The sequence below is a fragment of a genome, unplaced genomic scaffold (assembly GCF_019419815.1).
Source record: "Pyrus x bretschneideri cultivar Hongxiangsu unplaced genomic scaffold, Pyrus_bretschneideri_v1 Contig59, whole genome shotgun sequence".
Taxonomy (NCBI): domain Eukaryota; kingdom Viridiplantae; phylum Streptophyta; class Magnoliopsida; order Rosales; family Rosaceae; genus Pyrus; species Pyrus x bretschneideri.
The window spans coordinates 453,319-586,163 of NW_025999797.1; the positions used below are offsets into that span (position 1 = coordinate 453,319).

A 132,845-nucleotide genomic window follows, 5' to 3' on the forward strand; every position below is an offset into this window, starting at 1 on the left:
GTGATATCGGCCAAGGTTTCGGCCAAATTTTAGATGCACTGCCAAATCTAGTGGAATTGAACATGGATTATTGCCATGATCTGGTGCAATTTCCTGACAACCTTTGTGACCTTGTTCACCTTAAGAAACTTAGCATCACCAACTGTCATAAGCTATCTGCCTTGCCTGCAGACGTCGGAAAGCTAGTCAATCTTGAAGTGTTGAGGCTTAGGTCATGTGCAGAGTTGTTAAAGTTGCCAGGCTCGATTAGGAACCTGAAAGTTTTGAAATTTCTTGACATATCCGATTGCTTTAGCATAAAGGAGTTGCCCGAGGACATTGGTGCAATGTGCAGCGTGGAAAAGATCAACGTGAGCCGATGTTCAAGACTGAAAGAGCTGCCTGCGTCTGTTATGGATCTTGAGCAGTTGAACGAAGTGATATGCGATGAAGAGACAAAAACTTTATGGGAACCCTTCTTACCATTTCTCACAAACGTACACATAAAGGTGATCAAAGAAGATATCAACCTAAATTGGCTCAACAAGCTTCCAACCTAAGGCCATGGTGCTTCATCAATTTACTTCCATGTTATGTTTTATTTGTGTTTAAATAACATGCAAGCACTGTAGAATTGTTATAATTGTTCACATTGGGTATTGACTTTCAGACTCCGTGTTCTCTTCTGCACTCCTCTTTGTTCAAATCTATGTAAACATGTGGGAAGTGTATAATCTATGTAACATGTGGGTTTTCTATGTTTTCTATGTAGTATGTGGCAAATCATTTGACTTTACTCCTTGTTTCCTTCTTTTTCTTCTTGCTTTTGCTATTTTACGTAGGCAATATTTTATTTTACCATTTTTTTAACAAGCGATATTATTTGCATTAAGGGGTAGGTGGGTTAAGTTTTACAATGAGCTAGCAATAATGTGGTTTAAAGTCGTCTTTGACGAGAATCAAACGTAAAACCTCTCACTTACAAATGAAAAGGAATACAATTAGACTATATTATGTAGTAAATTCGTCAATGTGGTCCTACTAGGTAGTTTCAATGGGCTTTCCTAATTAGTATTGCGCGCGAAGACCTTGAGTTATTGACCTACAAAGATTGATAGCACCCCAAAACCCGAAATTTTTCTGGGGTGTTACAATAGAGCTGACTGCTGAATCTGAAACAGCTAAGAATAGATAGAGATATTCGTTTGTATGAGGCTTGGAAATGAGAAGAGGTTGCGACAAGTACTTTTCAAGTCTTAGAATGCCCGTTCGCACTTCTCATCCCATTTTTGTTCGGCCCTTCTTGAGAACCCTGAAAATGGTCTGCAGCGATCAGTAGACCCGGATAGAAAACGATTTATGAAGACCGCTCTACCAGTAAGGCTATGAATCTCCTCGGTAGACTTAGAGAACGATTTAGGGCTGCTGCTTGTGGATGGCTTTCATTTACTTCAGATGAGCTTCGATTCCGTGTTGGGTGACTAAGTAGCCAAGATTCTGTCTGAGGAGACTCTGAATGCACTATTAGTGAAATACAACTTCATGTTGTACATTCAAGCCACGGGCTTGAAGTTCGGATCTACGTGCAGCTTGCAGCAGATGTCTAAAGGGAACCATGAGAACACGTCTTTGTTTTCCTAATGAAACGCAGTGAGTTCATTGTTCTTCCATGTGCTGAGCCTGACTATCCTCTCCTTCCTTTTAAGGCGACCTGGATCAAGTATGACATGTATGGCATGCTCTTATGGCTTCCATCCTTATTCCTCTGCCGTGGAGTCTAGTAGGAGTTCGCTTGCTTGATCATAGTTAGAGTTGTCTGGAGTCTTCATGTTGTCCTCAGTTTATGTTGATTGGGTGAACTCTTTCTCCTCGAGTCATTGGACTGCGCACCTCTTGGTCATGGCTTGATCAGGCCGGATGTCACCTACTCCGCCACTGAGGATGGGAAATCAAATCTTCTGACATTTGCTTGAAGTCTGGGTGGTGATCTTGTACGTCTATGGCTTGCTCAATATGTTATTGTAGAGCGATGGTTCATCGATGATTGCAAACTTCTGAGGGTTGACGATAAGAGGTGTGTAGTCGTCGAGCTCAATGGTGTCAACGGTGGTACAGGTGGCACCATTACAACCAGATAGCAGACTCGACTTCTTAGTGATAATCTTCTTCATGCCAAGTTTCTTAACGATGAAGAGTTGAAAGAATTTGGCGGCATTTCCTTTATCTGCATGCATGCGATCTACTTTCGGACAAGCAATCTGGATACTGATGATGAATGCATCGTTGTGAGGTTGGTTGACTTTGACGTGATCTTGGAAAATCTATTGAGTTGGTTGTCTTCCAGATCACTAGCCTACACCTAGACATTAGCTTAGCTTGGTGGATCTTTCTCATTTTCTCCTTGGCAATATAAGCAAGTTGCTCAAATTCGGCAATGATCGAATTAGTCCGGATGACTTTCTGTGCCACTTCGCCTTACATCTTTGCTACTTAACCAACTTTTGGAGATGGTTCTTCCAGTCTATACATTCGTTTGTCAGGTGGTCGGTAGCCTTATGAAAGACACAACACTTCATCTAATCCTTCTTGCCCCCCAGAGGCTGTGCTTTCTTGAATGTGTTGTGGATATGGACGTTGAACTTAGTATAAGTCCTCTTGGAAGAACTATCGTATAATGTGGAACGTCGTTTTTGCTTCCTTCCGCCCTCTACCTTGATGGAGCTTTTGTAGTCGTCTTCTTTCTTGGATGGTTTCTACTTCGTGATTGAATTGGGTGCCTTTCTTGCTCGTTTCTTATCGTCCCAAATCGCATGACCCTTTGCTAAGTTAAAATGCTTAGCTAAGGTTTGCTTTGGGGTCGTGGTAATGTCTCTACAGAGTGATAACCTACTGGCGGTCCTCTCTTGAAAGCTGTCTAAGCGACTGTTTCATCGCAGCTGAAAATCTTAGCCTTTTTAGTCTCTAAGCACTGAACGTAGTACTGGATAGATTCGTTGGGCTTTTTCACCACGCTGAAAAGGTGATCTGACAATTTTTGTGTTGACTTTTAAAGTTTCAATATTTGTATTGATTCATCGTACTGAGAACAAAACACAAGAAACAAATATATAGAGGAGTTTGAGTGAGTTGCAAACTACACTCAACACTCAAGACCCTAACCTAGGACTTCCTTGAATCACGCTGTGAAGCCGGCATAGGGAACATAACTAAGCTCCTTGGATTAAGGAGATGACAACCAGATAAGACCCTTATACAAGTTGAGAACAACAAGAAGAAAACAAACGGCTATTAACTAGGTAAAACACTACTAGGGTTGACACAAACCCTATTACACAGATAATACCGAGAAACCCTAATCCAGTGAGACCCTAAATACCCAGAGGACTTTCAATACTCCCCCTCAAGCTGGATCCAGAAGGTTGATGGATCCAAGCTTGCCGAGAAGTCGCTGAAATTGAGGAGATGCTAAAGGTTTAGTGAATAGGTCTGCGAGTTGATCGTAGCTCTTGACAAAATGAGTTTTGATGACCTGTGATTGGACTTGTGCACGAACATAGTGACAATCAACTTCGATGTGCTTGGTTATCTCGTGGAAGACGGGGTTGGAAGCAATGTGCATTGCTGCCTGGTTATCACAGAAAAGAGACATAGACTGAGGAGTAAAGACACCTAAGTCGCATAGCAAACCTTTCAGCCATATTAGTTCACATGCAGTAGATGTCATGGCTCGATATTCAGCCTCAGTGCTGGATCTTGCAACAACTGCTTGTTTTTTACTTTTCCAGGTAACAAGGTTGCCTCCCACAAATGTGTAATACCCCGTTGTAGACTTACGATCAATAGAGTTACCAGCCCAATTAGCATCACAATAACCGATGATCTCAGCACTCTCATTCTTCTTCATGATGATGCCACGACCTACTGAACCTTTTAGGTACCGAAGTAGTCGTTTGACAAGATTAAAATACTCCATCGTGGGAGAGTGCATAAATTGGCTAGCAATGCTTACTGAATAGGCTATGTCAGGCCTTGTAATAGTCAAGTAGATCAGCTTACCAACAAAACGCTGATAATAGCTGATGTTTGGAAGTGGTTGCGCCTCCAAGCTAAGTTTGAGTTTCGTGTCAAGAGGTGTATGGACAGGTTTAGCATCGCTCATGTTTGGTTCCTTGAGAAGATCCAGAACATATTTCCGTTGGCTGAGAAAGAAACCCTTGTGAGAGGTAGCCATTTCGATGCCAAGAAAATATCTGAGTATGCCAAGATCTTTGATTGCAAAACGTTGTTGTAGTGAATTCTTAAGCTTAGTTATTTCGTCCATGTTATCTCCTGTGACGATCAAATCATCGACATAGACAAGAACAACCAATTTCCCAGCAGTGCCAGTGCGCACGAATAATGAAGAGTCTACGTTGCTTCTTTTAAAACCAACTGTTGTGAGGACGGAACTGAGCTTGGCATACCAAGCTCTTGGTGACTGTTTAAGACCATAAATTGATTTGTGCAATCTGCACACAATATCAGGTTCATGACTTTGAGGATGACCTGGGGGTAACCTCATGTAGACTTCTTCTTCAAGCTCACCATGTAAAAAAGCGTTCTTTACGTCCATTTGATACATAGGCCACCCTTTGGTAACAGCAACTGAAAGGAGTACTCTTACAGAGTTCATCTTTGCAACAGGAGCAAATGTTTCTTTGTAGTCCACATCAAATGTTTGAGTAAAGCCACGAGCCACTAATCTTGCCTTGTGTCTTTCTATGGACCCATCTGAGTTGAATTTAACCTTGTATATCCACTTGCAACCTACTGTCTTCTTTCCCTTATGCAGTGTCTCAATGCTCCAGGTTTTATGTTGATCAAGTGCCTGCAGTTCATCTTGCATAGCTTGTTGCCAAACTGGTGATTGATTAGCTTCTTGAAATGACTAAGGCTCAACATGCTCAGATATAGTACACAGGAAGGCAGTGTGTTTAGGTGACAGTTTGTGATAGGACACGTAGTTGGACAGTGGATGCCTTGGCTTGTAAGTGACAAAGTCTTGCAGTCTTGCTGGAGGATGTCTTTCACGAATAGGATTGCGTCGAGGCGTAGTTGATTGCAACTCGTAGGATGATTCCTCAGGAGCAATACTGTGGAGAGATTCATTTTCAGCGGAAATGTTGGTCTCATTACTTGAGGCTTGGTTGTCATTTTCAGCAGGGAACTTTGTGTAATGAACAGGCACCATTGCATCAGGTTGAGTGACTTCAATGACAAGGATTTCAGTTCTTGGCAATGGAAACAGATCCAAGCAATACTCCCCCTCACTTGTACTATCCAGAGATTTGATGTAATAAGGGTTAGTTTCATGAAATCTAACATCCTTAGAAACAATTAACCTCTTAAGTTGTGGATTGTAGCATTTATATCCCTTTTGTGTGGATGAGTAACCAAGGAAAATGCATTTGGTTGCCCTCGGGTCTAGTTTGTCTCGATGCAAGGACTGAACATGGACAAAACAAATGCATCCAAAGACCTTAAGGTGTGACAAGTCTACCTTTCTGTTTTTGACAATTTCCATTGGTGATTTGAACCCCAAAACCCTGTTAGGTAACCTGTTGATCAAGTAAGTTGCTGCCATAACACTTTGAGACCAAAAACGTTTAGGTACATTCATTTGGAACATCAATGACCTAGTTTTTTCAAGAAGATCTCGATTTTTTCTCTCGGCAATACCATTTTGTTGAGGTGTGCCAACACAACTAGTTTGATGCATGATGCCATTGTTGCTCAAATATTGAGTTATGACTTGGGACATGTATTCGGTGCCATTATCAGACCTTAGAGTTTTGATTTGAGAGGAAAAATGGTTTTTAACAAGACTATGAAAGTTTTTAAACACTTCCATCACTTCACTCTTTGATTTTAACAAATATAGCCAAGTTGCTCTTGAATAGTCATCAACAAACGTTATGAAATATTTGTAACCATCAAAAGACTCACTAGTTGGTCCCCATATATCCGAGTGTACAAGTTCAAAAAGGTGAAAAACTCTAGACAAAGATGAACCAAGGGGTAGCTTTGTTGCCTTTGACATATGGCAAGTTTCACAATTAATTGGTTCTTTGTCTAAGTCAGGAAACAAGGTGGACAAAACATGTTGAGATGGGTGTGCTAGTCGCTGGTGCCACAACAACTGATCTTGAATAGAGGCACGGATGGGTATAGACTTGGCTTGTAATCCACTGGAAGAGCTTTTTGATATGTAATAGAGACCATCTAGGTAAAATCCCTCACCAATCTTCCTCTTGGTGACAAGATCCTGAAAAATGACATTTTCTGGTGAAAAAATGGCTAAGCAGTTTAAGGAATTTGTGATTTGTCCCACAGAGAGAAGTTGGAATGGAAACGAAGGCACGTATAAGGCCATAGACTCTATTTGATCAGATATCAAGTGAATTTTCCCTTGCCTACAATCCTAGCACCTTCACCATTAGCTACAGACACATGTGATGGTTTATGAAGTTTCTCAAATTTATGCAATTTTGACACTTGATTAGTCATATGATCTGTGGCACCTGAATCTACAACCCAAAAATCATGCAACTCATTAATTTTAAGAGTAGTTTTGAAAGCATTCATGATACCTTTCATGTCTTGTTGGGGTAAGCAATCAGCATCGGCCAGGAAACCAGCAAACTTGCCAAGCAATGCCGTGGTACTTCCATCTTCATGGTCAACAGCTCGATCTAACCTACCCTTCTTTTGATGGAGAAAGGCTGTGAACTCATTTATAAGAGTAGCAGGATTTGCAGTGAACTGTTTGTATTGATCAGAACTGTTGAAAGATGAAGATGATGTGGTGTTGGCACGAGGATATGCTCGACTTGTCTTCTGCGTAGTTTTATCCTTCATGAAATCCGGCTTAAGTTCTGGATGCAGGATCCAGCACTTATCTCGCACATGCCCGATGTTGTCACAGTGTAGGCACTTTAAGTGAGGGTTTTTTCCTTTGTATCTTTTTTCATTTGTCAGATAAGCCCTAGCTTCAGTCACAATGGTTTTTGTACCATTATTCATGACTTTTCTTTTGACTTCCTTACGTTGGATGGTTGCACAAATGCTAGTGAAGGATGGTAGCTCAGGATTCATGAGGATATGGCTTCTCAAATCCTCATAGTCTGAGCTCAGGCTAGACAACAATTGAAATTTCTTATCTTCTTCAGTTCTTTTAAGAAGCACAGTGGGATCAGTGGTGTGAGGTCTATAGACATCCAGCTCATTCCACATGCTTCTTAGAGAACCAAGATGTTGAACAAAGGTTTTACCTTCTTGTTGAACGTTGGAGATATCCTTCTTGAGTTGAAAGATGCGAGCAGAATTATTTTGATTACCATACATCTCCTTCACAGTTGTCCAGAAAGTGAGTGATGACTCGGAATAGCTGAAGATTTCAGCAATCTTCCTTTCCATGGAATTAAGCAGCCATGACATGACCAGTTGATCTTTACAAAGCCACCCTCCATATTCAGGAGAAGTGACTCCAGGAGCAGGATGACTGCCATTGATGAAACCAAGTTTGGATCTTCCACCCAGTGCGAGACTAACTGCTCTTGCCCACGGTAAATAGTTGAACTCATTCAGTAACACTGAACTAAGTCGTTGATTTGGATTGATATCCATTTCAGAGATGTGAGTCGAAGGAGAAGCAATGGTGCTTTCATCCTCCGAATGCTGATCAGCCATATTCTTGCTGACGGGAAATCACAATGGTGAGATATGCAAAGACAGGCTTCAGAAGGATGCCTGCTCTGATACCATGTTGACTTTTAAAGTTTCAATATTTGTATTGATTCATCGTACTGAGAACAAAACACAAGACACAAATATATAGAGGAGTTTGAGTGAGTTGCAAACTACACTCAACACTCAAGACCCTAACCTAGGACTTCCTTGAATCACGCTGTGAAGCCGGCATAGGGAACATAACTAAGCTCATTGGATTAAGGAGATGACAACCAGATAAGACCCTTATACAAGTTGAGAACAACAAGAACAAAACAAACGGCTATTAACTAGGTAAAACACTACTAGGGTTGACACAAACCCTATTACACAGATAATACCGAGAAACCCTAATCTAGTGAGACCCTAAATACCCAGAGGACTTTCAATATTTTGACAACTTAGTAGGACAAATACTCATTCGTGAAAACAAAGGCAAGTTCCTAGAAAAGACCAATAGATCGTGGTCCACAGTGTGGAACCAATCATGTGCTGCTCTCTGCAAAGTCATAACAAAAACTTAGCACATCAAGACTTTGTCCTGCTTGTGAAGTGTCATAACACTTCGCTAGTTATTCGATCAGGGTCTGAATCTCCATTGAACGGCGTGAAGGAAGGTGTGGAGAATCTTCAGGGAGGTCGTGTTGCATCGGATGAATCGTCGTGCTGCTCCTTTTCCTCGATGGTGCGCTTCGGATGAACAAATCATATTAGAGTTGCTAGCTCGATTAGGAAGCTTAAAGTTTTTGAAATTTCTCGACATATCCCATTAATGGGGTGTAATATCCACACATCCCATTTTACTTCTCACACACTTTTTTAATTTTCGGCCGTCGGTTAGATGAATTGAAAAAGATCAACGGACAAAAATTATCAAATAATGTATGAGAAGTAAAATAAGGTATGTGTATAGCACACCCTTTCTATAAATAGGGAAACCCCCTATAATCAGATGAAGAATTGCAACTTTTGAGTTTTCATGAATGAAGAATTGCAAATGGTCACATGCTTTTCAAAGAGGTATCTCAAATGTCACATCTCGACTCCGCCGTAGCACGATATTGTCCGCTTTGGGCCACGCCCTCACGGATTTGTTCTTGGGTTTCCACCCAAAATGCATCATGCTAGGAAGAGAGGGACATGTACATATAAGGCCAGGGACCAACCCTCACCCCGCCAATGTGGGATACTACAATCCACCCCTCTTAGGCAGATCGATGTCCTCGTCGGCACATCCGAACGGATGGTGAGTCTGGCTTTGATACCAAACTGTCACATCCCGACTTTGCCGTAGCATGATATTGTCCGCTTTGGGCCATGCCCTCACGGATTTGTTCTTGGGCTTCCACCCAAAACAAGTCATGCTAGGAAGAGAGGGGCATGTTGTCACATCCCGGCCCGGGGCGGATCACCACCTGGCCCGACTCCACCACCATAGCACGATATTGTCCGCTTTGGGCTTACCATTCCCTCACGGTTTTGTTTTTGGGAACTCACGAGCAATTTCCCAGTGGGTCACCCATCATGGGATTGCTCTAGCCCCCTTCTCGCTTAACTTCGGAGTTCCTACGGAACCCGAAGCCAGTGAGCTCCCAAAATGCCTCGTGCTAGGTAGGGATGGGAATATACATTTAAGGATCACTCTCCTGGGCGATGTGGGATGTCACAATCCACCCCCCTTAAGGGCCCGACGTCCTCGTCGGCACATACGCGACCAGGGTTAGGCTCTGATACCAAATTGTCACATCCCGGCTCGGACGAGACCACTTCCCGGGCCCGCTCCACCATCGTAGCACGATATTGTCCGTTTTGGGCTTACCATTCCCTCACGCTTTTGTTTTTGGGAACTCACGAGCAACTTCCCAGTGGGTCACCCATCATGGGATTGCTCTAGCCCCCTTCTCGCTTAACTTCGGAGTTCCTACGGAACCCGAAGCCAGTGAGCTCCCAAAAGGCCTCGTGCTAGGTAAGGATGAGAATATACATTTAAAGATCACTCCCCTGGGTGATGTGGGATGTTACAATCCACCCCCCTTAGGGGCCCGACGTCCTCGTCGGCACACCACGACCAAGGTTAGGCTCTGATACCAAATTGTCACATCCCGGCCCAGGGCGGATCACTTTCCGGGCCGACTCCACCACCATAGCACGATATTGTCCGCTTTGGGCTTACCATTCCCTCACGGTTTTGTTTTTGGGAACTCACGAGCAATTTCCCAGTGGGTCACCCATCATGGGATTGCTCTAGCCCCCTTCTCGCTTAACTTCGGAGTTCCTACGGAACCCGAAGCCAGTGAGCTCCCAAAAGGCCTCGTGCTAGGTAGGGATGAGAATATACATTTAAGGATCACTCTCCTGGGAGATGTGGGATGTCACACATGTACATATAAGGCCAGGGACCAACCCTCACCCCGCCGATGTGGGATACTACATCAAATCCTATAAATAGGGAAACCCCTTATAATCACTTAACAACTTTTTACCATACATATAGTGCACTAAAAATTATAGAGTTATATTGAGTCTATATGAGAGAGTTTTCAACACAATTGTGGTTCATTGAAGCTTTGTAATTTGGGGTGCTACTATTACAAAGACGTGGTTGTTCTATCCTGAGAGACAACCGCCAATAGGGGATGTAAACTTGTCTTAAAGACAGGGTGTCTAACACCGTATTCCCAGGTTTTTCTAATCCATTATGTCATGTTCCTTTAACATTGGTTACTCATGTGCATGGAGGAAATTGTAGCAATGGTCTCTCAACTTTAACCTAATTGGAGTAACGGTCCCTCAATTAAAAATCCATGAGCATTAGTCCCTTAACTCCAAAAACGTGTAGCTATGGTCTTTTTCTTCAACTTCGTTAGAACTTCTGTCAACATGAGTCATGTGCCACACACATAAGGCTGAATCGAGGGGCAAATATAAATAACTAAATGAGAAAAATTGTAGCTATGGTCCCTTAACTTTAACACAACTGGAGAAATGGTCCCTTAACTTTAATCCAATTAGAGTAATGGTCTCTCAACTTTTAACCCAATTATAGCAATGGTCTTTCTAACATAACTCATTTTGATGGAATTCTGACGGAGTTAACGAAAATGACTATAACTGCACGTTTTGATGAGTTAATGGACCAATGGTCATGATTTTTAGTTAAGGAACCATTACTACAATTTTCTCCATGTGCATGCATTACTTTGATATATAATTGCATGAATTATTTCTTGATTTTCTATGTGATTTAATAGAGCAAGTAGACCCTAATTTTTCAAACAATCTTAAGACAAGTTTATTAGTTTGAATGTGAAATTGGCACTAGGTGAAATAACCTGCAATTGAAAATCTATATATGTGTTTGTCTAACTAGTCCGCAACACTCAACAACTAAGATCATATATGGTAGTTTACTCACAGCAGAAATAGTCAAATTAAAACTCAATTTACTAAAATGTTCCAAGTTAACTAAGATCCAGTTTTACACATTTTAACTCTGAAAAGCTTAGTTGCATGGACTTATCTTTTTGCAAATAATGTTAAACATGTATCACAAGCAAATGGTAAGATAAGTAAACTAGAAAAGCAATAAATTGCACTGGATGTCTTTGGCTGGAAAAACCCACCTCTGGGTTAAAAAACTGGGGACTCTCCACTAAGTCTAATCCACTAGTGAAACAAGATTCTTACAAAGTAACCATAGAAGCTCAATTCCTAGATCTTAATCTATGGAGCAGCTTGTACTTTTGTGCAACCTTGCCTTTCATGAGATCAATTCATTCAGTCATCACGAAGTGGCAGCTTCTCCTCAGCTCTTCACCTTGTGGCATCGAAATCAAATCAACTTATGTGAATGATGTTATGATGTAGTTGATGCAAATCTGGATTCGATGTCTAGTCAGTTTCACCAATCAAATACTTGAAAGATGAAACTGACGTGAATCCAAAAAGATGTTAGCTCAAAGATTTGAAACTAGAAAAGCTTACCTAAAACAAATATCAAAATCACGAAAGCAATGCTACCTTATTATGCAATGATCTAGGTATTTAGTGCAAGAGTGTGATTTTGTGGCTAGGGTTTTCAAGTAAGAACAAAGGGGTAGCTCAAAGCTGAAAACAACCCTTATAAATCTCATAGCCAAGTTGAAGAGAACCCTAGATTGATATTTATGAAGAAGGCTGAGTTTCAGACAAAGAGAGGGGATGAAAGGCCACATGTCATGTGAAAAATCAATTTGAAAAGATTTAGGGTTGAAAAACCATTTTCGGGAATAAGCTGTCAGATGGTCCATGTGGGTTGTCTTAAAATGTGTGCCCAACTTGTATGAAAGCAGCGAGAAGTTTTAATGAGACAAAACCACTAGATATAATGTACTGGAAATAATAACATGAAATGCATATGAATGAACAAACCTTTTGTGATATCCCGTCCCCAAAATTATTATTTTATTTTATTCTTGACGTATTTCGAAGATTTGATTGGAACTAGTTCTTTATTTCTCCAAATTTCAGAAAAATGAAGTGAGGGGTAATTTAGTCATGTCTAATTTTCTCGACCTTTTCGGTTAACTCTTGAATTGGTTAGGTAGAGTTCGATTCTACGAGCGCGTAGGCGTAAACAAATCTTATTTCCGAGTCCGAACGGAGAAGTTGGAGTCGTTTAAAGTTGGTGGCATTTTGGTAATATTACCAAAATGCTATAAATGGGAGGGAAACCTCCAAAAAAGGGGGGAGGTTTTCAGAAAATGGAAGGGGGAGAGCTGCCTAACCCGTTTTTAGGGAGAAATTGACCCATAAACCCACCAAACTTGACCCGCTTGTATCTTTTTCATCCGAGCTCCGTTTTGGATGATCTTGGTGTCCATGGAAAGCTCTTGACGAGCCCTACATCTCTGTGATTTTAGATTTCCCCATTTCTTTTCCATCTTTGCAGCTCGAGGTCGCAAAGTCCACGACTTTGCCGGCAGTTTTATCGTTTTTCCGGCAATTCCGGCAACGATTTCCTTCGAGTGAGGTATGAAACTTCATCTACTCTTCATAATCTTCATGTGGGTATGCTTAGTTTGTGCTTTCGTATTCATTTTAGATTTAGCCATTGACCTAAGTTTATTAAACATGATTTGGCTTGTGTACTGATGATGATCGTGGTATGTGATTTGACGTGCATATTCGAAAGGTGGTTGATTTACATAGATGGTATGATATGATGAAATGTGAGTGACTTTAATTTATGTGAATATGAAATGGTTTTATACTCATTTTTCCTATAAATTGTTAATTTTCATATTTAGCCAATGATATTGTTATATGAAGTGGGATTTGATGTGCATATTGGAAATATGGTTTGTTTTGTATGATTGGCTTGATTTGATGAAGGTGAGGGCTAGTGGTGGACCGTTAACCCATTGTCATGGGGTTTTTTGTTTTGAAACATGTGTCAATGCTCGTTTTATTATTTCATATCTTGTTTCGTTGAGCCTTTATAACTGGAGTAACTTGATTCATGTGTTGTTTCATTGATTGGTGGTTATGCAATGTACTCCGCGATTCCGTTGAGTGATGGTCCGGAATCGTATCCTGGTTTGGATTCCGTTGAATGATGGTCCGGAATCCTTCCTACTCCACTCTGCGATTCCGTTGAGTGATGGTCAGGAATCGTATCTTGATTTGGGTTCCGTTGAGTGATGGTCCGAAATCCCTCTTACTCCGCAATCCCGTTGAATGATGGTCCGGGATTGTATCCACCTTAGTTCATTGAGTTTAGTTTGAGATGGTTGCAAAGGTGTAGGCTTGGATGAATTGGGTTGCCCTAATTCTACTTTCATTGTGTGTATGTGAATATGGGTGTGAGATGTTATGGTTGTTTGAAATGAACTTTTGGATGTCTGGGTGACTCCCTCGGAGTTTTCAAAAGTTTGGTATTGATTTCTTATGAAAGATTTATATTCAAGGTTTATAAAGTATGATTGATGGCTGGTTTTATTATTATATCACATGCTTATTTTATTGTCCATCACCCGAGCCTCTCAGCTTATCTGAGTGCCTGATTTGTCAGTGCACCAATTCCATAATATTGGCATTGACTTTACATATGATAGGTCTGGGTAGATTATGAGAAACCGCTTGGTATTTTGGTTCCGTTGAGTGGTCCGGAACCCAATGTTGTTGGATTCCGTTGAGTGGTTCAGAATCCTTGCTCTTGTTCATTCAGTAAGGTGATCTTAGAATCCTAAATTCGAGTAGATGGGAATTACCTACAATAGATATTGTGAAAATAAATTAGAATCGCCATGATATTATTCATAAACCAAGTTAGGAATTATGTAGAGTTCATTAATTAAATTCGTGAAATGATATGTTATCTCACTGATTGATTAACATAATTAAATATTAACATTGTGCTTTGTGATTCCTTGATATGTTACAAGCTATGTATTGAGATATAATGTTGGAAGTATAGTGAATTGGTAAGATGAAGTGAAATGTGATTTGACTTGTGTATTGGAAATAGTTGTGACATGTGATTGAAATGCATATTAAATTGCTTGGGAGATGTGAGGTCTAGTAATTGGCCGATAACCCATTGTGATGTGGATTTGTTGCTCGATATTGTTTCGTTTCGTTGAGTTTTTGGGAATTGAGTAACTTGAATCATGTCTTGTTCCTTCGAGCCGTTGTTATGTTTCTTGGACTTCCGTTCAATTCGGTTGGGTGGTCTGGAACTGAGTTCTGTTTGGATTCCGTTGAGTGATGGTCCGGAATCCCCTTTGGTGCCTTGGTCCGTTGGGTGGTCCAAAATCCCATTTTCCAAAGATGTAGTCTTCAACCGAATGATGTTGCTCTAGCCTTGCGTTTTGACATGTAGTATGTGTTATTGATGATGTGATGGTTGACATTATTGATTAATGTGATTACGGAATGACGTTGGATATGAGTGATTATCATGAGTATTTTAGTTGATTAATATTTCTAGAGAATAAAGTGTACTTTGTTAATTCTTAACTATGTTACACACTATGAAATGTGATTTTATGTGGGAAACGTGATGATTCATGTGATGGATGAAGTGGAAATGTTAATCGTCATGTGGAATTGTTATGTTGGATATCATGGTTATTGTTATGATTAGACTTGTTGATAAATGTGGCTAGAGAATGGTATTATGCTTCGTTGGTTCCTTGAAATGATATTTGTTGTGAATTGCGGTATCATGTTGTGACATAATGGCCTATATATTGATGAAGGGGAAATCATGATTTTCAGATGGGTTTGTTATGTAACCCTGAGTCGAGTAATTTCATGCTTGTTAAGTTCTATTGATTGATTGAGAAATGTTATGCATTTCAACTTAATCGGACTATGTTGTATGTCAATTATTGTGCATGACGAACTACGAATGGCTTGATCCATGTCTAGGGTACGTAGGCAGTCTAACATGGAGGTTAGATGCAGCCATAATGTATACGAAAAATAACTATGTGATTCGATTATTGAGTTGTGCTTACCCATATCCCGGAGGTGGGATATGATAGATACGGATTTTTTGTTGACGCCACGTGTCAATTCTGGACGTATGTCGGGATTGGGGCGTGACACCTTTGATGAGAGAAGTTAAGCTTTTGAAGTGATATTTCCAGCAACACGATCCCAAAAGTAGCATTTCAACCCTAAATCTAACTAAAGCATGTGTGGTACAATTTACAACATTTGACAAAGGGAAGCCAAACAATAAAACTAGACTTCACAATCTCCCATTTTGACTTTCCTTGACAAAATAACCAAAACCCTATAACTAAGTTCACTCAACCTCACTCAAGAGAACTCAAAGGACGAATCCTGCAAAGAAGTACTATTGACAAAGAATAAGTAAAAAGTTATCATAGTTAAAACAATTGCAAGGAATGTAAATAGATTGTGATACGATTTTTTATCCCCTATTTTGTCAAGACTCAAAAACTTGATTGGTTTGTCATTTTAAATTTTTAAATCTTACGACTTAAACTAGACTTTAAGACTCAAAAACTTGATTGGTTTGTGATTTTAAAATTTTAAATCTTACGACTTAAACTAGACAAAGAGATATAAAAAGAGGACGTAGCAGGAGAGGTAGAAAGAGGAGAGAGGAGAAAGAAAGTAAGACATGATTGAAGGAAAGAGAAAGAAAAGAGAGGATCGGACGAAATAAAGAGAAAGAGGAAAGAGAAAGAATTAAGACAATGAAGAGAGCGGATTGAAAGAAATACGAAAAAGATAGAAAAAAAAAAAAAAAGGAGAGGAAAAGAAGAAAGAGAGAGATAGATTTGGAGTGAGAATGGAGAAGGGAAAAACAAATAAATGAGTGAGTTTTAAGTTTAAAAACTCTAAAAACTCACTTATTATGTTTATAGATAATAGACTATATTTTTGAGTTAATCATGAGTTCAGTTTTGAAAATAGTCCTACCAAACAAGTTTTTAAGGTCTAAAACTTGAAAATTGTTTTTGGGTTTAAAAAGTTGGATTCAAATAGAGTACCAAACAGACCCTAAGATTTTGGAGGATTTCAATAAGTTGTGAATTTTGTGGGATTTGAGAGCTAAAACTATATATAACCAAGGCTAAAAAGAATCCAACCTCGTGCCATAGGATTTCAAATCCTTCCACCACAATCCACCGCAATCCATTCAAATTATTTAAAAATCCATATAAATTTTGTAGGAGTTTTCAACCCCTTAAATCTTATCAAATCTATCACTTTTAAAATCCTTTAAAATCAGTTTGGCTACACCCCTAAAAGACGCGGAGGAAATACAACAAAATACCAAAAGGGAGGCCAGTTTACTTGGCTCGCTGACCTCTGATGGCAGCCTCCAGGGACCAAGAGATGAAGGGAGGAGGATGGGGGTCTCGTCTCTTCCACCCTTCATGGCGCCTCCTCTTCCATTAGCAAGCGGAGCCACCCAATTCGTCACCGTATTGAATAAGGTTGGCCAAATTTTATGTTGCAATCAAACACAAATATTTCTAATTTTGCTGTAGTGGGAGTGCTTTGGTAACTATGGCACTAGAATTTATTGGCGGAACGCTGTTTACGCTGCTCTACGACGGCGTTAAGCAAGCGATGAGCAAGAGCAGCACCTTTAAATCCCTTCTGGAAGACCTCAAATCTACACTGGACTCCCTAGTACCGAGAGACATCCAACAAATTGAAGAGCATAATGTGGAATTGGGTCTCCCCAACGACGAAATCGAAAGTCTTAAAATGCAGATGGAGGAAGGCGTAAAGCTGGTTGTAAAGTTATCGAATTTTCGAATGTGGAACTATTGCTGTTTGTATGATTATACTGACCAAATTGTTGAGTTGGATAGGGCTCTCAAAGGATTGCTGCAAAAATTGAAGATGCAGGAAGCAAGGGATGTGAAAGAGGTTTTATCGTTGTCGAGGCAAAACCGAAATAAATTGGATGAAGTGAACAGAAGACTGTTAGATATACAGAAATTACTGCAGCAGAGAGCTGGGGAAGGAGGGAATGGCTTGGAGAATTTGGTTTCCGGAAGTAGTACAGAAACCGCTCCACGGGAGCAAACTCAATGGAATAGTGGGGAACAAGGTGCGTTGATTGGAACTATATTTATAGACATGCTTGGTGTATATTTTCTTTTGCCGTTTTTGGAATATAGCTTTTGTTGTAGCAATAAGCATTACTCAATATTTAGCTAATTTTGGATCAGACAGATGGTAATTAAACCCGAACATCTGATATAGATTTTGTTTTCTTTGGATATTGATGCCCACGGCTAACAAGAGCTTAACACCCTTCTTTGAACAGATTCTTTTTATATTCTCTTGTATGATCACAAACAAAGTAAGAACACGTTAGTTCGTTTGTGTTGATTGGCTTCGAGCCTCTTGGTATATTGTTTCTGGGGTTCTAAATGGCCTTTGTTTCGATTTATTTTTGGTGTCAAGTGTTGGAAAGATAACATAAAAAGAGATTCCATATATTTTTTTTATTTGAATAGAGATGTAAACTCTATGCTTACAACTTCACAGTTCTTTCTTTTCAGTTCTGTTCTTTACCAGTTATTAATGGAAAAGATAATAGAGCAGGCAACTCTATATTTGAATGATTCTCTCTATTTCCATCCCTTCTCACATGATCAGATTTATACGTAGATTTAATTAACGTACAAAGTTAATATTGACTTGATTATGTTCTTCTGTTACAAATGAATTTTTTTTTTTATATTGAATTCCAAATTTGTCAGGCATCTCACTTTTTTTTCACATATTCTTTCTGAACTTTTGATTGAAACAATTACGAGTTTTCTGATTTTGTTGGTGTTGTCATTATGCAGTGACATCATTCGACGGAGGAGCTTCTCTTGAAGCAGTGTTTTTGGCTTTGTTTGACGCTGTTGTAGAAGCAAGGGACAAGACTGTGATGTTTAAACCACTATTAGAAAATCTTATAGCCACCCTAGAATCTGTAAAACCATTGATTGAAGAGATAACAAAACATAACAAGGTATTAGATCGCGCAGAGGAGCAACTCAAAGATTTTAGAATACAAATGGAGAACGGTGTAGAGCACATCAGCAAGTGCTCCAAGGATCATTTGTGGGCCAGCTGCAAACAATATAAATACAATGACAAGCTTCTCAGATTGGATGAATCACTTCAAATACTGTTAAATATACTGAAAGTGAAAATAGCAAGAGATGGGAAGCAGACTTTTGCTTCAGTGCAACATGTAGAGGCGGTGATCAAGCAAATTGAAGAAAGCGGTGTGCTTCAAGGTCAAATTCAAATCAGAGGTACAGTTGGATTAGATATGCTGAATGTGCAGGGAACAAGGGATGTGAAGGAGTCATTGCTTTCTGTCACGAATAAAAAGGCAGTTGCTTAGAAAATTGAAGGGAGTGGTGTGGTACAGAACCAAAGTGAAATTGAAGGTACTGCAGTACATGAACCTCCATTCTTATAGTTGGATTGGATATAGAATCAAACCAACATAGCCATACTATGCTGGTATTCTGATGTTATAGATTATTTTGGGAACTTATTTTGTCCTACAACTGAATTTTGAGCCTTATGTACAATTTATATGGGATTTGTCATGTCTAGGATTACGTTCAAGTTGCAGAGTGTCGACTCTCTCAGTGCCTTCAACTCCTTGGACAGAGGGTGAGATCTTGCAGTCCTCCCATGTGAAGAAATTCGGATTTAATGAACTGAAAACAGCCAACAGGAACTTCCGTCCTGAGTCTGTGTTGGGCGAAGGACATTTTGGCTGTGTCTTGAAGGGGTGGGTTGACGAGAATTCACTAACATCTGCCAAGCCTGGTACTGGGATGGTTATTGCTGTGAAAACGCTTCACCAAGAAGTTCAGCAGGGTCACAAAGAATGGTTGATGAGTATCAGTTCTATCATTTGATGGCCTAATGCACTTTCCTAATACCTTGTTGATTTGTTTTTACTCAGAGTACCCTGCGGATGAATAGTCGAGTTTAGTTTGGAAGGCTAATGTATTGAAACAATCTTGATGAATCTTGTGTTAGAAGATGAGCATAAGTATAGGTGTATTTTGGCCAGATATATGAGTTTGAATTGGTTTTTAAAAGTCTTATTAGAAGAGGTTTGGTTGTCCTAGTTTATAAAGGATTGAGACTGGGAATTGATCATCAACTACTCACTAATATTATAACTGGGAGACAATGTTGGTTTTCTACAAGGATTCTAATAGGAGAATCGTAGGGATTGTTTATCTATATAAATAGTGGCCACTGCTCTCAGAGAAAAACTGGCTCATAATTGGACTTGGACCTATTGTAAGTCGAGCATATTGTTTTTGCAAGAGATGAGAAGCTTAGTATTGAAGTCCGCTATGACTTCATCTTTGATTTTTAAAGGTCAGAGTATTCTTACATCTTGCTCCTTGGAGCCTACAAACCAAGTAGTGACGGTCGACAAGCTTCAAACATGCTGGACGTGTACGGGAAAAGGGACAGTTCTGTCCGTTGCAGAGAGAGACAGGGGAGTATGGGGTTAGGGGAGAGGATTTTTGGCAGGGAGATATGGGTTTAGGGAGAAAGAGTAAGGGAGAAGTATGGGGTAGTCTGATTTCCTGGGATTTCTTTTCGCCCCTTCACTCACTACGAACCCACCTTTCTCTTCGTTTCTCCCACCCTCAAATCTTCCGTTTTCCCTCTCACAAAATACCCACCAAGGAAACCCTGCTTTTGGTTTATTTTGGGATTTTGTTTGCGCTTTCGATTTTCAGACGACGGGCCAATTGGTTGAGATTTGGATTTCTCCCCTTTTTGTCGAAGTGCACAAATTGTGTTTCAGTGGGATCGGTCTCAAATAGCTGCGTGTGTCTACTCCTTCCAAGGTATGGTGTTCACCGATGGCAAGTTTTAGTGTGTTTCTGTTTTTTTTTTCTTTGTTTTATATTTCTAATTTATCGTTTGCTGCTTGACAATGGTGATTGTATGTTTTAGTTTGGATATTTTTCTGATTTTGGGTTGGTCAGTGTTTTTGGGCTGCTTGAGAAAATGTGATCCCATGTTTTGATTGAGTGAAATAATTAAGAGATAACAAAGAGTGGAGAATTAGTGTCAAGAGTAGTGATGGAAAAAAAAAATGAGGAAAAAAAGATAGATGTGGAAGAAAGGGGGAGACTGGAAATTGAGGAAAGTGAAGAGAAAAAAAAAATGGGGATTAAGTGAGCAGCCAAAAGAGAAAAAATGAGGAAAAAAAGGCTTAATATGGGGAGTCGGCAGAAGAGAAAAGCAAGAGAAGGGAGACAGAACAGGAACAAGGTGTGGTTTTGTTGTTGGTTTTATCCAAATTTTTCATTTGGAATTTGATTTGAAGCTTATTTGTTATTAGTTTAGTCTAATTTAGTATTGGTTTATCTAGGTTTGTAGCTAATTTAATGGTAATGTTGATCTAGACGTTTTAATTTGTTGTGAACTTATATGGGTTTCGTTTTTTAATTGTTATTTTACAGTTGCTAGGGATGACTTTGGCTTTTATATTGGTTTGGGTAATTCTTTTAATTTCATTTGAAGATTTAGTGTCATTACACACCTTTGCACCACTGTTTGTTCTGTTTTTCTCGGTTTCTGTATATAGTTTTGGTAGAATTGGACTGTTCTTTTTAACTTAATTAAAGTGTTTGAGACTTAATTGAATGAAAGTTTAGTTTGGTTTGATCACGATGAGGTGGGTTTGGTAGAATTGGACTGTTCTTTTTAACTTAATTAAAGTGTTTGAGACTTAATTGAATGAAAGTTTAGTTTGGTTTGATCACGATGAGGTGTTTGGTGTTGGGTGTATGATCCTTAGGTCCAATGGAAATGTGTAATTCCCATTAAGCTTTCATGTTGCTGTAAATTTAGGTGTTTTCTCTCTGTGTTGGTCCATCTGCTTATACTTTTCAAATGTTGGTTCATCTTATGCAAATATTGATATGCTTAACTACCTTGCTTCTTTCTCATGGTCCTTAAACATGTGCAAGTTTGTATGTTTCCGATGGATTATACTATTGGGAACTTAGTTATTTTTTCCCTTTTTTCCTTTTTTTTTTTTTTCATGTTTGTTGGGTTTGTTGTTTTCGGAAAATTATTGAAACTCTGTGATCTGTATATAGAGTGCTAAATGAGTATATGATTAATGGGTTGAGTTCTGTTTTCAAAAGGACTGTTACATGTTTTGTGTCAATTTGGCTGTGATAGTAAGATTACTTCATGGAACAGTGTAATTGTTGTGGCATGTGAATGTTGAATTTGTTCTTAATTTAATTTCGGAAAGAAATGTGCTTAACTGTAGTGCTATATGATGAAGTTAGCATCCTTAGAGGTTGGGAACTCAATTAGTGGACCATTAGTTGTGCAAATGTTTGAATATTGGTGCTTTTCTAGGAAACAGTGCTTTTTGCTTTCTAGAAATGTTTGGAGAGTGCACGACTTGAGGATCTCAGACCCAAGGTAAAAGGTAAAAGGTTAAAATCTCTGGCTTCCTTTACTGATGTAAGTTTGCATGAAGGAGAGAAACAATAACAAAAAAATTTATCTGAACCCCCATTTGGTTCTGTTTGATTGTCTATTTAGGGTGTTTTTTAGTTTTGCTTGGGGGGTTCAGATTTCATTTGGGTTTATATGTGATTTCCAGTTGATTTTTTTTTAATTAGTTGCAGATCATTTTTACCGTGGAAGTTTGAATCTTTGTGGTTGTTTCAGTGTAGTTCTTGGGTACACAAACATTTATCCAATAAATAAGTTCATGACATTGTTTTCAGGGGATGGACAGAAGTCCCAGGCAGCAATCTCTCTGTAATCATCGCCAGGAAAATATCGTGGTCATTTTGAGTTCGGATTTAGCCAGCATGTGGTAAGCGTTACTTTTCCGATTACTTTCATTTGTTTATTTGTGAATCAATAACTTTTTTTAGGAATAATGAATGTCACAATTGCTAATAAATTGATACTTTGTTCGGAGCTTGAACTGTAGGTCTGTGCAAGATTTCCATATATGGATCAATGCTATGGACTCTTCTCAACCTATGGACCTCAAATTTCAGTGCGTCTTCCATCATTTCTCCTACCTCATTGTATGTAGCTATTACATTTGCAATCATATTAATTCGTTGAAAACAATATTTATATTTCTCTGTAAAATATACTATCGTTTCCTTGCTGGTACATTATAAATGGAAATATGAAAAGTAAAACCGATCATCGCTCGATTCTCTCTTTTGACTGCGTTGTTTGCTTTACCTATCGTTTTTACTTTTCTGTTTCGCAGCTCTCTGACAAATATCTTATTCTGCCGCTTTCGATCTCGCCCGAGGGTGTTGCAGGTCGATTCAATGCTACGAGGCACTTCGTTTACGGATATCTGAGAGGGAGAAAGGTGTTGGGTGTTTGAGACAAGCGGTTTCAGGGATTAGGTTTGGGTGGGGTTTCAAGGATTAGGTTTTGGTGGGATTTGAATGATTAGGTTTGGGTTTTTGTTTGTGCGATTGGCAGAGAGATGGGGGGTCCAAGATAGGATAAGGAGATTTGATTTAGGGTTTGCAGAGTCAGAGATAGGGGGTGTCCAAGAGAGATGTGGGAGGATTTAAAAGAGGGATTTCAGGGATTTGGTTTAGGGTTTGTTTTCTGCGATTTGCAGAGACAGAGAGATGGGACAAGGGTGAGAGAGATGGGAGGATTTTCTGAAAGGGTTGAAGGGAACGGAAGTATGGGTATGAGTTCGTTGTGATGGGGTTTAGTAATTTTCAATATTCTTCGAAAATTACCCGTGGAATTTATAACATGCAATCAGTTTCTTTTTAGTTGAGTTCAAATAATGTTGATTGTGTATAAAGCTCTTTTTTATAGTTAGGTTGAAAATCATATTGATAGATTCTTTATTTAGTTGGTCCAATCTGTAACAAATGAGATTGTTTTGTTTGATGTTTCAATCAAAATTTGGTCTTTTTTTTTGTGTGAAATTATAATGGAATTGCAAATTAAGTATATCTTAGATTCTTAGTTGCATGCTCACCTTCCCACAACTATTATATTGGCTCTTGACTGGATGGATTTCTATAATTTCCTGGATCTATGGTTACAATGCTTTTTATAATTTCCTAGATCTATCTTTTTTGTTTGTTCATGATTATGTTGAATTTTTTTTTTTTTTTTTAGGTTAAATGTGTCTTGTTCATGTAGTTAAGACTGATGCATTTAAGTCCCGCAGTAACACGCGGACATATTTTCCAGTTTACTTCTATTTATGGTTTATGTGTTTGTAAATAACATTGTAGCATTGTAGAATTATTGTAACTATTCACACTGGGTAGTGACTTTCGCACCCCCTGTTCTCTTCTGCACTTCTCACTGTTCAACTCTTCATTGATTCTCCTTTGATTTATCAATCGAACGGCTAGAGAAACAGAGATAAGTGCATGGAAAGAAAATAAGAGTTGAAAATCATTATTTTTTATGAAGAAAAAAGTGTATTAATTTATGTAATATGTGGGATTTCTGAGCCTTTCTATTGTTTTGTAGGTGATTTTTTCGCAATGCAAGTGTCCTGGAAATTGCAAATCATTTGGCTTTAGTTGCTGTTTGTTTCCTTCTTTTTCTTTGATGCTTTCGCTTGTTTACATCGTCAATATGACGTAATAAATTCGTCAATGCGGCCCTACTGGGTTGTTTCAATGGGCTTTCCAAATTATGCACCAACCAACATATTCTGGGATTTCTGAGCCTTTCTATTGTTTTATGGGTAATTTTTCCGCAATGCAAGTTTCCTGGAAATTGTAAATCATTTGGCTTTAGTTGTTTGTTTCCTTCTTTTTCTTTGATGCTTTCGCTTGTTTACATCAGCAATATGACGTAATAAATTCGTCAATGCGGCCCTACTTGGTTGTTTCAATGGACTTTCCAAATTATGCACCAACCAAGATATTCTAAGATTTTTGAGCCTTTCTATTGTTTGAGCGATCAATGGTAATAAATTTTTAATTAAGGGATCATCGCTTCAATTGAGTTAAAAGTATTATTTTCTCATTGACTATGAATATACACCAATTTACTCTTACGCACCAACCAAGTTTCGCAAATAAAATATTCTTTTCTCATTGACCATGAATATACATATATACGTATGTATGCATTCTTGCTTGTCCAGCTTGGAGTTTCGGAGAAAGGGTTCAGATCGATTTGGCGAGCAAGAGCGCCGCGACCCACCGCATCTCCTCTGTATTGAATTTCTTTCTTCCAAACTCGTAGTTTTAGATGGGCTCTTCGATTAATCATCAAGCTCTTCGATTTGTTGTCAATTCTTTCTGTCGCCGAGAGAGGAACTGAGTTGAGAGGAAGTCCGAGTTTCACTTACCGCCCAACGCCCGCCTAAACCGCCCAGTCCCAGTCGTCCGCCTAATTCCTTTCCCGTTTTCTCTCCCGATTAATCCCGGCGGCGCCCGCTGCTTCTTGGCTTCCAAACTTATCTTAAAACTTGAGAGGTGTCTCTGCCTATTCAGCCCAGCCCAAATCCCTCTCTCTCCTCAGTCTAGATTAGTTTAAAAGAAAGCAGCCTCTCCCTTGTTTCAGAATTCAGATTTTCAGAGCTGGGGGGTGGTTGTTGCTGTTGTGATTATGGAAGCGGCCCTTGCGTCAGTTGTAGGATCTATTGTAAAAGTACCATTTGAACAGCTGTTTGATGCCGCCAAAAAAGCGCACAAGATGGCTAAGATGTTTCCAACTCTCCACAGCGATCTCAGTTCAACGCTAGAGTCTTTGGTACCACTGATCGCACAGATAAACCACACCGGAACCATTCGGTTTCTGAAAATTTTACAAGAAGAATGGAGGATGGCAAGAAGCTGGTCAAAAGCTGCGAGGGGAAGCTGAACTGGATTAAAAAGGATAAATATGCTAGAAAGATTGTTGAATTGGACAAATCTCTTCAAAGACTCTTGCGTCTGCTGACTTTCCAGTTAGGAGTTAATAACGCGGTGGTGGTCAACCGAATTGAGGCACATCTTGTGGCTCAAAATCAAAACCAAAACCTTATTACAACTTGGTGTGCAGTTCCTGACCTTCCAAGCAATACACTAAAACTGGATGAGCCTTTGGCGGACTTGAAGATGAAACTCCTTCGAGACCACGCGCTGTCAATGCTTGTGCTCACTGCTCCGGGAGGATGTGGGAAAACCACTTTGGCAAATATGTTCTGTCATGATCCGCAAGTCAAAGGTATCTATCTATAAAGTTAATGCACGATGCGGCAAACATTTTTTAGATGTGCACACTCGATATTGTTGATACAATTGGTATTGCGGACTTACAAGTGTCAATGTGTGGTCGATAGTTTGTCCGCAAGGACAGTTAATCACTTCTTTTCTCTCTTTTTTCTTCTAATTAGTAATGTTACATTCCTATGTGTTTTCTTGGCTAGATACATTCAAGGACAATATCTTCTTTGCCACGGTTTCCAATAAGCCCAGCTACCTTGTTGTCCAAGAACTGTGTCAACATGCCGGATTCAGCGTACCTGCTTTAGAAAATGAAGAAATTGCTTTTAGCTGGCTGCCGCGATTTTTGAGGGAAGCAGGGCAAAATCCCTTACTGTTAATCTTGGATGATGTTCCGTCTGCATCAGAATCCCTTCTTGACAAGTTTGATGAAATTAAAATTCCATATTACAAGATTTTGGTGACATCAAGATACCATTTTCCGAAATTCGGGCCTCCATATAATTTACAAGCATTGACAGATAAAGATGCACTGACTCTTTTTCGTCTTTCAGCAAACCTGCCAAATACGAGCTGTGACATACCAAATGATCTTCAGAAACAGGTGATTTATTAGTTCGAGTTTCTAATGTATATGCCCTTATTTATGCATTCCTGCTTATAGAAAATGCCACTTACCACACAAATCACCCATGCACGCAAGTGAACCCGTAGATTTTACTATATCTGTAAATAGTTATTCACCTTATTTGGGACAATTGGACTGCAGATAGTAGACCACTGTAAGAGATTTCCACTTGCCATTACAACCGTAGGGACGTCACTTCGCAATCAGCCTATGGAGAAATGGAAAATCAAACTCACAGAATTATCTAAAGGTTCTTCTATTCTTGATTCAGAGAAAAATTTGCTTGCACTCCTCAAAAGTTGCTTAGATGACTTGAATAAAGAAATGGCTCCTGTCAAGGATTGTTTCATAGACCTTGCTTTATTTCCTGAAGACCAAAGAATTCCCGTTGCTTCCCTTCTTGATATGTGGGCAGAGTTATATGAGGGATCAAATGATAACATGTCAATGGTGAACCTATACGAGCTCACCTTCCGCAATTTGGTCAGTCTTGTAGTCACAAGGTATTCAAACTTTACTTTCTTTTTACCAATTTACTACTGTGATATGCACGTTTCAGAAATTTCTTCTGTGAAACTAAATTGTGATCACAACCAGGACTAGGGATTTGGATGGATACTATGGTGAACATTTTGTTATCCAACATGATATGCTTAAATTGCTATCAATCCATGCGAGTCATGATGAAGACCCAATAGGATATAGACTGATTGTAGACATACGTGAAGGTAAGCTTCCACCATGGTGGACAGAGAAGAAGCAGAAAACAAAGAAGGCTCGCTTAGTATCTGTCTTAACTGGTTGGCATCTCTGAACTCTTTCTTCATAAAATAGATACATACAATGTACAATCACGTACATACAAGCTCACAAACGTAATTTCACATTAATTTCTCCCCACAGTCACATCATATAGCACATTGTTTATTTGCAGGCGAATCGTCTTCAACAGAGTGGCACAACATGAATCTACCAAAAGGCGAGGTTCTAGTTTTGAATTTTCAAGCAAAGAGCTATGCCTTACCCAAGTTTATGAAGACAATGCACATGTTGAAGGTTCTAGTGGTCACAAATTATGGCTTCTCACTTGCTGAGCTAAGTGAGTTTGAACTGCTGTGTTCTTTATCTAATCTAAGGAGACTAAGATTAGAGCGTATTTCGATCCCGTTGATAAGCAAGAAAATCATTCCATCGAAGAGTCTAAAGAAGATATCTTTATTCATGTGTAACGTCAGTCAAGCATTTGGAAACTCTTCCATCCAAATTTTTGAGACATTCCCATACCTAGAGGAGTTGCACATCGACTATTGTAACGATTTGGTGAAATTGCCTGCCAAGCTATGTGATCTTATCCGCCTAAAAGTTCTCAGCATCACTAACTGTCATAAGCTATCTGTCTTGCCTGAAGACATCGGAAAGCTGGAGAATTTGAAGTGTTGAGGCTAAGGTCCTGCACAGACTTGGAAAAGCTTCCAGGCTCGATTGAGAAACTCAATAAGTTGTGCTTTCTTGACATATATAATTGTTCCGGCATTAAGGATTTGCCCGAATGCATTGGTAAGATGAATGGTTTAAGAAAAATCAACATGGCACAATGTTCAATATTGAATGTGCTGCCTGTGTCAGTGTATGATCTTGATCAGCAGTTAGAGAAAGTGATATGTGATGAAGACGCAAGAAATTTTTGGGAATCTGTCTTATCAAATCCCGACAAAATAACGGTGGCTAAAGAAGAATTCAACCTGAATTGGCTCCACAGACTGCAGATTTGAGAGCAATCTTTCCACGATAAGTATTGGAGCAAATGGCCTGTGTGATTTGTATTCCAGTTTATTTTTTCCTTTTTCTCATTTGGTGTTTGTATGAGATATTGCATCATTCCACTGGCTTGGATTTCCCTGGTTTTCTTCTCTATATACTGATTAAGATTTGATGAATTTTTTATTTTAATTTTTTTCTTCCCAGGACAGACAGGAAAAACCCTCTATTGCCTACCTTTTTTCATCACTTCCCTCTCATCCCCTACATGCTTCTCACATCTCTTAACCATCTATCTACTGGCTAATGGGTGTGGTCTCTCTATCGCTTTGTCGATTAGAGCCTTTGTATTTGTGATCACTCTACCGATGTAGCAGATATGGCCTGCTACTCGATCAGAGCCTTCGTATTTGTGGTTGCTCTATCGATGTAGCAGATATGGCCTACTACTCAACCCCGTATGTAAACTGGTGGCTATGTCAGGTACAAAGGTTGTCAGATTAACAATTAAAATCAAATTTAATCCACAGTAAAAATATACAACTAGGTTTGAAAAATATATGACAGAGACAGACAGACAGACTCCAACCTCCAAGGATAGTATACGGGATGATATAGCATAGAGCCTTCAATCTACCTATCTGATTTTCTTTGCTAATAATCTATTGCACATTCTCTCTTTTTTTTTTACTGGTTTTTCACCAACAGCAAAAACTCTTTCCCACTAACCTCCAATTAGATTGGGTACACTATTTCCCCGCTGCTATCAGCATCAAGTTCAGTTCCGGCTGCTGGTACAGTAGCCTCGGCAATTATTTGCATGATTGCATCAAGAAGAATGACATATTAAGCAAAATGGCGAAGCACTTGCCTGATTGGAAGCAGGGGCTGCTACTGCTAGAAGACCATCCTGAAAAGTGTACTTGGAGGTGCCTGAGGAAGCAGAGACCTTGCACATAGGAAGGCCTAAAGTGAACAAATTGTTGAACTACAGGGGTCGTTTTTAAGACCGCTAGATACTGCTCTGGAGGTGCAGCAGGAAGCAAGTGAAATCATGGAGGCCGTGGTTTCAATAAGCAATACAGAGACGGAACTCAAACCAGTTGAAGAGAAGAGTGTGGTACAAGGTATACATAGAACTAATTGGTTTACATGTAGAATTGTTAATTTAAAGATGTATGGTAGATACCAATATAATCAATTGACAATGTATGGTGGTGGTGGTGTAATTACGACAGAGACCTCGTTAATCGCAGGGCATACTCTTGGAGCAGCATTCAAAGTGTTGTTTGATGTCCTTATGAATGTGAAGGAAAAGACCACGCTCTTTAAACCTCTGCTTGAAGACATAAAATCCACGCTCGACTCTTTAGAACCACTGATTGAAGAGATAGAAAAGTACAAGAAGGTGTTGGATCGTCCAAAAGAGGAACTACAACATTTTGAAAATCAAAGGAAGAATGGGGCGGCGCTTGTTCAGAAATGCACCAAGCTCAGTCCTTGGAAAGGCTACAAAAAGTGTAGACACTCCAAATTGGCATGCAGTACCTCACGTTCCACCGTTTTATTTTGGTTGGATTTGCCTTTGAAGGAGTTGAAGATGATGTTATTGAACAATGAAAAGGTGTTGATGTTGATGCTGATTTCTCCTGGAGGATTGGGGAAAACTGCTTTGGCAACAGAGTTTTGACAAGATCAAGAAATCAAAGGTATGTTGTGTGCGTGCGATCACACATGTATCATCATTTTATCTTTTTATTCTTGTTAGTCCTACTTCTGAATCGCAAACTTCTGTAGTGCTTTAGTCTGAAAGTTAACTTCTTATTATGGTATATATAGACGTTCTTTCTGCTGCAGCGCGTCAAGGAATGTCTGTTTTACAACCAGACTAATCTTAAGAATATCATTGTCGTTCTTATGAGAGTTACTGTTAACTATGCCCAAACCTTATCCACCACTAGACTAGCTATAACTTGATAGATTCAAGCCTACTATAACTTGATAGTTAGTCTTCTTGTGGAAAAATTGTGTGAACAACCTTCCCAGTACAAAGACTCTGAAGAATGTTCAAGGAATGATTCATTTGTAAGACCTCAACATCACCATCTTGTATGTTTTATGTTTGCGTAATCATATATCTGCGTACTTAAATGCCCGCTCGGTGATAGCTTACTTGTATTTGGATAGGTCTTTTCAAGAACAATATCTACTTTGTCATTGTTTCGAAAAAACACCCAACTTGGAACGTATTGTACAAGAACTACATCAACGCAAGGGTTCCCAGGTACCTACTATCCAACGCAAGACTGTCCATATTCCTTCCATTATAAATATTTGACAGATAGTAGTGCAGTGGAATTGTTCCGCCTTTTTCTGGGAGATAGTAGGTTTCCAGAAGGTCTTGCAAGAGAGGTAATTCTGAGTCTGCAAATGTACTCGACAGATATGCTTCTGTATGTCAATTATGAACTCGATCTAAAACAATAACAACCAAAAGCAGATTAGTTGCTTATCCATTTTCTTATCTTCACCTTCAAATGGTAATTGACTTATTTTAGATATTTAATGAGCAGCAACAGATAGTGGAGTGAAGTAGGGGGCTCCTCTAGCAATTACAGAGATCTGGTACCAAAGACTGTTTAAATGGTGTAAACATTGAGACAGAATGCTTCTTAGACCTAGGTCCATTTCTTGAAGACCAAAGAATCCCTGCTGCTGCCCTCATTGATATGTTGGCAGAGATACATGATCTCAACGAAAATTAGAAAGATATATGAGAAGTAAAAAAGAATGTGTGGATATCACACTCCATTAATTAAAGTCTCATGTGCAATGCTGGCGGATTGACTTTTTTGGCTTAATATAGCTTTTTGATTATGAAGATAGCGTTTTCTGAAGTTGGTTCTTTGAAAGTTTATGGAGACACTAAAATTTTTCCAACCCATCCTTTAGGGCTTAATTTGGAGTTGATTTGGTCCGAAAATGTAGAGCATCTTTGAGTGGGTATATTCTCCATTATTGAAGAAGAATGTATTTCCTAAGTTATCCTAATTATTTAGTTTCCTAGTTTTAATGTAAACTTTTCTAGAATGATTTAATTGTAGTAATATAAATAGGCTTAGCCATGCGTTAGGCTTTTCTACGCATCACTTGGAGAATTTTTTGCTACAACTTTTGCATTTGTACTTCAGACTAGAAGGGTGTTTTTCTATCTTTCAATCTTAATGATATTTATTAGGATTTCAATCATGAATATGTGTAACTAACTTTCTTTTTTGCTAGGGCAAAACTACTAGTCTTAGCACGAATATGTAGTTTCTTTTTTATTTCTCAAGAAGTTATGCATGCATACTTTGAATTATAGCACACTGTGTTTAATTTTTAAACCATCTATATGTCTTAATGCTTAGCTACCATTAGAATGTTTAGACAAGTAATTGGATGCAATTTCTGTTGGAATGCCTTTTGAAATTAATTAATGCTTTTTGTAATTGATAATTGTAATTTCACTTAAGGCGAATGCCATGTCTTAAGAATTGCATAGTTTTTCATAAAGTCTTCACAAAGCTTAATGAGCCTTATATTTTTAGACTTGATCTAAATACCACAGACCGATTGTATGTTAGATATACGTTCTGGCTTGAATGTCATAAGTAGTATATGCATTAGAAAAACCTAACCTTCAAAATTAAATGTGTTAACTAATTAGGAATTGACATAACTACATAAGAATGTTAATCACAATTTCTTTAAAACCTTTGTTTTTCTTATTGGCAATTTTAATTCTGTCAGTTTAGTTAATTTTATTTTCTTGCAATCTTGGTTCTTTTTTTTTGTCAAAGAATCTTTGTTTTATTTCACAATTTCAAATCTTTTCTAAATATTGTGTTGAATTGGTTTTATATACAAGTTATTCATATCAATCATTGTAGAGATCGACCTTGCTTGAGCAGTGTATATTACAATTATCTTATTCTCTTACAAGTATTTTATAGGTGTTTTAAACTCTTTTCACATGTGGTAAAAATCTTATCAATATGCCATGAAGACACAAAATTCGCGTTTGGTGATATATATTTTACATTTCCAAATTCCTTCGTTGGAATGTTTGTGGTCCAAAAAAATGCCTCCATGCATGTGATCTAATGTTTTTACCCATGCATATTGAGTCTAAAAATCCTCTCTCTAAATCATTGTGAACCTTCCTGTCTTATGATTTAGACCTACTGAACGTTTTTTGTGTTGACGAAAGATAGGATAGCCACACACAACACGGATAAAAAAAAAAAAAAATATATATATATATATATATATATATATATAAATCATTGTGAACCTTCCTGTCTTATCATTTAGACCCAGTGAACGTTTTTTGTGTTGACGAAAGATAGGATAGCCACACACAACACGGAAAAAAAAAAAAAAAAAAATAAATAAATAAATAAAAAAAAATATATATATATATATATATCAAACAATGGTCCCTCATAAAAATCTGAAAGAGGGCAGAGGCCCAACAGAAAAACCAAACAAAAAGACGCGTAAGAAATTCAACAAATACCAAAAGAGAGGTCAATTTACTTGGCTCTTCAGCTCCAGCTGCGTCCGTTGACCTCTGCTGGCAGCCTCCAGGGACCAAGAGGTTAAGTGAGGAGGATGGGGGTCTCGTCTCTTCCACCGTTCATGGCGCCTCCTCCTCATTAGCAAGCGGAGCCATCCAATTCGCCACCGTATTGAATAAGATTGGCCAAATTTTAGGTTGCAATCAAACACAAATATTTCTAATTTTGCTGTATTGGGAGTGCTTTGGTAACTATGGCACTAGAATTTATTGGCGGAACACTGTTTACGCTGCTCTACGACGGCGTTAAGCAAGCGATGAGCAAGAGCAGCACCTTTAAATCCCTTCTGGGAGACCTCAAATCTACACTAGACTCCCTAGTACCCAGAGACATCCAACAAATTGAAGAACATAATGTGGAATTGGGTCTCCCCAACGACGAAATCGAAAGTCTTAAATTGCAGATGGAGGAAGGCGTAAAGCTGGTTGTAAAGTTATCGAATTTTCGAATGTGGAACTATTGCTGTTTGTATGATTATACTGACCAAATTGTTGAGTTGGATAGGGCTCTCAAAAGATTGCTGCAAAAATTGAAGATGCAGGAAGCAAGGGATGTGAAAGAGGTTTTATTGTTGTCGAGGCAAAACCGAGATAAATTGGATGAAGTGAACAGAAGACTGTTGGATATACAGAAATTACTGCAGCAGAGAGCTGGGGAAGGAGGGAATGGCTTGGAGAATTTGGTTTCCGGAAGTAGTACAGAAACCGCTCCGCCAGAGCAAACTCAAGGGAATGGTGGGGAACAAGGTGAGTTGATTGGAACTAAATTTATAGACATGCTTGCTGTCGATTTTCTTTTGCCTTTTTTGGAATATAGCGTTTGTTGTAGCAATAAGCATTACTTAATATTTAGCTAATTTTAGATCAGACATATGGTAATTAACCCGATCATCAGATATTGATTTTGCTTTCCTTGAATATTGACGCCCATGGCTAGCAAGTGCTTAAGACCCTTCTTTGATAGTAGCATGTAAGATTTTCGACTCCCTTATGAAACTTGTTCGTTGATGTACCCGACGATAGACTAAACTTGCAAATAGAGAATAACTAGAAACACACAAGATATATTCTGGTTTGGCAAACTTTTTTTCTTTTCACATATCCTGAACTTTTGATTGAAACAGTTACTAGTTTTCTTATTTTGTTGGTGTTTTAATTATGCAGTGACATCTTTTGATGGAGGAGCTTCTCTAGAAGCAGTGTTTTTGGCTTTGTTTGACGCTGTTATAGGAGCAAAGGACAAGACTGTGATGTTTAAACCACTATTTGAAAATCTTATATCCACCCTAGAATCTTTAAAACCATTGACTGAAGAGGTAACAAAACATAAGAAGATATTAGATCGTGCAGAGGAGCGACTCGAAGATTTTAGAATACACATGGAGAATGGTGTAGAGCTCATAGACAAGTGCGCCAAGGATCACTTGTGGGCCTGCTGCAAACAGTATAAATACACCGACAGGCTTCTCAGATTGGACGAATCTCTTCAAATACTGTTAAATATACTGAAAGTGCTGGTAGCAAGAGATGTGAAGCAGACCTTTGCTTCAGTGCAACATATAGAGGCTGTGATCAAGCAAATTGAAGAAAGTGGTGTGCTTCAAGATCAAATTCAAGCTAGAGGTCGGAATGCATTACCTGAATCTTTATCACCTACAGTTGGATTAGATATGCTGAATGTGCAGGGAACAAGGGATTTGAAGGAGTCATTGCTTTCTGTCGGGGATAAAAAAGCAGGCTGCTGAGAAAATTGAAGGGAGTGGTGTGGTACAGAACCAAAGTGAAATTGAAGGTACTGCAGTACATGAACCTCCATTCTTACAGTTGGATTTGATATAGGAGTCAAACCAACATAGCCATGGTAATTCTGGTATTTTGATGTTATAGATTCTTTTTAGAACTTATTTTGTCATATAACTGAATTTTGAGCTTTATTTACAATTTATAATGGATTTGTCGTGTCTAGGATTGCGTCCAAGTAGCAAACTGTTGACTATCTTGGTGCCTTCAACTTTTCGGACAGGGGGTGAGATCGTGCAGTCCTCCAATCTGAAGGCATTCTGATTTGATGAACTGAAAACAGCCACCCGGAACTTCCATTCTGATTGTATTTTGGGTGAAGGACATTTAGGTTCTGTCTTTAAGGGGTGGGTTGATGAGAATTCACTAACAACTGCCAAGCCTGGTACTGGCATGGTTGTTGCTGTGAAAAGGATTGACCAAGAATATCTGTGGGGGGATCACAGAGAATTGTTGGTGAGTATCACTTCTATCATTTGATGGCCTAAATGCACTTTCCTAATGCATTGTTGATTTGTTTTTGCTCAAAGTCCCCTGTGGATGAATTGTCAAGTTTAGTTAGAAAGACTGATATAATTAAACAGTCTCGATGAATCTTTTGTTAGAATATGAGCACATTATGTAGGAGTACTTTGGCCAGATATTTGAGCTCAAATTGGTTTGAGTCTTATTAGAAGATGTTTGGTTGTCCTAGTTTATAAAGGATTGAGACCAGGAATAGGTCATAAATTACTGGCTTATATTAAAATTGGGAGACAATGTTGGTTTCCTACAAGAATTCTAATTGGAGAATCATACGGATTGTATGTCTATATAACAGAGGTCACTGCTCTCAGAGTAAAACTGGCTCATAATTGGACTTAGACCTATTGTGAGTCGAGCATGTTGTTTTTGCAAGAGAGAAGAAGCTTACAATTGAAGTTAGCTATGACTTCACCTTCTTTGATCTTTAAAGGTCAGATTATTCTTACATTTTTCTCCTTAATAGTTGTTACAAATAGATAGTCTTACACGTGACATTTTTAGAGAATCATTTATTAATTTTGTGGAGCCTCTTGAACAATAGGCGGAAATCAGCTACCATGGGCAGCTGCATCACGAAAATCTTGTGAGGTTGATTGGTTACTGCTTAGAGGATGACCTACCGACTTTTGGTGTATGAATATATACCTTGCGGAAGCTTGGATAGACATTAGCAGTGAGTTATGAACTTCCTTCACTCTTTAGCCATTTGATCTTTAAAATCAGCATTACCGTTGCTAAGGAGATCAACTGTTTCACTACAAAGTATAATTTAGATACCTAAATGTTGTTGGTGGAACAGAGTCTTCTTCTTCTCAACCACTTCCGTGGAACCTTCGTATGAGGATTGCCCTTGGTGCTGCTAAGGGTCTAGCATTTCTTCACAGTGCTGAGAGGAGAGTGATGTTTCGTCACTTCAAAACTTCTGATATCCTGCTGGATTCGGTAAGTGAAACTTTTAGCACGGTTGTCTCTGAAATTATACCTTTCAATCAAAATGATTTATGAAATAGAAAATTCAATTTAGTCCTTGAAAATGGGTTTTGCAAATCAATTTAATCGTTTCGTTGTATTTATGTCAAAGTTTCTATTAGTGTGGGTCTTACACAACCAATCATATGGCGCCATGTAAATCAATCATAAAAACCAATTTTTTAAAAGATTAAAAACTAAAACTAAAAAAAAAAAAAGGAAAAAGAAAAAAGAAACATCGTCTTCTTCATTGAGACACACGCAGCCTCCCAATTCATCTCCGCCGTCCGTTGCCAAGATTGACGGCAGTGAGAAAGCCATAATAGCCGATTGGACCGGACATGAAGTCGATGCAGATTCAACATGAGGAGAAGATTGTGAACTACCACGACAGCGACGAGACAAGGCTTTTTTTTTTCCCTCTCTCTCTCGATGAAGCTGAAGCCCAATCTCCTAGCCGATGAATTTGAGATCCCAAGTTTGTTACCTGTTGTTTGGTTGCTGGGAAAATCTAACTGATTGGAATTGCTTGAAAAAGATCTCCAATTCTCCACCTGAGTGAGAGATGAAGACAACAATATTGTTCTTTTTATTTTTATTTTTTTAACACTTTTAGTTCAACAAAAAAAACCTGTTTTAATAAATAGTTTTTTTATAGTTTATTTACATGGCGCCATATGATTAGATATGATGACCTACTCGGTGCCATATCACTACACTAACAAAAAAAATTGACGGAAAGACAACGGAAGGACTAAATTGATTTGGGAGATATATTTTTAGGGACCAAATTGATTGATTTTTTTATTTCAGAGACAATTTTGATTGAAATGTCCAATTTTTGGGAACCAACCGTGATAAAAACCCTTTTAACTATTTTTTCTTCTTCTGGAAGAGTTAGTGTAGATTTGCTCACACATCAAATTTTAATTGAAAAACAACAGATGAACAATGCTAAACTTACAGATTTTGGTCTGGCCATGGGTTAGCCAGCCGGTGATAAAACCCATGTCTCAACAAACTGGCCATGGGTTGAACAGTACTTTAGTTTACAGTATTGAGTTCACTTACAAAAGCAAACTACCCCGAAAAGGGGGAAAACATGTGTACGTTTTGAATGGCCATGTTCTGTTTCTTGCAATATTTTGTGTTTGCGCCATCAACTTCATGTATTATTAATCAGTTCAGTTCAATTTGACCACTTAAAACAACATCCAAAATATTTTCAGCTGAAAACTAGAGCTACGCTTCCATCATCTTTAGAATAAAAAGGTGATTGTTTCATGGATTAGGACATTCTCCATCCTTTATTTGCATTACAGATAAGTGTTGTAGGTTAAAATTGTATGGGAACAAATTGTTCTACTTAGATTATACTTCTAAGAGGCTTCGTCTCCACCACTCTTCACCTTCACCAGTGTTGCAGCTACCACAATGCATTATTTTTATCTTAGATTTGATCTACAATGCATGATCACTCCCTTCTGATCCTTTTTTTTTCTTCTGTACTTTTGTTTTTTTAGGTTTTTTAACTGCCAAAAGTGATGTGAATAGTTTTGGGGTTGTTCTGCTCGAAATGTTGTCTGGCAGACCAGTTGTGGACAAGAATCGGCCATCCAAAGAACACAATTTAGTTGAATGGGCCAAGCCTTACCTTGCCAGCAAAAGCAAAGTTTTCAAAATTTTTGATGCTCGTTTTGAAGGCCAGTACCCTTCTAGTGATGCTCGCGAAGTAGTTAAACTAGCAATTCAATGCTTAGCAGACGACCCCAAGTCTAGGCCAAACATGAACGACGTGGTAAAAACATTGGAGCAGCTTCAGAAAAGTGAACCTTCCCTAAGTGCCGGCTGATCAAAGGTAAGAGCTCTTGTACTTACGAAGATTATTCGAGAAAGGTGATTCCTTAGTTGGCAATGCACATATGTATATGCTTATTTATGCCTCAGAAGAGGGTAAAGAAATAACGTTTGAGCATCCACACACATTAATGAACTGTGAAGAACAAAGTAAGAAGATTGAAAGGGTAGACAGTTTACAATTTTTTCATCTTCATGAAACCATTTAGTTGATTTTCAACAATTAATCAAATAATAGTAATTGAATTCAATTTGGACAATTAAATTGCAGATTATCAAGCGCTGTAAGGGATGCTCACTTGCCATTGCATTGGTCGGGAGATCTCTTTGCGGTCAGCCATTAGAAATCTGGCAGAAAAGAGTAGTGGAATGGTGCAAGGGTTCATCTAGTCTTGTTTCTGACAAGGATTTGCTTGCTTGCCTCCATAGCAGCTTAGATGCCTTGGATAAAGAAAAGGCTATCATCAAGGAACGTTTCCTCTTAAGGCCATGATCCTTCATCAATGAGTGTTGGTGCAAAGTCTCATGTTTGATTTTTTTTCTTTCGTAATTTACTTCTATTTATGGTTTATGTGTTTGTAAATAACATCGCAGCACTGTAGAATTATTATAACTATTCTTTATGGAGAGAAAAAAAATGTATTAATTTATGTAATATGTGGGATTTCTAAGCCTTTCTATTGTTTTGTGGGTGATTTGTCCGCAGTGCAAGTTTCCTGGAAATTGCATATCATTTGGCCTTAGATGCTGTTTGTTTCCTTCTTTTTCTTTTATGCTTTTGCTTGTTTACGTCGGCAATATGATGTAATAAACTCGTCAATGTGGCCCTACTAGGTTGTTTCAATGCGCTTTCCAAATTGGGGCAGGATCTTTTTCGGATCCTCTTTGTAGAAATTGAAAATCAATTAATGATGTTCATTCATTGTACATCGTACGGTTAGTTTTCGTTAAGTACTATTTATATTCAATTTAAAATAATTTCTAACCGCACGATATACGATAAACAGACACAATTGATGGATCATCCGGATCCCCATAAAGATGATCCGTATTCCTTCCAATTTATACACCAACCAAGTTTTGCAAATAAAATTTTCTTTTTTCGTTGACCATGAATATATATATATATATGTATGTATGTATGTATGTATATATATATGTACGTATGTATTCTTGCTTATCTTCTCTTCAAGTTGAATCATTTTGCTTTGTGTTTGGTTTTGATTTTATTCTTGCTTATCTTCTCTTCAAGTTGAATCATTTTGCTTTGTGTTTGGTTTTGATTTTCTTGATACGTTGTTTTCTTCTCGGCTACCAACTCAACACTTGAGAGTAGCCTTGCCTATTAACCCGAGCTCGAATCCCTCTCCCTGCAGTTTAGATTAGTTGAAGGCGAATTAGCGCTTGTATAAAAAGAAAGCAGTCTCTCCCTGGTTTCAAATGCATTCATGAATCTGTGATCCAAAGAATTGCCCTCTTGTTTTAGAATTTAAATTTCAGAGCTGGGTGATTGCTGTTGTCGTTGTAATTATGGAAGCGGCGGTCATTACGTCAATTATAGTGCCTGCTGCAAAAAAAGCATTTGGATTCCTGTTTGGTGCCGCCAGAAAGGCGCATAAGACGGCTAAGATGTTTCCAGAACTCCACAACAAGCTCAGTTCGATGCTAAAGTCTCTAGAGTCTCGGAGACCATTGATCGCACAGATAAACCAAACCGGAACCAATTCGGTTCCTGAAACGTTTACAAGGACAATGGAGGATGGCAAGAAGCTGGTCGAAAGGTGCAACAAGGTTTCCCACGGGATGTGGAACATATGGGAACAGCGTAAATATGCGAATAAAATTATGGAATGGGAGAAATCTCTTCAAATACTCTTGCCTCAGCTGAATTCTGCAAATCTTGTGGCACAAAATCAAATCCAAAACCTTATTACAACTAGGTATGCAGTTCCTTACCTTCCATCCGATACGCTTCGGCTGGATGCACAATTGGCTGAGATCAAGATGAAATTCCTTACGGACAACGCGCCATCAATGCTTGTGCTCACTGCTCCGCCAGGGTGTGGGAAAACCTATATGGCAAAAATGCTTTGTCATGATCAACAAGTCAAAGGTATGTCTATAAGGTACCGTTTGGTACGTGGGACGGCACGGAACAGAGTGGGATAAGGCGTTCCGTCCCACGTTTGGTGCGCCTAAAACGGGTGGAACGAGCTGTTCCACGGGACGAGTTTTGAGTGAATTTTCGTTCCACCTCACCCCCCCTGGAACAACACGTTCCACATCCGTGGAACACAAAATTATAACCTCTCCGTCTCCTTCTTCTTCCTCCTTGTTTCCATCCGAGGGCATCTTTACTCCCACTCCGTTCCGTTCCGTCCTGTCCCGTCCCGTCCCGTCCCATTCCGTTCTGTCCCGTCCTGTCTGCATACCAAACGATACCTAAAGTTTTTATGCGTTGTGGCTAACATTTTTTAGATGCGCATACTCGATGATATAATTGATTATGCGCATTTACAATTGTCAATGTGTGGTCGATAGTTTGTCCGCAAGAACATCTAATCACAACTGCTACCTATGTACTAATGATATCAGTTATTTTCCATCTTTTTTTCTTCTAATTAGTAATGCTGTTTTCCTGGCCAGCTAAATTCAAGGACAATATCTTCTTTACCACGGTTTCCGAAAACCCCAACATTGATGTCCAAGAATTCTGCCAACATGCCGGATTCAGGTCACCTGCTTTAGAAAATGAAGAAATTGCGGCTGGGCAAAATCCTTTCCTATTAATCTTGGATGATGTTCCGTCTACATCAGAATCCCTTCTTCACGAGTTTAATCAAATCAACATTTCAGATTCCAAGATTTTGGTGACATCAAGATGCCATTTTCCGAAATTCGGGTCTCCATATGAATTACAAGCATTGAGTAAAGACGATGCACTGACTCTTTTTCGTCGTTCAGCATTCCCGCCAAATACGAGCTTCAACGAAGCTGATTTTCAGCAAGAGTTGAATGAGGTGATTTATTAGTTTGAATTTCTAACATACATGCTTATATATACATTCTTGCTTATCAAAAATATAACTTATTACACAAATCACCCATGCACACAAGTGAACCCGTAGATTTTACCATATCTGTAAATAGTTATTCACCTTATTTGGGAAAATTGGGCTGCAGATAGTAAACCACTGTAAGAAATTTCCACTTGCCATTACAACGATAGGAGGGTCGCTTTGTAATCAGCCTATAGAGAAATGGAGACTCAAATGCACAGAATTATATCAAGGTTCTATTCTTGAGTCAGAGGAAAGTTTGCGTGTAGCCCTCCAAGGTTGCTTAGATGACTTGAATAAAGGAATGGCTACTGTCAAGGATTGTTTCAAAGACCTTGGTTTATTTCCCAAAAACCAAAGAATCCCCGTTGCTGCCCTCCTTGATATGTGGACAGAGTTATATGAGGGAGCAAATGATAACATGTCAATGGTGAACCTCTATGAGCTCACCATCCGCAATTTGGCCAGTATTGTAATCACAAGGTATTCAAACCTTACTTTGATAACTAATTCACTATTGTGATCTGCACGTTTCAGAAATTTCTTCTGTGAAACTAAATTTTGGATCACCACCAGGAATAAGGGTATGGATGGCTACTATGGTGAACACTTTGTTATCCAACATGATATGCTTAAATTGCTATCAATCCTTGAGAGTAGTGATGATCCGATAGGACATAGACTGATTATAGACATACGTGAAGGGGAGCTTCCAACATGGTGGACGGAGAAGCAGCAGAAAACGAATAAGGCTCGCTTGGTATCTGTCTCAACTGGTTGGCATCTCCGAACTCTCTTTAGAAAATAGATACGTACATACATACATACAATCATGTACTACAAGCTCACAAACATAATTTCACATTAATTTCTCCCCACAGTGTCATCATATAGCACATTGTTTATTTGCAGGCGAATCGTCTTCAACAGAGTGGCACAACATGGATCTACCAAAAGGCGAGGTTCTAGTTTTGAATTTTCAAGCAAAGAACTATGCCTTACCCAAGTTCATGAAGAAAATGTGCAAGTTGAAGGTTCTAATAGTCACAAATGATGGCTTCTCACCTGCTGAGCTAAGCAACTTTGAACTGCTGTGTTCTTTATCTAATCTAAAGAGACTAAGATTAGAGCGTATTTCAATTCCTTTGATAAGCAAGGAGAGCATTCAATCAAAAAAACAGAAGAGCATTCAATCGAATAGTCTAAAGAAGATATCTTTATTCATGTGTAACGTCAGAGAAGCATTTGGAAACTCTTCCATCCAAATTTTTGAGACATTCCCATACCTAGAGGAGTTGCACATCGACTATTGTAACGATTTGGAGAAATTGCCTGCCAAGCTATGTGATCTTATCCGCCTAAAAGTTCTCAGCATCACCAACTGTCATAAGCTATCTGTCTTGCCTGAAGACATCGGAAAGCTGGAGAATTTGGAAGTGTTGAGGCTAAGGTCCTGCACAGACTTGGAAGAACTTCCAGGCTCGATTGAGAAACTCAGTAAGTTGTACTTTCTTGACATATGTAATTGTTTCAGCATTAAGAAGTTGCCCGAATGCATTGGTAAGATGAATGGTTTAAGAAAAATCAACATGGCACAATGTTCAAGATTGAATGAGCTGCCTGTGTCAGTGTATGATCTTGATCAGCAATTAGAGAAAGTGACATGTGACGAAGGCGCAAGAAATTTATGGGAATCTGTCTTATCAAATCTCGACAAAATAACGGTGGCTAAAGAAGAATTCAACCTGAATTGGCTCCACAGACCTCAGAATTGAGAGCTCTCTTTCCACAATAAGTATTGGAGCAAATGTCCTGTGTGTGATTTGTATGGTTTATTCTTCCCTGTTTCTCATTTGGTGTTTGTATGAGATATTGCATCATTCCACTGTCTTGGATTTCCCTGAGTTTCTTCTCCATATACTGTTGAAATGGTACTAGGCCATGATCTTTTTGTTTAATTTCTTGAAGGTTTTAGCTTTCAAGAATTGGGGATTCGAAGAATAAGAAATGCAGAGAGGCAGAAGTGAGAGAGTAATTTTTTTTCATTGTAATTCATACATCCAAAACCCTAGCATATAGAAGGCTTGGAGTGGTCCTATTTTTCAGGGATCAATCTCAGTCCTCTAGAGCATCAGGAGTTGTGATCCTTTCACTTGGGAATGGATCCAGCAACACAATACATTCAAGGGATGAGAACAAACACAGCTGTTCATCTTTCTTGAAATTGTAACTCTACTAGCCGTTGGATATTTAAACATAATGGCTAATATTAAAAATAGAAACTTCCATCATCTTCGATTTCTTCAAGTTCATCTGCAGGATTTGTCATCTGTAGGTTGATTTCAAGTCTATGAGAAGCTTAATTCTCAACAGCCTCTCCTAAGTTGCTCACTGGCTTCACTCCAAGCTTATGCCTCAAGTAATTGAATATTTCTCTAGGCAGTGCCTTAGTAAAAATATTTGCGAGTTGTTACTCACTTCTGCGAAACTTCACATTAATCACCCCTTCTTGTAATGCTTCTCTAATGAAGTGAAACTTCCTATTTATGTGTCTAGTTTTCTAGTTGAAGACAAGGTTCTTCACCATAGAAATTGTACACATGTTATCACAAAATAAAGGTGTTGCATCAGTTTGCATTTCCTCAAAATCATCAAGAACAAATCTCAGCCAAATTGATTGAGCAGTTGCTTCTACTGCTGATACATAATCAGCTTCAGCAATTGATAGAGCAACTGTGTTTTGCTTCACAGACGCCCATGAAAACACTCCACTCCCAAAGCTAAATGCATATCCATAGGTGCTTTTGCTATCAACTTCACTTCTTACCCAATCAGCATAATAGAAGCCAACAAGAATTGTTGTCTTGTCTTTCACATATTCAATTCCATAATTTATTGTACCCTGCACATATCTCAAGATTCTCTTTGCTACTCCAAAATGCTTCTTTGTAGGACATTTCATAAACCTTGATAGTAGACTAGCAGCATACATCAAATTTGGTCTAGTTGCTGTCAAATACAACAAGCTATCTACAATCTTTCTATACTTGTTTTCATCTACCAACTCACTTCCATCCACATTCTTGAGTTTTTCTCCTATAGGTAATGGAATTGACACAAGCTTGCAGTCTTCAAGACCAAATTTCACCAGGAGTGACTTTGCGTACTTACTTTGATGAATGAATACACCCTTATCAATTTGTAGTATTCCCATTCCCAAGAAATGGTGAAGCAGCCCCAAATCAGACATCTCATATCTCAGCATCATTTCTCTTTTGAACTCACTGAGTAATCTCTCACTACTTCCAGTGTATACAATATCATCAATATACAATGACACAATGAGCAATCCTCATTCTTCATCAGATCTTGTATATAGTGTAACCTCACTAGTGCTTCTCTTGAACTTACAATTAATCAAGTGGGTATCAATCTCACTATATTAGGCTCTATGAGCCTATTTTAAACCATATAATGCTTTCCTTAGCTTGTAAATCTTATGGTTAGCATTCTTTAATTCAAAGCCTTTAGGTTGCTCAGTGTACACTTCTTTAAGCACTCCATTTAGGAATGCTGATTTGACATCTAACCGAAATAGCTTCTACCATTTTTGTGCTGCAAGGGCAATGAGAGTTCGAATTGTGTCCAACCTTTGCCATTGGGGTAAAGGCTTCATTATAGTCACTACCAGGCTTTTGAGCATAACCTTTTGCAACAAGTCTAGCCTTGTGCCTTTAGACAGTTCCATCCAAATTCAACTTGGTTTTAAGCACCCATTTAACTTCTATGATAGCCTTATCTGCAGGTCTATCTATTAGCTGCCATGTGTCATTTTTCTCAATCATTCAATCTCAGCATTCATAGCCTCTTGCCAAGCTTAATCATGTGCTGCTTCTTAATAGTTTTCTGGTTCAACAACGCACATGTGACATCTTGCATATATTTCATCCAAGCTTTTCATCTTCACATGTGTTGAACTAGGAGTTGAATTTCGACTTTGAGTTTCACTCTTGAATTTTCACCTTGAGTTTCACTCATGCTAGTGGATGAACTGGCATAACTTAAAATTCGTTAGGGACTCTAAGTAGTTTCAACTTGAGTTTCATAATTTGAATTTTCCTACATATCAGTACCATACACATCATTTCCCAAGATAAAAGGTATTGAGAGTGTTTCAACTTGCCTGCATTCCCAATTCCAAGACCGATCTTCATTGAACACCACACTTCTAAAGAGGATAATTTTCTTGGATTGAAAGTCATAAACTCTATAGCCTTTCTCACAGCAGTCATATCACATGAAAATGCCGTTGCTTGCCTTTTCATCAAATTTATGCCTTAGTTGTGATGGAATATATGTGTAACATATGCAACCAAACACTTTCAAATGCTTTATGCCAGGTTTTCTACATGTGAAAGCTTCAAATGGGGTTTTGTCTTTCGCTGCAGTTGGAAGACATCTATTTTGCAAATACATTGCAGTCCCAAGTGCTTCGCCCAAAATCTCATAAGAATGTTCTTCTCATCCATCATTGACCTTGCCATTTCTCCAATGGTTATATTTCTTCTCTTAACAACTCCATTCTACTGAGGTGAGTAGGCAAAAGTTAATTGCCTCTCCATTCCTATGTTAGAACAAAAATCTAAAAACTCATGAGAAATGTATTCACCTCCTCTGTCGCTTCATAAATTTCTTTAAATTGAACCCACCTTGCTCCACAAAAGCTTTAATTTTTTTAGACACATTAAAAAAAAAAAAAAAAGAAAAAAGAAACATCGTCTTCTTCATTGAGACACACGCAGCCTCCCAATTCATCTCCGCCGTCCGTTGCCAAGATTGACGGCAGTGAGAAAGCCATAATAGCCGATTGGACCGGACATGAAGTCGATGCAGATTCAACATGAGGAGAAGATTGTGAACTACCACGACAGCGACGAGACAAGGCTTTTTTTTTTTTTCCCTCTCTCTCGATGAAGCTGAAGCCCAATCTCCTAGCCGTTGAATTTGAGATCCCAAGCTTGTTACCTGTTGTTTGGTTGCTGGGAAAATCTAATTGATTGGAATTGCTTGAAAAAGATCTCCAATTCTCCACCTGAGTGAGAGATGAAGACAACAATGTTGTTCTTTTTATTTTTATTTTTTTAACACTTTTAGTTCAACGAAAAAAACCCTGTTTTAATAAGTAGTTTTTTATAGTTTATTTACATGGCGCCATATGATTAGATAGGATGACCTACTCGGTGCCACATCACTACACTAATGGAAAATTTGACAGAAAGACAACGGAAGGACTAAATTGATTTGGGAGATCTATTTTTAGGGACCAAATTGATTGATTTTTTTATTTCAGGGACAATTTTGATTGAAATGTCCAATTTTTGGGAACCAACCGTGATAAAAACCCTTTTAACTTTTTTTTTTTTTTTTTTTTCTTTTTTCTTCTTCTGGAAGAGTTAGTGTAGATTTGCTCACACATCAAATTTTAATTGAAAAACAACAGATGAACAATGCTAAACATACAGATTTTGGTCTGGCCAGGGGTTGGCCAGCCGGTGATAAAACCCATGTCTCAACAAACGGGTATGCAGCTCCTGAGTATATAGCCACAGGTACTTTAGTTTACAGTATTGAGTTCACTTACAAAAGCAAACTACCCCGAAAAGGGGGAAAGCACGTTTTGAATGGCCATGTTCTGTTTCTTGCAATATTTTGTGTTTGCGCCATCAACTTCATGTATTATTAATCAGTTCAGTTCAATTTGACCACTTAAAACAACATCCAAAATATTTTCAGCTGAAAACTAGAGCTACGCTTCCGTCATCTTTAGAATAAAAAGGTGATTGTTTCATGGATTAGGACATTCTCCATCCTTTATTTGCATTACAGATAAGTGTTGTAGGTTAAAATTGTATGGGAACAAATTGTTCTACTTAGATTATACTTTTAAGAGGCTTCGTCTCCACCACTCTTCACCTTCACCAGCGTTGCAGCTACCACAACGCATTATTTTTATCTTAGATTTGATCTACAATGCATGATCACTCCCTTCTGATCCTTTTTTTTTCTTCTGTACTTTTGTTTTTTTAGGTTTTTTAACTGCCAAAAGTGATGTGAATAGTTTTGGGGTTGTTCTGCTCGAAATGTTGTCTGGCAGACCAGTTGTGGACAAGAATCGGCCATCCAAAGAACAAAATTTAGTTAAATGGGACAAGCCTTACCTTGCCAGCAAACGCAAAGTTTTCAAAATTTTTTATGCTCGTTTTGAAGGCCAGTACCCTTCTAGTGATGCTCGCGAAGTAGTTAAACTAGCAATTCAATGCTTAGCAGACGACCCCAAGTCTAGGCCAAACATGAACGACGTGGTAAATACATTGGAGCAGCTTCAGAAAAGTGAACCTTCCCTAAGTGCCGGCTGATCAAAGGTAAGAGCTCTTGTACTTACGAAGATCATTCGAGAAAGGTGATTCCTTAGTTGGCAATGCACATATGTATATGCTTATTTATGCCTCAGAAGAGGGTAAAGAAATAACGTTTGAGCATCCACACACATTAATGAACTGTGAAGAACGAAGTAAGAAGATTGAAAGGGTAGACAATTTACAGTTTTTTCATCTTCATGAAACCATTTAGTTGATTTTCAACAATTAATCAAATAATAGTAATTGAATTCAATTTGGATAATTAAATTGCGGATTATCAAGCGCTTTAAGGGATGCTCACTTGCCATTGCATTGGTCGGGAGATCACTTCACGGTCAGCCATTAGAAATCTGGCAGAAAAGAGTAGTGGAATGGTGCAAGGGTTCATCTAGTCTTGTTTCTGACAAGGATTTGCTTGCTTGCCTCCATAGCAGCTTAGATGCCTTGGATAAAGAAAAGGCTATCATCAAGGAACGTTTCCTCTTAAGGCCATGATCCTTCATCAATGAGTGTTGGTGCAAAGTCTCATGTTTGATTTTTTTTCTTTCGTAATTTACTTCTATATATGGTTTATGTGTTTGTAAATAACATCGCAGCACTGTAGAATTATTGTAACTATTCTTTATGGAGAGAAAAAAAATGTATTAATTTATGTAATATGTGGGATTTCTAAGCCTTTCTATTGTTTTGTGGGTGATTTGTCCGCAGTGCAAGTTTCCTGGAAATTGCATATCATTTGGCTTTAGATGCTGTTTGTTTCCTTCTTTTTCTTTTATGCTTTTGCTTGTTTACGTCGGCAATATGATGTAATAAACTCGTCAATGTGGCCCTACTAGGTTGTTTCAATGGGCTTTCCAAATTGGGGCAGGATCCTTTTCGGATCCTCTTTGTAGAAATTGGGAATCAATTAATGATGTTCATTCATCGTACATCGTACGGTTAGTTTTTGTTAAGTACTATTTATATTCAATGTAAAATAATTTCTAACCGCACGATGTACGATAAACAGACACGATTGATGGATCATCCGGATCCCCATAAAGATGATCCGTATTCCTTCCAATTTATACACCAACCAAGTTTTGCAATATATATATATATATATATGTATATGTATATGTATATATGTATTCTTGCTTGTCTTCTCTTCAAGTTGAATCATTTTGCATTGTGTTTGGTTTTGATTTTCTTGATACGTTGTTTTCTTCTTGGCTACCAACTCAACACTAGAGAGTAGCCTTGCCTATTAACCCGAGCTCGAATCCCTCTCCCTGCAGTTTAGATTAGTTGAAGGCGAATTAGCGCTTGTATAAAAAGAAAGCAGTCTCTCCCTGGTTTCAAATACATTCATGAATCTGTGATCCAAAGAATTGCCCTCTTGTTTTAGAATTTAGATTTCAGAGCTGGGTGATTGCTGTTGTCGTTGTAATTATGGAAGCGGCGGTCTTTACGTCAATTATAGTGCCTGCTGCAAAAAAAGCATCTGGATTCCTGTTTGGTGCCGCCAGAAAGGCGCATAAGACGGCTAAGATGTTTCCAGAACTCCACAACAATCTCAGTTCGATGCTAAAGTCTCTAGAGTCTCGGAGACCATTGATCGCGCCATCAATGCTTGTGCTCACTGCTCCGCCAGGGTGTGGGAAAACCTATATGGCAAAAATGCTTTGTCATGATCAACAAGTCAAAGGTATGTCTATAAAGTTTTTATGCGTTGCGGCTAACATTTTTTAGATGCGCATACTCGATGATATAATTGATTATGCGCACTTACAATTGTCAATGTGTGGTCGATCGTTTGTCCGCAAGAACATCTAATCACAACTACTACCTATGTACTAATGATATCAGTTATTTTCCATCTTTTTTTCTTCTAATGAGTAATGTTGTTTTCCTATCCAGCTAAATTCAAGGACAATATCTTCTTTACCGCGGTTTCCGAAAACCCCAGCATTGATGTCCAAGAATTCTGCCAACATGCCGGATTCAGGTCACCTGCTTTAGAAAATGAAGAAATTGCGGCTGGGCAAAATCCTTTCCTATTAATCTTGGATGATGTTCCGTCTACATCAGAATCCCTTCTTCACGAGTTTAATCAAATCAACATTTCAGATTCCAAGATTTTGGTGACATCAAGATGCCATTTTCCGAAATTCGGGTCTCCATATGAATTACAAGCATTGAGTAAAGACGATGCACTGACTCTTTTTCGTCGTTCAGCATTCCCGCCAAATACGAGCTTCAACGAAGCTGATTTTCAGCAAGAGTTGAATGAGGTGATTTATTAGTTTGAATTTCTAACATACATGCTTATATATACAATCTTGCTTATCAAAAATATAACTTATTACACAAATCACCCATGCACACAAGTGAACCCGTAGATTTTACCATATCTGTAAATAGTTATTCACCTTATTTGGGAAAATTGGGCTGCAGATAGTAAACCACTGTAAGAAATTTCCACTTGCCATTACAACGATAGGAGGGTCGCTTTGTAATCAGCCTATAGAGAAATGGAGACTCAAATGCACAGAATTATCTCAAGGTTCTATTCTTGAGTCAGAGGAAAGTTTGCGTGTAGCCCTCAAAGGTTGCTTAGATGACTTGAATAAAGGAATGGCTACTGTCAAGGATTGTTTCAAAGACCTTGGTTTATTTCCCAAAAACCAAAGAATCCCCGTTGCTGCCCTCCTTGATATGTGGACAGAGTTATATGAGGGAGCAAATGATAACATGTCAATGGTGAACCTCTATGAGCTCACCATCCGCAATTTGGCCAGTATTGTAATCACAAGGTATTCAAACCTTACTTTGATAACTAATTCACTATTGTGATCTGCACGTTTCAGAAACTTCTTCTGTGAAACTAAATTTTGATCACCACCAGGAATAAGGGTATGGATGGCTACTATGGTGAACACTTTGTCATCCAACATGATATGCTTAAATTGCTATCAATCCTTGAGAGTAGTGAAGACCCAATAGGACATAGACTGATTATAGACATACATGAAGAGGAGCTTCCAACATGGTGGACGGAGAAGCAGCAGAAAACGAATAAGGCTCGCTTGGTATCTGTCTCAACTGGTTGGCATCTCCGAACTCTCTTTAGAAAATAGATACATACATACATACATACATACATACATACATACATACAATCATGTACTACAAACTCACAAACATAATTTCACCTTAATTTCTCCCCACAGTCGCATCATATAGCACATTGTTTATTTTCAGGCGAATCATCTTCAACAGAGTGGCACAACATGGATCTACCAAAAGGCGAGGTTCTAGTTTTGAATTTTCAAGCAAAGAACTATGCCTTACCCAAGTTCATGAAGAAAATGTGCAAGTTAAAGGTTCTAATAGTCACAAATGATGGCTTCTCACCTGCTAGCTAAGCAACTTTGAACTGCTGTGTACTTTATCTAATCTAAAGAGACTAAGACTAGAGAGTACTTCAATTCCTTTGATAAGCAAGGAGAGCATTCAATCAAAAAAAAAGAAGAGCATTCAATCGAAGAGTCTAAAGAAGATATCTTTATTCATGTGTAACGTCAGAGAAGCATTTGGAAACTCTTCCATCCAAATTTTTGAGACATTCCCATACCTAGAGGAGTTGCACATCGACTATTGTAACGATTTGGAGAAATTGCCTACCAAGGGAGTTGCACATCGACTATTGTAACGATTTGGAGAAATTGCCTACCAAGCTATGTGATCTTATCCGCCTAAAAGTTCTCAGCATCACCAACTGTCATAAGCTATCTGTCTTGCCTGAAGATATCGGAAAGCTGGAGAATTTGGAAGTGTTGAGGCTAAGGTCCTGCACAGACTTGAAAAAGCTTCCGGGCTCGATTGAGAAACTCAATAAGTTGTGCTTTCTTGACATATATAATTGTTCCCGCATTAAGGATTTGCCCGAAAGCATTGGTAATATGAATGGTTTAAGAAAAATCAACATGGCACAATGTTCAAGATTGAATGAGCTGCCTGTGTCAGTGTATGATCTTGATCAGCAATTAGAGAAAGTGACATGTGACGAAGGCGCAAGAAATTTAGGGGAATCTGTCTTATCAAATCTCGACAAAATAACGGTGGCTAAAGAAGAATTCAACCTGAATTGGCTCCACAGACCTCAGAATTGAGAGCTCTCTTTCCACAATAAGTATTGGAGCAAATGTCCTGTGTGTGATTTGTATGGTTTATTCTTCCCTGTTTCTCATTTGGTGTTTGTATGAGATATTGCATCATTCCACCGTCTTGGATTTCCCTGAGTTTCTTCTCCATATACTGTTGAAATGGTACTAGGCCATGATCTTTTTGTTTAATTTCTTGAAGGTTTTAGCTTTCAAGAATTGGGGATTCGAAGAATAAGAAATGCAGAGAGGCAGAAGTGAGAGAGTAATTTTTTTTCATTGTAATTCATACATCCAAAACCCTAGCATATAGAAGGCTTGGAGTGGTCCTATTTTTCAGGGATCAATCTCAGTCCTCTAGAGCATCAGGAGTTGTGATCCTTTCACTTGGGAATGGATCCAGCAACACAATACATTCAAGGGATGAGAACAAACACAGCTGTTCATCTTTCTTGAAATTGTAACTCTACTAAAGATAAAGATGCACTGACTCTTTTTCGAAATTCGGGCCTCCATATAATTTACAAGCATTGACAGATAAAGATGCACTGACTCTTTTTCGTCTTTCAGCAAACCTGCCAAATACGAGCTGTGACATACCAAATGATCTTCAGAAACAGGTGATTTATTAGTTCGAGTTTCTAATGTATATGCCCTTATTTATGCATTCCTGCTTATAGAAAATGCCACTTACCACACAAATCACCCATGCACGCAAGTGAACCCGTAGATTTTACTATATCTGTAAATAGTTATTCACCTTATTTGGGACAATTGGACTGCAGATAGTAGACCACTGTAAGAGATTTCCACTTGCCATTACAACCGTAGGGACGTCACTTCGCAATCAGCCTATGGAGAAATGGAAAATCAAACTCACAGAATTATCTAAAGGTTCTTCTATTCTTGATTCAGAGAAAAATTTGCTTGCACTCCTCAAAAGTTGCTTAGATGACTTGAATAAAGAAATGGCTCCTGTCAAGGATTGTTTCATAGACCTTGCTTTATTTCCTGAAGACCAAAGAATTCCCGTTGCTTCCCTTCTTGATATGTGGGCAGAGTTATATGAGGGATCAAATGATAACATGTCAATGGTGAACCTATACGAGCTCACCTTCCGCAATTTGGTCAGTCTTGTAGTCACAAGGTATTCAAACTTTACTTTTTTTATCAATTTACTACTGTGATATGCACGTTTCAGAAATTTCTTCTGTGAAACTAAATTGTGATCACAACCAGGACTAGGGATTTGGATGGATACTATGGTGAACATTTTGTTATCCAACATGATATGCTTAAATTGCTATCAATCCATGCGAGTCATGATGAAGACCCAATAGGATATAGACTGATTGTAGACATACGTGAAGATAAGCTTCCACCATGGTGGACAGAGAAGAAGCAGAAAACAAAGAAGGCTCGCTTAGTATCTGTCTTAACTGGTTGGCATCTCTGAACTCCTTCTTCATAAAATAGATACATACATATGTACAATCACGTACATACAAGCTCACAAACGTAATTTCACATTAATTTCTCCCCACAGTCACATCATATAGCACATTGCTTATTTGCAGGCGAATCGTCTTCAACAGAGTGGCACAACATGGATCTACCAAAAGGCGAGGTTCTAGTTTTGAATTTTCAAGCAAAGAGCTATGCCTTACCCAAGTTTATGAAGACAATGCACATGTTGAAGGTTCTAGTGGTCACAAATTATGGCTTCTCACTTGCTGAGCTAAGTGAGTTTGAACTGCTGTGTTCTTTATCTAATCTAAAGAGACTAAGATTAGAGCGTATTTCGATCCCGTTGATAAGCAAGAAAATCATTCCATCGAAGAGTCTAAAGAAGATATCTTTATTCATGTGTAACGTCAGTCAAGCATTTGGAAACTCTTCCATCCAAATTTTTGAGACATTCCCATACCTAGAGGAGTTGCACATCGACTATTGTAACGATTTGGTGAAATTGCCCGCCAAGCTATGTGATCTTATCCGCCTAAAAGTTCTCAGCATCACCAACTGTCATAAGCTATCTGTCTTGCCTGAAGACATCGGAAAGCTGGAGAATTTGGAAGTGTTGAGGCTAAGGTCCTGCACAGACTTGGAAAAGCTTCCAGGCTCGATTGAGAAACTCGATAAGTTGTGCTTTCTTGACATATATAATTGTTCCGGCATTAAGGATTTGCCCGAATGCATTGGTAAGATGAATGGTTTAAGAAAAATCAACATGGCACAATGTTCAAGATTGACTGTGCTGCCTGTGTCAGTGTATGATCTTGGTCAGCAGTTAGAGAAAGTGATATGTGATGAAGACGCAAGAAATTTTTGGGAATCTGTGTTATCAAATCCCGACAAAATAACAGTGGCTAAAGAAGAATTCAACCTGAATTGGCTCCACAGACTGCAGATTTGAGAGCTATCTTTCCACGATAAGTATTGGAGCAAATGGTCTGTGTGATTTGTATTCCAGTTTATTTTTTCCTTTTTCTCATTTGGTGTTTGTATGAGATATTGCATCATTCCAATGGCTTGGATTTCCCTGGTTTTCTTCTCTATATACTGATTAAGATTTGATGAATTTTTTATTTTAATTTTTTTCTTCCCACGACAGACAGGAAAAACCCTCTAGTGCCTACCTTTTTTCATCACTTCCCTCTCATCCCCTACATGCTTCTCACATCTCTTAACCATCTATCTACTGGCTAATGGGTGCGGTCTCTCCATCGCTTTGTCAATTAGAGCCTTTGTATTTGTGGTCACTCTACCGATGTAGCAGATATGGCCTGCTACTCGATCAGAGCCTTCGTATTTGTGGTTGCTCTATCGATGTAGCAGATATGGCCTACTTCTCAACCCCGCATGTAAACTGGCGGCTATGCCAGGTACAAAGGTTGTCAGATTAACAATTAAAATCAAATTTAATCCACAGTAAAAATATACAACTAGGTTTGAAAAATATATGACACAGACAGACAGACAGACTCCAACCTCCAAGGATAGTATACGGGATGATATAGCATAGAGCCTTCAATCTACCTATCTGATTTTCTTTGCTAATAATCTATTGCACATTCTCTCTTTTTTTTACTGGTTTTTCACCAACAGCAAAAACTCTTTCCCACTAACCTCCAATTAAATTGCGTACACTATTTCCCCGCTGCTATCAGCATCAAGTTCAGTTCCGGCTGCTGGTATAGTAGCTTCGGCAATTATTTGCATGATTGCATCAAGAAGAATGACATATTAAGAAAAATGGCGAAGCGCTTGCCTGATTGGAAGCAGAGGCCGCTACTGCTAGAAGACCATCCCGAAAAGTGTACTTGGAGGTGCCTGAGGAAGCAGAGACCTTGCACATAGGAAGGCCTAAAGTGAACAAATTGTTGAACTCCATGGGTCGTTTTTAAGACCGCTAGATACTGCTCTGGAGGTGCAGCAGGAAGCAGGTGAAATCATGGAGGCCGTGGTTTCAATAAGCAATACAGAGACGGAGCTCGAACCCGTTGAAGAGAAGAGTGTGGTACAAGGTATACATAGAACCACTTGGTTTACATATAGAATTGTTAATTTAAAGATGTTCAGAAATGCACCAAGCTTAGTCCTTGGAAAGGCTACAAAATGTATATACACTCCAAGGAACTTGTGGATTTGGACAAATCTCTACAAAGACTGTTAGCTATACTTAGAGCGCCAGAAATAAGAGATATGGAGGCAGTAAGGAATATATCTACGGAGGTCAGCCAAATTGAATATGAGATTGATTTGCCGGGTCGAAGATGATGTTATTGAACAATGAAAAGGTGTTGATGTTGATGCTGATTTCTCCTGGAGGATTGGGGAAAACCACTTTGGCTACAAAGTTTTGTCAACGGATATGCTTTCCAGAAGGTCTTGCAAGAGAGGTAATTCTGAGTCTGCAAATGTACTCAACAGATATGCTTCTGTATGTCAATTATGAACTCGATCTAAAAACAATAACAACTAAAAGCACACTAGTTGCTTATCCATTTTCTTATCTTCACCTTCGAATGGTAATTGACTTCATTTTAGATATTTAATGGCCAGCAACAGATAGTCGAGCGATGTAGGGGGTTCCACTAGCAATTACAGTGGTTGCGGGATCACTTCGTGGGCAGCCTGTAGAGATCTGGCACCAAAGACTGTTTAAACGGTGTAAACATTCTGGGACGGAATGCTTCTTAGACCTAGGTCCATTTCTTGAAGACCAAAGAATCCCTGCTGTTGCCTTCATTCATATTGGCACTTGGCTGAGTTACATGATCTCAACGAAAACATCGACTGCATCGCAAACCTAGAAGAGCTCACCAAGCGAAGTCTGACTAATCTTGTCGTGAGAGGACTAGAATTCTCTTCCCTCCTTTTTCCATCCATTTTCATCCTCTCCTCTTACATTCTTTATTTTGTCTTTCTCTTTCTATAAAAAATTAATATAAGATATTGACGTGGCTTAACCGTGACCGTTCAAATAGAAGAAGAGTGAAGGAGAGGGAAAAAAAAAGAGGGAGAGAATCCTACTCCGTTGTGAGAAGGTGTGCGTGCCTCTTTTAGATCTCAAGCAGTTGCCACTTACAAGATATGATATGTGATGAGTGGATATTAATCTATATTTTTATCCTATTTTTAGCATTAATTTATTATTTTGTGGGAATTTGGTTTATATTTCAATTGTATGACATGTGAATCCACTGTAAGTAAAAAGCAATGAAAATGAGTTTGAGAGTATTTCTAGTTAAAGCGGGGTTCACAAGTCTTTTAAATTGTTCGTGCCAAAGTTCTAGAATATTAAACCAAGCTGTTGGACCATGATGAATTAATTAGGGTGCTATCCACACATTTACTTCTCACATCCCTTTGTTAAATTCTGTCATTTGATCTTCTTCAATTCATCTGATCTGATGACTAAAAATTAGAAGAACGTGTGAAAAGTAAAAAAAAATATGCGGATATCACACCTCATTAATTAAGGTCTAGTGCGCAATGCTAGCAAATTGACCTTTTGGACTATGTTGAGCCATATATTTTCACAAACAAAATATATTAGCAAGTCTTATTAAAAATGGAGTTTTAACGAAAAGTCTACGATACTGTTCACTTTAACGAAAAACCACATTTTTACACTAAAAAGTCAATCCTAGTACTATTCACTTTACCCTTTATTTTGTCTTTATCATTAAAACTCAAAATTTTCATGTTCTTTTCATTAATTTTCCTTATTAAAAACGGGAAGACTTCAAAAACATAGTAGAGTCCTAAACCCTATATATATATATAAGAAATAAAGAGAGAGAGGAAAAAAAAAACTCTACAACCCATATACATGTGGACCTCAATGTGTGATAAATCTGGTGAAGTTTGTCATCTACATGGCAACCAAATAGGTCGTGTGTTTCCAGAACTCTCCAAAACTCCCACGTTCTCCACTCAAGTGATGGTTTTCTCTCCGCATCTCCACATCCTAGAAAAGTAGCATTGCACTAACTTCAACTGCCATGTCCACCGTTTGCCTATAAAAAGGCATCGAACAAAAGCAAATGGGGAGAAAAAAACAAAAGAACAGGACACAGAGAAGAGAGCAGAGAAGAACGGACGGCAAAGCAAAACAAATCAAGAAAGATACCACAAAGGGAGCAAAAATATTAGGTATAAATTTATTGTTTATATTTTTATTTTTTGTTCTCTGTCTTTTCGGCATAGCATGTTTCTATGTAGACACGGAGGTGCCGGCAAATGATCTTTAAGGGGACTGTCACATCCTGACCCAGGCTTCATCACATTCCGGGCTCGATTCCGCCGTAGCATGATATTGTCTGCTTTGAGCTCCGACCATATCCTCACGGTTTTGTTTCTGGAAACTCAATGGGTCACCTATCCTGAGATTGCTCTCGTGCAAACTCGCTTAACTTTGGAGTTCTGATGAAGTCCAAAACCAGTGAGCTTTCAAAATGCATGTACATAGGCGATGTGGGATCTAACAGGACGGTCGAAATCTGCTAGTCAGGGCATTTTATCGACACAGCAAAGGTTTTGAAGACAGCAACGCTTAAAAGAAAAACGAAGAAAGAGAGGATCTGGACTCTCCACCAACAGCAGCCTGATGTGACCTCTCTGCCCAGCAAGTTCGTCCATGCCGAGAAGAAAAAGTGCAGTCCGTGCTACTCCTTGCAGAGCCGTCGCTGCCATGAATTTTTAAGTGGTCCATACCACTCGACGGAGCTCGAGACGAAGTTCTATAGCCAGACGCTCTCCGCTCCTTGTCGCTGCCGTTAGCCCCATGAAATTCTTGTGGGTGGTCTAAACCACCGTGTGAAGTTCCAATCAAATCTGAGTGATCGATGCTCTTCATCGTCCATGCTCCGTCCTGAGAAAGAATTTGCCTGCACTCCTTCATCTCCACCACAACCCAGCTCCTGCCGCCGTAAACTGGTGGAGAAAGATAGGAAGAAACAAAATTCCTCCTGTTCGGTGGAAGCAAGCAAAGGGCCAGACTTCAAGTTTGGTCATCGATCACTGTTCATGTGTTGAGGAGGCTCCCAAAAAATCTACTGCAACAAATGACTCTCTGTTTTCATATTGTTTCGATGGACTTCGTAGCAAAGAGCAGTGTTGCCTTCCTCATATAATGAACACTGCTCTAAATATTAAACCGTGTTGCTGCTTCGAAGGTCGAGGACATGTCGCTGCAATGTTCTTGAAAGTTTCTGGAGCTCTCGCTAGTTCGATGAAGAAAGGAAGTGCGAGTGCAAATAGCACGTGATGAAGAGCAAAACAAATTGGATGCCAATGCATGCGATTCCCTAGAAAAAGAGGCAAAATATTATCAGAAAATGGTGAAAAGATGGCAAATCCTGATCATGATCACCCTAAGGAACTCACGTGGCATTGAAAGTTTGAAATTGAGAAGTCCAAATAAAAAAGGCCTTGTTCTCTCTTTGATTCAAAAGGCAAAACCTTTCTTTATCCTTTTTGCTTCTGCTGAGCACCGAAAGCACCACATGGAGAGCAAGTGGATAATAGTGGATGTAAACCAAAATAAGCGTCCAAAGCCTATTGCCTCGGCAACTCACGTGACTTAAATATCAATCATAACTATGACTAAGTTATTAATTTTAGCCATCATTATGTTTGATTCATAAGTCAAACTTGTGGAGTTTCAAATACACTGAAGGCTGCAGCAAGGGAGGAAAATATGAGCTCCTCTAAAACGTGGAATGCAACTCACGTGGACCTTATAAGCATGGGCATCAATTACTGAAGATGGTGCAAGTAAACATGGAGCCACATCATGTGTGAAGACGATGCCGACATCAAATCTGTGGAGGACGTAAATCACTTCAAATACCATGAACACAAGCCATATCAAAGCACGAAGTTCGATGGTCTTACCATCTCAAAACGGAGAACTCACACCACGTCCAACAATTGGTGAAACTCACCCCACATTAAATCAATGGGTCAAATTCCCATTAAAACTACAAAAATATTAAATGGCATAAAGCCATGTCAAGTCTCAAATGGAACAAAGCCACGTCAATTCCCAAATGGCACAAAGCCGTATCAAATATCAAATGGCACGAAGCTGTGATAAGACTCAAATAGCATGAAGTCGCGTTCAACTCCAAATGACTCAAAGTACTTGCTTGCAAGAGCCTAAACAGGCATCAAATGCTCCAATGGCATAAAGTCCTTGCCTGCACGAGTTGAAACTACACAAGGCATCAAATGCTCCTCACATGCATGAGTTGAAATTGCATAAGGCATCAAATCTCAACAAATTTGTGAACTATGCCGTTTTGATTCCGCCAAGGATACGTAGGCAATCTAGTACCATATTCTAGACGCAATCGCAAAGCTCAAACACAAAACCGAATCCCTGGTTCATTCAACCAAATAAACCAAACACCAAATCCTTTCTTTAGTGGGTCATTCACTCACTAAAAATCTCAAATCAAATCAAACGAACTACAAGTGACTTGATCGCTCAAGAGGGTACGTAGGCAATCTAGGGCTCGACCGAGGTGCAGTCGCAAAATCAAATAAACACCCAAATCCCCAAGTTACAATTTATTCATACTGGAATCAAATGGTTTTTCCTTTTTAACGAAGGATTGTAATTACTAGACGCATGGTCTAGAACAGATTGAACTCAAATTAATAACCCTCTTCAGAAAAATGAACAAGGGTGAAATTGTGTCAAGTGAATTATTTGTTTACATATTGTGTACAATTTTTGCTCAACAGGCTTAATTTAGCATCTTGATTATGAAGATAGTGTTTTCTGAAGTTTGTCCCTTAGAAGTTTCTGGGGACGTTATAATTTTTCCAACCCATCCTTTTGGGCTTGATTTGGAGCTGATTTGGTTTGAAAATGTGGAGCATCTATGACTGGGCAAATTCTCCATCATTGAATAAGAATGTATTTTCATAAGTTATCCTAATTATTTATTTTACTAGTTTTATTTTAAAACTTTTCTAGAAAGAATTTAATTGTAGTAATAGAAATAGACTTAGCCGTGCATTAGGCTTTTCTTCGCATCACTTGGAGAATTTTGCTACAACTTTTGCATTTGTACTTCAGACTACAAGGGTGTTTTTCTATCTTTCAATCTTAATAATATTTTATTTGGATTTTAATCATGAATATGAGTAACTAACTTTCTTTTGCTAGGGCAAAATTACGAGCCTTAACATAAATATGTAGTTTCTTTTTAATTGCTTATGAAGTTATGCATGCATACTTTGAATTATAGAACACTGTGTTTAAATCATTTATATGTCTTAATGCACCATTAGGATGTTTAGACAAGTAATTGGATGCAATTTCTATTGGAATGCCCTCTGAAATTGATTAATGCTTCTTGTAATTGATAATTGTAATTTCACTTAAGGCGAATCCCATGTCTTAAGGATTGTATGGTTTTTGAAAAGGTTTTCACAAAGCTTAATGAGTCTTATATTTTTAGACTTGATCTAAATGCCACAGGCCGATTGCATGTTAAATATACGTTCTAACTTGAATGCCATATGTAATATATGCATTAGGAAAACCTAACCTTCAAAGTTGCATGTGTTAACTAATAAGCAATTGATATAACTACATAAGAATGTGTTTGGACCCAATTTTACACTATCGGCTCGTGCAATCAAGGCCATTGATGAACATAGCTCTCAACCGTTGGATGGCAGAATAGTTAAGATAATTATTATCGAAGGATATATTGTGGTTTTAACCATGATATTATCTTTTAATAATATATCAATTGATATAGACTAAATATGATCAATATCCTGGCGTTTGTTTGGAAATGGGTTTCTCGGCATGGGATAATATTAAAGAAGAATGGTTATATTATAACCAATGGTCATGAAAAGAATTGCAATTCATTTGCAATTCTCTAGTCGACACATGCATAGACATGGAGGGTTGGAATATGTGATCGAGTCGGTTATTTGAAAATGCATGATTGCACCTGGACAGATTTGGTGGAAAGATTAAGAGTTAAACTTGCATTTGAATTACTAGAGGCAATGCCCCCTTTATTGCCGAGTCCTGTGGGAATGCATGGCTAGGGGATAAACTTGCATGTTGATTATTTGCATGCCTTGGTTCCAGCACCGTGGAGGTCATCAGATAGGCTGTTGCATGCTAATTATTTGCTTGAAATAAGGAGATAATGATGGCATCTAAAAGATAGGCTGTTGCTTACCTTGAGAAGTCTTTGACTGGGACCCTAGCTGACAAGTTTGAATTGAAATAAAATCCTACACTAGTGTGAAGCCGCGCCACATAACATTTGCTTTTATAAATACAGTGTCACAGACAACATTCAGGAGCCCCCTCCAATTCAACACACAAACTGCCTTGCGCAAACTCTCGCTCTACGTAAAACCTCTCAACAACCTTGAGATTTTTATTTTTCCGCCAACACATCTTCAGTTTGAATAAACAGCACTGTGAAGGCAACCGATGACACCTTCAGTTTGGATAAACAACACTGTTGCCGTATAATCAGCAATCCACAGAGCACCTTTAGTTTGGATAAATAGCACTGTGTCGAGGTCGACTGATTATCTATCCAAATCTCGGTCGAGAGGGATTTTCGAATCCTTGTTGGCAGAGGTCATCTCATTAGCCTTCTCGGCTAAGTAAGATGTTACAGGTTACTACATTCGGCACATTGAAAGCCGAATTTGATATTGAACTTCGCAGAACTAGCAGCCTTGTCTTTAGGCTCTAGAACTCGAAGGCCCAGATGTGTTCCTTCCTTGCCCGCAGTTGCAAGATCAAGAAGTTAGCAGCGCGCTCAACACGACATCAACACATTTTACTCATCGGCCGAGCTCGGCCGACGAGTTGGCACACCCCGCACATAATCGAAGGACGTAGTTAGCTTATTAATTACTCGGCCTATGCGCCACGTAGGCTTGGTAGTTTTTAGGGTCAACAGAATGTTAATGGCAATTTCTTTAGGAAATTATTATTAGCACTCTAAAAATCTCATTCTACACTCGTCACAAATGTATTTTTCTTTCTAATAATATAAAGTTTGGAATGCCAAATGAGATTTTTGGAGTGCTAATTACAATTCCCTTTCTTTAAAACCTTTGTTTTCCTTAGTGGCAATTTTAATTCTGTCAATTTAGTTAATTTTATTTTCTTGCAATCTTTGTTTTGTTTTTCAAAGAATCTTTGTTTGATTTCACAATTTCAAATCTTTTCCAAATATTGTGTTGAATAGTTAACTAAGATTTGGTTTTAGATACAAGTTATTCATATCAATGATTGTGGATACCAACCTTGTTTGAGCCGTGTATACAACAATTGTTTTATTCTCTTACAAGTATTTTATAGATGTTTTAAACTCTTTTTAACATATGGTAAAAATCCTATCAATATGCCATGAAGACACAAAATCCACATTTGGTGATATGTATTTTACATTTCCAAATTCCTTTGTTGGAATGTTTGTGGTCCAGTAAATGCCTCCATGCATGTGAAGTTTTTACCCATGTATTTTGAGTGGAAAGTCCTCCCTCTTAATCATTGTAAATCTTCCCGTCTTTTCATTTAGACCTACTGATAACGTTTTTTATGTTGACGAAAGATAGGATAGTTACGGTTTCCAAAAAGAAAAAACGATAGGATGGTTACACACGACAAGGAAAAAAAAAAATTCAAACTTGAGAGAGCACAGCTGTAGCCTGTGGCTCTGCTATGAAAATTGTCCCTCATAAAAATCCGAAAGAGAGCAGAGGCGCAACAGAAAAGCCAATCTAAAAGACGCGAAAGCAATACAACAAAATACCAAAAGAGAGGCCAGTTCACTTGGCTCTTCAGCTCCAGCTTCGTCCGTTGACCTCTGATGGTAGCCTCCAGGGACCAAGAGTGGAAGGGAGGAGGATGGGGGTCTCGTCTCTTCCACCCTTCATGGCGCCTCCTCCTCCATTAGCAAGCGGAGCCACCCAATTCGCCACCGTATTGAATAAGGTTGGCCAAATTGTAGGTTGCAATCAAACACAAATATTTCTAATTTTGCTGTATTGGGAGTGCCTTGGTAACTATGGCACTAGAATTTATTGGCGGAACACTGTTTACGCTGCTCTACGACGGCGTTAAGCAAGCGATGAGCAAGAGCAGCACCTTTAAATCCCTTCTGGGAGACCTCAAATCTACACTAGACTCCCTAGTACCCAGAGACATCCAACAAATTGAAGAACATAATGTGGAATTGGGTCTCCCCAACGACGAAATCGAAAGTCTTAAATTGCAGATGGAGGAAGGCGTAAAGCTGGTTGTAAAGTTATCGAATTTTCGAATGTGGAACTATTGCTGTTTGTATGATTATACTGACCAAATTGTTGAGTTGGATAGGGCTCTCAAAAGATTGCTGCAAAAATTGAAGGTGCAGGAAGCAAGGGATGTGAAAGAGGTTTTATTGTTGTCGAGGCAAAACCGAGATAAATTGGATGAAGTGAACAGAAGACTGTTAGATATACAGAAATTACTGCAGCAGAGAGCTGGGGAAGGAGGGAGTGGCTTGCAGAATTTGGTTTCCGGAAGTAGTACAGAAACCGCTCCGCCGGAGCAAACTCAAGGGAATGGTGGGGAACAAGGTGAGTTGATTGGAACTAAATTTATAGACATGCTTGCTGTCGATTTTCTTTTGCCCTTTTTGGAATATAGCTTTTGTTGTAGCAATAAGCATTACTTAATATTTAGCTAATTTTAGATCAGACATATGGTAATTAAACCCGATCATCTGATATTGATTTTGCTTTCATTGAATATTGACGCCCATGGCTAGCAAGAGCTTAACACCCTTCTTTGATAGTAGTGTGTAAGACTTTCGACTCCCTTATGTAACTTGTTGATGTACCCGACGATAGACTAAACTTGCGAATAGAGAATAACTAGAAACACACAAGATATATACTGGTTTGGCAGAACTTTTGCCTGCGTCTAGTTGTGATTTCTCTGGGTTGATGTGTATTCTTAAAATGAGAGATTAGGTTTGACTGCTTGGATTTATTTCTGGTGTCAAGTGTTGAAAAGATAACACAAAAAGAGATTTCATATTTCTTTATTTGAATAGAGATGTAAACTCTATGTTTACAACTTTACGGTTCTTTCTTCTCAGTTCTGTTCTTTATCAGTTATTAAAGGAAAAGATAATAGAGCAGTTAACTCTATATTTGAATGACTCTCGCTATTTCCATTCTTTCTCAAATGATCAGATTTATAAGTGGATGTAAAAAGTTAATATTTACTTGATTATGTTCTTGGTTTATAAATGAATTTTTTTATTTAATTCCAAATTTGTGAGGTGTCTCACTTTTTTTCCTTTCACATATCCTGAACTTTTGATTGAAACAATTACAAGTTTTCTTATTTTGATGGTGTTCTAATTATGCAGTGACATCTTTTGATGGAGGAGCTTCTCTAGAAGCAGTGTTTTTGGCTTTGTTTGACGCTGTTATAGGAGCAAAGGACAAGATTGTGATGTTTAAACCACTATTTGAAAATCTTATATCCACCCTAGAATCTTTAAAACCATTGATTGAAGAGGTAACAAAACATAAGAAGATATTAGATCGCGCAGAGGAGCGACTCGAAGATTTTAGAATACAAATGGAGAATGGTGTAGAGCTCATAGACAAGTGCGCCAAAGATCACTTGTGGGCCAGCTGCAAACAGTGTAAATACACTGACAGGCTTCTCAGATTGGACGAATCGCTTCAAATACTGTTAAATATACTGAAAGTGAAAGTAGCAAGAGATGTGAAGCAGACCTTTGCTTCAGTGCAACATATAGAGGCCGTGATCAAGCAAATTGAAGAAAGTGATGTGCTTCAAGGTCAAATTCAAACTAGAGCTCGGAATGCATTACCAGAACCTTTATCACCTACAGTTGGATTAGATATGCTGGATGTGCGGGGAACAAGGGATGTGCAGGAGGCATTGCCTTCTGTCAGGAATAAAAAAGCGGTTGTGGAGACAATTGAAGGAAGTGGTGTGGTACAGAACCAAAGTGAAATTGAAGGTACTGCAGTACATGAACCTCCATTCTTACAGTTGGATTTGATATAGGAGTCAAACCAACATAGCCATAGTATTCTGGTATTTTGATGTTATAGATTCTTTTTAGAACTTATTTTGTCATATAACTGAATTTTGAGCTTTATTTACAATTTATATGGGATTTGTCATGTCTAGGATTGCGTTCAAGTAGCAAACTGTCGACTACCTCGGCGCCTTCAACTTTTCGGACAGAGGGTGAGATCGTGCAGTCCTCCAATGTGAAGAAATTCAGATTTAATGAACTGAAAACAGCCACCAGGAACTTCCGTTCTGATTACATTTGGGGTGAAGGATATTCAGGTCCTGTCTTTAAGAACTGGGATAATCAGAATTGATAGAGATTTTACCACACACGCAAACGGGTTAAAAACTCCTATATTACTTGCAAGAATGACAAGGTTGTTGTAATATAAACGGTTCTCGCAAGGTCGTTCTCCATAGGGATTATTAAATAATTCGAAATAAACTAAATTTCAATTAATTACTGTAAAGCAGAAAGTTGAGATGATTGGTTTTATAACCTACTTAAATTAAAACGAATTTAATTAATAAAATAACTAATATGCAATATTAAAGATGAAAGGAAAATAAAACTGTTTTGGAAAAAATCAAATTAAGAAAACACTAGGGTTTCACCATCACCTAGCAATCCTATGTATTTTTATCAATTACTTATGATCTATACATGTCACTTTGAAGGTTAAGTTTTCCTAATTTATATTCTACTTGGAACCTCCAACATAGAACGTATATCTAACATGCAATCCGTTCGGACGTTCGGATCAAATCTGAACATGAGAGACTCATTATGCTTTTATGAAAACCCTTTGAAAAACCATGCAACCCTTAAGATGTGGTGTTCATCTTAAGTGAAATTACAATTATTAATCACAAGAAGCCAGCATCAATTTCAGGGAACCTTTCGACCAAAATTGCATCAAATTACTTTTCTAAAGATCCTAATGGTGATCAGGCATTAAGACAATTAGATAGTTTTAATTACGGTGATCAATAATTCAAGGTATGCATGCAATCAATCATAAGCAATTAAATAAAATCACATATTTATGCTAAGGCTTACGGCTTCACCCTAGCAAAAGGAATTAGTTACGCATATTCATAATTGAATTCATAGAACATATTATTAAGAATAAAAGGAATGAAAACATCTTAAAGTAGAAAATCTCCAAGAATCCTAGCCAAGTTCTCTGTCTCCCAAAAGTTGCATAAAAGAAAAGCCCTAGATTAAGAACGGCCAAGCCTTTTAATATCTCCCTAAAGCTAACACACAAACCCTAACCCTCAAGTATTTTATTCCCACTAAGAAACTAAATAATAATAAAATAAAATAGAAAATAAATTCCTAATTAACCTAGGAAAAACTGCACAGAAACTGTTCAGCCACGTTTTAGCCTCAAATCTCCTCCAAATCCGGCCCAAGATAGCTTGTTTTAAAGATAAGAACATTCTGAACAGATCTCCAGAAGGCCACAAACTCATCCGAGGTTATCTTGGGCTCCAAAAATGCAATTCAAGCCCGAAACGTCACTATTCCAGCACTGCACATTGCTCCTTTATTTTATTACCAGAAAATATTCGCTTGGTAGAAAAATCTGATATTTTGACACGATCAAGCTAAGTGACTCACGAACGTCCTCCAATTGGAATTACTCCAACATTCGTCCATTTGACCATGTTTTGCTCCAGATGAAGTCGAAAATCCTATATTGGAAATATAATTCAAAGTATCAAAATTCTTCCAAATTATTAACCAAAATATACTAAGAATAGGGTAAAATATATAATATAAAATATACTCATCAAAATACCCCCAAACTTAGCTTTTTGCTTGTCTTCAAGCAAAACAAAACTAGAAAACAACAATAAACACTAACAAACTAGAACTTAACTAAAACTAACTGACAAAAATTTTCACCTTCAAAGTTGCAATCCATAGAACATGTTAAAAATCAGAACATCTTTTCAAAAGTTCCAACCAATCCCACCACAGAGTCTAAGCCATTTAGAATCAATTAGAAAATAATTCACGAACTTCCTTTGGTGTAAAGTGAATCAACATAGCTAAGGAGACTCGACTAAAACCCTTACCTCTTGTCCTTCTTTATTTCACACATACTAACTTAAATATAACTATTTTTCTTTATCTTCTTGATCTTTTTTTTTTTTTCATATAATTTTTTTTTTTTTTAGTAACAGTAGTAGTCGTGCAATGTCAGTTCACTTAAGCTTTCGATCCAACCCATGTAGCGAGCTTTAGGTCAATGACTCCCAAACCATTGGGGCTTTAGGGCACTAGGTGTAGAACACCCCTAAGGACTTATTAACCCGAGTTGAAAAGGCTACGAAAACAACTAACCACCCTGCCCCATGCCAAAACTCTACTGTTTGACGCGAGAATCAATGCTGATTAGGCAGGACTGGCCCGGTTACTAGGCAAAGTCTCGAGTGAGACAATTATTACTTTATAACACAAACTAACTTTACTTTATGTAGAACAAAAATTAAAAGTGAAACTTAGACTAAAAGTAAGTGTTTCAATCTCACTCCCCACAAGCCATGTTGATGTGAATGTGCAAGTTGTCAAAGTATAAGCAGAAAAGACTCTAATGTGGGATTAATCTTCACCATGTCCATTTGTTATAATGTTTAAAATAATCTATGGATATTAACTTACAAAGAATGAAAATTTTAACTTGACACAAAAATTAAAAACCTAAAATGTTATTTCCCACCCCCAAACTTATTTCACACTTTGTCCTCAAGGTCTGGAAAATAAATAGAAGAGACAAGAACATAAACAAAACTACTAAATCCTAGAAAATGTAAAACAAATATCAAAAATAAAGAAAATACCCTAAGCAAACAAAATAGGAAAGAGAAACAAGAAAATAAAATAAAATAAAACAGAAAACAAGAAAGAAAAGAAAAGGAAAAAGAAACTAACACACCAGAGATTTGAAGAGGGAAACTGTGAATTTGCCAAGGTGTGCTGACCAAAAATGTGGAGAACAAAAACACTACTGGACACTTTGGGGATTCGAAAGCAGGACCTGGTAGTTGGGACCAGCGAAGGCGCGCTGACCAACACGTACAAGTCCACACTTGTGTCAAAACCTAGCAACAGCTACAATATAAGCTGGTGTAGCAGCTGCATCTGTCATTTGAAAAAAACCCTAGCTATTCTTGAACACGCTTTGGATTCCCTTTCACTAGCCTCGAGCCCAGAGCCAAACGGCTCTCTTCTGTCCATTCCCATCCCCTGTGCAGAAGGATAATAATATTATTTGTTGTAAACCCCGCAGCCCCTTGTTCTCTCTAGAAAAATGAGAGACATCTCTCACTACTCTCATTTCAAACCTATTCCTCGTAGCCCTTTCTCTCTCTAAAAAATCTGGAAAGGGTTTCTTTTCTCCATTTCCTCTCAAGTTCAGCGCCCATTTGTACAAACCTCCTATATGCAGCAGTTTCTTCACTCGTTCTGCAACCAAAAACCAAGGAGCATACACACTTCCGTGTCTCTTTAACCCATCCATGGTGGAGTAAGCATGAAAATTGAGATGCATGAAAGTAAATCCCTCTTCCCTGTGTGTCTGTATTTTTTTTTCCTTTTCAGATTTATGTGGTAAACTAACACATGCATGTGTTTTCATCTATGTGAAGACCCCTAATTGTTGCAAATCCGAGACAAACAACACAAGAAATACACCCTGAGTCGCCAGCTTTTCTCAACCAAACAGTGTGTCGCCCAAATTCAAACCATCACGGATTCGAGTTCCATTCATGCAGATCGAAACCATTTCGCACATGCAACGGTATCATCTTCCACTTGGTTCAATATTCATATCTCTAGGCTGGCGAAAATGCTCTGAGAGCTATGGTTTTGTGATGAATCTCTGAAGAAGCTGACTCTGATGTTTTTCTATATTAGATACCCGAGATTCACAAAGAGACTGAAAAGACCCACTCGAATAGTCCCCAAACTCACGGATCTACAAATTTTGAGGTAAAAATCGTAACCCTTTTGATTGATTGACTGTGATCTGGTATTTTAACAATAAAACCACTATTATGACTGAAAAAATAATACTCAAATCCAGGGTAGAGCCGAGAAAAAAACAACCCTTCAGCTGCCGATCCAGTGGTCCCAGAAGTAAAAAATAAACAGCAAAGGCTTTGGCCGCAGCAAATGAGGAAGGTAAAAGTAAGATTAATTCCAGACTTTGGTTGGGTCCTGATCTGCATAGATGTTCGTTTTATGTCCTGCATGTACTCATATTAGTGCGCTGTGTGTAGGGATATGCGGATCCATGATAGAGCCGAGGGAAAAAGGAAGTAAACACATAAACTCGCTGGACAAAATAGGAAAGGCCCTCAGGACCCAGATATGTGCATCTGGGAGGTAAATACTTCTTGACCTTGAGCACTGGTTCCTTTAGAGTCAGTGACTCACTTGTACCAAATTTCCCAATGCATGGTTTAAGTAAATACTTCTTGACCTTGAGCACACAACCCTTGCCCTCTTTTTCAATGTCCACGTTACCGTTATGAAAAACCTGCTTCACCATATAAGGGCCCTTCCACCGAGACTCTTGTCTCCCTGGAATTGACTTGAAATTTGAACTTAACAACCATACTTTGTTTCCAGGCTGTATTTTTTGATAACTTGGACTACCATGCAACTTTTTATTCTTGCTCTTGACATTTTGGTGTTTTTGGTCCATCTGGTTGCTCGGATCTGTTTTTGATTTTTGCACTTCAAGCAATTGAACTTTGTGTTGCTGTGCTTTACTATCACACTCACGAATCACATTTTGAGTCTTTATGGGCAGATTGTCAATTGATGATCTGGTCACAAATTTGGCACGAGGCAAACCATCTAATGCATCAACACGCATGCATTCTTGTTTATCACATGGATGTGTGGTAGCTTCAAACAACCTAAAAACAACCGTTTGATCTTCAACCCGGAATGTTAGAGTTCCGACTTCAACATCAATAAGAGTCTGGGCTGTTGCCAGGAATGGACGGCCCAAAATGATGGGTGTTGTCAAATCCTCATCCATGTCCAACACCATAAAATCAGCTGGTAAATATAGATTGTCAACCTTAACAATAACATCTTCAATGACTCCTCTAGGGTAGGTAATTGAACGGTCAGCCAATTGAATAATGCTGGAGGTTAGCTTTAGCTCTCCTTCACCTAAACGTTTAAAAACATAATAAGGCATTAAGTTAACACTAGCACCTAAGTCAATTAAAGCACTACTAAAATCACAATTTCCAATGGTGCAAGAGATAGTAAAACTCCCTGGATCTTTCTTCTTTGGAGGCAATTTATGCAATAAGACCGCACTGCACTGTTCTGTTAGAATCACTTTTTTGGAATCCAGAAGCTTCTTTTTCTTTGTGCAAACGTCTTTCAAAAACTTGGCATAAGATGGAATGTTCTTAATTGCATCAATTAATGGTAGATTAATATGAACTTTAGCCAAAGTCTTCATAAAATTTGTCAACTGTTGATCTTTAGCTTTAGGCCTCAACCTTTCAGGATAAGGCATTGGAGGCACATAAACACGTTCTGCAGTTTTTGTGGTAGCTTCTGCAGTATTTTTGGATATGTCTTGTGGCTGCCCAGAATTTGCAGAATCTGTAGAATCTACAAAAATATTAGATTTTTCAACATTTCCCGAATCTATTTATGGTTGTGGTGCTGCCTGTGAATTTCCAGCACAATTTTCATGTCTGCTATCATAACTTTTGCCAGACCGTAAAGTCCGTATAGCGTTGCATTCTTCTCGTCCTCTTGGATTAGGTACTGTTTGACTAGGAAATGTATTTGGTGCTCTTTCTGAAACCTGAAATGCAATCTGCCCAATTTGTTGTTCCATATTTTTCATTGTTGCATGCAAATTTTGGATTTCTTGATTGGTCTGTTCAAATCTTGCATTTGTAGTAATTGCTAACTTTTCAATTGCAATCTCCCAAGTAGCCTTAGGTGCAGCAGGTTGCTGTACCTGTTGTTGAAATTGTGGGTTTGCATGTTCATCTCTATCCCACATCAAATTTGGATGATCTCTCCAACCAGGGTTGTAGAAATTTGAATAGGGGTCATTTCGGGGACGATGAAAATTATTAAATGCATTAACTTGTTCCGCTGCAAACTCCGGATAAACAGCTTTATGTGGACAGCTCAAAAAATCATGGGTTGTCATGCTGCAAATACTGCAGGCAGCTTGTAAGGGCTGCTGTACAGCAACCTGTTGTCACGGGATGACTATTTAAGCCTTCCGCCCGTGCGGCACTTAGACTTGAATACCTCGATGAACAAGCTAAGTAAGCCTTCGAAGCCTCGCTTCCCCGGATTGAATCACAAAGAAAGCTAAGATAGCTTGGAGAATGCTAAAATCACTTAGAAGATGGGAGAAAGGAAGCTTTGTATTGAAACTTAGGAGAACTTTACAATTGCTTACAATTCTTGGATCCTTGGCCAAATGGCCTTGCCTCCCATTTATAGGCCTAAGTAACCTCCTCAACGGAGGGTTCTAGAATTCCCTACTTACATCCAAAAATATCTAGTATAGTTCTAGATACAACTTGCCTAATCTAGATTGTTCTAGGTGAGGCTTGAATTTGTACACTTGTGTGGATTGTTCCGGAATGCCCTAGATTATCTTGAACGCTCCGCCATGTTCTTGATTTTTCCGGGATGTTCCAGAAGCTTCTATGAAGACAAGGCTTTATGGGCTTAGATATATGATGTCTTGGACGTTTTCTTTGTTTGTAACATATGGCCCGTGACATCCTCCCCCACTTAAGCCGTCGACATCCTCGTCGACTCTTGCCTCTCGAATGTATTAATCAGGTCCTTATATTGCCATAAGGACGTCTCCTTCTCCCATGTTGCTTCGGAGTATGGTAGCCCTTTTCATTTGACAAAGTACTCCACATGCTTTGGTTGTCTTGGTCGCACCACGACACGCTTGGCTTCGATGCTCTCCACTTCTTTGTCAAATGCCTCCGTCATCAAAGGGGGTGCTCGATGAGACTCACCTCGGCTTGGTTCCTCATTGTCTGCATGATAAGGCTTCAAGTTGCTCACATGGAACACCGGGTGAAACTTGAGACGGGGTGGGAGTTCCACGACATAAGCGGCTTTGCCAACCTTCTTGATGATAGGGAATGGTCCCTCATATTTTCGCAACAAGCTCTTGTGCAAGCCATGAGTACTCTTGTGCTGAGACGCATTAAGCTTCACAAAGACTTGGTTGCCGGTTTGGAACTCCACATTCCTTCGCTTACGATCCACCCATTTCTTCATCTTCTTTGAAGCCTTCTTCAAATGAGCTCGAGCAAGTTCGTGGGCAAATTGCCACTCCTTAGCGGTTTTGAAAGCGGCTGGACTATTCCCCGTGTAGCCAGTCACGACCGTGTTCGGGGTCAAGGGTTGTTGCCCTATAGCCAACTCGAACGGACTTTTCCCCGTCAACTCCGAACGTTGCAAGTTATAAAAGAATTGGGCAACATCAAGTAACTTAGTCCAATCTCGTTGATTGGAACTAACATAGTGTCGCAAATAAGTCTCTAACAATGCATTAACCCGCTCCGTTTGTCCATCAGTTTGGGGATGAAAAGCGGTGGAAAAGTCTAATTTTGAGCCAAGTAGCTTGAAGAGCTCCTTCCAAAATCTACCCGTGAAGCGAGCATCTCGATCACTGACTATGCTCCTCGGAACACCCCAATACTTCACCGCGTGCTTTAGAAACAAGCGTGCAGCTACTTCGGCTGTGCACTCCACAGGTGCGGGTATGAAAGTGGCATACTTGGTGAATCTATCGACCGCGACGAAGATAGATCCACATCCATCAGACTTGGGCAAATGTGTGATGAAATCCATGGTTAAACACTCCCATGGTCTTGATGGGGTGGGAAGTGGTTCCAACAGTCCCCCCGGTTGCCTTTGTTCCACTTTGTCTTGTTGGCACACAAGACAAGTCTTCACGTATGAATCTACATCATCCTGCATTTGTGGCCAATAATAAGCATCGCTCACCAAAGCCAACGTGTGGTGAGTGCCAAGATGTCCTGCCCACATTGAGTCATGGCACTCTTTCAGGATTTCTTTCCTTAAGCTTCCCCACTTTGGGACGTAGATCCGCTTGCCCTTGGTGTATAGCAAGCCGTCCTCAAGCCAAAACCTTCTTGTCTTCCCATCCTTGACAAACTCCACAATGTTCTTGGCTTGGACGTCATGTGATAAACCTTCTCGGACACGGCCCAAGAGATGGCTTTGCAGCTTGAGTACCGTAGCCATTAACTCTACTCGTCTACTTAGAGCATCGGCCACCACGTTCTCCTTTCCTTGCTTGTACTCTAGCTTGTAATCAAACTCCGCTAAGAACTCTTGCCACCTTGCTTGCTTAGGTGTGAGCTTTTGTTGGGTTTGAAAATAGCTAATGGCAACGTTGTTCGTCTTGATGATGAAGGGAGTACCAAGCAAGTAATGCCTCCAAACTCTAAGGCAATGGACGATGGCTGTCATCTCCTTTTCATGGGTCGTGTACCTCTTCTCGGCATTGTTTAGCTTGCGACTTTCATAGGCTATCGGATGTCCCTCTTGCATCAACACTCCTCCTATGGCAAAGTCGGAAGCATCAGTGTGCAACTCGAATGGCTTACTAAGGTCGGGCAACCTTAATACAGGCTCCTCCATTAGGGCCTTCTTCAACCTCTCAAAGGCTTCTTGACACCGGTCCGTCCATTCTCATGCCTTGTTCTTCTTAAGAAGGTCTGTTAAGGGTGTCACTATGGCTGAATACCCTTTAATGAATCTCTGATAGTAGTTGGCTAGCCCCAGAAAGGATCGTAGTGTTGGTACCTTGGTCGGCGGTTCCTACTCTTGAATGGCCTTGATCTTGCCCTTTTCCATCATAAGTTTCCCCTCCTTTATCTTGTGCCTAAGAAAGTCTACTTCTTTTGTGGCAAAAGAGCATTTCTCCTTCTTGACATAGAGTTCATGCTCCCGAAGGGTCTTGAACACTATGCGCAAGTGCTTGACGTGCTCCTCCAATGTCTTGCTATAGATAACGATATCATCAATGTAAACCACGACAAACTTGTCAAGATAAGGATGGAATACCTTGTTCATCAATGTGCAGAATGTTGCAGGGGCATTGGTCAGACCAAATGGCATGACTTTATACTCGAACGATCCATATCTGGTCACCATCGCCGTCTTCGATTCGTCTCCAGGGGTTATCCTCACTTGGTAGTATCCCGATCGAAGATCTAACTTTGTGAAGTACCTTGCTTCACCAAGTTGATCGAATAAGTCGGCGATCAACGGAAGTGGGTACTTGTTCTTGATGGTAATCTTGTTCAATGCTCTATAGTCGATGCACAACCTTAGGCTACCTTCTTTCTTGCGTTGGAACAAGACGGGTGCACCATATGGGGACTTGGAGGGTTGGATGTAGCCAGCATCAAGTAGCTCGTTGAGTTGCTTCCTCAATTCCTCCAACTCGGGTGGCGACATCCTATAAGGTGATTTGGAGGGAGGCTTAGCACCAGGCTCCAACTCAATCGCATGGCCGACCTCTCTCCTTGGTGGCAACTTCTTTGGCAGTTCCTTAGGCATCACGTCCGCAAACTCCATAAGGACGGCTTCCACTTGTTTCGGAAAAGGCCCGTACTTCTTCTCCCCTTCATTCAACATTAGGGTTGCAAGAAATGTGGCCTCGCCTTTCTTCCAGGACTTGGCAAATTGAATTGCCGACAAGTGCTGGGTACACTTCTTGGCTTGCCTCTCCAATGGCACCAGGCAAGGTTGTCTTCCGTCATCCAAGATACAGAAAATATTGTAGAAGGGAATGGGAAAGGCTCGTACCTTGTCCATGAACTCTAACCCAATGACTACGCCATAGTCGTCCATCTTGACTATGGTGAAGTCGATCTTTCCCTTCCATGCGCCAATGTCTACTTGTACATTGTGCGCAATTCCGACAATGGGGGTGGCAGCGGAATTTACCGTCTTCACGCTACCGGGCTCCTTTGTGACTCGGAGGCCAAGCCTTGTGGCTTCCTCCGACGTCATGAAGTTGTGGGTTGCTCCCGTGTCCACCAACACACGCGTTGTCTTGTCACCAGTCTTGACGTCGACGAACAATGATCCTCTCTCAACTTGAGCCTTAGGTTGTTGGAGGGTTGTTTGGATGGCATTCAGTAGACGGATGCATCCCATCCTTGCATCGTTACTCTCCTCGGCCTTGTCCTCCTTGAAAGCCATGGCCTTAAGGGCCTTCTTTTGTGGGCAATCTCGCATCATGTGAGGGCCGTCGCATAAGTAACAAGTGGGTTGCCAAGACTTACCCTTGCTTTTGTCATGCTTATTGGCTTTCTTCTCCTTCGGTTTGCTTGTCTCAGCCTTATCCTTCGGCTTATGTTCTCTCCCACTTTTCTCATGGTTACCCCTCTTCCCCGTGGACTTGGAATCACCTTGGTGGCTTGATTTAAACTCAATCAAGGATTCGGCGGCGGCAATGGCATCAGACAATGTTTGCACGTGTCTCCTTTGTAGTTCGAGTTTTGCCCAATTTTGCAGTCCACTCATGAAGTACATGAGCTTGTCTTCCTCTAACATGTTGGGCACCTCGAATAACAAACTCACGAAGGTGTTGACATAGTCTTTGACGCTCCCCGTTTGCTTGAGCCACCTTAGTTTCTCCTTGGCTTCGTACTTGGCATTTTGGGGATAGAAGTGCAACATAAGATCTTTCTTAAATTCATCCTAAGTGGTGAGGGAGAACGTACCTTGCTCAATCTCCATGCTCCGACGATGCCACCACATAAGGGCATTGTCAGCTAAGAACATGGTTGCTGTTGAGATTTTGGACTCGTCATCTTCAAGCTTCAGGTACTTGAAGTATCGCTCCACGTTCCACACGAATGTGTCGAGCTCCTTTGCTTCCCTTTTCCCATTATAGGATTTGGGTTTAAAGGAGTCGATTACCTTGGAGTCCAACGCCTTGATTTCCCTTGGCCCTTGCACGAATTGCTTCACGACTGCTTCTTTACAAAACGCCACATCTCCCTTAAGTTCCCTTGTGTCTTTTATCTCTTCTTGAAGCACCACAAACCTTGCCTCTATGTTGTCAAGGTGAACCTGGACTTCCCTCCGCATCTTGTCTGCCATGGTGTTGAGGGCGCCAAGGAGCTCATCTCGTAGCCCTTCCACCAAGCCACGCAGTTTATCCTTACCATTGTCCACCATGGTTTGGATTTCCTCCTTGTCGACAACGTCCTCATCAAGTCGAGTATCGAACTCGAGTATGGTTCGTTCCACCTTCTCGAGTCGCTCCTCCATGGTCTCCATCGATGCTTGCAAGTCCTTTAACTTTGGCTTGCTCTTGGTAACGTCTTGGACCTCGGCAGTACGCTCCCTTAGATCGGAGACTCCGGACACCATCTCTCCACTTGCCATATCCTACTTTCCTTCAAGTGATTCACGAACTAGGCTCTGATACCAGCTGTCACGGGATGACTTTTTAAGCCTTCCGCCCGTGCGGCACTTATACTTGAATACCTCGATGAACAAGCTAAGTAAGCCTTCGAAGCCTCGCTTCCCCGGATTGAATCACAAAGAAAGCTAAGATAGCTTGGAGAATGCTAAAATCACTTAGAAGATGGGAGAAAGGAAGCTTTGTATTGAAACTTAGGAGAACTTTACAATTGCTTACAATTCTTGGATCCTTGGCCAAATGGCCTTGCCTCCTATTTATAGGCCTAAGTAACCTCCTCAATGGAGGGTTCTAGAATTCCCTACTTACATCCAAAAATATCTAGTATAGTTCTAGATACAACTTGCCTAATCTAGATTGTTCTAGGTGAGGCTTGAATTTGTACAGTTGTGTGGATTGTTCCGGAATGTCCTAGATTATCTTGAACGCTCCGCCATGTTCTTGATTTTTCCGGGATGTTCCAGAAGCTTCTATGAAGACAAGGCTTTATGGGCTTATATATATGATGTCTTGGGCGTTTTCTTTGTTTGTAACATATGGCCCGTGACACTGTGAACCTAGAATTCTTTGTAATAACATGTCAAATTTTGCATCAAATCTTTCAAGCTTTTTCTCCATTTTTTCAATTTGTGCTGACACATATGGAGAACCATTAGACATCTCAAAAACTGACCTAGATTGTGGCTGCTCAATTGCCCATTGCTGTGTATCTGTTGCCATTTTTTCAAATAACAAACAAGCCTCTTGTGCATTTTTATCCTTGTACGAACCTCCGCATGAAGCATTGACAAGAGTTTTTGTAGTCATATTTAGTCCTCAGAAAAATATATGCATTTGATCAGTACTATTAATACCAGAATGTGGACATTTTCTAATCAACTCTTTGAACCGTTCCCACGCTTCATGAAACTCTTCATTTGGTTTTTGTGCAAAAGATAAAATCTGAGTTCTCATGTTAAGAGTCTTTGAAGCTGGATAATATTTGCTTAAGAATTTTTCACTGAGTTGGTTCCAAGTGCTAATGCTTCCAGATGGAAGTGTGAGGAGCCATCTCCTTGCTTGATCTTTCAGAGTGTATGGAAATAAACGGAGCTTAATAGATTCGGCTGAAAATCCTCTCACCAAAATATTCTTGCATCCCATTAAAAATTCTGCAATGTGCATGTTAGGATCGTCGGTTGATAACCCATGAAATGTAGGTAGAATATTCAACATGTGTTGCTTTATTTCGAATGCAGACCCTTCCTCCACTTCCGGATAAGTAATGCAACTTGGTATGTTAGTGGCATGAGCTGTTAATGAATCCCCTAATGGTTGACCATCCTCTGGAATGACAAATGCCATTGTTTTTTCACTGTGCAGATCCTCAGAAAACAAAGATTGTAGAAAAGTCCCCTGCAGGGAAGGAACCCACTGCAGATTTTGTTTCCTGCGTCTCCTCCCTAAAGATTGCTCAGGTTCTGGATCAAATGGAATCAATTTTTGTGCTGCTGATCTAGTTCTAACCATGCACAGATTGTTGTAATCTGCAGTACTACTGTAATCTGTAAAAATAAAATAAAAACGAAATGTAATTTTTTTTTTTATGTGTATAGGCAACAATAACTAACTGTAAATTTGATTAGAACACACGCAAACGGGTTAAAAACTCCTATATTACTTGCAAGAATGACAAGGTTGTTGTAGTATAAACGGTTCTCACAAGGTCGTTCTCCACAGGGATTATTAAATAATTCGAAATAAACTAAATTTCAATTAATTACTGTAAAGCAGAAAGTTGAGATGATTGGTTTTATAACCTACTTAAATTAAAACGAATTTAATTAATAAAAATAAACTAATATGCAATATTAAAGATGAAAGGAAAATAAAACTATTTTGGAAAAAATCAAATTAAGAAAACACTAGGGTTTCACCATCACCTAGCAATCCTATGTATTTTTATCAATTACTTATGATCTATACATGTCACTTTGAAGGTTAAGTTTTCCTAATTTATATTCTACTTGGAACCTCCAACATAGAACGTATATCTAACATGCAATCCGTTCGGACGTTTGGATAAAATCTGAACATGAGAGACTCATTATGCTTTTATGAAAACCCTTTGAAAAACCATGCAACCCTTAAGATGTGGTGTTCATCTTAAGTGAAATTACAATTATTAATCACAAGAAGCCAGCATCAATTTCAGGGAACCTTCCGACCAAAATTGCATCAAATTACTTTTCTAAAGATCCTAATGGTGATCAGGCATTAAGACAATTAGATAGTTTTAATTACGGTGATCAATAATTCAATTTATGCATGCAATCAATCATAAGCAATTAAATAAAAATCACATATTTATGCTAAGGCTTACGGCTTCACCCTAGCAAAAGGAATTAGTTACGCATATTCATAATTGAAATCATGGAACATATTATTAAGAATAAAAGGAATGAAAACATCTTAAAGTAGAAAATCTCCAAGAATCCTAGCCAAATTCTCTGTCTCCCAAAAGTTGCATAAAAGAAAAGCCCTAGATTAAGAACGGCCAAGCCTTTTAATATCTCCCTAAAGCTAACACACAAACCCTAACCCTCAAGTATTTTATTCCCACTAAGAAACTAAATAATAATAAAATAAAATAGAAAATAAATTCCTAATTAACCTAGGAAAAACTGCACAGAAACTGTTCAGCCATGTTTTAGCCTCAAATCTCCTCCAAATCCGGCCCAAGATAGCTTGTTTTAAAGATAAGAACATTCTGAACACATCTCCAGAAGGCCACAAACCCATCCGAGGTCATCTTGGGCTCCAAAAATGCAATTCAAGCCCAAAACGTCACTATTCCATCACTGCACATTGCTCTTTTATTTTATTACCAGAAAATATTCGCTTGGTAGAAAAATCTGATATTTTGACACGATCAACCTAAGGACTCATGAACGTCCTCCAATTGGAATTACTACAAAATTCGTCCATTTGACCATGTTTTGCTCCAGAGGAAGTCGAAAATCCTATATTGGAAATATAATTCAAAGTATCAAAATTCTTCCAAATTATTAACCAAAATATACTAAGAATAGGGTAAAATATATAATATAAAATATACTCATCAAGAATCCACTAACAACTGCCAAGCCTGGTACTGGCATGATTGTTGCTGTGAAAGGGCTTAACCAAGAACATCTGCCGGGTCACAAAGAATGGTTGGTGAGTATCACTTCTATCATTCAATGGCCTAAATGCACTTTCCTAATACCTTGTTGATTCGTTTTTGTTCAAAGTCCCCTGTGGATGAATTGTCGGGTTTAGTTAGAAAGACTAATATATTTAAACAGTCTTGATGAATCTTTTGTTAGAATATGAGCACAAGTGTAGGAGTATTTTGGCCAGATATTTGAGCTCAAATTGGTTTGAGTCTTATTAGAAGATGTTTGGTTGTCCTAGTTTATAGAGGATTGAGACCGGGAATAGGTCATAAATTACTCACTTATTTTAAAATTGGGAGAAAATGTTGGTTTCCTACAAGGATTCTAATTGGAGAATTGTATAGATTGTATGTCTATATAATAGAGGTCACTGCTCTCAGAGTAAAACTGTCTCATAATTGGACTTCAACCTATTGTGAGTCGAGCATGTTGTTTTTGCAAGAGAGAAGAAGCTTACTATTGAAGTCCGGTATGACTTCACCTTCTTTGATCTTTAAAGGTCAGATTATTCTTACATTTTGCTTCTTAATAGTTATTACAAATAGATAGTCTTACTCGTAACATTTTTAGAGAATCTATTGGCAGTTGTTTGTTTAGTGTATTCTAGGGTTTCGGTGACTGAGGTTGATGTCTTAGTGACATGTTGTCAAACCCTTAATTCATGGGGTTGGTATTACTTCCCAAAGTATGGTGTAAGGGTTTCAAGGATGGGTTGTCATCCTCACTTTAGCTAAAGTTATGGGCTAAAGTGATGGTCTTAACCCTACTCTTGTCGTACCATACCTTGTCATGTCCCTTGTCCTTATTTTAATGGCTTCTCACGGGTCTAGGGCAGAAACCAAGGGATTGTGTTTTGCTTCTCCTGTGTGGCATATGTTTGTAGTTCCTTATAAGAGTGTTCTCACTCTCTTGTAATCTTTACAATGCATATACAAGAAAATCTTTGAAAAGCAACATGGTATCAGAGCAGGAACTTTAACCTGCTCCTGCTATACTGCTTTCCTTAGTTTTCACTCTCAAAAATGTCTCAAGAAAATCCGGCAGCCTCAACGGCTGATAGCTCCCCGGAAGTTTCCTCCGTAATTGCACAGGAAGTGGATGTCAATCCAAATCAAAGGTTAAGCTCAGTCGTATCAAACGAGTTCAATTACTTGCCATGGTCAAGAGCTGTATCGTTGGCGTTGGGTGGCAGATCCATGTTAGGGTTCATAAATGGAAGCATCAAAGTCCCTGAGGCTTCCTCATCAACCTATGAATCCTGGCTGAGCAAGGATCACCTAGTTATGTCATGGCTCCTGAATTCCATGGAGCGAAGGTTAGCTGAAATTTTCAGCTACTCAGAATCCTCTTATCAACTCTGGGAAGCAGTTAAGGAAATGTATGGCAGCCAAAATAATGCTGCACGGGTCTTCCAACTAAAGAAGGACATCTCCGAGCTGCAACAAGATGGTAAGCCGTTCGTGCAACTCCTGGGAAGCATGAAGACCATGTGGAACGAGTTGGAAACCTATCGTCCTCATACAACTGATGCAGTGCTGTTACAAAATAGGGCAGAAGAAGACAAGATATTCCAACTCTTGTCCAGTCTTGACTTAACATATGAAGATCTGTGATGTCACATGCTCATGAACACTGAACTACCCTCCTTTCCTAGTGTGTGTGCAACTATTCAACGTGAGGAAGTAAGAAGGAAAGTCATGAACTTGAGTACAATGCCAAATGTACCAGAATCGAGGGCATATGTAACCAACGAAAGAAGGTACAAAGGAAAGCACCATCACCTTAAGTGTCAACACTGCAATAACACAGGCCATGTTAAGGATATTTGCTGGATTTTACATCCAGAATTAAAGCCTGATTTCATGAAAGGTGTACAAAGGGTGAATCGTGCTCCACATCGAGCAAATCATGTATCCACCTCCATCTCCAACAAGTCAGATTCATTTAAGAACTTCACAGCAAATCCGACAGAACTCATGAATGAGTTCATGACATTTCTTCAAGGCAAGAAAGGAGGTGCTCAAAGAGACAGTACTCATAACATGGAAGAAAGAACATCGACAGCAATGCTTGGCAAGTTCACAGGGTTCTTGACAGACACAAATTCTGTTCCCCAAGAAGACATGTCAGGTATTATAAAAGCCTTTAAAACTGCACTCAAACTAAATATGTTGCATGATTTTTGGGTTATAGATTCGGGTGCCACAGATCACATGACTAACCATGTGTCTGATTCTCAAAAATTTGAAAGATTGACCAAACCTTCTCGAGTCTCAATAGCAGATGGAAATCAAGTTAAGGTTTTAGGGAGAGAAAAAATCAAGTTGATGTCGGATGAAATAGAGTCTGTCGCTTTATATGTTCCATCCTTTCCATTCCAACTTCTATATGTGGGAAGGATTACAAACACGTTGAATTGTTTAGCCATTTTCTCTCCTCATAATGTGATTTTTCAGGATTGTGCCACCAAAAGGATGATTGGTGAAGGGTTCTACTTAGATGGTCTCTATTACCTGTCAAAGAGCAATCCCAGGGGTTTTCAAGCCAAGCTAGACTCTACTCGTGATACGTGGTTGTGGCATCAACGTTTAGCACATCCTTCCTCTCCCGTTTTGTCAGCTTTATTCCCAAAATTAGGAAAGGATGATATAATCTGTGAAACTTGTCACTTGTCTAAAGACACTAGATTATCCTTTAAATCCTCTCTTTCTAGAACCAGTAAGTGTTTTGAACTAGTTCATTCCGATGTTTGGGGACCAATTAGTGAATCTTTTGATGGTTACAAGTATTTTGTGATTTTGGTGGATGACTTCTCTCGAGTCACCTGGTTGTATCTACTAAAATCTAAGAGTGAAGTTGTAGAAGTTTTTAAAGATTTCCATAACCTTGTAAAAAACCATTTCTCATCTCAAATACAGACCTTACGATCTGATAATGGCACCGAATACATGTCCCATATCATAAAACATTATTTGAGTGCACATGGCATCATGCATCAAACGAGTTGCGTTGGAACCCCTCAACAAAATGGGGTAGCCGAACGTAAAAACCGTGATCTTCTTGAGAAAACTAGGGCACTGATGTTACAAATGCATGTACCAAAGAGGTTCTGGTCCCAAGGTGTTATGACAGCAGCATACATCATCAACAGGTTACCTAGTCGAGTCTTGGAACTCAAGTCTCCCCTAGAGGTTCTGAAGGGAAGAAAAAGCGATTTATCTCATCTTAAAGTGTTTGGTTGCATTTGTTTTGTGCATGTTCAATCTCAATACCGAGATAAATTGGATCCCAGCTCTGCTAAATGTGTCTTTCTTGGTTATTCCTCCACTCAAAAGGGATATAAGTGCTATAACCTCCAACTAATGAAAATGATTGTTCCCAAAGATGTTAGATTCCATGAGTCTAACTGTTTTTTTAATAGAACAAGTGGCATCATAGACCAAGGGGATGGCATTCTGGACCTGTTCCCATTACCAAGAATCGGACCTGATAATCTACATCACCAAGAGTTCAGTCACAACAACACTGAGACTAGTCTTCAAAACCCTCAGCCTGATGGATTCATACAAGATGCAGACAGTGAGAACCAAGAAAGATCTCAAGATGTGGCTGAAAGGTTACACGAGAATGAGCCATCTCTCCCAGAACCTCGACGTAATCCCCGTCGAGATAGGCAGCCTCCAACCAGGTTTCAAGATTTTGATTTATACAAACCAAAGCATCCAATGTCAAGTTATGTTTCATATCACATGGTAACTCCTTCGCATGCTGCCTTTCTTAACAACATCTCGAGTCACAGAGAACCTCAAAGTTTTCATGAGGCTAGTAACCAGGAAGTGTGGCAAGAAGCAATGCGAGATGAACTCAAAGCTCTAGACCAGCACAACACCTGGAGCATCACCAAACTTCCAAAAGGAAAAAGGGCAGTGGGGTGCAAGTGGATCTATAAGATCAAGTTCAATGCAGATGGTTCAATTGAGAGACATAAAGCAAGGCTAGTGGCTCGGGGATTCACTCAAACGTTTGAGGTGGACTATAAAGAAACCTTCGCACCTGTTGCAAAAATGAACTCAGTAAGGGTGTTGCTGTCTGTTGCTGTCAATAAAGGTTGGTCTATGTACCAAATGGACGTAAAGAACGCTTTTCTTCACGGTGATCTCGAAGAAGAAGTTTACATGCGATTGCCTCCTGGACACCCTCAAAGTCAAGTTCCAGATATGGTGTGTAAGTTACATAAGTCCATTTATGGACTGAAGCAATCGCCTCGAGCTTGGTATGCTAAACTAAGTTCAGTCCTTCATAGTGCTGGTTTCAAAAGAAGTGGAGCTGATTCTTCATTATTTGTTCGTATTGGAACTGGTGGCACATTGGTGGTGTTGATTTATGTGGATGATTTAATAGTCACTGGTGATAACGCAGTCGAAATCTTTAAACTCAAGCAGTCACTCCAACAAAAGTTTGCTATCAAAGATCTTGGGGTGTTAAAATATTTCCTTGGGATTGAAATGGCATCTTCTCACAAGGGATTATTCTTAATCAAAGGAAATATGTCATAGATCTCCTCAAGGATGCTAACATGAGTGAGTCCAAGCCCGCCATTACTCCTCTCAATAGCAAACTCAAACTCAACATGGGGGGAACTCCACTCTCGGACATCAGTTCATATCAGAGGCTTGTTGGTAAGCTAATCTACCTAACAATCACCAGACCCGATATCTCATATGCAGTGAGCATTGTCAGTCAATTCATGCACTCTCCTTCCATCGATCATTTGAATCTTGTAAAGAGAATCCTACGTTATTTAAAAGGGTCTGTTGGCCGTGGTATTCTCATGACAAAAAACGATCACACTTACATCACGGGGTACTGTGATGCAGATTGGGCAAGTAATGCCATTGATCGTAAATCCACGAGTGGTTACTGCACCTTCATTGGTGGAAATTTGGTCACCTGGAAGAGTAAAAAACAAACTGTCATCGCCAGATCCAGTGCCGAAGCTGAGTATCGTGCAATGGCTTCAACAGCATGTGAATTAATCTGGCTCAAGGGTCTTCTAAGTGATTTGGGGTTTTCTGCAACTCTTCCTATGTCTCTATTCTGTGACAACCAAGCTGCCATGCACATAGCCTCCAATCCTGTGTTCCACGAACGAACGAAGCACATTGAAGTTGATTGTCATTACATTCGTGAGCAGGTACAATCACAAGTAATCCAGACACATTACACCAGAAGCACTGAACAACTGGCTGACATTACAAAGCCCTTACCCTCTCATCAGTTTCAGCGTCGTCTTTCCAAGCTCAGATCCATCAACCTTCTGGATCCAGCTTGAGGGGGAGTATTGGCAGTTGTTTGTTTAGTGTATTCTAGGGTTTCGGTGACTGAGGTTGATGTCTTAGTGACATGTTGTCAAACCCTTAATTCATGGGGTTGGTATTACTTCCCAAAGTATGGTGTAAGGGTTTCAAGGATGGGTTGTCATCCTCACTTTAGCTAAAGTTATGGGCTAAAGTGATGGTCTTAACCCTACTCTTGTCTTACCATACCTTGTCATGTCCCTTGTCCTTATTTTAATGGCTTCTCACGGGTCTAGGGCAGAAACCAAGGGATTGTGTTTTGCTTCTCCCGTGTGGCATATGTTTGTAGTTCCTTATAAGAGTGTTCTCACTCTCTTGTAATCTTTACAATGCATATACAAGAAAATCTTTGAAAAGCAACAGAATCATTTATTAATTTTGTGGAGCCTCTTGAACACTAGGCGGAAATCAACTACCTTGGGCAGCTGCATCATGAAAATCTTGTGAGGTTGATTGGTTACTGCTTAGAGGATGACCACCGACTTTTGGTGTATGAATATATGCCTCACGGAAGCTTGGATAGACATCTATTTAGCAGTGAGTTATGACCTTCCTTCACTCTTTAGCCATTTGATCGTTAAAATCAGCATTACCGTTGCTAAAGAGATCAACCGTTTCACTACAAAGTATAATTTGGATACTTAAATGTTGTTGGTGGAACAGAGTCTTCTACCTCCCAACCACTTCCGTGGAGCCTTCGTATGAGGATTGCCCTTGGTGCTGCTAAGGGTCTAGCATTTCTTAACAGTGATCTGCAAATGATTTGTTATGACTTCAAAACTTCTAATATCCTGCTGGATTCGGTAAGTGAAACTTTTAACACTGTTGTCTCTGAAATTAGACCTTTCAATCAAAATGATCCATGAAATAGAAAATTCAATTTAGTTCTTGATAATGGATTTTGCAAATCAATTTGGTCATTCCGTTGTCTTTCCGTCAAAGTTTCTATTAGTATGCTGATATGGCACACGGGTGGATCTTACCCAACCAATCATATGGCGCCATGTAGATCAATCATAAAAACCAATTTTTTAAAAGATTTAAAACCAAAACTAAAAAGACAAAAAAAAAAAAAACAAAAAAAGAAACATCGTCTTCTTCAATGAGACACACGCAGCCTCCCAATTCATCTCCGCCGTCCGTTGCCAAGATTAATGCTGCCATGACGAACACGGCAGTGAGAAAGCCGTAATAGCCGATTGGACCCGACAACAGAAGGGAGGACATGAAGTCGATGCAGATTCAACATGAGGAGAAGATTGTGAACTACCACGACAGTGACGAGACAAGGCCCTTTTTTTTTTTTTTCCTCTCTCTCTCGATGAAGCTGAGGCCCAATCTCCTAGCCGATGAATTTGAGATCCCAAGCTTGTTACCAGTTGTTTGGTTGCTGGGAAAATCTAATTGATTGGAATTGCTTGAAAAATATCTTCAATTCTCCACCTGAGTGAGATGAAGACAACAATGTTATTGTTCTTTTTATTTTTATTTTTTAACACTTTAAGTTCAAAAAAAAAGAAAAAAAAACCCGTTTTAATACATAGTTTATTGACATGGTGCCATTGTAAGACCAAGTCATCCAGCTCATGTTTAAACTCTAAAGTGCCTGCCATCATTACAACTATAGTGGACATGTGGTTGCTGACTCATGGACAGCAGGAAGGACAGTTTATTATTGCTGTGCTATTGCTCCGAGTGCAGTGATGTGTTGTTGCTGTGCTGCTGCATGTGTGGCGTGCAGCCTTTGTATTTTTTAAAGTGTAAAGTTTGTATATTGTAATGTATATAACAGAGCCTTCCCATAAGGCCTGAAGGTGTGTGAATTATCAATAGAGATCAGAAATTCTATCATGGTACTGAGCCTTTCTGTCTAAAGACAAAAGATCCTTGTTTTTTTTTTTTTCCCCCGCATCACTGTTTCCATGGCTGAAACTATTCCCCCTCCTGCAACTTCATCCGTCAATCCATTCTTCTCCTCCATGACTACCATAGTGAATATTAAGCTTGATCGTGCCAACTATCCTCTATGGTTGGCGCAGATTTTGCCAATACTGAAGAGTCGTGACCTGATGAGTTACGTCGACGGCTCTCTGGACTGTCCTCCGAAACAATTGGCTGGAAACACTGCTGTCAATCCGGAGTATGTTACATGGGTGCAACGCGATCAAATGGTTCTGAGTTGGATCAATGGCTCGCTGACTGCTTCCGTTCTAGCAACTGTTGCCAGCAAACGCACATCTCGTGCGACATGGGAGGCTCTTGAGCAGCGTTACGCATCCACTTCTCAGAATCGCATTCTCTTTCTGCGAAATGAATTGCTCCTGACCAAAAAAGGTGATCTCTCAGTAGCTGATTACTTGGATCGTGTCAATGCTATTTCCGATAATCTTGCCCTCGCCGGACAACCAGTAAGTGATAATGAACTGGTTCAAATTATTCTTAATAACCTTGGACCTGCATTCGAGATGACTGTCAATGCAGCTCAGGCACATGATACTCCGATCACGTACCCAACCCTTGAAGCCCTCCTTTTGACCACGGAGAGGCGCATGATGGAACAAACTGTACCTGTGCTGGAAGCTACTCCAGTCAATGCTTTTGTAGCTGCAAGAGGACGTGGTGGACGTTCTCGTGGAAATGGACGTGGTGGCTTTCCGTCCAATCGAGGTGGTGCTTCCCCTATCAACCAGCGAGGTTTCTTTCCTCGCAACACTAATCAGCGTAATCCTGCCGTTAATGGGGAACGCTTCAATACAAGTGGAGAGCGAATCACTTGTCAAATTTGTGGTAAGCCTGGCCATCCTGCTTTAGATTGTTATCAGCGCATGAATGGTGCGTATGAAGGACGTATTCCAACTAAACGTCTTACTGCTATGGCCTCTTCACCAATTACTTTGAATCGACAACAAAATGCCACCTGGTTACTGGACACAGGAGCTAATGCCCATGTCACTCCTGATATTCAAAATCTGGTAAATCCGAAGGAGTACAATGGTAATGAGAATATCGGTGGTGTAGGTAATGATACTGGCCTTTCCATTAAACATTATGGTTCGAATAAAATCAGTACTAAGGCTTGCTCATTTGAACTAAACAATATCCTTCATTGTCCATCCGCCTCCACTAGCCTTATCTCTGCCCATAAATTCACTCTTGATAACCATTGCTACCTACTAATATTTCCTCATTTTTTCCTTGTCAAGGACCTCAAGACCCAGAAGACGCTTTTCCGAGGGAGATGTGAGAATGGGTTATACCCATTTCCAGGTGGCGGTGGATTAACCAAGTATCCTATTTCAACTTTCTTAGGTGCTAGAGTCTCAGCCAAAAAATGGCATTCTCGTCTTGGTCATCCTGCGTCTTCAATTATTAAGTTTTTAATTTCAAATAATCAAGTACCAAGTCATGGTACTGCCGATGTAACGTTTTGTGATTCTTGTCCTTTGGGCAAGAGTACCAAACTTCCCTTTAGCAAGTCCGAGTCTGTGTCTCACTCTCCTTTGGAACTTTTGCATTCTGACGTGTGGTGTTCACCAGTTATATCAATTGAAGGTTTTCGTTATTATGTTTTGTTTGTCGATGATTATTCTCGCTATTCTTGGATTTTTCCCATGAAACACAAATCTGAAGTATTTGGTATTTTTGTCACATTTAAGGCGCAGGTTGAAAAAATGTTTAACACATTCATTAAAACCCTTCAATGTGATGAAGGTGGTGAGTATAAGAGTCAAGCCTTTCAACAGTTTCTTGCGACTCAAGGTATTTCCCAACGGTTTTCATGCCCTAAACATCCTGAGCAAAATGGAATGGCGGAACGAAAACATCGCCACATAGTCGAAACTAGTGTTGTCATGCTTTCCCATGCCCACATTCCTGACAAATATTGGTTTGATGCCTGTTTGACAGCCACATATCTAATTAATAGGTTACCAACTAAGGTTTTGTCAAACAAATCTCCATATGAAAAGTTATTTCATCGAACACCGATTTATGTATCCTTTAAAGTGTTTGGGTGTAAATGTTTTCCTTGGTTGACACCCTATGCCAAACATAAACTTCAACCCAAGTCTAAGTCATGTGTTTTCTTAGGATATTCGTTGAATCACCAAGGATACAAGTGTTTGGATTTATCCACGAGACGAGTGTATTTGTCTCGCCATGTATTATTCGATGAGGATTCCTTTCCCTTCCAGGAACTCACATCTCTCAAGGAAAACGTCTGCACAAAAGGTATCTCTCCACCCTCTGAGCTTCTTTTTCATTTTTCAGATCCTCTCCCTGGTACACCAACTAACCACAGTCTAGCCCCACCTAATGTCCAACCCGCCACTACAACTAGTTTCCCAGCTACTCCACCACTAAATGAACCACCTGCTCCTACTCCCAATCTTGCCCCCATTTCCAGTTCTCGTGAACCTCTCCCAAACCAAGATGAGCAAGAAATAGTTGCTGATGTCCATGTGAACCCGACTCCGTCACAATCCTGTGATCCCGTGCTGATTCCTGACCCCCCTCTCATCCATCCTATGACCACTCGGTCTAAAGCTGGAATACAAAAGCCAAACCCAAAATATGCTTTGTATGTTAATACTGACACTCTGGTGGCAGAACCAACATGTTTTAGTCAGGCCATAAAGCATAAAGAATGGAGGAATGCAATGGCTCAAGAATTCAGTGCCTTGCAGCGCTGTGGTACGTGGACTCTTGTGCCTTACCATCGTGCCATGAACTTATTGCCAAACAAGTGGGTTTTCAAGATTAAACGGCATGCAGATGGCTCGATTGAGCGTCATAAGGCTAGACTTGTGGCTAATGGCTTTCATCAACAATCCGGGATCGACTATACGGAGACCTTTAGTCCAGTTGTCAAGCATAGTACCATTAGACTTGTGTTGAGTCTGGCAGTTTCACAGAGGTGGCATGTTCGACAATTGGACGTTCAGAATGCATTTTTGCATGGGTATTTGAATGAGGATGTGTACATGAAGCAACCACCAGGTTTTGTTGATAACCAGTATCCTAACTATGTTTGTAAACTGCAACGTAGTTTATATGGTTTAAAACAGGCGCCTAGGGCCTGGTTTCAACGATTTTCTGAGTTTCTCCTTCAGTTAGGGTTCCAAGAATCCATGTGTGACTACTCCTTGTTTGTTTTTAATCACAGAGGAGTTTATTTGATTTTGCTTATTTATGTGGATGACATATTGCTCACAGGAAACAACACTACTCAAATGGCATGGTTGATCACAAAGCTTAGCACTTTGTTTTCCATGAAAGACTTGGGTCCCCTTAGTTATTTCTTGGGCGTTGAAGCCACTCACGTTGGTCACAACCTGCATTTGACTCAATCCAAGTATGCTCTGGACTTGCTTGAGCGAACGAAGTTTAAAGATGCCAAGCCAATCTCCACTCCAGTTTCTACAGGCCAAAAATTGAGTGCTTATGTTGGTGAACCCTACAAACATCCTGAGCAATATCGTAGTGTTGTTGGTGCGTTGCAATATTTAACCATCACGAGACCGGATCTCTCATATGCTGTTAACCAGGTGTGCCAATTTATGCACTCCCCCAAGGACACTCATTGGATGGCAGTGAAACGTATCCTGCGATATTTAAAGGCCACGTATGATCATGGTCTTGTTTATAAACCTGGAGATATGCAACTGCATGCTTTTTCGGATGCCGACTATGCGGGCAATCCTGATACCCGTCACTCTACAGGAGGTTTTTGTATTTATTTGGGGTCCAATCTGGTGTCTTGGAGCTCAAAGAAACAGAAGACTGTCTCTCGGTCAAGTACAGAAGCTGAATATAGGCAACTAGCCTACACGGCTGCTGAGCTATCTTGGTTCAGGTCATTATTCAAAGACCTTCATCTGCATCTTCTTCTTCCCCACATATGGTGCGATAATGTATCTTCCATAGCCTTAGCTTCCAATCCAGTTTTTCATTCGCGAACAAAACACTTAGAGGTCGATTATCACTATGTCCGTGAGAAGGTGGTTCGAAAGCAGCTTCTGATACATTTTATTTGTTCTCAAGATCAACTCGCTGATTTGTTTACAAAGGGCTTGTCTTCCTCGCGTTTCAAGCTTTTGGTGTCCAAGCTTCCAGTTGTTTCTCGGCCTGTCAGCTTGCGGGGGGCTGTAAGACCAAGTCATCCAGCTCATGTTTAAACTCTAAAGTGCCTGCCATCATTACAACTATAGTGGACATGTGGTTGCTGACTCATGGACAGCAGGAAGGACAGTTTATTATTGCTGTGCTATTGCTCCGAGTGCAGTGATGTGTTGTTGCTGTGCTGCTGCATGTGTGGCGTGCAGCCTTTGTATTTTTTAAAGTGTAAAGTTTGTATATTGTAATGTATATAACAGAGCCTTCCCATAAGGCCTGAAGGTGTGTGAATTATCAATAGAGATCAGAAATTCTATCAGCCATATGATTAGATAGGACCTACTCGGTGCTACATCACTACACTAACAGAAAATTTGACGGAAAGACAACGGAAGGACTAAATTGATTTGGGAGATCTATTTTTAGGGACCAAATTGATTGATTTTTTTTATTTCAGTGACGATTTTGATTGAAATGTACAATTTTCGGGAACCAACCGTGATAAAAACCCTTTAACTATTGTTTTTTTTTCCTTCTGGAAGAGTTAGTGTAGATTTGCTCACACATCAAATTTTTATTGAAAAACAACAGATGAACAATGCTAAACTTACAAATTTTGATCTGGCCAGAACAAGGGTCATGGGGAGGAGATATGGGTATGCAGCTCCTGAGTATATAGCCACAGGTACTTTAGTTTACAGTATTGAGTTCACTTACAAAAGCAAACTACCCCGAAAAGGGGGACAACATGTGTACGTTTTGAATGGCCACGTTCTGTTTCTTGCAATATTCTGTGTTTGCGCCATCAACTTCATGTATTATTAATCAGTTCAGTTCAATTTGATCACTTAAAACAACATCCCAAATATTTGCAGCTGAAAACAAGAGCTACGTTTCATGGACTAGGACATTCTCCATCCTTTATTTGCATTACTGATGAGTGTTGTAGGTTAAAATTGTGTAGGGACAAATTGTTCTACTTAGATTATACTTCTAAGAGGCTTCGTCTCCACCACTCTTCACCTTCACCAGTGTTGCAGCTACCACAATGCGTTATTTTTATCTTAGATTTGATCTACAATGCATGATCACTCCCTTCTAATCCTTTTTTCTTCTTCTGTATTTTTGTTTTTTTAGGTCAATTAACTGCCAAAAGTAATGTGTATTCTTTTGGGGTTGTTCTGCTCGAAATGGTGTCTGGCAGACCAGTTTTGGACAAGAATCGGCCATCCAAAGAACACAATTTAGTTGAATGGGCCAAGCCTTACCTTGCCAGCAAACGCGAAGTTTTCAAAATTTTTGATGCTCGTATTAAAGGACAGTACTCTTTGAGTGACGCTCGCAAAGTTGGTAAACTAGCAATTCGATGCTTAGCAGCAGACCCCAGGTCTAGGCCAAACATGAACGACGTGGTAAAAACATTGGAGCAGCTTCAGAAAAGTGAACCTTCCCCAAGTGCGGCTGATCCTTTGAAACCGGTCTGACATGAAGTGGGAGTAATTTTTGCCTCCATTCTACCAAATCTTCAAATTAGTCCTACCAGCAGAATCTTTACAGAACCGTTATTTTGAAAGTTTGGAAAACAGTAGATAGTTTTGTTAAACCAATTTCTTGAGTTTTCTACATTTACTTTATTTATGAATTTATGAGTAAGAATTATTTCACTTTGTAACATTTTATGTGTTTACTACATAGAGAATCAGGAAAGTGTGAGTTTCGTTCTTTGTTGAACTCTGTAATCAAAGACCTAAAATTTTAATTTTAGGAATTAAATCAACTCGGAGGCTAGGGGCCCAAAAAGAGGAGAGTCCAAATAGAAAATGAAACCGAGGCAGCTGCTTTCACGCAAAAAAAAAAAAAAAAAAAAAAAAAAAAAAAAAAAAAAAACGAGTCATACGACTTTTTGACAATAGGGGCAGTTGGACTTTGAATCTTCAGCGGTTGACCTTTGACTCAGGGAGGAGGGGGTCTGGCCTCTCCCACTATTACGGCGCCTTCTCCTTCCTGAGCAAGCGGAGCCACCCAATTCGTCACTGTATCGATTAAGTTGAAAATCAAATACTAATATTTCTAGTTTTTGCTTCTCAGATTGGGTGAATCGCTTCAAAACTGTGAAATATACTGAAAGTGCAAGTAGCAAGAGATGTGAAGCAGACTTTGCTTCAGTGCAACATATTGAGGCGGTGATCAAGCAAAATTGAAGAAAGTAGTGTCCTTCATGATCAAATTCAAACTAGAGGTCGGAATGCATTACCTGAACTTTATCACCTAGAGCTGGATTAGACATGCTGAATGTGCAGGGGACAAGCGATGTGAACGAGGCGTTGCTTCTCGTCAGGAATAAAAAACCGGTTGCTGAGAAAATTGAACGGAGTGACGTGGTACGGAAGCAAAGTGAAATGGAAGGTACTGCAGTACATGAACCTCCATTCTTACAGTTGGATTGGGTACTCTGACGTTATAGATTCTTTTTAGAACTTATTTTGTCATATAACTCAATTTTGAGCTTTATTTACAATTTATAAGGGATTTGTCATGTCTAGGATTACATTCAACTTATATGGGGAGCTTTTTGGAGGTGCTGCTGTAGGAGCATTGTTTACTGTGCTGTATGAGGTTGTTAAGGATGTCAAAGACAAGACCATGATGTTTAAAGAGCTCCGCTCGGAGGTCTCGATTCCACGCTAGAAACGTTAAATCCGCTTATCAAAAGAGGTAATGGATCAATCAAACAAGGAAGTGGAAAAGATTGTGAGAAAAAAAGCGAATGGGGAAGAGCTGGTTCTCAAGTGCTCCAAGCATAGCCCGTGGAAAGGCTTCAAAAAGTATAAATACGCCAAACAACTTCTCGATCTGGATAAAGGTCTAAACAGGTTGCTGAAGATACTGAATGGGGAGGGAGTAAGGAACGGGTTTGAGAACTTGGCTATTTCGAGGGAGAACTTGGCCATCTCAATGGAGGCCTTGGCTGCTGTCCAGAAAAATGGTTTGGTAGGAAACAGAGAGAATATTGTGATACAAAAGCAAGAAAAATTTCATTGATTTGGGTTCAGTTCCAGAACCCCCACATTTTGCAGTTACATTGGATGGGCCTTTGAGGGATTTGAAGATGATACTCCTCAATGCTGATATTTTAGCTGCATGCATACTTGTGAACTAAAACTAAAATTAGAATAAAGAAATGTAGATAGTTACCATTCTCATATTGGTAACTTGAATTTTGGCTCTGCAACTTAAAAGGTAGTTGACTTCGTTTTGGAAAAATTTCCTGCAGATAGTTGAGCATTTCAAGGAATATCCTCTTGCTATTAAGTGTGGGGAGATTGCTTTTCGGGCAGGCTATAGAGATAAGGGAAAAAAGAGTGCTTGAATGGTCTAAAGGTTTTTCTATTCTGGATTCAGAAACTGAATTTCTTTTTTGCCTTGAACGAAGCTTGGATACCTTGGATAAGGAAATGGTTGCCATCATGGAAAGTTTTTTAGACTAAGGTTCATTTCCGGAAGACCAAAGAATCCTTGCTGCTGCCCTTGTTGATATCTTCGCAGAGTTATATGATCCATATACAGATATAGAGTGCGTTGCAAACCTCTACGAGCTCACCAAACGAAGTCTAGCTAATCTTTTCCTAACAAAGTGTGCGTGCTTATTATTTTCTCTTGTATGATATCTTCGCTCTATTTTCCCCTTTATATTCACAACTACTTGCTGCTAATAACTTGTTATTGCAATACGTTGGATGAAGAAATCTCTTCTAAGAAACTTAGTTTTGATCATCAGTAGGAAGGACAAGTTGGATGGGGAGGGTTACTATAGGTACTGTTTGGTACGTGGGACGGGACGGAACAGAGTGGGACAAGGCGTTCCGTCCCACGTTTGGTGCGCCTAAAACGGGTGGAACGAGCTGTTCCACGGGACGAGTTTTGGGTGAATTTTCGTTCCACCTCACCCCCCTGGAACGACTCGTTCCACATCCGTGGAACACAAAATTATAACCTCTCCGTCTCCTTCTTACTCCTTGTTTCCATCCGAGGGCATCTTTGCTCCCGCTCCGTTCCGTTCCGTCCTGTCTCATCCCGTCCCGTCCTATTCCGTTCCGTCCCGTCCCGTCTGCATACCAAACGATACCATAGTGAACACTTTGTTACCCAGCTTGCTGTTCTTAGGGAACTGGCTATCTACAACACAAAAAAAAAGGATTGGTAGAACAAAGAAAAAGACTGACTATTGACATATGTGGAGACGATCTTCCAAAATAGTGGTGAGAACAGAAACATCAGCCGATGAAGGCCCGCTTATTATCCATAACAACTGGTTGTTCCATCTTCCCCTTTTCTGTTTAGCAATTATGTAGACATGCACAAATATATAGTCATTCTTGCGCACACACGCACATGCATGCACATTAAGTCTTAATAGTACTTTCATTTTAGTTTCTCCTACCCATGCTCACAGTTGTTACTTTGCAGATGAAGGGTTGTCAACAAAATGGCACAACATGCAAATGCCAGCAGCTGAGGTTTTAGTCTTGAATTTTAAGACACAGATTTATGCCTTACCCAAATCCGTAGTGAACATGGATGAATTGAAGGTTGTGATATCACAAATTATGATTTCCTGAATTGAGAAACTTCCAACTTTTGAGTTCGTTACCAAATCTTAAGAGAATCAGATTAGGACTCATCTCAATTTCTTCCATAACCAAGAACCAGAAAAATATCGTTGTTCATGTGTAACATCGGTCAAACTTTCATCAACTGTTCCATCTCAATCTCATCAGCATTCCCGAATCTAGAGGAAATGAACATCTACTATTGCAGTGATTTAATTGAATTGCCTGCTCAGCTTTGTGATCTTAGGAAACTAAAGAAGCTCAATGTCACTGTCATAAGCTATCTGCCTTACCTGAAGGGATTGGAAAGTTGGAAAATTTAGAAATGTTGAGGCCAAGATCCTGCACAGAACTGTCAAAGCTTCCAACCTCGATGAAGAACCTTGGAAAGGGAAACTTTCTCGACATATCTGATTGCTTCAGCATCAAGATGTTGCCCTAAGACATAGGTGAAATGAATAGTTTAAAGAAGATCAACATGAGACAATGCTCAAGGTTGCAAGAGCTGCCTCCATATGAGTCATGGATCTTGAGCAGTTAGAGGAAGTGGTTTGTGATGAAGAGAAAGAGATGCCTTGTCGTGTCTCAACAACATAAGGATAACTGTGGCCAAAGAGAATATCAACCTAAATTGGCTCCACAAGACTCAGTTCAGTGAATGTTTCTCTTTAACCTCTGTGACTTGTGTTACATTATCTTCCCTCACCTTTTCAGTTTTCGCCTTTTGTTTCGTAAATAGTAGTGTGAGATATTGCAGGGTAAAATCATTGTAGTTAACTGGGCAGTATTCTGACAACTTTAAGAAATTTTCCAAATTGTGAATTTTTTGTAGGGAAATTATATTTATATATACTAAAGCTCAGCAGAAAAAAAAAACATTGTTCATCATGTGAGACAGAGCACTGTTCATCAATAGTGAAATGGTGAATTTGCCCATGCTTGGTCTGTTTAATTTCAATTGCGCCATGTTTTACACGTGTTTGTCATCGGTGAAATGGAAGCAGGCTGAAAAGGCTGGGATGGGTGTTCGTGTTCCACCAGCTTCCTTGCTCTTCTCTTTGTTGAGCCCACCTACTTGAGCTCGAGCCCAACACTTCTTCTCTTACAGTCAAGTCATAGTAGCCCCATCCTTAGGCCCACATCCACATAGCTAGGGTTACCTGTATGAGGAATACATATATATATATATATATATATATATATATATGTAATAAAGAAAGCTAAAGGACTTATATATGATTGATGAAACTTACCTCTTTTTCCTCTATTCTACTTTCCTTTCTCCTTCAATTTCTGCACTATTTTCTATTAAAGCTACCCTTTTTGAGCCACCTGAGTCTACTGGGCATACCAACTGGTATTAGAGCCCATCGACTCGATGGGCAAAACCCCGCACACCGCCACCTCCGACCCTGACGCCGTCGCTGCTACGGCTGATGTGCGTCAAGAGCACCTACAAACGCAAGTCGACGACTTGGGTGACTCCGTCACCACACTGGAATCCCAACACAGCAACCTGCAAAAATCTCTGAAATCACTAAACACCTCCAACACCACCTTTCAAAATAATATGACCTCACAATTTGCAGCTTTCCAATCACTCATGCTCGAAGAGCTCCACCTCATTAAATTGGGATTTCCACCTGCCTAACCTGTCCCCCACACCGCCACTTCACACCCACCCAACCCGTCGTCCACCCATCTTCACCTTCATCCTTAGCCAACCTCTTTTGCCACCAGCCGAACCTCAAACCCCACTCCACCCCCTTCATTTAGGTCCTTATTCGCCCTTTCGAGTGCTCAGTCTTCAAGCCTCGGCCTTTCTTACCCTCCAGCCCCGAGCCTCACCCATTTTCCCACCTACACCACCACCACTTTACCCACTCCCATTCCAACCACCATACCCACCTGCTCCAACCCCTATCATTATGGTTCTTCTTCCCTTTTCACACCACGCACCCCTTCTTCTTTCTCCGCGCACTCACAGTCCTTCCATTTAAGCCCATCCACGACCACAGGTCCCTTACCTCCAACCCCTCACATTCTACCTAGCTCACCTACCCATCGTCCCCATTCCCACCTTAAATCCATAAAGATGGAATTGCCATGATTTAATGGCGAAGATCCCTACAGCTGGTTAGCCATAGCAGAACCTTACCTCGACTACTATGAGGTACCCCCAAATCAATGGGTTCTCGTGGGTGCTTGCAATTTTGAAGCAGATGCCTCCATTTGGATGAGAGGATTTGAGCAACGATACGATCGAGACAACTGGAGCCTCTTTGTGGATATGTTGCTCCAACGTTTTGGGGGCGGTGATCGTGCAAACATAGAATCCCAGCTCACAGACATCCAGCAAAAGTCCTCAGTGGAAGATTATTTGGCAGATTTCACACGGCTATCTTACCAGGTAACATATTGGACGGAAAACCAATTGAAACATGTGTTCGTCAGCGGTCTGAAAGAGGACATTCGCCACGATGTCTTGGCCCTTGAACTGGACTCATTACACCACGCTCAAAATTGGCCAAAATCTTTGAAACCAAACTTCAAGCCAAACGTTCCACTAGACCTAATTTTCCACGCCTTTACCCAAGTACTAACAACAACCCACACACCTTCAACCATCTTTCTTCTCGAACACCCACAACAAGACCCCCGCCACAGCCCAACGCACCCTTCAAACGCCTAACTCCAGCAGAAGTGCAAGACAAAAGATGGAAAAATGAGTGTTTTAGTTGTAATGAGCCCTATACCCCTACCCAGAAATGTCAAACACCCATCTTGTTCTTGCTGGACACCACTCAAATAGAGGAGGATTCCTCGAAATATCACGACTGTCAAGAGGGCCCTAGTTCTGATAAAGACCCTACATGTCATATGCTGGAATTGTTCTCGATTCCAGGTCTCAGTATTGGCAAACCAATGAGACTACACGGCTCTATTTCATCTTAGCCCATCACCATCATAATTGACTTTGAGGCCACATGCAATTTTCTGCACCCGCACATGGCTGACCAGCTAGGCCTCACTGTACAAACTATTCTAGCTGTCAAATCCACAACGGCTTCACAAGACCATTATTCCTCCAAACGTGTCGCAGGTGTAGAACTTCAAATACAAGACTACACATTTCATGGGTCCTTGCTCTTGTTAGACGTGCTAGGATGTGATCTTATTTTGGGAGCCGAATGGTTAGAATCTTTAGGATTTATTGGATGGCACTTCAAACAAAAAACAATGGTGTTTTCAGTTGATGGAAAAACCTACACATTCCAAGGGTTGACACCGTCGGCCTCTGTGTTCCCAGCGTGCCACCCAATGGACCAATTATTGAACAGTCCATACAATTTCTTAGCCTCCATACCCACTCACCTTACTCACCTTAGCCCACCCACAGATACCCACCCTGCCATTGCCTCACTAATCCATCAATACCAACACATTTTCACAACACGTTTTGGCCTTCCACTCAAACAACCCATCGACCACAAAATCCCCCTACTACTAAACACCAACCCCATCAATGTTAGGCTATACAGGTACCCCCACTGCCAAAAAGCTGAGATAGAAAAACAAGTGCAAGAATTTTTAAACTCGGGTGTCATCCGCCCAAGTTCAAGTCTTTTCTCTTCCCCAGTTCTTCTTGTCAAGAAGAAAGATGATACATGGCATCTCTACATTGATTATAGAGCCTTGAATGCAGAAACTATCAAAGATCATTTCCCGATACCTGTCGTGGAGGAACTTCTTGATGAATTACATGGAGCAACAATCTTTTCAAAGCTCGACCTTCGATCTGGCTACCATCAAATATGAATGAATGTCGCCGACATTGCAAAGACAGCTTTCCGCACCCATGAAGGCCATTACGAGTTCACGGTAATGCCATTTGGCTTATCAAATGCATCTGCCACATTTCAATCTTTAATGAATTCTATATTCCGCCCTTACTTAAGGAAATTTATCTTAGTTTTTTTTTATGACATACTTGTGTATAGTCCTTAAGTAACATCTCACATCTCTCATTTGGAGATAATTTTCAAGATTCTTTCTACTCACAGCTTAAAGGTTAAGCTCAGCAAGTGCTCATTCAGCAAGGAGCAAGTTGACTACTTGGGACATACAATCTTGAGAAGGGGTGTTGCCGTAGATCCTTCAAAGATCAAGGCCATCACCGACTGGCCACAACCAACATCGCTAAAGGGCCTTTGTGGTTTCCTTGGATTAACGGGTTACTAAAGAAAATTCGTTAAGCATTATGGCTTCATTGCCAAGCCCTTAACGAACATGTTAAAACATGGCAACTTCTCATGGTCCATAGATTCCATAAAGACTTTTGAAGCATTGAAGAATATGTTAGCAACCATCCCGGTGCTCGCACTACCAGATTTTTCCAAATAGTTCGTAGTCAAAACGAACGCATCAGGCACCGGTATTGGGGCTGTTCTAAGCCAAAAGGGTCATCCAATTGCACACCTTAGCAAAGCACTTTCAGGGCGTACCCTTGGGTTGCCAACTTATGACAAAGAAATGCTAGCAATAGTCTTCGCAGTGCAACATTGGTGACCATACCTACTGGGGCAACACTTCCGCATAGTCACGGATCATCAACCAACCGAACACTTCGTGAAGTAGAGAATTACCACTCCATAACAGCACCAATGGTTGGTGAAACTGCTCGGGTACAATTACGTCGTAGAGTACCGGCCGGGTTCTATAAATAAGACTCCCAATGCCCTCTCATGCCAACATGACCTCCTGCTTTTAATGGGATTCTCAGCTCCCATATTTGATTGTATACCGTAGTTGCAACAAGAATATGCTCAGGACCCGAAAGTGCAAAAAGTTTGTCATTTTCTACCTTCAGCAACAAATACACCAATAAGAGGCTTTTCCCATGTCAATGGAGTGCTGCACTATAAATAAAGGATTTTTGTTCCAATCACATCTCAATGGCGACCCAAGCTTTTGGCCGAATTCCATGCATCTCTTCAAGGGGGTCACTCTGGATTACTTTATACGTACAAACGACTCTCCAGAAAATTTTTATGGCCAGGCATATGAAAGGACACAAAGCAATTTATGGCTAATTACTTAGAGTGCCAACGTCAAAATATTGAGAACATACACCCTCCGGGCTTCTTACAACCCTTGCTCATTCCCACAGGTATATGGCAAGACATAGCCATGAATTTTGTAGAAGGGCTGCCATCTTCCAACGGATACACCATGATTCTTGTGGTGGTTGATAGGCTCTTAAAGTATGGCCACTTCCTTCCCCTCAAACACCCTTACACAGCTGCCTCGGTTGTTGCCACTTTCATTAAGGAGGTTTTCAAACTCCACAGCATGCCCAAGTCGATCGTGTCCAACCGTGACCCAATTTTCACCAGCAACTTTTGGCAAGAGTTTTTTAAACTTCAAGGTAGTAGCCTTTGCACTAGTTTAGCTTATCACCCCCAAACGGAAGTCCTTAATCGAACCTTGGAACATTACCTTAGATGCTTCTCAACAGATAAACCCACCAAATGGTCTTCCCTCATTCCTTGGGCTAAATGGTGGTATAACACAAGCTTTCACTCTGCTATTAAAATGCCTTCGTACCAGGCCACTTATGGCAGTGAACCACCAACCATTCGCATGTATATGCCCGGTTCCACAGTAGTCCACTCAGTTAATACTGCACTCCAGGAGCGGGACAAGTTATTAAGCCTTCTGTGCACCAATCTTCAACTTGCCCAGAACAGAATGAAACATGTCTATGATGCTAAACGGACTGAGCGAGAGTTTATCGTCGGTTATTAGGTTTATTTGAAGCTTCAGCCATATCGCCAGCACTTGGTGGCAACTCGAACGCCAAACAAGCTCTCACCTAAGTTTTATGGGTCATTCCAGATCACAAAGCGCATCGACTCGGTCACATGCCAACTCTGCTTTCCAGACTCCAAAATCCACCTAGTGTTCCATGTCTCTCTCCTCAAACCAAAACTCAGCAGTGTTTCTCCCCCTCTCTCTGAATTGCCTCCTATTGACTCAATGGCACCCAGAAGCAGTGCTGGACCGTGGCATGTTCAAGAAGAAAAATAGAGTTGTGACAAAATGGTTGATCAAGTGGGCTGGCCTACCCACCGAAGACGCCACTTGGGAGGTAGTGGATGACATCTTGGCCCGTTACCTGAATTTCACGGCCTGAGGACAAGCCTGTTCTTAAGGGGGATGAGTTGTTAAGCCCACCTACTTGAGCCCGAGCCCAACACTTATTCTTCTATAGTCAGGTTGTAACAGCCCCATCCTTAGGCCCACATCCACATAGCTAGGGTTACCTGTATGAGGAATATATATATATCTCTACTAATTAATGAAACCCTCTTTGTCAACCAAAAGAGGGTGAAAAGACAAATTATTCTTCTATCATAAAAAACTGTTGGACAATAATGTAATTTCACTGGTCCAAATTTTACTATATTTTATTGAAACCCCACCTATAGGTGATGTTAAAATACTTTTAATATTTAAAAATAAAAAAAAAGACATAAACAAAAACCTTCCACTCTCCTCACGTTCTCTCTCTCTCTCTCCCTCTCTCTTTCTCATTTGAAAAAAAAAAAACATGTTCATACACACAAAGTGTGTAGGCAAATTTTAGTATGTATTTAAAAAAAAAAACATGGTTCTCTCGCTCTTCCTTTTCTGGACTCTTTTTTACCTTATTTTCCATCGACTTCTCTATTTCTATCTCGCAACCGCTACAACATCGATTCACCCTCCATTTCTCCCGCTTAGCAAAAGAAAATCAAGGGCGTTCACCAGCGTGGGTTCCGTCGGATTCCATAGACAAGGACTTGGTGACCTGGTATGATTTTGGGGATTTTGTTTATAGCTTTGGATTCCCCATCATGGTGTTTAATTTTGTTTTATTTTTGGCTTTAGGAAATCATGGTTCTTCGGATTTGGGGCTTTAGTTTGCAGCCTTCAAATCTCTGTCTATTTAAGGTGAGTGATTTCAAGATTTTAGAGTTTTGTTTGGTCTTCTCCGCTCAATCTCTATGGTCATATGTTGTTTCAGAAATTTGGAATGTTTGAATTTCTTTCTGGGTTTATATGGTTCTGCCTCTGATTGAATTTGTTTTTTGCTTCATAAAATCATCTAGGTTTTATTGATTTGATTGTATTTTGTAAAATTAGGGAGTTTCGCTTTTTTTTTTTTTTTTTGGGTGTTAATCAAATTTGGTAAATACGAAATATTGGACAGTTGATTGTGGTTGGTGGGTTGATCTGGGTTTTGTTTTACTTATTTAGATTTGAAATGCTAGGGTTTGTGGTCAATAATCCTTAAAATTATCAGAAACCCAGAAAATATAAGGTGGTTTTGGAGTTTGTGGACATTTATATATATGTGGAAATTCGAAGTGGTTGGTTTATTTTATTTTACTTGAATTATTGTTTCTGAAGGGGGTAGGAAGAATTGGAGAAAATGATGAGGGAGAAGATCAAGATCAGGAAGATTGACTACTTGCCAGCAAGGCAGGTGACCTTCTCAAAGAGGAGAAGATGGGATTTGAAGAAAGCTGGAGAGCTGTCGATTCTGTGTGAATCTGAAGCTGTTGTTATCATCTTTTCCCAAACTGGCAAGCTCTTTGATTTCTCAAGCTCCAGGTACCAACCCTGTACAACATCCCACTGCCTTATAAATTGTTTCGAATTTTCCAATTTGTTTTTGCAATTTTTCAATCCAGTGTTGGACTTTGAGACATAACTTTTGGAATTGCTTTTTAGGTATGGATTTTATGGGAGGCGTCTAGAAAGTTCAACTTTGATCTTCATGTTTAAGAGTCGAAAGCATAGGATGCTAAGTATCGACTTGAAACAGTTGCCTTGCAGGCTCAAAAGGTCGTATACTTTATGCTGATATGCTTCCTACAATCTTCGGTCTAGACTATGAGTATGGTGTCATTTTGCAATTGGCTTCTTTGTCTTTGATTGCAGATGAACGACATTGTTACTGAACAATGGATTCAAATTCAGCGACTTGAGCAGGCTTTTCATATTACTCAAGTAAGCATTTGTACTTGAGACTGGCATTTATTCATGTGTAACGTCAGAGAAGCATTTGGAAACTCTTCCATCCAAATTTTTGAGACATTCCCATACCTAGAGGAGTTGCACATCGACTATTGTAACGATTTGGAGAAATTGCCTACCAAGCTATGTGATCTTATCCGCCTAAAAGTTCTCAGCATCACCAACTGTCATAAGCTATCTGTCTTGCCTGAAGACATCGGAAAGCTGGAGAATTTGGAAGTGTTGAGGCTAAGGTCCTGCGCAGACTTGAAAAAGCTTCCAGGCTCGATTGAGAAACTCAATAAGTTGTGCTTTCTTACATATATAATTGTTCCCGCATTAAGGATTTGCCCGAAAGCATTGGTAATATGAATGGTTTAAGAAAAATCAACATGGCACAATGTTCAAGATTGAATGAGCTGCCTGTGTCAGTGTATGATCTTGATCAGCAATTAGAGAAAGTGACATGTGACGAAGGCGCAAGAAATTTGTGGGAATCTGTCTTATCAAATCTCGACAAAATAACGGTGGCTAAAGAAGAATTCAACCTGAATTGGCTCCACAGACCTCAGAATTGAGAGCTCTCTTTCCACAATAAGTATTGGAGCAAATGTCCTGTGTGTGATTTGTATGGTTTATTCTTCCCTGTTTCTCATTTGGTGTTTGTATGAGATATTGCATCATTCCACTGTCTTGGATTTCCCTAAGTTTCTTCTCCATATACTGTTGAAATGGTACTAGGCCATGATCTTTTTGTTTAATTTCTTGAAGGTTTTAGCTTTCAAGAATTGGGGATTTGAAGAATAAGAAATGCAGAGAGGCAGAAGTGAGAGAGTAATTTTTTTTCATTGTAATTCATACATCCAAAACCCTAGCATATAGAAGGCTTGGAGTGGTCCTATTTTTCAGGGATCAATCTCAGTCCTCTAGAGCATCAGGAGTTGTGATCCTTTCACTTGGGAATGGATCTAGCAACACAATACATTCAAGGGATGAGAACAAAAACAGCTGTTCATCTTTCTTGAAATTGTAACTCTACTAGCCGTTGGATATTTAAACATAACGGCTAATATTAAAAATAGAAACTTCCATCATCTTCGTTTTCTTCAAGTTCATCTGCAGGATTTGTCATCCGTAGGTTGATTTCAAGTCTATGAGAAGCTTAATTCTCAACAGCCTCTCCTAAGTTGCTCACTGGCTTCACTCCAAGCTTGTGCCTCAAGTAATTGAATCTTTCTCTAGGCAGTGCCGTAGTAAAAATATTTGCGAGTTGTTACTCACTTCTACGAAACTTCACATCAATCACCCCTTCTTGTAATGTTTCTCTTATGAAGTGAAACTTCCTATTTATGTGTCTAGTTTTCTAGTTGAAGACAAGGTTCTTCACCATAGAAATTGTACACATGTTATCACAAAATAAAGGTGTTGCATCAGTTTGCATTTCCCCAAAATCATCAGGAACAAATCTCAGCCAAATTGATTGAGCAGTTGCTTCTATTGCTAACACATAATCAGCTTCAGCAATTGATAGAGCAATTGTGTTTTGCTTCACAGAGGCCCATGAAAACACTCCACTCCCAAAGCTAAATGCATATCCATAGGTGCTTTTGCTATCAACTTCACTTCTTGCCCAATCAGCATAACAGAAGCCAACAAGAATTGTTGTCTTGTCTTTCACATATTCAATTCCATAATTTATTGTACCCTGCACATATCTCAAGATTCTCTTTGCTACTCCAAAATGCTTCTTTGTAGGACATTTCATAAACCTTGATAGTAGACTAGCAGCATACATCAAATCTGGTCTAGTTGCTATCAAATACAACAAGCTATCTACAATCTTTCTATACATGTTTTCATCTACCAACTCACTTCCATCCACATTCTTGAGTTTTTCTCCTATAGGTAATGGAATTGACACAAGCTTGCAGTCTTCAAGACCAAATTTCACCAGGAGTGACTTTGTGTACTCACTTTGATGAATGAATACACCCTTATCAATTTTTAGTATTCCCATTCCCAAGAAATGGTGAAGTAGCCCCAAATCAGACATCTCATATCTCAGCATCATTTCTCTTTTGAACTCACTGAGTAATCTCTCACTACTTCCAGTGTATACAATATCATCAATATACAATGACACAATGAGCAATCCTCATTCTTCATCAGATCTTGTATATAGTGTAGCCTCACTAGTGCTTCTCTTGAACTTACAATTAATCAAGTAAGTATCAATCTCACTATATTAGGCTCTGTGAGCCTATTTTAAACCATATAATGTTTTCCTTAGCATGTAAATCTTATGGCTAGCATTCTTTAATTCAAAGCCTTTAGGTTGCTCAGTGTACACTTCTTCAAGCACTCCATTTAGGAATGCTGATTTGACATCTAACTGAAATAGCTTTTACCATTTTTGTGCTGCAAGGGCAATGAGAGTTCGAATTGTGTCTAACTTTTGCCACTGGGGCAAAGGCTTCATTATAGTCACTACCAGGCTTTTAAGCATAACCTTTTGCAACAAGTCTAGCCTTGTGCCTTTAGACAGTTCCATCCAAATTCAACTTGGTTTTAAACACCCATTTAACTTCTATGATAGCCTTATCAGTAAGTCTATCTATTAGCTGCCATGTGTCATTTTTCTCAATCATTTCAATCTCAGCATTCATAGCCTCTTGCCAAGCTTGATCATGTGCTGCTTCTTAATAGTTTTCTGGTTCAACAACGCACATGTGACATCTTGCATATATTTCATCCAAGCTTTTCATCTTCACATGTGTTGAACTAGGAGTTGAATTTCGACTTTGAGTTTCACTCTTGAATTTTCACCTTGAGTTTCACTCATGCTAGTGGATGAACTGGCATAACTTAAAATTCGTTAGGGACTCTAAGTAGTTTCAACTTGAGTTTCATAATTTGAATTTTCCTACATATCAGTACCATACACATCATCTCCCAAGATAAAAGGTATTGAGAGTATTTCAACTTGCTTGCATTCCCAATTCCAAGACCGATCTTCATTGAACACCACACTTCTGAAGAGGATAATTTTCTTGGATTGAAAGTCATAAACTCTATAGCCTTTCTCATAGCAGTCATATCACATGAAAATGTCGTTGCTTGCCTTTTCATCAAATTTATGCCTTAGTTGTGAAGGAATATATGTGTAACATATGCAACCAAACACTTTCAAATGCTTTATGCTAGGTTTTCTACATGTGAAAGCTTCAAATGGGGTTTTGTCTTTCGCTGCAGTTGGAAGACATCTATTCTGCAAATACATTGCAGTCCTAACTGCTTCAGCCCAAAATCTCATAAGAATGTTCTTCTCATCCATCATTGATCTTGCAATTTCTCCAATGGTTATATTTCTTCTCTTAACAACTCCATTCTACTGAGGTGAGTAGGCAAAAGTTAATTGCCTCTCCATTCCTATGTTAGAACAAAAATCCTAAAAACTCATGAGAAATGTATTCACCTCCTCTGTCGCTTCATAAATTTCTTTAGATTGAACCCACTTTGCAACTCCACAAATGCTTTAAATTTTTTAGACATATTGAACACTTCAGACTTGTTTCTAAGAAAATACACCCTACACATTCTTGAAAAATCATTAATGACTGTGATGAAGTACCTGTTGCCACCAATAGATTCATTCTGCATTGGTCTACACACATCTGTGTACATAAGCTCTAGTGGATGACTTGTTCTTCATGCTTTCTCTTTATCAAATGGTTCTCTATGCATTTTTCTAGAAACATAGATTTCACATACTTCTTTCATTTCAGTATAGTTCAGGTAGACCAAGCAACATTCCCTCTCTTTGCATCCTTTTTTAGATTACCAAAGCTCAAGTTACCAAGCCTTTTATGTCATATCCATATTCTTCTTCAATTGATGCTTTTCTTGCCACTGAAGTTATGGATTCTAGAAACAATGGAAAACATCTAGTTCCTGGCATAATTACCTTGGCTACCACATTCTCAAGGTTGCAGTCATCAAAGATTACCACCAAACAATACATAGTAACCATGTTCCATCATTTAACCAACACTCAATAATTCATCTAGCCCTTGAACCAACATAACTTCATTTATGAATCTTTTCCTATGCTTTGTATCCACTACTAGTGTTCCCCTCTATGTTGCTTGTACCAAATCAGCAATTCCCATTTTAACTTTGCAAGTAACTGATCTATCAAGATTCAACAATAAGGGACTCTTGAGATGTCATGTAGTTGCTACAAGCACTGTCAACAAACAACACTGACCTATCTTGAGTGATTAAGGCTGAGTGACAAGCATAAAACATTGTACCTGTGATTACATCTTCCTCATTTGCATAGTTAGCAACTTGCTTGTTATTGTCATAGTCCTTTGCAATATGCCCAAATCTATTACACTTACCACATATTGGTTTACCCTTGTACCTGCATATGGCAAAGTGACATTTGTCACAAATTTGACACTGTGGTTTTATTGTTCCTTGACTGCTACTACCCTGCTTGTTTTGAAATGTGATGTTATTGTTCTAATTTCCACTGCTTTGGTTGTTCCAACCAGAGTTACCACTACTATTCCAGTTGATGCTTGGTGACTAGCTCTTCTTTTTCCTTTTTTGTTGCCATTTTTGCTTATGTTTGCCCTGTGCACTTTATAACCTCCACTAGCATTGTTGTTGTTATTTCCTCCAATTTTCAAACTACTAAATGCTCTCTCAGTCCTAGAGAACTTGTCTCTTTCATCATGTAAATCCTCTATTGTGTCATAAACTTTGACAGAGGCCAGCACTTCCTTAATTCTTATAACATCAAGGTCTATAGTCTCCTCTATTATAGACACTATAGATTTGTATCTTCTACTTAGACTCATCAAAAACTTCTACACAATTCTTTTCTCATGCACATCTTCTCCTAGTGATTTTAGGTTATTCACTATTTCAAAAACCTAGCCAATTAGTCATCTAAAATTTCACTATCTTGCATTATCAAGTATTCAAACTCATCTCCAATGGCTTGAAGTTTAATAGCTCTTACCTTTTTGTCTCCTCTGAACTCCTTCCTCAGAATTTCCCAAGCTTCTTTTGCTGTCTTCTCATTCCTAATATGAGGAAACAACTCATAAGAAATTGCCACTTCAATGAGACATTGACCTTGGCATTTTTTATTTTATCTTCCTTTGAGATGGCTGGTGCCTCCACTGGGATTTGAACAGTTTCATCTTCATCATCTTCTGAGGTTTCATTGCCACGAACAAGTTGTGCATGAGCGCAAAGCTTGACCACATCCCATAAATCATGTGCTATGAAAATGGTTTCCATTTTAACAGCCATGAAATTGTAGTTGGTGCCATGAAACTGTGGATTTCTTAAATCTCCACCTGATGAACTCAATCCAACCATTTCCTTTAATGCAAGAAGTAAGAACCACAATAAAGGAACCACCTTTAAGGGTTTTTTGGGTTTCCTTCGACGATGGATTTCACTCACAGTATCACGCCCTTCTTCGGAATCAGACCTACAGCTCTGATGCCATGTTGAAATGGTACCAGGCCATGATCTTTTTGTTTAATTTCTTAAAGGTTTTAGCTTTCAAGAACTAGGGATTCGAAGAATAAGAAATGTAGAGAGGTAGAAGTGAGAGAGTAATTTTTTTTCATTGTAATTCATACATCCAAAACCCTAGCATATATAAGGCTTGGAGAGATCCTATTTTTCAGGATCAATCTCAGCCCTCTAGAGCATTAGGAGCTATGATCCTTCCACTTGGGAATGGATCCAGCAACACAGTACATTCAAGGGATAAGAACAATCACAGCTGTTCATCTTTCCCGAAATAGTAACTTTACTAGCCGTTGGACATTTAAATATAACGGCTAATACTAAAAATAGAAACTTCCATCATCTTTGATTTCTTCAAGTTCATTTGTAGGATTTTTCATCTGCAGGTTGATTTCAAGTTTGTGAGAAGCATAATTCTCAACATATATTGATTAAGATTTGATGAATATTTGATTTTTTTTTTTCTTCTTCTTCGGAGACGAGAAAAACCCTCTAATGCCTGCCTTTTTTCATCATTTCCCTTTTTTCCCCTCCATGTTTCTCACATCTTTTAACCATTTATATCTACTGGCTAATGGGTGTGGTCTCTCTATCGCTTTGTCGATGAGAGCCTTTATATTTGTGGTCACTATGCCGATGTAGCAGATATGACCTACTACTTGATGAGAGCCTTCGTATTTGTGGTTGCTCTACCAATGTAGTAGATATAGCCTTCTCCTCAACCTCACATGTAAACTAGCGGTTATGTCAGGTATAAAGGTTGTGGTTTTTTGTGTCGTTCTGCTAGTCCGAAAGAGGAATAAGAAATACTCAAAACCCAAATTGAGGACAAAAAACTCGTCCACAAGTGGTCCAGAATTTGTATGGGGGCATACTATACAATGTGTATAAAGGTTGAATTATTTGAATCCCTTAGAAAACAAATGGAAAGTTATATAAACTAGGAAACCAAATCGGCAAGAAGGCGAGGGAATTCTCGTGTTCGGCAATGATTATAAAAACAATGGTCCAGTGCAAAAAACTACAGGATTAATTCAAAACCGACAAGTAAATAAAGGTAAAAAGAGGTTTAAGAACAAAAATGGAGGGTGTGGATTACCATGTGTCTGATAGAATATCCACCACTTACCCCTCTCATCATCAGATTAACAATTAAAATCAAATTTAATCCACAATAGACAACTAGGTTTGTAAAATATATGACATAGACAAACAGACAGACTCCAGCCTCTAGGAGAGTGTATAAGATGATATAGCATTGTTGACCTTAAAAACTACTTAGCCTATGTGGCACACAAGCTGAATAGCTAATAAGCTAATTACGTCATTCGGTTGAATGCAGAGGGTGTTAACTCGTCGGCCAAACTTGGCCAGGGAGTGAATGAATGTTGATGTGGCGTTGGGCGCATTAATGACTTCTGAATCTTGCTACTGTAGCCAAAGAAGGAACACATTTCAGCCTTCGGGTTCTAGAGCCTGAAGACAAGGTTGCTAGTTCTGCGAAGTTCAATATCAAATTCGATTTTCAGTGTGCTGAATGTCGTAACCTAGTAACACCTCACTTTGCTGAGAAAACTAATAAGATGACCTCTTCCAACAAGGACTCAAGGAATCCTCGCTGACTGAGACTTAGATAGATAACTAGTTGTATTGAAGTAGTGTTGTTTATCCAAACTGAAGGTGCTCCTCGGTCGGCTGATTCTATAGCTCTAGTGCTGTTTATCCAAACTGAAGATGTTGTCGGTTGCCAACACAGTGTTGTTTATCCAAACTGAAGGTATATTGGCTATAAAATAAAAATCTCAAGACGTTTGAGAGTTTTCACGTAGAGTGAGAATTTGTGCAAGGTAATTTCATGTGTTGATTTAGAGAAGGCTTAAGTCATGCATGTCCCTCTCTTTTTATAGTAGCAATTCCCCATGGCCGAAATAGAATTCTACTCGAAGTTTAATTCCTTGATCAAATCCATATGGGCTTCAACCAGTCCTGAGTCGTGCAAGATTATGAACCTAGCTTTATTATCACCCAAATTCAACCCCTGATTTTCGGTATCTTTTCCTATTTGGAACATAACTGGTGTCTAAGGATTTTTGTTCTTGTCCATCAAATTAGCAAGGAAATTCTTCAAGAACCACGAGTGGTTCTTTATCTTAGAAATGGTAATTCTCTGTTACATGAATGCACATCCGTAAGTACCCGCACAATAAAACAACAACAAATAAAGGACAAGAAAGAAGCTAGCTTTTTATGTTCTCGACAAATAGAATCCTCCAAAAGCAACAACTTTCAAGATGTAACAAGTCCATTTATTCCTCCAGTTCTAGCATTAAGTGCTCAATAATGGGAAACTGTTGAAAGCTTCCATGAAAAACACAAGGTTCTAAAAGATGCTAGGCGCTAGTCGGGCAGCAAGCTGGGGCATAGCGCCTAGGCAGCTAGGCGGGGCTTAGGTAGGCGCCTAGGCGGATTTAGGTAAATCTATTATATTTTGTGTAAATAAGTGTCTGTTTATACTTAAAATATATATAATTTCATTATAAACTACAAAATAAAATGACATATATATTAGGAAGTATTGGAACATAATGAAAACATGGGGAACATGCATATAATGTGTATCATTTAAGTATTCAACAAGTCTCTTACAATTTATTGAACAAAATAAAGTGCAAAATGAAAGTTATATATTTTCTGTTTAAGTGAGTTGCAACCTAAGCGAGTGCCTAGGCAGGTCTGGGCAGGCTAGGCGGGTGCCTAGGCGGTCTAAGTGGGCGCCTCAGTAGGTCTAGGCGCCCTTTCTTAATTTTCAAACGCCTAGTCATTAATTGAGGCGATGACCAACTGCCTAGCGCTGCCTAGGATTTTTAGAACAGTGGAAAAACATAAGGGTTCAAAAACACCCATGAATAAAAGCAGTGAAGTGACAAGAATATATATTATATTTTTCGGTTCGGTACAATAGTGTGCCATTACCAATTGGCACTAAAAATTTGGCACAAAATCAGTATGGTATTGTTGCCAATTCAGTTGGCATGGTAATTTGGCAAAAAAATCTACTCCTAATTTTATGTACTTGTATTAGCATTGAGCCTTTAACTATAAGATATATGGTTAAGACCATTTATCTTGTTTTTGTTTAGATGTTGTTTGGACCCAAAATGATGTTTTTGGGGCGAGCCCATTATCACTCTCGATCCAATAAGAAAGGCATCAGAATCTCAAAATATTCTCACCAAGGGCTTGGCCTAGTGGGATTCGACCGAATCCTATTAGAAAATGGTTTCATCTGGATAAGGGTGAGTGGCCGAATCCTAGTAAAATAAGGAATGCTCAAAAGCCAGTTATGTTCTAAATAGGAAAAGATATTGAAAATCAGGGGTTGAATATGGATGATAATAAAGCTAGGTTCAGAATCTTGAATGACTCAGGACTAGTTGAAGCCCATTCGGATTTGATCAAGGAATTAAAGTCCAAGCAGAATTCTATTTCGGCAATGGGGTATTGCAACTATAAAAAGAGAGGGACATGCATCATTCAAGCCATCTCCAAATCAACACACAAAGTTGTTTTGCACAAATTCTCGTTCTACACGAAACCTCTCAAACATCTTAAGATTTTTATTTTCCCTTTTTGCCGCCAACATACATTCAATTTGGATAAACAACATTGTGTTGGCAACTGGCAACATCTTCAGTTTAGATAAACAACACCAGAGTCGTAGAATCAGCTAATCGAGAAGCACCTTTAGTATGGATAAACAGCCCTGCATTGACATTGACTAGTTATCTATCCAAGTTTCGGTTAGCGAGGATTCCTTGAGTCATCGTTGGAAAAGTTCATCTCATTAGTCTTCTCGGCGAAGTGAGGTGTTACCAAGTTACGACCTTCGGCACACTGAAGTCGAATTTGATATTGAACTTCGTAGAACTAGCAACCTTGTCTTCAAGCTCTAGAACCCAAAGGCCGAGACGTGCTCATTTCTCGGCCGCAATCACAAGATTCATAAGTCATCAGCGCGACCAGCGCCACATGAACATTCCTTCACTACTCGGCCGACGAGTTGGCACGTCCCATATTCAACCGAATGACATAATTAGCTTATTAGCTATTCAGCCTGCGCACCACGTAGGCTAAGTATTTTTTAGGATCAACGGATGCTCAAAATGATACAAGGTGGCTCTTGCAATCAAATTGTTGTTGAGTCAATGATCTTTATTTTGGTTGGTTAGGTTAATTAGGTCAACTTTTTTAGGAGATCAATGGATTTTTTTCATTGAAACATTCATGGTTGCAGTGATCCTGCTAAGTTTCGTGGATCTTCAACGCACTTAATTAAAACTATATCCAACCCTTAGGGCTAAAATTCAAATTAAGAAAAAAAAAAAAAAAGAGTTGCTCAAATTTAAGCCATTGAAACGGCTCGGATCACGAGATTACATTGTGGAGCGGACTCAAACAAATCAATGCTTGAGCGCTCTTATATATATATATATATATATATAAATTATTGATAGGATAATAGAGATGACTATTATGGGATTCTTTGGTTCATTCCACAAAACAAAAAGGCATGAAATGCTTTCCAGCAGTCTACTATATCCACACAAAGCATACGCCATACATTGGAGATCTTAGGCCAACATCAATCCCTTTTAGTTAGCTGCTCCTGCTCTTGGTCTGATTATATATGTGAGAGCTGGACAACTGCAGACTGTGGTGCCAATGTGCCCAAAATGAGGGTATTAGGGGTTCGAGAGAAACGAACAATACTTACATTTAGACCTGGCATTCGTGTCGTATTTTTCGTGTTCGTGTAGTTTTCCTGACATACCCGATACTTAACGGGTCATATCATGTAACATCCGTTAAAGTAAACGGATATTATGACCCGACCCGAAATCAACCCTGTTAATATTATCAGGTAATATTGACTCAACTAGTTACCTGTTAAAGAAAATATATTCTAAATCAATTAATAATGAAAATGAAAATCATAAATGTGATTAAATCATATGGCTCTTGTTTAAGTAAGGTTTTAAATAGTTTTTTAATTAACATAGAAGTGTGAAAAATATATAAAAACTATATATAAACACTCGTAATGAAAAATTTTACAACTTTTGTGAAAGGCTCAACTCCGAAATTTGCTACTATAATCACATAAACTATAGATCTATATTTAACCGTTGATTGTCGTTTACATTTAAATATGCTCCATTCTTCTCACCAAATTTTATTTTTTCAGTTTATTTTTATTTTTTAAACATGATTTTTTAAAGAATGCAGGAAGATAAATGGTTTAGATCGTTGGTAGTACATTCAGAATTTTACTATTAGTGAAAATATTGCTTGAAGTTTATAATGTCTTTAGAAACTTTATAACTTCAACTTATACTTCAGTTAACCGTAAATATCAAAATGTGAAATCAACGATCCATACCGTTAATTTTTTCTACATCCGCTAAAAGACTTTGCAAAAAAGAAAACTAAAAAATGAAATTCGGTGAGTAGAATAAAGCATAAATGACAATTGACTGTTGAATTTAAATCTCAGGTTTATGGATTATGGTGTCAAATTTCGGAGTTGGCCCCTTTATGAAAGTTGCAAAGTTTGTCATTACGAATCATTGTATATATATTTTTTTTTTTTTTTACATTTTTCACACTTCTACAATAATTGTTATTAATTTTGCACTCAAATAAAAAAACACTATTCATGAGATTTAGAGGGTTTTAAAAATCTAAACAACCATGTAACCATCGTCTAAGCGTAAAAGATGCAATCGTGAGCGTGCTTTCACATTTTTCAGACTTGTACATTAATGATTATGAATTTTATTTATTTTGAACTCCCCTAAAAATACTATTCATGAAGGTTTGTAAGGTTTTAAAAATTCAAACGACGATGTATCATCCTCAAAGCATAGATGATGAGATCATGAGCGTTGCATATTTTTTTCACATTTTGGCTATTGTAAATTAATTATTATAATTTTTTAATGTGTTTGATATTTTTAAATTACTTGATGTTTTTATTTTTAATGTGTTTTATAATTTTTTTTAATCTCACTTTTTGCCTGTAATATACTATAAAAATAAATAAATAAATAAAACTTAAATTTTTTAAATTTATATAGAATAATAATACAATAATACATATTTAAAATACAATATAAACATATACACAATGGCTATTGCATTTTGTAGTAAGTATTTTAGTAGTTTAAAAAATTAAAATCATCAAAATAATTTTTTTTTTGAATGTGTGGAAACGGGTTAACCATGTGTCGCCCTCATGTAAAATTATTAAGGACCCGTTATTATAAGGTTCTTATTGTGTGTACTCGATAACAATCCTATTAGTTATCGTGTTGACCCGAAATTTATTATTTTCGTATCTTTTACGTGTCGTGTTAACAGTTATTTGAACCATCTCTTTAATAAATGTAGAGTTTAACACCGTATGTGGATTCTATCTCTATTAAATAGATGGTACAAATGATGGCAGAACCAAATAATAAAAATAACATTTTTGGAATCTAATTGGATAAGAAGATAAAATTTCAACCTACACGCGTAAACGCGTATAGTAGTCAACTTAGTGGCCGAAAAAAGCGTAATCCTGATTGGAAGCGAAGATAAAATTTCAAACCGAACCCCATAATTTAAAAATAAAAAAAAATCCTGGGGTTAGGGTTGGTTAACTTTTCGAAGAGATCAAAGGTTTTTAATTCAATTTTCAATGGCGTGGGAGCTCAACTAGCTGGACAGTTCGAGCGACCTTCTGAGAGCTCACCTAGTGAATGTCCACCGACCTTACCTGGGTTAATTGTATTGAATCAGATATAAATAGATGCCAGCGAAAGTGAACCAGCAAAGAGACAATAAACACATCGTATTTTTTTCTCATTCGAAGAAGCAGCAGCAGGGCCGACCCAGGCCCAGTCCGAGCTGGGCAACCGTCGGGTTCAAAAAAATTAGAAATGTTAAAATTAGAGAGTTTTAACAAAAAAATTCTTGGTAATGTTCACTTATAATAAAAATAATATTTTTATTTTAAAAAGTCACTTCTGGTACTATTCACTTGCATTACATTTTTGTCATTTTGATTAAAACTCAAAGTTTTCAATCTTTTTTCATTAATTTTCCTTTAAAATTATTGAAGTGGTATATTTATATATGTTTTTATAAGAGCATAGATTTTTTTAATTTGGTTAAATGACAAAGAAATTGAAGTAGAACTGGTGGGTTTTGTTGTTTGAAATTAATGAGGAGGCATTAGGTTCAAAACTTCATTTGTGTTGATTTACTTTCCAATTTTTATAAAAAAATTTCATAAAAGTATAAATTTATAAAATTTGGCTAAATGATTAAAATGTTTGTCTACAAGTGGTGGTTTATTTTGTTAAAATTAACAAAAAGTTCTTGGGTTAGAAACACTACGAGTGTTTTTAAATTTCTAACTTTTACAAATTCTTTTCATAAGAGTTTAAATTTATAAAATTTGGTTAAATGATCAAAAAGGTTAATCAAAAGCAATGGTTTTTGTTTTTTTAAATTAATGAAGGGCCAGAGTTCGAAATGGTATGTGCATGTTTATTCTTTTGAATTTTTACTCATCATCTATCCAGTAGCGAAACCACGTGAGGGCGAAGAGTGGCAACCGCCACTCCCCTCGCCAGAAAATAGGACTGGAACTCTAGATCGACCCCTCCCCTCGCCGGAAAACCCACTGGTTCAGGGGTTCAGCCTTCCCTGTCTGTCGTCCGGGGATCTGCAGAAATTTCTTTTTGAAACGGCGCCATTTCGTATGTTCGGAAGTAAAAAAAAAAAAAAAATATATATATATACACACACACACGAGGAGGGGGGGACCGCCTGTCCCCTTTTTGCTCTCAATCAATTCCTCCCAGAGTCTCAGTGTCGTGTGACCGTGTCCCTAGGCCTGGCAATTTCTGACACGACCCGATAACCCGACACGACACGACACGAAATTAACAGGTGTTTGAGTCGACACGATAACGAATCGGGTCGTTATCGGGTAACCCGATAAGCACCTGTTAAGATAACGGGTTGGTTCGGGTATACACGTGGGTAACACGATACACGATAAGCAGAATATTATTTTTATAATTTTATAACCCTAAAAAAATACTATAATAATTATATACATTAATTTTACAATTTTATACCCCTAAAAATTATAATAAATATATATATATTAAATTAACTATAAAATTTATAATAATTATATATACTATAATAATTATACCCCCAAAATATTAAGTCTATCTATAATAATTATATATATATATATATATTAAATTTTATAAAAACTATAATAATTATTAATTAATAATTTAATATGCATGATGCATTGCATGATTTTGCATCCATTGAAATTTGATGTGATTTCTTTCCATTCAAATTTCAATAATCAATTTCTTGCCATTGCCAACTTGCCGCCCTTTTTGAAAAAAAAATGGAGGGAAAATGAAAATGTTAAGAAAAGTTGAAAATGAAACAAAAAAATGAGGGAATTAGGGAAAGATGTTGGAGGGAAAAGTGAAAATGATAAGAAAAAATTGAAAAGGAAACAAAAAAGAGAGGGAAAAATGAAAATTAATAGAAGTGGTGAGAAATTTTTTTTTTTTTTTTTAAGTTATTAACTTTTTATCACACACATGACTGTCATGACATATCTCACTATTTTTGTAATGACACACGTGACACGTGATGTATGTACTATTCCGTGTACCAGTCAATTATAATTTATACGTACAAAATAAATAGATTTAAATCTACTTAATAAATATATATACACACACACACACACACGGAACTTGATTGATGGCATACGAATTCTCCAAAACTAATTTCAACGATCCAAACCGTCAAAATTGTTTGTATATGCTTGGAGATCACATCAGCAAAAAATCACAAAAAAAAAACATTCAGAGATCAAGTAACGGGACAAAGCTTTTCAACGGTTGTAAACGAAAAATCACGATTTAACGGTTATTTTAACTTCGATTTTGATGATTTTTTATAACTACACTCCTTGACCCTATATGAATACAATGAATGAATTCGATCTTCAATTTAAAATATTTACACAAGTGGATACCACAAAATCTTATGTTATACTTAATAAAAGTATAAATAAACTCTAAGTGTTAGTCAATCTATCGTTTTACGAATTCTCCAAAACTAATTTCAACGATCCAAACCATCAAAATTGTTTGTATATGCTTGGAGATCACATCAGCAAAAAATCACAAAAAAAAAACATTCAGAGATCAAGTAACGGGACAAAGCTTTTCAACGGTTATAAACGAAAAATCACGATTTAACGGTTATTTTAACTCCGATTTTGATGATTTTTTATAACTACACTCCTTGACCCTATATGAATACAATGAATGAATTCGATCTTCGATTTAAAATATTTACACAAGTGGATACCACAAAATCTTATGTTATACTTAATGAAAGTATAAATAAACTCTAAGTGTTAGTCAATCTATCGTTTTACGAATTCTCCAAAACTAATTTCAACGATCCAAACCGTCAAAATTGTTTGTATATGCTTGGAGATCACATCAGCAAAAAATCACAAAAAAACAAAACATTCAGAGATCAAGTAACGAGACAAAGCTTTTCAACGGTTATAAACGAAAATTCACGATTTAACGGTTATTTTAACTCCGATTTTGATGAGTTTTTATAACCACACTCCTTGACCCTATATGAATACAATGAATGAATTTGATCTTCAATTTAAAATATTTACACAAGTGGATACCACAAAATCTTATGTTATACTTAATAAAAGTATAAATAAACTCTAAGTGTTAGTCAATCTATCGTTTTACGAATTCTCCAAAACTAATTTCAACGATCCAAACCGTCAAAATTGTTTGTATATGCTTGGAGATCACATCAGCAAAAAATCACAAAAAAAAAACATTCAGAGATCAAGTAACGGAACAATGCTTTTCAACGGTTATAAACGAAAAATCACGATTTAACGGTTATTTTAACTCCGATTTTGATGATTTTTTATAACTACACTCCTTGACCCTATATGAATACAATAAATGAATTCGATCTTCAATTTAAAATATTTACACAAGTGGATACCACAAATCTTATGTTATACTTAATAAAAGTATAAATAAACTCTAAGTGTTAGTCAATCTATCGTTTTACGAATTCTCCAAAACTAATTTCAACGATCCAAACCGTCAAAATTGTTTGTATATGCTTGGAGATCACATCAGCAAAAAATCACAAAAAAAAAACATTCAGAGATCAAGTAACGGGACAAAGCTTTTCAACGGTTATAAACGAAAAATCACGATTTAACGGTTATTTTAACTCCGATTTTGATAATTTTTTATAACTACACTCCTTGACCCTATATGAATACAATGAATGGATTCGATCTTCAATTTAAAATATTTACACAAGTGGATACCACAAAATCTTATGTTATACTTAATGAAAGTATAAATAAACTCTAAGTGTTAGTCAATCTATCGTTTTACGAATTCTCCAAAACTAATTTCAACGATCCAAACCGTCAAAATTGTTTGTATATGCTTGAAGATCACATCAGCAAAAAATCACAAAAAAAAAAAAACATTCAGAGATCAAGTAACGGGACAAAGCTTTTCAACGGTTATAAACGAAAAATCACGATTTAACGGTTATTTTAACTCCGATTTTGATGATTTTTTTATAACTACACTCCTTGACCCTATATGAATACAATGAATGAATTTGATCTTCAATTTAAAATATTTACACAAGTGGATACCACAAAATCTTATGTTATACTTAATGAAAGTATAAATAAACTCTAAGTGTTAGTCAATCTATCGTTTTACAAATTCTCCAAAACTAATTTCAACGATCCAAACCGTCAAAATTGTTTGTATATTCTTGGAGATCACATCAGCAAAAAATCACAAAAAAAAAACATTCAGAGATCAAGTAACGGGACAAAGCTTTTCAACGGTTATAAACGAAAAATCACGATTTAACGGTTATTTTAACTCCGATTTTGATGATTTTTTATAACTACACTCCTTGACCCTATATGAATACAATGAATGAATTCGATCTTCAATTTAAAATATTTACACAAGTGGATACCACAAAATATTATGTTATACTTAATGAAAGTATAAATAAACTCTAAGTGTTAGTCAATCTATCGTTTTACGAATTCTCCAAAACTAATTTCAACGATCCAAACCGTCAAAATTGTTTGTATATGCTTGGAGATCACATCAGCAAAAAATCACAAAAAAAAACATTCAGAGATCAAGTAACGGGACAAAGCTTTTCAACGGTTATAAACGAAAAATGACGATTTAACGGTTATTTTAACTCCGATTTTGATGATTTTTTATAACTACACTCCTTGACCCTATATGAATACAATGAATGAATTCGATCTTCGATTTAAAATATTTACACAAGTGGATACCACAAAATCTTTATATTATACTTAATGAAAGTATAAATAAACTCTAAGTGTTAGTCAATCTATCGTTTTACGAATTCTCCAAAACTAATTTCAATGATCCAAACCGTCAAAATTGTTTGTATGTGCTTGGAGATCACATCAGCAAAAAATCACAAAAAAAAAACATTCAGAGATCAAGTAACGGGACAATGCTTTTCAACGGTTATAAACAAAAAATCACGATTTAACGGTTATTTTAACTCCGATTTTGATGATTTTTTATAACTACACTCCTTGACCCTATATGAATACAATGAATGAATTCGATCTTCAATTTAAAATATTTACACAAGTGGATACCACAAATCTTATGTTATACTTAATAAAAGTATAAATAAACTCTAAGTGTTAGTCAATCTATCGTTTTACGAATTCTCCAAAACTAATTTCAACGATCTAAACCGTCAAAATTGTTTGTATATGCTTGGAGATCACATCAGCAAAAAATCACAAAAAAAAAACATTCAGAGATCAAGTAACGGGACAAAGCTTTTCAACGGTTATAAACGAAAAATCACGATTTAACGGTTATTTTAACTCCGATTTTGATAATTTTTTATAACTACACTCCTTGACCCTATATGAATACAATGAATGGATTCGATCTTCAATTTAAAATATTTACACAAGTGGATACCACAAAATCTTATGTTATACTTAATGAAAGTATAAATAAACTCTAAGTGTTAGTCAATCTATCGTTTTACGAATTCTCCAAAACTAATTTCAACGATCCAAACCGTCAAAATTGTTTGTATATGCTTGAAGATCACATCAGAAAAAAATCACAAAAAAAAAAAAACATTCAGAGATCAAGTAACGGGACAAAGCTTTTCAACGGTTATAAACGAAAAATCACGATTTAACGGTTGGCTTTTTGGCAGCCGCACCAGCCACTCTCCACTTCTCCAGCCGCTGAGCTGCCGGCTTCCAACCATTCAAAGGTAAATTTTTTAATTCCTAAATTCATAATACCTAACTCTAACTAATTATTTAATACGAATTTTTTTTAATTGGTATAGAATCTTATGTTAATGCACTAATATGATTATTGGTTATTGATTATTGATATGATTCTATGATTATTTATATGAATTATTTTTTTGGGTGAAAATTAAAGTTTGAATTCTTGATTATTGATTAATTAATTGAATTAGTACATAATGTATACAATTATTCATATGATTAGTTGAATTGAATATTTATTTATTGAATAATTTGTATGCTTATTGGTATTGATTAATTGGATTTGTGGTTGGATTAATTATTATGCATATTAGTATAGTCTACTCTAGGATTAAGAGTCTAAGAATTTTTTGTTCCTCTCCATTTTACAGTTACGTAATGTAATGGAATGATACTATAAGAAACAATGCTTAAATCCTCCTTCAAACATTTTGGGTAGTCCTCCTTCAAATATTCCAAGTGGTCCTCCTCCTCCTTCAAATATTCCAAGAAGTCCTCCTTCAAATATTCCGAGTAGTTCACAACAAAGTGAGGCCACCGAGTTAGCAGACCTTGGATATGGACGTCGAATGCTTAATTATCCACCTAATTATCGTGAAGCAATTCACAGACACTATCTCCAAAATGATCCTTGTCAACCTAGAGACCACATAATGCCAAGAAAAGCTAGCAACAAACAATGTTTTATCATCGGTTGGTTTGATAAGTTTAAGTGGTTGGAGTATAGTATATCAAAAAATGCTACATTTTGCCGTTATTACTATCTTTTCAAATGTGATTTCGATCAAATGGGTAGCACTGGAAGTGATGTCTTCACTGAGATAGGGTTTACAGATTGGAAGAAAGAACCCGAAAATCTCTAGTCCATGAAGGAGGTGTTGGAAGTCTTCATAATAAAGTTGTACAACAAGCTAGAGATTTGATGACACAAAAATAACACATTGAAACATTTGTGATTAACCAAACCGATGAAGCTTGCATTAATTATCGTACTTTATTGAATGCCTCACTTGAGTGCACAAGATGGTTGTTGGGACAAGGTTTGCCTTTTCGTGGCCACGATGAATCGTTGAAATCAAACAATAGAGGTAATTCTTTGGAGCTTATGCAATTTCTTTCCAAGTATAATGAGCAAGTTAGGAAGGTTGTGTTTGAGAATGCTACCAATAATCTTAAGTATACTTCTTCTGATATTCAAAAAGATCTTGTTCGTGCTTGTGCCATTAAAACTATAGATGCAATCACTAAAGACATTACTATATAAAAAGATTCGTTGCTATTTTTTTGAACCTTACAATCTTTTAACTTCGCCCCTCCCCTCATCAATTCCTAGCTTCACTACTGCATCTATCTACTTGTAATCCTAGGTTTTTTTTTTTCCCCTTCTCTTAATGAAATTAAATTAGTTTTCCTGTGCTTCTAAATTATTGAGTTTGAAGTGGTTTTCTAATGAAGTTTTAAACAAACAATTTTCTTCTATAAAGTTAGGCCACATTTTTTAAGCATCGTCCCGGGCCTAAAAAATATCAGGATCGGCCGTGAGCAGCAGGTACATATATTCATCAAGAATTAAGCAATCATCGTCAATGGAGTGGACATTGCAATCGGGGGAGTATCAAGAGCAGCATTTGGATCGATATTTGATGGCATTACGAAGGTGTTACTGAATGTTACTGAGTTTACGACCTCCACACGAACATCAAGTCCACGCTAGAAGCTTTGCAGCCATTGATGCAAGAGATAGAAGGGAAGAACACCATGTTGTGCCCCCAGGATGAGGAACTAAAAGATCTTAAAGAAGAAATGGAGGCAGGCGTAAAGCGTGTTCAAGAGTTATCAGAGCAAAGTGCGTTGAACTTTTGCATGAGGCCTTTTTACACCGTGGAGCTTGATGGAATGGATAAGTCTCTTAAAAGGCTGCTAGGGATACCCCAGGTGCAGGGAATAGGGGATGTCAAGGAGGTCTTGGTTCAAGTCATTGATTGCAAAACCGATGTCAACAAGATCTCGATTCAACTCGATGATTGCAAAACCGAGATTGTCAAGGGGATCTTAGCTTGAACAAGCAAAACCACTGACCAACTTGATTAAGTAGCAACTAATGGGAAGGAGACCTTGAATTTGACAAAGAAGATGCTCGACCGATTTGAACGGATTGATCCTTATGGTTTTGTACAAGTCAGTGAAACAGGTAATCCTTGTGATTAATTATTCAAGTAAAACTATATTTTACAATATTTTGGTACTCCAAAATATTCATTGTTCACCCTAAACTTTTTATATTTAAAAGGATAAATACACTTCTGAGCATGCACAGTAAGTTTTTTGAAAGAGCGACTTTGGATGCGGTCTCTATTTATCAATTTCATTAATTGAAATTTTTTAGTTTTATATTTTTCATTGAAATCCCTAACATTAAAGTAATAATGTATTTCTATAGGGATAGGATCAAGGGATAAAGATTTTGACAAACATTTTACATTCCTTTTAAGCCGTTAGATTACATAACATCTAAAGGTTCTCATTTAATCATTAAATGATATGAATGCTTACGTGGATTATAATTAACATTGAAAAAGAATAAAAATTGCTAAGGAATAAAACTAGAAAAATAACTAATAAAGAATAAAAATTAAAAAGAGGAAGAAAACTTTGCGCACAAAGGCCTCCATTAATTTGTGCAAAATACCTTCAAGTCTTTTGAGTCTTCATTCTCATCTTTGGGTAAAAACCCCAAAAAACTCTTTGATTTTATTTCAAATCCACACTCAGATTTAATTGTAAAAAATTTGAGGGAGGCAGTGAGAGTTGTTGATTTAGGGTTTAGTTTTGCCGATCTAATGAAAGAGCGGGGAACGAAGATTTGAAGCAGACTGAACTTGATTTTGCTTTTATATCGGAATTTTGTATCGATCAATTGAAGGAACAATACTAAATTTGACAGTGTGAGTGATAGGAATGTGAGGTGTTGGGGTTGGATGAAGTAATTCGGATGGTTGTGCTTCTGCATTTGCATCCAAGACGGACACCTTTTTTGTTCTTCCTTACGTTTGCAAGACTTTTTATTTATTTTTATTCTTTTCTTAGTTTTAATTTTTATTTATTTCTTAATTACAAATTTATACCTCATTTAATGTTTAAAATCCTCTACATAACTCTTAATTAAGACCGTTGAATGTTACAAGATCTAAAGGCTATAAAGGAGTGTAAAAATGTTTGTCAAAATCTTTGTTATAGGTTATTAAAAATTGCAATTTGTAGTTGTTTATATTAATGAGATTTTAAATAAATCTCATAATTTGTGGAAATGAAAATATTAAAAAATAAATTATACTCTACAATATATTATACATATATATACATAAATATACATTCATCAAAATTAACCAAAAAATTATTATACCAAAATATGGGTACATTCTTCAATACAAAAATAATAGATACTAGGCTTAATAGCATTAGTAAAATTCTTTGACTAAACTTCACGTTAGGCCTAGCAAACGGGTCGTGTCTGTCGTGTTTATGTCATTTTCGTGTAACACCTGTTATCTTAACGGGTTGTGTCATGTCACTCCTGTTATCTTAACAGGTCCTTTACAGGTCGGGTCACTTTACCCAACGAGTAAAGTGTCCCAACCTGTTATAACCCGTTAAGAAAAAAATATTTTTTTTCTTAAATTTGCACATATCACACATTGCCACAAAAATATTACTTCAAAACATTAAAACATATTCGTCGTTTAAGTATTGCATCTACACTAGAAAATAAGAGCCTAATAAAAAAAAAACATCCATACACTACTTGTCTATTACAAAATATTAAATGTGCAAGGATATGCAAAATGAAAGAGTTTTTGTTTTCAAGGTTGTGAAGCCATTCTCAAGAGTTTAAACTTTGCCAATGGAACTCAAAGTTTGCATGTTATTCCTTTTACAAAATCCTCAATTTTCATCGATCATCATGGGGAAATTGTATTGGAACTTTGGCGTATGCGATCTCAAAGCATATACAAACAAGTTTGAAGGTTGGATCATTGAAATTAGTTTCGTAGAATGTGTATCCCATCAAAACGATAGATTCACTAACACTTAGAGTTTATTTATACTTTCATTAAATATAACATAAGATTTTGTGGTATCCACTTGTGTAAATATTTTAAATTGAAGATTGAATTCATTCATTGTATTCATATAGGGTCAAGGAGTGTAGTTGTAAAAAATCATCAAAATCAGAGTTAAAATAACCGTTAAATCGTGATTTTTCGTTGATAACCGTCGAAAAGTTTTGTCCCATTACTTGATCTCTGAATGTTTATTTTTCGCGATTTTGGGCGTATGCAATCTGGAAACATATACGAAAAAGTTTGACAATTGGATCATTGAAATTAGTTTCGTAGGATGCGCATCCCATCAAAACAATAGATTCACTAAATAGTTTATTTATACTTTCATTAAGTATAACATAAGATTTTGTGGTATCCACTAGTGTAAATATTTTAAACTGAAGATTGAATTCATTCGTTGTATTCATATAGGATCAAGGAGTGTAGCTATAAAACATAATTAAAATCGGAGTTAAAATAATCGTTAAATTGTGATTTTTCGTTTTATAACTGTCGAAAAGTTTTGTCCCGTTATTTGATCATTGAATGTTTGTTTTTTGCGATTTTTTACTGATGCGATCTGGAAGCATATACAAACAAGTTTGACAGTTGGATCATTGAAATTAGTTTCGTAGAATTCGTATCTCATCAAGTTCAATGGTATATATATATATATATATATTTATTAAGTAGATTTAAATTTATTTATTTTGTACATATAAGTTTATAACACTTGAAAAATTAAATGGTATGTATATTTAAGCCGATCCAATGGTCACCAATTTTAAAAATTTAATTTAATATATATATATATAATTATTATAGTATTTTTTTAGGGTTATAAAATTATAAAATTAATATTTTGCTTATCGTGTGTTACTCACGTGTATATCCGAACCAACCCGTTATCTTAATAGGTGCTTATCGGGTTACCCGATAACGACCTGATTCGTTATCGTGTCGACCAAAACACCTGTTAATTTCGTGTCGTATCGGGTTATCGAGTCGTGTCAGGAATTGTCAGGCCTACTTCACGTGGATACAATTTCTAATCAACAAAAAATAAGGGCTAATAAGGACTTCGATCAATATCTAAAAACTAATAAAATCTCAATCAATGAGCATTAGTAAATAAGGGTTGAATACTAATTTTCTCTTTTTAAATGTCAATAATAGTACTTTTCTTAGGGGACTGAAGAGATTGAAATCTAATTAAAAGTTAGATTGCATATTGATTCTAGTACTTTCATATGTACTTTATCTCTAATTCAGATTCTATGGCCACTTAGTACTACGGTCTAGTGGTATTCCTCTTCACTTGTAAGTGAGAGGTTTTAGATTCGATTCTTACCAAAGGCGAATTTAAACCAAATTATTACTAGCCAATTATGAGGTTAAGCTCACCCCCTTCCCATTAGTATAGAATATATCAATTGTTCCAAAAAAAAAAAAATTCAGATTCTTTTTTTGTTTTAAAATTTAATTTGTATAATGTTCATTGTGACATTCCACATCGCCCATGGGAGTGATCCTTATATGTATATTCCCATCCCTACCTAGCACGAGGCCTTTTGGGAGCTCACTGGCTTCGAGTTCCATGGGAACTTCGAAGTTAAGCGAGTAGCGCACAAGAACACTCCCAGGATGGGTGACCCATCGGGAAGTTCTCGTGTGAGTTCCCAGAAAAAAAACCGTGAGGGCGTGGTCGGGGCCCAAAGCAGACAATATCGTGCTATGGTGGTGGAATGGGCCCAGGAAGTGATCCGCCCCGGGCAGGGATATGACAAATTGGTATCAGAGCCTAACCCTGGTCGCGAGTGTGCCGACGAGGACGTCGGGCCCTTAAGGGGGGTGGATTGTGACATCCCACATCGCCCAGAGGAGTGATCCTTATATGTGTATTCCGATCCTTACCTAGCATGAGGCCTTTTGGGAGCTCACTGGCTTCGAGTTCCATGGGAATTCCGAAGTTAAGCGAGTAGCGCACGAGAACACTTCCAGGATGGGTGACCCATCGGGAAGTTCTCGTGTGAGTTCCTAGAAACAAAACCGTGAGGGCGTGGTCGGGGCCCAAAGCAGACAATATCGTGCTATGGTGGTGGAGTGGGCCCAGGAAGTGATCCGCCCTGGACCGGGATGTGACATTCAATGTCCCTCATAAATTGTTTGAGGTAAAACTTCCTCTGATTATATCCTTACAAAATGTACCTAAATGAGAAAACATTAAAATAAAATAAAAAAATGTAGTGACACATATGAAAAATATGTAAAGGAAAGGGATCCTCTCCAGATCCCTTCCACCAAGTTCTCCTCATCAACTAATCTGGGTCTGTGATAATAACTTTAGCCGTTGGATCAAATTTTAAGGACTCGGATTATTTGATGGGAAGGACTTGGTGGAAGGGATCCGAAGAGGATCCCTTTCAATATGTAAATACATATAAGTTTATTGAAAGTACATTTAAATGAATTAATATACCTAAATGAATTAGTATCCGTAAACGTTTGTGCCAAAATGTACTACATTCAATTAACTTACCTCATTGTACTGAAATGGATATATTAAAATAATATTAAATGAATTAATATACCTAAATGAAGAACACGAACGGTATCGGAATATAGAAAGGGGTGTGATATTCACGCACCCCTAACTACTTTTCCCACACCCTTCCTATTTTTTAATACGTAATTGGTATCCTACAAATTAATCTTCCATAGATACCGTTCCTACTTTTTGACCTTTGGAATTTTAGAATACTTTTGTTATTTTATTTTAAACTTTTTTTTTAAACACTCAACCATATATGCACATTTGTAACTATTTAAGTTCTACTGCCTAACCTGTGAGATCCCAAAACAAGTATAAAACACCTATTATAAAAAATAAATAAATAAATAAACTTTCAGCAATATATAAATAAAAATAAAACAATTACCTAATGATATAGCATATATGCATAAGTTACATGAATTGTACAAAATACTAGTAAGCAATCCACATACACTTTAATCCCCATAATAGTAGCATCATGCCCCAAAAAATATATTAGATATCATTACAAGCTTTCACATCCTGCCTACACTATGTTTGGCCTTTAATCTTGCGTTCAAAAGGAGATGTCAATGTTACCAAAAAGATATGAAACCAATGCACTCCAACCTACAAGAAAATAAAAAACATGTCAACAAAAGGAAAGAAAATTACAAACTTGATTAGTATTTTTATGGGGAAAAATCAACAAAAATATATGTACCTTCATGTGTTCTTTACACATCTAAGCTATTATTAACAAAAAGTTTCTTTGGCAAATCATTATGCTCCTCACACCTATAAACAATGAACATTAAGTTATACGTATATATAAATAATCATGACCATAGTAGACAATATTAAAAGATAAATAAAAAAATGACAGACTTGTCGAGCACGTTTCTAAGCCTTCTCCACTATTTCAAACTTTGAAGGACCACGCTTTGTAGAGCTTGATTCTTTTCTATTTTTAGACCCCATTGGACGACCTTTGTGAGGTTTAACATTAGGCTCAAGAGTTAATGGAAGAGAAGTATCAACAAATTCACAAAGTTGCCTTTTGGTATCCTCTTTTTGAGTAAGAGGCAACTTTTCATACTTATCTTTAAACTCCACTAGAAACCCGCTTATTTGATCTCGTTCATTGTCCAAGCTTACATGATGATCATTGACAAACAATCTTCTATCAATCCTCCATTGTGGATGTATGTCATTTAGTTGCAAGACTTCAATATTCATCTCTTTAATCATGTGAGCACAAGGAAGACCCATTGTCTTGAGAAAATGACCCTTACATTGAGATGGAAGATCACAAGAACTTGATGCTTCATATTGATTATATAACTCATTCAATGCAAATCCAGATACATGAGTAACAACCTCTTTGAAGAAGGGAAGTCGAAATTTGTGTGAAACTCTAACTTTTTCACTTGAAAGTTGAGTTTTGATTTCTTGAAATTGATTTTCAATAGCAAGGCATATTTTTTCTTTCACCTAGCAAAGACCTCCGGTTGACACTTGAAGATATTTTTTTAGCGTTGCATGTGCACCTTCGTCTCTTGAAGTAACACGATTACCAAAGTGGGTTACTTTCTCTGACCATGCACTTACAAACTTTTCTTTATATGGAAGCCAAGTACTAAGAATATATTTCAAAACAAATTTCTTCTCCTTGTACTTAACTTCAAAACGACTCCAAGCTTCATTGAATGATGTTTCATTAGGAGATTGGATTAAAATTGTCCAAGTAGAAATGAAATCAATCCAATCAACTTCTTCCTCAGAATGAGCTTTACAATTTGCAAGTATATTTTTCTCAATATGCCACACGCACAAAAGATTGGATGTACTTGGAAAGACAATGCGTATTGCATTCATTAATGCCAACTCCCTATCCGTTATAATCACCATAGGATGATTATCAACTCCCAAAATCTTACTAAACATTTTTAGAGCCCACACATAATCCTCTTCTTTGTCATTTTGCATGAAAACAAAACAAGAATAAAAGGATGTGTTGAAACTTGAAACTCCTATAATATCATCATAAAAACATATGGGTAGCTCTTGGTCAACTCTATAGACAAAGGATGAGCAAAGATCAAATGAGTCAAGTGGCCTTCATGATCATACTCAATATTATAAGTGAAACCACCTTCACCAAGTTCTTCTAATAATGCTTGAATAACTGGACGCCCAACCAGACTCTCCTTCATAATCTTAGCTATCTGATTATAGATGTTTCGAGAAACTACTTGAAGATGAGGATTGCCTTGCCGAAGCGAAGAGAGAATTTGGTGTGGTTGTATACCAGCCTTACTCATTTCTTTAATTCGTAGGATTTCCTCTTGTGAAAATTGACGACAAGAAGGATGTCCACACTTGTCATTCAAAAGTTCATGGTTATGCAATAAACTTTTTATCTCTAGCTTCCAAAATTCTTCACTTTTCTTTTTACGCCCCCTGACTTCAAATGGACAATTTATGAGGCGAGATCCTAAGTTCTTTTTCTTTCATCTAGTGAAGTTTTAGAGGCTCGATAAACCCCACCTCTATCACAACCAATAGCAACATATGTGTTTGTCTTGGATATTCTAATAATGGTTGCAAACCCTTGCATTAATGTTATCTTACGAACTTCACCGATGAGGTCTTCTCGATTTTCAAAACATTTCGTCAACAAAGAGAGCATTTTATCAGGCTCATCAAGCGTTGGTTGACTTCCTATATATCACAAACCAACACATTTATATATGTAGAATACATACTTTGGTTTTATCAATGGGCTAGACATTTAAGTATCAAATTTATACCAAAGCATTGTATGCATTATATCAAGTTTACACCAAAACATTGTATGTATCAAACTTAACTCTAACATTGTAGGTATTTACTGGCAACATACTCGAAATTTAAGCTGCAAAACAGCTCTCTACATCGATTTTTGCACATTGAGATTAGGCACCCAATAATTCCATATGGTCAAGGAGCCTAGGTAAAACCATTTAAACCTAATACCAATTTACCATTAAGTTAAAGTGTATTGGGGACCAATACAAACAACATTCCAATAGAAAATTAATTTCCCCAAAACCAACACAAATCAATTTTTAATTTTCTAATCCATAATGTGAAAATCTTCTTTAAAAATTAAAACTACACCAGTTTCATTCATTCGATTGACATTTGAACCACAAATTAGGGAAAGAAAAAAAAAATAACTTAAAAAACAAGTTGAGATAAAAACCTAACGCAAGAAGAGAACAAAAACCCTAAATTCCAAAATCAATCTTAATAATTTAAGAAAATACTTTAGAAACTTACCATCAAAAGTGTTAAGATAAGAATGCATTCTGAAATTTCCTCCATGCCATCCTCCTTGCATGCCATATCCAATATGTTCTGCAACTCAATGTCCATCTGGAGCTCTTCATTTGTTATTATTAGGTCATTTTTCACAAGAAGTAATAAAGAAGGGTAGTGGATTGGCTTTTCATGGAAGGTATGGATGCAAGCAAAGAGGACAGGGGAACGGAGGCACAGAGGAAGGGGAGAAGTCTGGGAGTATCTTTGAGTGTTGGTTCTTCCTAAGCGAAAAAATCAAAAATAAAAAAAACTTTCAAAAGTCAAAAAATAGGAAGGGTATATATGGAAGATTAAATTGTAGGATACCAATTAAGTATTAAAAAATAGGAAGGGTGTGGGAAAAGTAATTAGGGGTGTGTGAAGATCACATCCCTATAAAAAAGAATTGTTTACATAAATGTCTGTAACAATAGATAATGATGAATTAAATGAAAATTAGGATTAATGTAGTTGATACATTAAAATTAGGAAGAAAAAGAGAAATAAAATATCAAAATATAGTTAATAAATGAGGATATTAAATGTATTAAGGACTAAAATTAGATTTTAATCTTAGTCTAAAAGTCATGTTTTTTCAAAGATTAAAACGAAATTTTCTATTTATCTTACATATATAGTTTGTTTTGAGGTAATATAGTTATAAGGATAATTTTTTCTTTAAACAAAAACCTAGTTTAGAAGTTCGACCAGGAAACAAAATACAAGAAAGCAGTGTATTTTTTTCTGATGTATTGTTGGTGTTAATTTGTTTGTATGATTACGGCAGTGGCATCTTTGGTGGCAGAGGAAGCTCTAGGATCATCGTTACTGGCCATATTTCCATTTCGGCCATGATTGTGAAAACTTTCCAAAACAAACAAAAAAATGATAAGAATTTTCTCTCCTTTGTGAGAGTTTTTCTCTCCCTCGTGAGAGTCTTTCCTCCTCTGTGTGCATTTAATCCTCTAAGTTTAGTACCCTTCACTTACCTGATAATCCCATTAATTGAGTTCGTTTGATTTGAGCTACTTAGTCTGGTGGCAGGATTCTCAGCGATTTTTGGTTAGAGCTATAGTG

At 38.3% G+C, this 132,845-nt stretch overlaps 9 protein-coding genes, 1 long non-coding RNA gene, 1 other non-coding gene and 1 pseudogene across 20 annotated transcripts in view; 10 read left to right on the forward strand and 2 right to left on the reverse strand.

Moving 5' to 3' along the window:
- Positions 1 to 775, forward strand: part of LOC103941007 (probable disease resistance protein At5g66900) — a 4,361-nt gene extending 3,586 nt beyond the window's left edge. For both annotated transcript variants that reach the window (XM_018645949.2, XM_048571330.1), the window contains exon 6: positions 1 to 775. This exon is cut by the window's left edge and continues 291 nt beyond it. In XM_018645949.2, the coding sequence (XP_018501465.2) occupies positions 1 to 539 (539 nt within the window). In that variant the 3' untranslated portion in view covers positions 540 to 775.
- A 15,720-nt stretch (positions 776 to 16,495) lies between these two features.
- On the forward strand, positions 16,496 to 28,053 carry LOC103941010 (probable disease resistance protein At5g66900). The gene is given in 13 exon segments (XM_048571391.1): positions 16,496 to 17,332; positions 18,081 to 20,117; positions 21,652 to 21,724; positions 22,029 to 22,120; positions 22,241 to 22,340; positions 23,785 to 25,057; positions 25,060 to 25,476; positions 25,679 to 26,079; positions 26,245 to 26,606; positions 26,701 to 26,903; positions 27,038 to 27,529; positions 27,532 to 27,840; positions 27,843 to 28,053. Coding segments are annotated over 8 exon segments (2,418 nt in total). The 5' UTR covers positions 16,496 to 17,332; positions 18,081 to 20,117; positions 21,652 to 21,724; positions 22,029 to 22,120; positions 22,241 to 22,340; positions 23,785 to 24,876; the 3' UTR covers positions 27,896 to 28,053.
- A 4,597-nt stretch (positions 28,054 to 32,650) lies between these two features.
- Positions 32,651 to 47,306, forward strand: LOC103941008 (receptor-like cytoplasmic kinase 176). Of its 8 annotated transcripts, none has more exons than XM_048571398.1 (7): positions 32,651 to 33,229; positions 33,647 to 34,343; positions 34,449 to 34,738; positions 35,349 to 35,480; positions 35,607 to 35,749; positions 46,193 to 46,301; positions 46,780 to 47,306. In XM_048571398.1, the coding sequence occupies exons 4-7, from the start codon at positions 35,441 to 35,443 to the stop codon at positions 47,106 to 47,108; spliced, it is 621 nt and encodes a 206-aa protein (XP_048427355.1). In that variant the 5' UTR covers positions 32,651 to 33,229; positions 33,647 to 34,343; positions 34,449 to 34,738; positions 35,349 to 35,440; the 3' UTR covers positions 47,109 to 47,306. The 8 variants fall into 8 exon arrangements, with proteins under 8 accessions (XP_048427355.1, XP_048427354.1, XP_048427350.1 ...); XM_048571397.1 differs by having other exon boundaries at positions 34,449 to 35,237; positions 46,780 to 47,305; XM_048571393.1 differs by lacking the exons at positions 35,349 to 35,480; positions 35,607 to 35,749; positions 46,193 to 46,301; positions 46,780 to 47,306 and adding exons at positions 37,300 to 37,634; positions 37,905 to 38,376.
- Positions 38,914 to 42,582, forward strand: LOC103956533 (probable disease resistance protein At5g66900). The gene is made up of 5 exons (XM_048571392.1): positions 38,914 to 39,746; positions 40,280 to 40,653; positions 40,817 to 41,175; positions 41,269 to 41,468; positions 41,605 to 42,582. Exons 1-5 carry the CDS (start codon positions 39,164 to 39,166, stop codon positions 42,465 to 42,467), a joined length of 2,379 nt encoding a protein of 792 aa, XP_048427349.1. The 5' UTR covers positions 38,914 to 39,163; the 3' UTR covers positions 42,468 to 42,582.
- Positions 47,307 to 48,334: 1,028 nt separating the features above from the next.
- On the forward strand, positions 48,335 to 51,376 carry LOC125471202 (annotated as a pseudogene).
- Positions 51,298 to 53,796, forward strand: LOC103956518 (probable disease resistance protein At5g66890). The gene is given in 7 exon segments (XM_048571345.1): positions 51,298 to 51,304; positions 51,459 to 51,513; positions 51,738 to 51,876; positions 52,042 to 52,403; positions 52,496 to 52,698; positions 52,834 to 53,637; positions 53,640 to 53,796. Coding segments are annotated over 7 exon segments (1,623 nt in total). The 3' UTR covers positions 53,693 to 53,796.
- Positions 53,797 to 62,835: 9,039 nt separating this feature from the next.
- On the forward strand, positions 62,836 to 65,334 carry LOC103956519. The gene is made up of 3 exons (XM_009368526.3): positions 62,836 to 63,388; positions 64,189 to 64,815; positions 64,989 to 65,334. The coding sequence occupies exons 1-3, from the start codon at positions 62,836 to 62,838 to the stop codon at positions 65,186 to 65,188; spliced, it is 1,380 nt and encodes a 459-aa protein (XP_009366801.2). The 3' UTR covers positions 65,189 to 65,334.
- A 3,793-nt stretch (positions 65,335 to 69,127) lies between these two features.
- On the reverse strand, positions 69,128 to 71,086 carry LOC103956534. Its single transcript, XM_048571346.1, has 2 exons — positions 70,589 to 71,086; positions 69,128 to 70,501 (listed from the first exon to the last, which is right to left on the reverse strand). Exons 1-2 carry the CDS (start codon positions 71,084 to 71,086, stop codon positions 69,128 to 69,130), a joined length of 1,872 nt encoding a protein of 623 aa, XP_048427303.1.
- Positions 71,087 to 77,239: 6,153 nt separating this feature from the next.
- On the forward strand, positions 77,240 to 77,344 carry LOC125471218. Its single transcript, XR_007253532.1, has one exon. It is a non-coding gene; the product is annotated as a small nucleolar RNA R71 (small nucleolar RNA).
- Positions 77,345 to 79,313: 1,969 nt separating this feature from the next.
- LOC103956522 (receptor-like cytoplasmic kinase 176) lies at positions 79,314 to 92,727 on the forward strand. Its single transcript, XM_048571348.1, has 6 exons — positions 79,314 to 79,319; positions 79,493 to 79,585; positions 85,343 to 85,478; positions 85,605 to 85,744; positions 91,647 to 91,740; positions 92,193 to 92,727. The coding sequence occupies exons 1-6, from the start codon at positions 79,314 to 79,316 to the stop codon at positions 92,537 to 92,539; spliced, it is 816 nt and encodes a 271-aa protein (XP_048427305.1). The 3' UTR covers positions 92,540 to 92,727.
- Positions 92,728 to 102,333: 9,606 nt separating this feature from the next.
- LOC125471175 lies at positions 102,334 to 104,577 on the forward strand. 2 transcript variants are annotated; one of them, XR_007253453.1, is made up of 5 exons: positions 102,334 to 102,521; positions 102,599 to 102,661; positions 103,121 to 103,324; positions 103,445 to 103,558; positions 103,655 to 104,577. It is a non-coding gene; the product is annotated as an uncharacterized LOC125471175 (long non-coding RNA). The 2 variants fall into 2 exon arrangements; XR_007253452.1 differs by having other exon boundaries at positions 102,336 to 102,521; positions 103,445 to 104,577.
- Positions 104,578 to 105,092: 515 nt separating this feature from the next.
- On the reverse strand, positions 105,093 to 105,800 carry LOC108867896 (secreted RxLR effector protein 161-like). The gene has a single exon (XM_018649702.2). The coding sequence runs from the start codon at positions 105,798 to 105,800 to the stop codon at positions 105,093 to 105,095; it is 708 nt and encodes a 235-aa protein (XP_018505218.2).
- Between the last annotated feature and the right edge of the window lie 27,045 nt (positions 105,801 to 132,845).

What these genes read in the sequence shown, in the direction of transcription:
- LOC103956533 (XM_048571392.1), top strand. Translation starts at nt 39,164, where the DNA reads ATGGAAGCGGCGGTCATTACGTCAATTATAGTGCCTGCTGCAAAAAAA. An exon ending in TTCAGCAAGAGTTGAATGAG is followed by an intron (nt 40,654 to 40,816) that starts GTGATTTATTAG and finishes ATTGGGCTGCAG; the next exon opens with ATAGTAAACCACTGTAAGAA. An exon ending in GCCAGTATTGTAATCACAAG is followed by an intron (nt 41,176 to 41,268) that starts GTATTCAAACCT and finishes GATCACCACCAG; the next exon opens with GAATAAGGGTATGGATGGCT.
- LOC103956522 (XM_048571348.1), top strand. An exon ending in CTAATATCCTGCTGGATTCG is followed by an intron (nt 85,745 to 91,646) that starts GTAAGTGAAACT and finishes GAAAAACAACAG; the next exon opens with ATGAACAATGCTAAACTTAC. An exon ending in TCCTGAGTATATAGCCACAG is followed by an intron (nt 91,741 to 92,192) that starts GTACTTTAGTTT and finishes TTGTTTTTTTAG; the next exon opens with GTCAATTAACTGCCAAAAGT.
- LOC103956519 (XM_009368526.3), top strand. Translation starts at nt 62,836, where the DNA reads ATGGCACTAGAATTTATTGGCGGAACACTGTTTACGCTGCTCTACGAC. An exon ending in AGGGAATGGTGGGGAACAAG is followed by an intron (nt 63,389 to 64,188) that starts GTGAGTTGATTG and finishes CTAATTATGCAG; the next exon opens with TGACATCTTTTGATGGAGGA. An exon ending in GAACCAAAGTGAAATTGAAG is followed by an intron (nt 64,816 to 64,988) that starts GTACTGCAGTAC and finishes TGTCATGTCTAG; the next exon opens with GATTGCGTTCAAGTAGCAAA.
- LOC103941008 (XM_048571393.1), top strand. Translation starts at nt 32,677, where the DNA reads ATGGCACTAGAATTTATTGGCGGAACACTGTTTACGCTGCTCTACGAC. An exon ending in AGGGAATGGTGGGGAACAAG is followed by an intron (nt 33,230 to 33,646) that starts GTGAGTTGATTG and finishes TTAATTATGCAG; the next exon opens with TGACATCTTTTGATGGAGGA.
- LOC108867896 (XM_018649702.2), bottom strand. Translation starts at nt 105,800, where the DNA reads ATGATGCTGAGATATGAGATGTCTGATTTGGGGCTACTTCACCATTTC.
- LOC103956534 (XM_048571346.1), bottom strand. Translation starts at nt 71,086, where the DNA reads ATGACAACCCATGATTTTTTGAGCTGTCCACATAAAGCTGTTTATCCG. An exon ending in ATTGTGCTGGAAATTCACAG is followed by an intron (nt 70,502 to 70,588) that starts GCAGCACCACAA and finishes AATTCTGGGCAG; the next exon opens with CCACAAGACATATCCAAAAA.